The following is a 144,179-nucleotide window of genomic DNA, read 5'->3' on the forward strand; positions in this document are numbered from 1 at the left end:
TTTTGTTCTTCCCGCCAATACAATCCACTGACAACGACCGACGAGTTGTGCGTTTTGAGATGCCTTTTGTGATTTGCCTGTTTCTGGCCCACCTGTGAAATTGTGCGATTCTTGCAATTCTCATTCAGCCCCTTATCAACTAGCTGTTTTTGCAGAATGTTGAAAATACGATAGTTATTCACTACTCATATTAAACAATGCTACCTAATATAATGTTTACATACCCTACATTATTCATCTCATATGTATACACTGTACTCTATATCATCTACTGCATCTTTATGTAATACATGTATCACTAGTCACTTTAACTATGCCACTTTGTTTACATACTCATCTCATATGTATATACTGTACTCGATACCATCTACTGTATCTTGCCTATGCCGCTCTGTACCATCACTCATTCATATATCTTTATGTACATATTCTTTATCCCCCTACACTTGTGTATCTAAGACAGTAGTTTTGGAATTGTTAGTTAGATTACTTGTTGGTTATTACTGCATTGTCGGAACTAGAAGCACAAGCATTTCGCTACACTCGCATTAACATCTGCTAACCATGTGTATGTGACAAATAAAATTTGATTTGATTTGAAGTGATCATAGGGTCCAGTGAACAGCAATATATGAACCAGGGAAGCCGTTAGGTAGTCGATATTAGGATAGCCAGGAGATGCGCCTGGCTCAAGGCTAACTGGTGCTAGCTTTGGGACAAGGACGTTAGCCACTATAGCCACTTCGGTGCAAAGGTCCAGAACTTACGTCAGGAATCCGGTGATGTAGTGGCTTCTAGTCGTGTTAGTGAAGAGTCCGGGAGGCGTCAGCTGTGTAGCCGAGTGAACATAGGGTCCACTGAGCAGGCCAGAAGATGGGCCTGGCTCAAGGCTAGCGTCGGGGCTGGGCCACTCGGTAGCAGCTAGCTAGCTGAGATTATCCAGAGCTTACGGCAGGAATACGGTGATGTAGTGGAGAAAAACAGTCCGATATGCTCAGGGTTGATATCTCGCAGTGCAGACTGGCAGGTATTAAAAATAGCAGATCCGTATCACACTGGGTGAGGCGGTTTGCCGGAAGGTATATTTAATTTAAAAATGGTAAAAGAGATTGAAATATATTGCAACATATACAAAAAAAATACTTAAAAAGATAACATTTACAACAACAAACACGTCTTACTAGTTTTGGAATAGTTTTAATTACTTTTTCTATAATAAGCATGGAGGTTTCCCCTATCAACCAGTCATAGGTACTGGCGACAAAGCACCTCGTAAACTAGCTGGGAATGGGACAGACGGAACCCTTCTGTGGAAACAGATGGGGGCGATTTGTAATCAAATCTAATTCCCAGGAATGGGGTTCAGATGAACCACAGAGACTGTGTGTGGGATAATAACATGGCCGTGTCCAATCCTGCTTGTTCCCTTGACTCCGCTACCAACCACCAATCTCCAAAAGGGCCCTTAACCTGTATCACTAGACACCTCATAGTGAGCTACATGTAGGAATCAGCAATGAATCCCAATAATGAGACACCTCTGGGGAGGGGTGTCAGAAACATAAAAATATATATATATACATATACATATACATAGTGTTTTAAGATAAACCGTTTTTTTTTTACAAATCCGTCAAGACACCAACTTAGACTTTAACGTGAAATGCTTTACTTACAAGCCCTTAACCAACACTGCAGATCAGGAAGAAGAAAATATTTACCAAGTAGACTCAAATATAAAGTAATAATAAAAAGTAAACAATGAGAATAACAATAACGAGGCTATATACAGGGGGCACCAGTACCGAGGCGGTGTGCGGGGGTACAGGCTAGTTGAGGTAATCTGTACATGAAGGTGGGGGCGTAGTGACTATGCATAGGTAACAAACAACCAGCGAGTAGCAGCAGTGCAAAAAAAGGAGGGGGGTGGGGGGGGTCAATGTAAATTGTCTAGTGGCGATTTTATGAATTTTTCAGCAGTCGTATGGCTGGGGGGTAGATGCTGTTGAGGCTTTTGGTTCTAGAATTGCCACTCGGGTACCACTTGCCGTGCGGTAGCAGAGAATACTGTTTAAAACTTGGGTGACTGGAGTCTCTGACAATTTTGTGGGCTTTCCTCTGACATGCCTATTATATAGGTCCTGGATGGAAGGAAGCTTGGCCACAGTGATGTACTGGGCCGTTGCACTACCCCCTGTAGTGCCTTAGGGTCAGATGCCGATCAGTTGCTATACCAGGTGGTGATGCAACCGGTCAGGATGCTCTTGGTGGTGTAGCTGTACTACCTTATGAGGATCTGGGTACCCATGCCAAATCTTTTCAGTCTCCTGAGGGGGAAAAAGTTTTGTTGTGCCCTCTTCATGACTGTCTTGGTATATACCCATGTAGGTGATTGAAAGATGAACCGAGGTCCACACTCCAGTCCAGTTGATGGTGGTAATGCACCTTAAAGTTGGTTTCCAACCGCCATATAAAGTCCAAAGAAGAAAAAGAAGCCTGAAGGAAGGAGAAATTCCGAGAAACTAATTTGGTTTACCGTTTGGGGCATCACGACTGGTTACTTATTTTGATGTGATATGAAGTATTGTGTGAAATTATTTTCATGTGATATGAAAGGACAGCGATTTATGTTACTAGAAACGTATCGCAATTGAGAATCGATTCACATTTAGATGCTTCAGCCATTCCTACAGAACAACATTAAAGTGTAAAACCCCTTTATTGCATATTGGTTCAACGACTGCAGAGACTGTACTTACTGGTGTTAAACAGATCTCCAACCTCCTCTTCTTCCTCCAATGTGACAGTCATTTTACATTACATTTAAGTCATTTAGCAGACGCTCTTATCCAGAGCGACTTACATCTCCCCCTCCACCTCATTCACTCCAAAAACGACATCCTCCTCTTTCTCTTCCTCCTCTTCTTTTACTGTAACATCCTCCTCCTGTTTCACTCTGAATGAGTCTTTCTCTCCTTCTTTCATGGTAACAGCCTCACCCTCTACTTGTTTTTGTATTGTAACATCCTCCTCTTCCTCCTCCTCTTTCACAAGAGCTTCTTTCTCCATCTAGCAGACCCCCTCTTCTTTATCAAGAGGAGAATAGCTTAGTGAACTCATGGTCGGGGATGTTAGCTTGTTAGTATTAGCGACTAGCCTAGTTCTAAGCTAACTTAGCAAACCAGCTAGCTGACAAACAACATAAATATATAATTAAATGGGCAAACAAGTACATACGACAGAAGTGTATTGTTAGAGTTGCGTAAATTTGAATCTGGTATCAGGATAAATATAACAATGCGTCAATTCCACTTGTATAGATTCCAAGTGGAATTATCAAACTGGTCAGAGCACACGTACCTTGCCAGTCTCCTCTAAGAATGGGTCTCAGTAATCTTTTGGGTCCACAGATCCACCACACATCAGCCAGATCACTAGTTTGTTTTAGGCCTGCAACTGGCCAAGTGGCATTGATGGTCATGTTACTCCTGCAATCAGCTTCAGGCAATCTCCCATAGTCTATGCCATTACCTGTACCCGTGATGCAACTGTATTTGCCCCCATATGCCTTAACACCCCAAGGGGCCTGATGAGGAGGTACTGTAGGAAACACAAGGCTCAAAGAGGAACAGAGAGTTGAATTGGGCTGAACCTGGTAAAAACCTCTCAGAATACACAACCACCCCTCTCCTTCTCCTATAGCAAATGGGTGTGTAGCCAGAACAGGTCTAGCATGACCACATATAATGCAGTCCTTTCTTTTCAGGGTCTTAGCTGTAACCTCATATAAGACAGCCAAATATTGTCCCTACCATCAAAACCAGTCTCAGTGTCTAATTGATCAATAGCTGAATAGTCTCTAACGTTATTTACCTGAATGGGATTTGACACAGTGGTGGTGGGTGGCAGGTTCGGTCCAAGGGTGGTAGAGGAGTGTGTCTGGCTCTGGTTCGTCTGGGACCTCTGTGGTTTTGGCAGCACCTTAATAGAAAACAGGCCCATTGTGTCATCCCCAGCCCTTTCCTGTCCAAGGGTGTAAGTACCTGCATCAGAGAGCTTAATGGTTTTGATTGTTAGTAGGATTTCGTCACCTTTACAAAGTTCAACAGTGTTCCCAGGTTTCCCCCATATCATAGAAAGCCTATCCACCTTTGTGGGATCCCCTATGCTATAAGGATACCCTCTTTTCCAATCCCAGAACTGTCCCAAGTTGGTTATCATGTAATCCCCATACGGACACCCTCCCCCATTACACAGGTACACTGGCACTCCTGTACACAGATGTTAAAACTAAACATCTCAATTTCTTCCCTGCCCTGTTGGCTCAAAATATGTCCCAAATACTTAACATGAGTCTACCATAATTAAAACTTATCCTAGCTAATTTTCACACCACGTTCATCAGAGAAAATATAATGACACTATAATGTAAATTTCACTGCCTTTTTGTATTAAATTACCTTAATATCAGTATTACAAATGACCCTAGATTCTCCATCCCAATGGCTTTCCAATGAGGCTGATCAGACCACAAAGGAAAGATACAATGGAGGTCATAAGTCATACCAACCCTTCAAAGAAGTGTTTCTTACTATATTAAACAATATTCCTTTATCAAAATATTTCACCTATTTAATTAAGACAGAGAACATAAAAACTCCTAATATTCCATATGTGAGTGTACCCCTTTAAGATATCATGTGTCTGGGAACATGGAAATCCCCTTAACCCAAATGTTTACTACAAAAACAAAACCTAATAATTACGATAATCCCCTCAAACTCAAATAATTTGTCTCGATGTTTCATGTCTTACATTCGTGTTTCTCCAAATTGTCTCCCCAAAATACTTCTTAAACACCCTGCCATTAGACACACACAACTGTGATAAACGTACACTGTCCCTTTAACATAAAATAAACTCAGCCTGCAATCCACTCTGCGGGCCTTTCATTGTTCCCCATAATAAAAACAGACTCTAATGTTAGTATACATTAACCTCCTGTTTAATTTCAATGGTGTTATCTGAACAATCAAACCAAAATCAATAACCGGCAGGTACTTGTGTAAATTGATTAAAACACCCCTTCCCCCCGTACCTAGTGTATATCTTATCTATTACTCCGTGGCTCAATTAATGTTTAACATAAGTATGTTCAGATGTTGAATATGTCATTCTACAATATTAGTATAGTTCAAACCTATAATATAAATCTACACACAGAATTTTACGTTAATAGAGTTTAACACTTTTTCCAATAGTCATGCACACCCCCTCAATATTCTATGATATAACTCTGTGCAAACATCTCATCTGCAAGTCCGCGACTTTTTAAACATTCTCACCGGTACCAGCTCCAACTGAAATACCTAATGTACCACACTCGCTTGGCAGGCTCAAATTAATACAACTCAGACATCTCATCTGAAGGTCCCCGACCTCATTCATACCGATATTATTTCCAGACAGAATATCAAGCATATTTCATGCACACGATTTGAGTCTCACAAATCTTCATTCACACAAGTAAGCTTCAACTTACACCATACACACACAAATCTTCATTCACGCCAGTAAACAGACCAGTAGGAGACGCAATGGCCCCGCCTTCTATCCATTCTCTGTACAGCTTTTCACCCTGTCTTTTCCATTCCTTACCCTCTTTGCCTCCATTCACTTCTAGAGTGGACTTCAGCGTTTTCAACACCTTTTCTATTTCCAACGACATTTTATGTACACTACAATACTGTCAACAACCTATGCCTTTACTCAAACCCAAGTGGTACCCTTTCCATACGGTTAAATCGGCCGCCAATTAGGTCTAAAGTAAGAACTCAATTATACACTGTGGGTCCCTGTCACGAATACCACCGAAGGTGGCTCCCCTTCCTGCTCGGGTGGCGCTCGGCGGTCGTCGTCGCCAGTCTATTAGCTGCCACCGATCCCTTTTTACTTTTCGTTTGTTATTGTCTAATTGTTTTCACCTGTTCCTTGTTGTGGTTTTGGGATGGGTGTTATTTAAGTTCGTTTTGCCCGCTGGTGTTTGTGCGGGCTTGTTACGTTTGGTGATGTATCATGTTTTGTTTTGGGGGTTTTCGCTGTCCAGTGTGTGTCTAGGTTTTGGGTTGGTTTTAGCGCCAGTGTTTTGGGCATTCACCCATGTTTTGGGCCTGTTACGATTTGAAGGACATTAAAGCGTTTTCCCGTTAATTTCGCTCTCTGCATCTGACTCCTCACTCATTTCACTCACCTGTCGTTACAGTCCCCTGGGGTATTAAGTAGTCTAGTGTCCCCCGGATTATCACCTTTACTTCAATACCAAATGTACAAAATAAAAAATACAATCACTCCATATGACTAACGTGTCGACCGGATCACGTTTCTAGAACAACTTAATGTCTCACTCAAACTTGGTAGTCAGTGCGCCGACTTTACTACCCGATGTACTACACACACACCTATGCTTTGTTAGGACCTTAGAGAGACCCTCTCCATAGGGCTAAATCGGTCTCAAGTCCAATTAGTCAATTTAATTATCCGTCATTCACACTTGGCCCTGCCTAGTACATCACATTCGCATCATATGGCTTTCCATTCGCACTTTGGTGGTCACTCGTTACCCACCACTCATACATGTAGTCCCAGACTATCCAGTCACACTTTTATAATCAACTAGAATGAATCATACATGTAGTCCCAGACTGTCCATTCACGCTTTGGTGGTCACCCGTTACCCACCACTCATACATGTAGGAAGTGTTCTCTGTTACCACCCACTAGCCAGGCATACTAGTACATCCCATACACAATGCATCATTAAGTATTGTTGATCAATAATAAAATTGCAGTTGCCAATGGAGATATTACTTTCTCAACTATTTCCAATCTCACACATCATAATAGTTTAAATTTAGTAACTTACATCAAACAGGTGTTCTCACAAAATTAATATGGATAAAGCCAATTATGCAGAATTTCAGTTGTTACAATAGGTATCTCCTTACCTTTTTAGTTGACCGGTCTTTTTGTGAGAAACACCGTCTGATGACAGCAATGGCCAATCTGCCGGACAATCTCCAGCGTAGTCCTTCTATCAGTCGGTGGTTACCAATTGTTAGAGTTGCGTACATTTCAATCTGGTATCAAGATAAATATAACAATGAGTCACCGATTGTATACTATGTATTTTTTATTAGCTAAGTAATAAATGGCAAATGCAACTTTCGTATATACGGGCTCACTGTAATAACATGCAGGGCAGAACAGAGAACTGACAGGATGTATGTAAACAGTGTTCTTATACTGGAAAGACATAGTTCCAACCCGTCTGTTGGCCTATCACAGTAGAGGCTGGGCGTGGTTTAAACTTGCTCAGCCTATCGCAGGCGCTCAGGCGGGTCCCCGCCTCTTGGCGCTTCTTGGAGTCCTCCCTCTGTCGATGTATAGATCCTTACTGTTCTGGTATCGCAGTCTAGTTATAACAGTTGCTCAGTTCCTGCTCTTGTGTTGTTCAGTATTTTTCCATCTCAGTTAAACCTCGTGATGACCACCCCTCCCTATGCCTGCTTAATCGCAACTTTGTAAGATACAGCAAGTCACACCATGTGCTCAATATTGTTACATACAAACACAAGGACAATGCATCTGCTGGGCTGTTATCTACAGTTTTGCAACATGCAGGTCACACCATGTTACTCAGTTCTTGTCACACACACAAACAGGCAAGTAGCAAGCAGTTGTTTACATTTACATTTAAGTCATTTAGCAGACGCTCTTATCCAGAGCGACTTTAATCTCATAATGATGCTCCAGTGCACAAATGCAGATACCTCACACAACCCACATCAGATAATATTTAATCATATATATATGGTAATGGCTATAATGTGAAACACAGGATCCCACAGTGTTTAATACACAGCGACTAATATACACCAAAACAGTGTAAAGAGTGTGAATGTTGTAGCTATGTTTGCTAGAAAGCTACCAAGGTGTCTGACTAGCTGTTGTTGTTGAAGGAGCGTCCCGTTCACTAAATTATACGTCACACTGGTAGCGTCGCCGGAACCTAAATGACGTACATCGCCATCTGCTGACTGGAGTGGGCAACGCAATTGAAGAACCAACAGTGTATTTTTCATTTATTTCATAAAAGTTTAATATTATATTAAGTCGTTCAAAGAGAAGCAAGTGTTGATTGTTTTAAATTCTCACTCATTAAAAACGAATCAAACTTTACACACCACTACATATTTGCATTGAACCATACTTCTGAAATGGATCATTTTGACCCCAGAGGCATATCTACAATCATAGTCTAAATGTGGTTTATTCTATTTTTCCATGACTTTGTCAATCAACTTGTTCTCTATAAATCTAAATCATGGTTTAGGGTTTCTGTATCAAAATGGACTTATAACAAATTGAAATCCTTTGGAATAATTTTGACCCCAGCCAATAGCACCTTTGATAAATAGGACGTTTATTTTAAATCAAAATCACATTTTATTGGTCACATACACGTGTTTAGCAGATGTTATTGCGGGTGTCGTGAAATGCTTGTGTTTCTAGCTCCGACGGTGCAGTAATGTCTAACAAGTAATATCTAACAATTTCACAACATATTTCCAATACACACAAAACTAAGTATTTGAATCTAGATTTCTCTGTAGACATGATCCATCCCACCAGAGCGTGGAGGGGCAACTGTATCGGTAGTTTTGACCAGATCGACACCTGCAGATATACAGTATAGTGCCTCCCATGTACTCTCCTAAGATTGGACTTTTCTATACCACATATCACATGACTGTGTTCCTGCCAAGGCAGCAGCTACTCTTCCTGGGGTTTATTATGGATCCCCATTAGTTCCTGCCAAGTAAGATGTAAGGCAGGGGTGTCAAAGTCAAATGGACGGAGGGCCAAATAAAAAATTTAGCTACAAGCCGAGGGCCGGACTGTTCGAATGTTCATTGAAATTTTTTTAAATGACGCATATAGTCTAGTGAACCTAATTGAACCTACTGAAAACCTAACAAATATATTCCAATATGATCAGATAAATAAAGCAATATTTTCTTATGGCTCTGTCAGTAATCTTTAATTTTCAACAGACACAAAAGACAAATTTCCTTTATATAAAAATCCCCATAACATGAACATTAAATGAAAGAAACCGGTATTCAAGGCACCATCAGTAGCCTATATTTTCTATTTTAGCAAAAGTGGGCTAAATTTACTTCAAAGAAAAAAACAATAATAGCAATTTTCTATCATCCACTCAACTGAAATATTTTTAAAATATAATTGGATTGAAATACAATAAAATAAAGTGCAAAAATCTATTAATCAAAAACAACACTTTGTTCCTCACGAAGCTCGAAACATCTTTGAAGCACCTTTCCCTGGCTTAGCCATCGCACCTCTGTGTGATAAGGCAAATCACCATGCTCCGTTTCTAACTCCGTCAGAAATGCCTTGAACTGGCGGTGATTCAAACCTTTGGCTCTGATAAAGTTAACTGTGCGCGTGATGATGCTCATTACATGCTCCATTTTCAAGGCTTTACCGCACAACGCTTCCTGGTGTATGATACAATGATAAGCTGTCAGCTCACCTGTCGCGTTTTCCTCTTGCATCTTTTCCCGTATCTTCGCCACCAGTCCGCTCCTGTGTCCACACATCGCAGGTGCTCCGTCGGTTGTCAAACCCACGAGTTTTTCCCAAGGCAGCTCCATCTCATTTACACATCTTGACACCTCTTCATACAAATCATGCCCCGTAGTTGTGCCATGCATAGGACGTAAAGCCAAAAACTCCTCTGTCACGCTTAGGCTGGAGTCCACTCCGCGGATGAAAATTGACAACTGGGCAATGTCAGAAATGTCGGTGCTCTCATCCACAGCCAAGGAATATGCAATGAAATCTTTTCCCTTTTTCACAAGCTGCTCTTTTAGATTGATGGACAACTGGTCTACTCTCTCGGCAATGGTGTTTCTGCTCAGACTCACATTTAAAAAGAGTTGCCTTTTTTCTGGGCAAACTTCGTCACAAACTTTAATCATGCAGTTTTTGATGAAATCCCCTCCGTAAATGGCCGGGCTGATTTAGCGATCTCTTCTGCCAAAATAAAACTGGCCTTGACAGCAGCCTGGCCTTGTGATTTGGCTTTTTTGAACAGAGCCTGTCGAGATTTGAGGCCTCGTTTTAATTCCTCTGCCTTTTGTAGCCTTTGTTCCATGTCCATATTCTTGTTTTTGTCCGCGTGTTTCGTTTCATAATGTCGTCTCAGATTATACTCTTTCAGTACCGCCACACTTTCTCCACACAGAAGACACACAGGTTTTCCAGCTACCTCCGTGAACATATACTCCGACTCCCACCTTGTTTGAAACCCCCGGTTCTCAGTGTCCACCTTCCGTTTTGCCATTTTTGATGGGTATCTGAAAGTTAATTTTACTGTGATGCTGACGACTGCTGTGCCAATAAATATTGAAATGAAGCAGCCTACTGCTCGGTGCGTCACCGTTGCATTGTGGGAAATGTAGTATTGGTGCGTGTAAAAGATCTGCGGGCTGCCGGCTTGCTGCGGTCTGCGGGCCGGTTCTAATAATAAATCAAGATCATCCCAGGGGCCGTAAAAAACCTTCTCGCGGACCGGATGTGGCCCGCGGGCCTTGACTCTGACATATGTGATGTAAGGTCAGGGAACGCATCAGTAGGGAGCAACATGATAATTAATGATTTCTGTACAACCATGTTTTATTTAATGTCTATTAAGAGTACCTTATCAACTTTATTTCACTTGGTGATGTTTCATTATAGAGAACATAAAATGACAATACATGACATCTAAGTAGCTGAATATGATTATGGACTAACAGTTTGAAGGACACAACTCATGTTATTCTGGTTAAACAGTGGGAGAGGAGTGGATTAAGGAGTGGGGAGTTTTTTACAGTTAGGAAATAATATGTCATATTTTACTCGTACCTCAGCCAGCATTGTGAATGGTTAGGAAATAATATGTCATGTTTTACTCGTACCACAGCCAGCATTGTGAATGGTGTCTGATGCAGTGACACACTAGACCATGGCAGTAAATCTAATACTTAGTTGTTTTTAGTCAGGCATGAAAGGTCTGGGGTGGTTCAGTGTTACATAAGTTACATCTCTGGCCATGATGTCCAGTGGGATTTATCTGTTTGATCCAATCGTTTGTTTCAGTTTTCAGCATTTGAATCCTTTGACGGATTGTTGAATTCAACATTTTTCATTTTCAACAAATGCACTGGGTTGGTTGAAAAGTAATACTAAACTTACCATGCACTTTATTGACAAAGTGGAAGAATTTTATTTATATATAAGTTATTACAATGCCATTCATACAAAACACACCATCAATATTCCAAACAAACTCAAATATAGGCAGTTTTAAATTCAAAACGAAACAAAAACCCAATAACAAAAAAACTCAGGGGAGCATCTTCCCTCCCCTTCATGCCTACAAATTACATCTCCCCGTCCCTAATCTATCCCTTTAAATCATCTAAATTAACCCCAGCCCTAAACCTCCCTTCCACCTCTCCCAGGCAGCATGCTGCCCCAACTTCCTCTCCTCCCTCTTCCCCCTCAAATTTCCTTCCAACCACCTCACTATCCCCTCCACCCCCCAATCTCTCCCTGTCTTTACCGTATCCTACCTGACTTCCCACAGCCCCCATTTAAAGAGGCTTATGAGAAGTCAGAGCAGAAACCTGTCCCTGACCGTCCCACTCACTCTCCCTACACCTCTCTCTACCCTAGCCCAAGTTAAAACAAAATTCCCTTTCGCCCACCTAACAACAGCCGTGCCCTAGCCCATACTACTCCGGCAAAGGCCCAAAAGGTGTCTCCTCCCCGCCACAAGAGGGTCTTGGACAGGTGGGGGATCGTGCCAAGCTACGCCTGTACATGATGCAACGTACCGGCAAGCACTTATGGAGGATCAACCAATTCAGGTCCTTGAGCTTGTTGTTCAGACACCGCGCCTGCACTCCCTCCCAGACCACTGCCGGGATACCCACTACAACCTTAACGAAATCCCACCACTCTAACACCCCCTCACACATGGACCGGAGGCCTTCAATCCCACGAAACAAACCAGTAAAGGCTTCAATGAAAGCTAATCCAGCACATCCGGATCTAATTTCCAGTACCCCCTACCGAAGAGGCAGACTGGTGAACTCACCTGCAGGAGCATCCCGTCGTGATCCGAAAATAAAACAGGCAACAGCTGCCTAGACAACTGACCCAAGGACCTAGACAGAAAAATATAGTCAAGCCTCCACGCAACCCCCCGGGAGTTGCACCAAGTGGAACCAGCCATTGTCAGAGTAGTGTGCAGTTCTCCAACCAGACCATGGCAAGCCATTAGCCCGCTTATGGCGCTTGCACTATCCCCCACCCCTAAATCTATCTATCTATATATATATATATATATATATATATATATATATATATATATATATATATATATATATATAGCTGTGATCAATGTGGCAAGATATACTCTGATTCAAGTTTGATTTAATTACATCAAGCGTCCCAATGGCAAAACGTTTGATTTAATTACATCAAGCGTCCCAATGGTAAAACGTTTGATTTAATTACATCAAGCGCCCCAATGGTAAAACATTTGATTTAATTACATCAAGTGTTCCAATGGTAAAACGTTTGAGTTCATTGTGACACGGTCACGTTACCTGCTGTTTATTGCCACGTTGGGACGCAACCTTTTTTTAATATCCTTTTTAATTTCTTTTTTATAATTTTACCCCCGTTTTTTCTCCCCAATTTCGATCTTGTTTCATCTCTGGGGGAGGCGAAAGTCAACTCATATGTACTCTGAAACATGACAAAACCGAGCTTCTTCACACCCGCCCGCTTAACCCGGAAGCAAGCCGCAACAATATGTCAGAGGAAACACGGTTCGTTCACCTGACGACCGAGTTCAGCCTGCAGGCGCCACAATGAGTCGCTAGAGCGAGAATCTGCCACCAGTAGAAAACTCTGCCAACACTCTGCCAGCAGTAGAAAACTCTGCCAGCGGTATAAAACTCTACCAGGGGTAGAAAAGTCTACCAGGGGTGAACAGCGCATTTGTAATGTATTCAGACCCCTTCACTTTTTCCACATTTTGTTACATTACAGGCTTATTCTAAAATGGAAGATCTTTTCCCTCATCAATCTACACACAATACCCCATAATGACATCACAATAATGAAAAACCAAAACAGGTTTTTAGACATTGTTGCACATTTATTTACATAAGTATTCAGACCCTTTACTATGAGACTCGAAATTGAGCTCAGATGCATCCTGATTCCATTGATCATCCTTGAGATGTTTCTACAACTTGATTGGAGTCCACCTGTGGTAAATTCAATTGATTGGACATGATTTGGAAAGGCACACACCTGTCTATCTAAAGTCCCACAGGTAACCAAGCAATGAGGTCAAAGGAATTGTCCGTAGAGCCCTGAGACAGGATTGTGACAAGGCACAGATCTGGGGAAGGGTACCAAAACATTTCTGCAGCATTGAAGGTCCCCAAGACCAAAGTGACCTCCATCATACTTAATGGAAGAAGTTTGTTATTATAATTATTTGTTGTCTGAATCCATGGAGCTGCAGGGATTTGTAGTCTTAGTGGCCTCCATCATACTTAATGGAAGAAGTTTATTATTATTATTATTTGTAGTCCATGTCATCTACTTTGATGCTAATTAGCATTTTCGAATCCGTGAGTAAGGGATCTCCATTAGTTCATGCCAAGGCAGCAGCTACTCTTCCTGGGGTCCAGCAACATAAAGTCAGTTATACAATATTAAAAACATTACAATACATTCACAACACAAGGTGTGCCCTCAGTCACCTTACCAGGGTGAGCCTAAACAAAACACAGCCCCATGGGAAAAATGAATGGTGGAAAACCGATTGGACCCATCTCCCTGTTTGACCTGTAGTTGTTATGGATATTATGACTCTACAGCGCCCCACAGTGGACGGGTCACAATATATTACATTGATAAAGCACACTTTATTTAACCTTAATGTCATCTTGTTTTTACATGGCATTGTAGATTGTAGCGGTATACAGGACATATTTTGGATGTTTTCAGTGTATTATTAACCCTTTCAAACAATGGATTAATCGATTAATTAACATTACAAAAAGTAAACTCAAGTAATAATAAATAATAATAATATATCCCATTTAGCAGACGCTTTTGTCCAAAGCGACTTACAAGTCGGCTGGGGCCACTACTTTTACATATGGGTGGTCCCAGCGGGAATCGAACCCACGACGCTTGGCGTTGCAAGCGCCATGCTCTACCGACTGAGCCACACAGGACCCCAAGTCTAACAGTCTAAACAAAAACACAGAATCTCAGTCAAAAACACAATCCAGAACACAGCCTCTCTATTCTCTCATGTGATTTCAGGTCCTCTGACTGGTAAAATGTATTTTCACAAGGAGAGCAGTGGTATGTCTTGTTAGGGTTGCATCAATTCGAATCTGGTATCAGAACAAGTTATAACACTGAGTCACTGATTGTACTCTATGTACTTTTATTAGCTAAGTAATAAATGGCAAATGCAACTTTTGTATATATGGGCTTACTGTAATACCACGCAGGGCAGAACAGGGAACTGACAGGATGTACGTAAACAGCTGTTCTTATACTGTGATAGACATAGTTCCAACCCCTCTGTTTGCCTATCACAGTAGAGGCTGAGCGTGGTTAAGACTTGCTCAACCTATCGCAGGTGCTCAGGCTGGTCCCCGCCTCTTGGCGCTTCTTGGATGGATTCCTCCCTCCGTCGATGTATAGATTCTTACTGTTCTGGTATCACCCCCGAGTTATAACAGTTGCTCAGTTCCTGCAATTGTGTTGTTCAGTATTTTTCCATCTCAGTTAAACTTTGTGATGACCACCCCTCCCTATACCTGATTAACCACAACTTTGTAAGATACAGCAAGTCACACCATGTGCTCAATATTGTCACATACAAACACAAGGACAAAGCATCTGCCGGGCTGTTATCTACAGTTTTCAACATGCAGCAGTCTCAGCATGTCGCTCAGTTCTTGACACACACACACACACACACACACACACACACACACACACACACACACACACACACACACACACACACACACACACACACACACACACACACACACACACACACACACACACACACACACACACACAGACAGAGACAGAGACAAAGACAAAGCAACTGCTGTTCACACAATTCAATATTACGTGATATAGTAGTGTGTTATAGAGCATAGACATAAATCCTCACAATTTCCCCCTTTTCACACCCCCAAGGGTGTGAATAAAAATTCAGCAGTGAATCATATAACAGTTACAAAGTTTAAAATACCCAGTCCACCCTCCTCCACACCTGCAAAACCCTTCATCTCCACAGATATCTTGTCCAAGCCTCTCAGTGCCTTGGAAATACTCCCATCCAGACTGGTATTGTTAGGGATAAACATACACCACTGTTCCACAAACCTCTTACAAACACCCCCCTGATTAGCGAGAATCATATCCAAGGCCAACCTATTCTGCCTGGCCACCCTAGAGGTAGCCTCCAACTGTTCTGACTTGGTTGTAATAAATGTAATTTATCCATGCAGATTGCTGTGCATCCACTATGGCTGGCCCTACAATAGGCATCAGATGCCAAAACCCATCATTTCTACTCAGGGCTTGGAATTCATGAGGAACCCCCACTGGTACCCCCAACAGGTTGGTGTGTATATCCACCACATCCTCTGTCCAGGGAGCACTACATCTATGCCTCCCAAGCACCAATGGATTATTCACAGGTCCCTCTGTTACGGAGCCCAGCAGCTGTTCAGCAGTAATGTCAATGATGGTTAGTGGTATTATTAAACTGGCCAGAGCACATGTGCCCTGCCAGTTCCCTCTAAGAATGGGTGTTAGAACTCTATTGGGTCCACATATCCACCATACATCAGCTAAACCACTAGTTTTGGTTTAGGCCCCCTATTGGCCAGTAGTCATTAATGGTCACATAACTAACACAGTCTGCAGGGGGCAACCGTCCATAGTTCATACCTGTTCCTGTTCCGGTGATGCAGCTGTAGTTTCCCCCGTAGGACTTAACACCCAAATGGGGCCCGCTGGGGAGGAATTGCAGGGAACATTAGGCTCAAAGAGGTACACAGGGTTGAATTGGGTTTGACTTCATAGAAACCCCTCAGAATACACAACCACCCCTCTCCTTTCCCTAATGCTAATGGGTGTGTTGCCAGAGTAGGTCTAGCATGGCTACACATGACACAATCCTGTCTTTTCAGAGTTCTTGCTGTATATCTCATGTAAGACAACCACAAATTGCCCCTTCCATCATAACCAGTCTCTGTACCTAGTTGATCGCTATCTGAAAAGTCCCTACCATTAATTACCTGAACAGTGTTTGGCACAGTGGTGGGTGGTGGCAGTCTCAGGTTAGGAGGGGTGGAAGAGGGTGTCTGGTCCTGGCTCATCTGGGACCTCTGTGGTTTTGGCAGCACCTTAATGAAAAAAAGGCCCATTGTGTCGGCCCCAGGTCTGTCCTTTCCAAGGGTGTAAGTACCTGCATCAGAGAGCTTAATAGTTTTGATGGTTAGTAGGATTTCATCACCTTTACAAATGTCCCTTCCAGGAGATTTCCAAATCATTGAGAATCTCCCCACCTTAGAGAGATCCCCAATACTATATGCGTAACCTCTCCTCCATTCCCAAAACTTTCCCACATTAGTTATCATGTAGTCCCAATAGGGACACCACTTCCCATTACACAGATAAGTTGGTCGTTGTCTTGCATAGGACGTCAGAACATTACAGCCCCCTGGGGTATGTATCGGACAGATATCCCCTATCCTCCTTGTCCCATATCGCCATGTCCATATCTGACAAGGTGCTAAAGTGAGCACCTGAGACTCTCCTTCCTCTAGGGCAATAACTATGCTTCCTGTAGTATGTGCTACTAGTCAAGGTTGTGCCATTCCATATTTTATGACTGTAACTACGCAAGAGCCTCACCTACTTGATCTTGATCATCGTCACTACTGACGATGCGCTCCCCAAATTTCACCACGCTCACTGTTCATTAACTCTTGGAAGTGCTTGCACAAAGGATAGTAACATCTCATCCTGTGTTCTTGGAATCTGAATATCTGGACTTGTCCAGTGACTGCTGAGAAAGATCAGCTGACAACAGGGGAAAGTCCGTGTGGCGGCACGGAGAGACGGCTGACAGGAGGGAATAGACCCCACTGGGACAGTCATGGGGTAACTTCCCATTTCTGTAGTTTCCCATGCTTCGCAGTATGTTGGAAACACCCGCTTTAGCTACAGAAAGTCAACATACGAGAATACCCCTAGAGTCTGCGAGAGCGGGGGCGGAAGATGACTCATCGGCTGAAAACATGGTAACGACTGGACTGGAAACAACTACGAGTAATGAGAGCACAGCACAAGAGAACACCACAGCAACTGTCACAAGTTCTGCTGCAACAGTGGGCCACAAACAGATGCAGGTATGTGTCTGTGGTTGGAGGAAAGTTACATCACACCATGGGCTGAGGATCCACCAGGGGAAGAAGGGGTGTTTGGGTAAAGAAAGCGATCAAATCAGTCGAATGAAGCACAGCAACTGGACGCAAACCATAGTTTGCAGTGCATCAGTACCACTGTCATGGAGGACGTAAACTCAAGCACCGAAGTAGCAACTGAGGTGGAACCAACAACAGGAGTGGAACTCACCCAGCCTCCCAGACCTGCAGTCGAGAGGAGACTACCAGGGCACAGACCGTATGTGAAGTGGCCTGGCGCCAGTGACAAGAAGTTGTGGGAAACAGTGAATACTGACCTTACCTTGACCCTCGAGAAACTTCGAGGCACAGTGGAGAAGAAGTTGGAGAGGATGGGGGACATCATCTATGAGTACGGGACAGAAAGATTTGGAGTGGAAGAGGCAAAAGGCGGGAGAAAGGTTCCAACCCCACCAGTTTCCAGGAGGCAACAAGAAATCAAGCGCCTCGTTCAAGAAAGGCGGCAGCTTAAGAAAGAGTGGAAGAAGGCCTCGGAAGTGGAAAAGGAGGGCATAGAGGCACTTCAGGCTGACATCAAAACCCGGTTGGCATCCCTCCGTAGAGCAGAGAACCTACGGAAACGCAGAAGGAAGAAAGAACAAACTAGAACTCGATTCTATAAAGATCCCTTCAAGTTCCTTAAAAGTCTCTTCACAAAGGAAAAAGGTGGAGCTCTAAAAACAACAAAGAAAGACCTAGAGGAGCACCTGAGAACAACAAACTTTGACTCAAAGCGACATGAACATCTGGCCAGCCCATCAGATATCCCACCCATTGAACCCCCGGAACATCATATTGAGATCAGCCCTCCGACATGGAAAGAGGTGGAAAACACAGTTCGACGGGCAAGAACAGCATCAGCCCCGGGGCCAAATGGAGTCCCGTACAAAGTGTATAAGAACGCACCAGACGTCCTGAGGTTCCTCTGGAGGCTTATGAGAACAGCTTGGCAGAAGAAGATAATACCCAAAGTGTGGTGTAGGGCAGGCAGGGTCCTGATCCCTAAGGAGAAGGATGCAGTGAACATCAGTCAATTCCGCCCAATCTCCTTACTGAATGTCGAGGGTAAAATCTTCTTTAGGGTCATTGCCCAGAGGATGGCCGAGTACCTGCAAAGGAATGCGTACGTCGATACATCTGTACAGAAGGCAGGAATATCAGGGTTCTCTGGCTGCTTGGAACATTCCAGCATGATCTGGCACCAGATCCAAATGGCCAAGGTGGAGAAAAGGGACCTCCATGTAGTCTTCCTCGACCTCGCCAATGCATTTGGCTCTGTGCCCCATGAACTCCTGTGGTCTGCCTTCAGATTTTTCCACATACCGGACACCATCACAAACCTGGTGAAGTCGTACTTCCAGGATCTGCAGTACTGCTTCACCACCTCAGAGTTCACCACCTCATGGCAGTGCCTGAATGTAGGTATAATGGCGGGATGTACCATTTCTCCGTTGGCATTCACAATGGCAATGGAGGTTATCAACAGATCCTCAAAATGGGTTGCTGGTGGACAGCGAGTCGACTCTGGTTTCCGCCTCCCTCCACTCAGAGCCTACAAGGACGACATTACAACATTGACCACCACTGTCCCATGCACCAGGACACTGCTCAGAAAACTCGAGCAACAGCAGCCCTCAGACATGCTGACATTGTAGGTCATGTTCAGCAAGGGAGAGGAGGCCTTGGGCTAACTAGCCGTGCTGCTTTGAGTAAGGCCACTGCACCAGAGCGGCGGAAGATGGTAGTGCAGGAAGTACGCCATCAGGAGGAGGCTGCAAGGTGGGCCAAGGCAGTCTCTCTTGCCAAACAGGGACAGTTGACTCGATGGGACAGTGTGGAGAAGAGGAAGATCAGCTGGAAGGATCTGTGGGCCATGGAAGCGAGGCGGTTGAGCTTTTCAATCAGAGCAACATATGACGTCCTTCCAACACCAGTTAATCTTCACCAATGGTATGGTGAAGATCCGGACTGTGCCCTCTGTTCCATGCCAGCCAACCTCAGGCACATTCTCACAGGGTGTACAACAAGCCTCACCCAAGGACGCTACACTTGGCGTCACAACCAAGTTCTTAAAAACCTTGCGTCCGCCCTGGAGGACAAGCGCGCTGCCACCAACTCCCTACCACCCACAGCAGCATCACACTCCTTACGGACAAACTTTGTCCGTGAAGGGGCTAAACCACCGAAGAGCGGCTCTACACCATTAGAGTGAGACCAGCTGCGCTTGGCCCGCGACTGGAAAATGCGAGCTGACATTGGCCGGCAACTTGTGTTTCCTCCGGAGATCGCAACCACCACCCTAAGACCTGACATGGTGCTCTGGTCCCGTTCACTCAATAAGGTCTTCATCATTGAGCTCACAGTACCCTGGGAAAACTCAGTAGATGAGGCTTATGAGCGAAAACATCTGCGCTATGCTGATCTAGCTGCCGAAGTACGGCATCATGGCTGGAACACAGAAGTCCGACCAGTGGAGGTGGGCTGCAGAGGTTTTGTGGCAACATCTACAACCAGACTGCTTAGAGACCTGGGAATTAAGGGCCAGAGCCAGCGTTCGGCAATCAAAGCTGTATCAGAGGCGGCAGAAGGCAGCAGTCAGTGGCTCTGGATGAAGAGGAAAGACCCCAGCTGGGCCCTGAAGTGAGAGGGCCAGGAGGTATGCGGTCAACAATGCTTGACTCAGGGAGGAGGACGCCCCTGCCATGCATAGTGCCATGGGATGTTGGCTATCAACAACAAGGCAACTCCTATGACTAATTGGGAATGGGACGCAAGCATAGGATTGATCACCCTGTTGCTGGCCGCCTTTGGGGAGGGTGTATAGTGTGAAAGGCCGAAACACCCTAGGAACCAAAGGTACACTACTGACGATGCGCTCCCCAAATTTCACCACGCTCACTGTTCATTAACTCTTGGAAGTGCTTGCACAAAGGATAGTAACATCTCATCCTGTGTTCTTGGAATCTTAGTGTCCTGCTTGGTGTCTGGTCTTTACTACAGTGAGTTCGGTGGTACCAGATGTCTCTATGGACCTCTCTTACCCTCAAGGAGTGTCTTGATACTTCCTTGACTTGGAATGGTCCCTTCCACCTGGGTTGTGTCTACTTCCTGTAGTGCACCTTCACTCTCACCCAGTCACCAACCAGGATGTCCCTGTTCTCGTCTGTGGTCTCAACAGCAGGAGTACGGACCTCCACCACCTGTTCGGACAGTCTTTTGACAAGAAAGGTTAGCGCCTGCATGTAGTCTGTGTATCTGACTTTAGCAATGTCTAATGTTATCAGCGGGTGGACCTGGCATTCTTCTTCCTGTCATCAATTCATGTGGAGTAAGATTAGTATCTGACCCTGGGGAGTTTCTCATAGACATTAAAGCTAGGGGTAATGCATCTGTCCATTTTAGCTTGGTCCCTGCCATTATTTTAGCCATTTTCTCGTTTCAGAGTCTGATTGGCCCTCTCCACAAGGCCCTGGGATGGAGGGTGATATACTGACCCAAATGTATGGGTAATCCCCACTGCCTGCTCTACCTCTTTCAGGTGTTTATTGTTGAAGTGGGAACCATTGTCGGACCGGATCAATCGAGGAACTCCGAACCTTGGGGTAAGGTCCCTTCTTAGCCATTTGATAACTGCCTGTGTATCCTCCCTTGCTGTGGGGATAGCTTCCACCCACCTGGTGAACCTATCCACCATTACCAACAGGTATCTTTTCCCTTCCATCCGATTGTCTTGTCCCAAGTCAGTGAAGTACACATCATGGAATGGTGCATCAGGTACAGGCAAGCTTCCTATTATTGCTCCCAATGAGATTTTGTTGTTGTAGCCTTGGCAGATCTCACAGCTGTCTGAAACTTCCCTTGTCATGTCCTGCATATGAGGGTGCCACCACAATATTTCCAGAGCTTTGGCCACGCTCTTCCAACACCCATGCGCTTTGTTGTGTTCTTCTCGTATCATTGACCTAAGTAACTTTGTGGGTGCTACCGTCTTTCCAGTGTGTGCACTCCAGATGCCTTGGTGATCTCTTCTGGCTCCATGCCTATTCCAAACAGTCTGTTCATATACATCCGCTGCTTCTTGTAGTTGCCTAACTGTATCCATTGTTAGTTCTTCCTGTATTTCTCTTGTCCTTTGTACCATCTGTTGTGCAGTACATCCTCCAGCTTCTTTGGCCGCTTGGTCTGCCCTGTCGTTGCCTTGTCTCACACTGGTGCCCTCTTTACTGTGCCCTTTACATTTCATGATGGCCACATTCCTTGGCAGCTGTATCGCTTCAATTAGTCGTTGCACTTCCTGTTTGTGTTTTATGGATTCGTTTGAGCTGGTCAGGTAGCCCCTCCTCATCCATTGTGGGCCATCTATATGTGCAATGCCATGTGCGTATGCAGAATCTGTGTAGATGTTCACTCTTTTCCCTTTGCTCAGTTCCAGAGCTCTTCTTAGTGCTCTGAGTTCAGCCAGCTGGGCTGAGGCCTCAGATGGGTCCAATCTCTTTGCTTCTACCACCTCGTGTGCTCCTGTCCCTCCTCCTTGCTTCACCACTGCATAGGATGCTATGTTACCTTCTCCTGGTGTTTGTGACTTGTAACAACAACCGTCCGTAAACAGAGTCTCTGCTATTCCTTCCACCGGGACATTCTCGAGGTCCATCCTGACCTTTATTTGTTTTGCCTTCCTGTCCTCACAAATGTGCAGTTCTCCGTGTCCCATCCCATCTGTCATGTTGGTTGCACCTGTAACATAGGTAATGTGTTTTGCTGTGATCATTTTTGTGATGTTTGATTTTCTTTTGCTGGAGAGAGTGAACAATTTTGAGTCAATAAAAGATGTTACTCCATGATCTGTGTTGATTTCCAGAGGATGTCTCATAAAGATATGAGCTGTTTTCCCTATTGCTTTAGACAGAGCAGCAATGTGTCTCGCACAATCAGTTTGGCCACATTCAATGTTGTCCAGTTGTGCACTGTAGTAATGTAACACTTTTCTCTCACCCTTTTGGTTCTGATAAAGGATGGAATGGACATAGCCATCCTGTTCAGAAACATCCAATCAAAATGGAATGGTGTAGTCAGGTAGGGATAAGGCCTCTGCTTGGGCAAGGGTTTGTTTTAGTGCTATGAACGCAGCTTCGGCTTCCTTTGTCCAAGTGAGCTTGGCTGTGAGATTCCTGTACCGGCCTGTCTGAGAATGGCTCTGAGTGGTTCAACTTTCAAGCTGTATTCGGGCACATGAGTCCTGCTGTACCCAGTGAGGCCCAGAAAGGACAGCAAGTGTTGCACAGTGATGGGTTTAGGGTGCTCAAGAATAGAAGTCCTCTGGGCTGATGACACTGCCTGTCCTTGTCCTGAGAGCACCCTCCCCAGGAATTGTACAGTTCTCCTGCAGAATTGCACTCTTTCACGTTTGACCGTATGTCCTTTATCTACCACGTGCTTGAGTAGGAGTTCAGTTGCCTGGAGACAGGTCTCAGCGGTAGGTGCCGCTAGCAACAGGTCATCAACATATTGAAGAAGGGTAACCCCCTAAGGGGAGATCTTCCAGGTGCTCCTTAAGGACAGAATTGAAAATTCCCGGGGAGTCTCTGTACCCCTGTGGCAGTCTCGAGTAAGTAAGGCATTGATTTTGAAAGGTAAAAGCAAACAGAGGTTGTGAGTCTTCATGGAGTGGAATGCAGAAGAAAGCATTGACTGAGAACCAGTCTTGGGCTGGTGAGATGTTCTGGAGAGCCAGGTAGGGATCGTGAACCAGCCTCACATCAGGTACGGTGACATCGTTGATAGGTCTGAAATCTTGAACCATCCTCCACTTTCCCGTGCTCCCTTTTTTGACAGGTAAGATCGGCGTGTTCCAGGATGACGTTGTGTGGAACAGTACCTTGCTATTCAACAACCCAGCAATGGTAGGTTCAATCCCTTTCACCTTTTCCTCACTCAATGGGTATTGAGGCCGGTAAATAGGAATGCGATTAGGAGTGTCATCGTCAACCAATATCACAACCATATCCACCAGTCCCATCCACCGGTCTTCCGGGCTAGTTGTCCAAAGCCTTTCAGGAACCCTGGAGAGCATGTTTTCGGTATCCGTGTGGTCTGTCATTTCTCTTCTGTGAAATCTGAGCAGTGGAAACATTAGGAAGGTTGGTCTCAGTCCATGTCAGTGCTTCAGTCTTCTTAACAGCAGGGCCAAGAGAACGTGCCTTGTACCCAAACCCAACCATCAATGTAATATGTGGAGTCTGAATCCACTGTGAACCACTTGTCTCTGAGGTCCACATCCCCATCCATCATACTGCAGTCTGCGGCCACACCTTCTTTAAGGACATATAAATGATAACTGAGTACTATGGGTCATCTGTCAGACATCTCCTCATACCATGATTCGTCATATATATCATCCTTTTCCCTAGAGTAGTTCATGGTAAGATGTGGCGGGTTCTCAGGTGAATAGTAGGCATGAAGTGTTTGAATCCACGGCTTCCACATTTGAAAAGATCTACAGACTTTCGGGGTGTCTGGGTCACAGTCAAGCAGCTTTAGCCAGTAGACATAAGTTTTGTTGTCCAGTTCGTCCTGTACATCCCCCAGATACAGCATCCTAGGCGGGTCTGAAAACTTTTCGGTCATGAGTATAGGCAGTAGTTCACATGGGGGAATGGTGGAAATGTGCAGTCCTTTTCCATTCCACCGCATATCCTCTTCCTCCTCCACGTTGTCCCTGCCATCCCCCTCTGCCTGTTGTTGTTCCTCATTGACCTCTGCCCCTTGGAGGACCCCATTGACCCCGCCCTCTTGCGTGTCCATAACTTCCCCCATATCCCCGTCCTGAAGGTGGGCCGGCCATAATGGGTTGTGGGCAATTTCTTGTCCAATGATTCGGATCTCCGCAATTGAAACAGGCAGTTGGTGTCCCTCCAGATGGCCATCCCGTGGGTTGACCCCCAAATCCAGAGTATGCATTTCTTTGGGGTGCCATGAGCCCAGCCATAGTTTGCACCACAGCAGCCACTGCATCACCCTTTGGTGGATCTGTCTCAGATTGTGAGTGTGGGGTGCTGGTGAGTGGCATCTGCCTCCCCGGCCTGTCTTCCTGGAGTTGTTTTTTAGCACCTTCTTGTGAAGTTGTTTCAGTTCTTCTTCCTCTTTTCTTTTCCCTTCTCGGTATCTTTCCACATGATGCTCAGCTACTTGAGTGAATTTACCGACCGACCGTTTCGCTGGTGAGTCCCACCACTTTATTGCATTCAGCTCGGACATGTTCAGGGAGCCCCTGCATACATTGCTCCAAGAACAGGGTGTGAAATCCGTCTTTGTCAGGTTCACAATTCCATGCTTCCCGCCACACTGTTTTAGCCTTCTTCATATAGACTGGCACAGTCTCTGTATCTAGCTTCAGGTTCTTCATCAGCTGTGGACGTGACTTAGTAGGCTGGTGTGTTTACGGACATATTCAATCAATCCCTATACCAGTCTGCTGTTCCCACATGCTTCAAGAGGGCCACCATTGTTCCTGTTCCCAAGAAAGCTAAGGTAACTGAGCTAAATGACTACCGCCCCGTAGCACTCACTTCCGTCATCATGAAGTGCTTTGAGAGACTAGTCAAGGACCATATCACCTCCACCCTAACTGACACCCTAGACCCACTCCAATTTGCTTACCGCTCAAATAGGTCCACAGACGATGCAATCTCAACCACACTGCACACTGCCCTAACCCATCTGGACAAGAGGAATACCTATGTGAGAATGCTGTTCATCGACTACAGCTCGGCATTCAACACCATAGTACCCTCCAAGCTCATCATCAAGCTCGAGACCCTGGGTCTCGACCCCGCCCTGTGCAACTGGGTACTGGACTTCCTGATGGGCCGCCCCCAGGTGGTGAGGGTAGGTAACAACATCTCCTCCCCGCTGATCCTCAACACTGGGGCCCCACAAGGGTGCGTTCTGAGCCCTCTCCTGTACTCCCTGTTCACCCACGACTGCGTAGCCACGCACGCCTCCAACTCAATCATCAAGTTTGCGGACGACACAACAGTGGTAGGCTTGATTAGCAACAGCGACGAGACGGCCTACAGGGAGGAGGTGAGGGCCCTCGGAGTGTGGTGTCAGGAAAATAACCTCACACTCAACGTCAACAAAACTAAGGATATGATTGTGGACTTCAGGAAACAGCAGAGGGAACACCCCCCTATCCACATCGATGGAACAGTAGTGGAGAGAGTAGCAAGTTTTAAGTTCCTCGGCATACACATCACAGACAAACTGAATTGGTCCACTCACACAGACAGCATAGTGAAGAAGGCGCAGCAGCGCCTCTTCAACCTCAGGAGGCTGAAGAAATTTGGCTTGTCACCAAAAGCACTCACAAACTTCTACAGATGCACAATCGAGAGCATCCTGGCGGGCTGTATCACCGCCTGGTACGGCAACTGCTCCGCCCTCAACCGTAAGGCTCTCCAGAGGGTAGTGAGGTCTGCACAACGCATCACCGGGGGCAAACTACCTACCCTCCAGGACACCTACACCACCCGATGTTACAGGAAGGCCATAAAGATCATCAAGGACATCAACCACCCGAGCCACTGCCTGTTCACCTCGCTATCATCCAGAAGGCGAGGTCAGTACAGGTGCATCAAAGCTGGGACCGAGAGACTGAAATACAGCTTCTATCTCAAGGCCATCAGACTGTTAAACAGCCACCACTAACATTGAGTGGCTGCTGCCAACACACTGACACTGACTCAACTCCAGCCACTTTAATAATGGGAATTGATGGGAAATGATGTAAATATATCACTAGCCACTTTAAACAATGCTACCTTATATAATGTTACTTACCCTACATTATGAATCTCATATGCATACGTATATACTGTACTCTATATCATCGACTGCATCCTTATGTAATACATGTATCACTAGCCACTTTAACTATGCCACTTTGTTTACATACTCATCTCATATGTATATACTGTACTCGATACCATCTACTGTATCTTGCCTATGCTGCTCTGTACCATCACTCATTCATATATCCTTAAGTACATATTCTTTATCCCCTTACACTGTGTAAAAGACAGTAGTTTAGGAATTGTTAGTTAGATTACTTGTTGGTTATTACTGCATTGTCGGAACTAGAAGCACAAGCATTTCGCTACACTCGCATTAACATCTGCTAACCATGTGTATGTGACAAATAAAATTTGATTTGATTTGATTTTATTTATTTGCGGCGGACGGCTTCCCATATATCCATCCTATATAAGTCAAACCGTATTTGTGCGGAATATTGACCCTTCATACCTGCCTCCGTCAACACACCTTGACATTCTTGCTCGCCCGTGCTTCTGTTCATCACAGCCACCACATCTCCCACTGTCAGTTCTTCTATGGCAGACCTTCGAATGCTGTCACCCACCTACACCCAGAGTCCTCTGGCTGAGGTAATGCATTTACCAATGTCTGGAGATCGCGATGTGCCCAGGGTTTGTCTATGGGATTTCCTCCCCCTGATTGCTGTCGTAGGGGCATCATGCGGGCGCCTAGAGTTTCCCCTTCTTGCTGCGAGTGTTATGTGCAGGCCCTTGTCCATACTCGGTCACATCTCCACGGAATTCTCCGTTCAGTAAGTAGACTTCCTCTTTTCCTCTTATCAACAGCTCATCCTGTTCTTCTGCCAGCTGGCGGGATGCCTGAATATAGGGAGGACCCAGGTCCACTAGTCCTAGCACTGTGGGTGCGGGTCTCTGTTGCTCCTTTAGTTGACTCAACTGTTCCTTCAAATCCCGTAGTTCTTTTCCATCTTCCTCCATTTGTTCTTGTAATTTAAGCAATTCTTTAGCTTTCCATACTCTCTAGTGGTTGATCCTGGATCATGCTGGTTCTTGTCCAGATGTCTTCCCCTGAGCTTTTCACTTCCCCTTTCCATGCTCACCATTCCTGACATCAGACTCGCTTCTCCACTTCCCATGTAGGCAGTCGAATTATCTGGTCGTGAGCTGCATTCCTCCACCTGTATCCGGCTCAACTCAGCTAGACCCGACTTCAAGGTTCTAGCAGCCTCTACCAACGCGTTAACCTCTTGGAACTCCCCATCCCGGATCCGGGATCGTGACTAAAGCCTCAGGCTCATTAGCATAACGCAACATTAATGATTTCTGAAAATCGCAAATAAAATGAAAATAATGCGTCTGCTCTCAAGCTTAGCCTTTTCTTAACAACACTGTCATCTCAGATTTTCAAAATATGCTTTTGAACCATAGAAATTGACTAATTTGTGTAAGAGTATGCAAAGCTAGCATAGCATTTTGAGTAGCATTTAGCACGCAACATTTTAACAAAAACCAGATAACCAAATAAATAAAATCATTTACCTTTGAAGAGCTTCTGATGTCTTCAATGAGGAGACTCTCAGTTACATACCAAATGCGCAGTTTTTCCTGAAAGCGTCTGTGTGTAGGAGAAATCGTTCCGTTTTCTACATTGCGTCTGGCTACCGAAACGAAACGAAAATTCAGTCACCTTCAACGTAAAACTTTTTCCGGATTAACTACATAATATCGACCGAAACATGGCAAACGTTGTTTGGAATCAATCCTCAAGGTGTTTTTTCACATATCTCTTCATTGATATGCAGTTCGTGGAAGCTTGCTTTCCTCTCTGTATCCCATGGAAAAATACTGGCAGCTGTCTTTTGCGCACCAATTTCAGCGCAGGACACCGGGCGGACACCTGGTAAATGTGGTCTCTTATGGTCAATCTTCCAATGATCTGCCTACAAATACGTCACAATGCTGCAGACACCTTGGGGAAACGACAGAAAGGGCAGGCTCATTCCTCTCGCATTCACAGCCATATAAGGAGACAATGGAAAACAGAGCCTCAAAAATCCTGCTCATTTCCTGGATGCCGTCTCATCTTGGTTTTGCCTGAAGCTCACGTTCTAGGGCACGCACAGAAAATATCTTGGTAGTTCTGGACACGTCAGAGTGTTTTCTTTCGAAAGCTATCAATTATATGCATAGTCGAGCATCTTTTTGTGACAAAATATCTTGTTTAAAACGGGAACGTTTTTCATCCAAAAACGTTTTTCACCCTGTCTTTTCCACTCCTTACCCTCTTTGCCTCCATTCACTTCTAGAGTGGACTTCAGCATTTTCACCTTTTCTATTTCCAATGTCTTTTGACAATGAGAGCAGTGGTATGTCTTCTCCTCCTGTGTATTAGTATGTTGGAAAGGCTTTTCTCCTGTATGTTTTCTCTCATGCTTTTTCATACTCTCTGACCACATAAAACTATTTTCACACTGGGAACATTGGAAAGGCTTTTCTCCTGTGTGTATTCTCTCATGCGTTTTCAGGCTCACTAACCACCTAAAACTCTTTCCACAGTGGGAGCAGTGATAAGGCTTCTCTCCTGTGTGTGTTCTCTCATGCCCAACTAGGGCCCCTAACTGAGTAAAATTATTTCCACAGTGGGAGGTTTTTTTCCCTGTATGTATTCTCTCGTGCATTTTCAGGCTCCATAACCACCTAAAACTCTTTCCACAGTGTTGTTGGTTAGGTGTCTCCGGGTCTGTTTCCTCTGAGGAACTATTCCCGCTGTCAGAGTCTGGACTCTCTCCTGCCAAAAGACAAACAGATTATTTAGTTAAACAGAGAGACCACAGGTTACGATAGCAACACACATCACCCCCCACGGGTTACTATAGCAACACACATCCCCTGTCATTTATATCTTGTTTGTCAATTCTGAGTGACATTAAAGTTGTGAATTTGCTAATCCATTGTTAAGTTTATACACATCTTACAGTGTTGTTACCAATTCCTACATTAAATAATAACATATTTAAGCATAAACATTCAGTAGAATGCTGCTTTAAAACCAAGCATCAGTTCAACAATAGTTTGTGCTCCTGTTTTTAACACAGTACTTACTGGTTTTAATCAGTTTTAATGGTTTTAATCAGATCACCTGTCTCCTCCGTCTGTTCTTCCTTCTCCTCCTTCAATGTGACAGTTATCTCCTTCACTCCAAAAACTGCATCCTCCTCTTTATCTTCCGACCTCTCTTTTACAGTAACATCCTCCTCCTTTTTCACTCTGAACCCGTCTTCTTCTTCTTTCACTGTCACGTCTTTCTCTTCTTCTTTCTCTGTAACAGCCTCACCCTCTACTTGTTTTACTGTGACATCCTCCTCTTCCTTCTCCTCTTTCACAACAATGCTCAGCCCTAGAGTTTCTTTCTCCGTCCAGCAGACCACCTCTTCTTTAGCAGGAGGAGAGTAGTTTAGTGAACACATCGTCTGTCACGCCCTGGCCTTAGTTATCTTTGTTTTCTTTATCATTTTGGTTAGGCCAGGGTGTGACATGGGTAATTTATTGTGTTTCGTCTTGTCTAGGGGTTTATTAGATTAATGGGGTTGTGTTCAGTTTAGTTGTCTAGGTAAGTATATGGTTGCCTAGAGTGGTTCTCAATCAGAGGCAGGTGTTTATCGTTGTCTCTGATTGGGAACCATATTTAGGCAGCCATATTCTTTGGGTGTTTTGTGGGTGATTGTTTCCTGTCTTTGTGTTTTAGTTAGGACTGTTACGGTTTTCACGTTTATTGTTTTGTAGTTTGTTCATATTTGAGTTTTCTGATTAAAGAACCATGAACTATAACCACGCTGCGTTTTAGTCCGCCTCTCCTTCCCAGGAAGAAAGCCGTGACATGGTCGGAGATGTTAGCTAGTTAGTATTAGCAGTCTGAACAGCTTGAATGTTTCGGCTAGAAAGCTACGGAGGTGTCTGACTAGCTGTTGTTGTTGAAGGAGCATCCCATCCACTAGATTATACATCACACTGGCAGCGTCGCCTGAAAGACGCACATCGCCATCTGGTGACTGGAGTGGGAAACGCAGATAAATGTTTATTTTATTTCCAGACAAAAAGTTCATTTTTACATTTCTTACATTAAATAATAATATAATAGTCAGACAACTGCAACCTATTTGTAATAAGTATGAACTTAAAACCTACTTCTATATTCTACCAACCCAACAGATGTTTCTACTACAGTGAATATTAACCAATGAGGTGGGTCTTTACACATTCTACCAACACAACAGATGTTTCTACTACAGGGAATATTAACCAATGAGGTGGGTCTTTCCACATGCTACCAACCCAACAGGTGTTTCTACTATGAAGCAACACTTTCAGGTTAATTAAAGTTTAATTCCCAAATAGCCTATACAGGTTTGATCATTATCAAGTATTGGAGCGTTGAAAGATGATGTACAACAACGGTTTCTTCCAGGAAACCACAACTCCAATAACCACCGCAGTCGAAATAACTGTAAAGTACGTCGCCATCGAACTGACTGCCGCTACAATCGACCTGTTCTCAATACATGGGTATTGGGATCTGACCTCATTGATCTGCCAGTAAGCTATGTTTACATGGGTATTGGGATCTAACCTCATTGATCTGTCAGTAAGCTATGTTTACATGGGTATTGGGATCTTACCTCATTGATCTGCCAGTAAGCTATGTTTACATGGGTATTGGGATCTTACCTCATTGATCTGTCAGTAAGCTATGTTTACATGGGTATTGGGATCCCAGCTGTAGTATAATCCAGCAAAGCAGTCCTACCAGCTAAAAGTGTAATGAACCTTGTCTGATAGCCAATCAACCGTGTCCGGAGCCTGTCGCCTGCAGTCCGCGGAGAAAAGTTGGTATTTTTTTCTCTCGTAAAGTTACACTGGGTACATGGGCCACATAAATAATTACCATCCAGGATATTGTCTAGGAAGGTACTGTTCATAGTGGTGCTAGAATGGATTGTTAGGGCTGACAATCACATTGTTCCTCGGCCTTCATTGTAAATAACACTGACTTGTCAATTTAAATAAAGGAAGAAAAAAAGGAAATATGTTTCATCATCCACTGCATGTATAATTGAACTACAGTGACCATCATGCATTGTGTGTCTACTTGTCTTGTCTGTTTACTTTACACCTGTTATGTAAAAGAGACAGAAGAATGCACAATGGTCAATGCTATCTGGAATAATTAGGACATCTCTACCCTAAACCCTAACCTTAACCCCTACCGTAACCATTTTAAATGTCAACTTCAACAGGCTAGGGACGTCCCAAGGATGTATCTCTACCTGAAAATTCATGATCTAAGTGATTGATAGTTGGTATTCACCAGTCATAAAGCCTTATTTACTTTAATGAACTACTAAAATAGTGATTTTGTTAGACAGCATAGACAGCAGCTCTAAACTTTATTGAGTGACTGATCCATTCATCCTTCCATCCCTCCTCAGCCTTTCTCTCCTCTGAAGAACCAGTGAGGGTGGAGCTCGGTCAGAGAGCTGTTGAGGGACTGGTTAGGAAGAACACTTCTTCAGCCAGAGAGGTGAGAGGTCACACATGGTTTAGATGGTAAATATTTATGTCCCCTTAGTTGTTCTTTGTTATTATCAAGGTAATTTGTGTCAAATGTACTTTTCCCCACTCATTCACCCCATCTCTTACATTGTTTATGCATATTCGGATGCCAGACTCAAATTCCGAACAAAATGCCCATCCTGGCAGATCTAAACCAAATGCGAGCACATTGAGAGTTTTGTGCATCCAGACCTAATGCAGCTTGGAGTGATCAGATGACAGAAGTCACATTTAGGCGCCAGGTGTAACTGAGGCCACAGATGCTCCATATTATTTACTTTGAGTGTTTTATTTAATGACTAAATGTGTTTCTTTCTGTGTTGCAGGGGCAGTCAAGAAATGGAACAGCAAGACCACAGAACATGACATAAGCAGAGCTGTGGGAGACCACCTCAAGCCCCTGGTAGAGCCGGGGGTGTTGTTTACCACTCCACCACACCTTCAGCAGGCTGGAAAGGTGTAATTGATTCTGTTTATCATACTAAGATGGACCAAGAGTCTGTTGATTGGTCGGTCATTAGGTTAATTTGTTTCACAATATATTCAAATCAAATCAAGCTTTATTTACACAGCACATTTCAGACATGGATGCAACACAATGGCTTCACAAGAAAAACTATGAAAACAGACATATTTAGTACGCAAACATAAGGATAAAAAACAGAACAACAACTGAAAGACTGTTGACCATTCTAAGGAAATGACATTGATTAAAATATGAACAATTGGAGATAATATTCAACCTAAAATATAAGCTTGTTTTTAAAGGAGTTCTAAAAGACTCTGGGGTGTCCACTGAAAGTTGACTAGTAACAACAACTGGGACCTAAAAGACACCCACCATGAGACCCACCAAATCTGCCCAAGAAGAGGCAAACAAAAGAAAAACCCACACCAAACTTAAAGACAGGAAGCAAACCAAAAAGGTGGTTAAAATAATTTATTACAATCAATACCATTCATACTATTACAAAATCATAATTCTCATTCATTCTTAATTAATTCTATTTACAAAAACATCAAACAAAAACAAACCTCAGGGGAGCATCGTCCCTCCCCGTCATACCTAACCAATACCTAACCCTTTCCCTATCTCCCCTTCCCTAATCTAACCCCTTACCAAACTCACTCTAACACTCCCAGCCCTAAACCCCCTTTCCACTTCTCCCGTGCCGCATGCTTCCCCCACTTCCTCTCCTCCCTCTTCATCCTCCCCCTCAAATCACCTTCCACCCTTCTCACTATCCCTTCCACCCCCCAATCTCTCCCTGTCTTGACTAAATTCTGCCTGGCTTCCCACAGTCCCTTTTTAAAGAGACTCATGAGAAGCCAGAGCAGAAACCTGTCCCTATCCGTTCCCTTTGCTCTCCCTACGCCTCTCTCTAGCCTAGCCCATGTCAAAACAAAATCCCTCCTAACCACACCTAGCATCACCCATACTAGTCCGGCACAGGCACAGTCCCAGAAGGCATGGCGCACAGTCTCCTCCCTGTCACAAGCAGATCTTGGACAGGTGGGGGATCGCACCACACTATACCGGTACAAGATGGAAAGTACCGGCAAGCACTTATGGAGGCCCAACCAATTCAGGTCCTTGAGCCTGTTGTCCAGGCCCCGCGCCTGCACTCCCTCCCAAACCACTGACGAGATGCCCGCTACAGGCGCAGGACTCCCTGCCTGCCTGACCTCTTCGTACAGTTGCCTGTGATCTAAACCTACTCGGGCAACTTCAACCTCGGGGTGCGCACGCAGCCACTTTGCCGCATGGCCAAAGTGCCACGGCAGCTGTTCCGCCCAAGGACCCGCGTTAGACCATACCATTACGCTTCTCGCCTGGTACGAGAAGAACACCCGCAGGAGGTAACCGGACGGGTGTATCACTGGCTGAGCAAGCTCCGCTAACAAGAAAGAAACAAAAATTGAGTCCAGCTTGAGGGGGAAATGTGGTACCCCCCTACCTCCCTCCCCGATGGGACAGATCATGCGTGCCTTGGCGACCCACTCGCACCTGCCACTCCACATAAACTGAAACACAAGCCTCACTAGAGGCCTCCTCAGACAAGCCGGCAATGGGTAGATGTATGCCAAATACAAAAGAGACGGCAACACATCCACCTTTAGGACCAGGACTTTGCCCATAAAAGACATACCTAGCCTTCCACATTGCTAGCTTCCTCTGTACCACTGCGATACGCATGTTCCAGTTTAGCGTCGCTGAGCCGGAGGTCTCAAAATGAACCCCGAGAATCCTCAGGGCCACTTCGCAGAGAGATAAACCCCCAGGCACATCCGTTCTACCGCGCCATCTTCCGAAAAACTTGACGGAAGACTTTGCATGATTCAGAACTGCTCCCGACGCTCGGGTGAAATCCCCAAAGATGGCAAGGGACCTTGTCAGGCACGAGTCCTTGCACAACAGCAAGGAAGTGTCGTCGGCGTACTGCGTCATCTTAACACGCAGCCCACCACTTCCAGGGATCAACAAGCCTTCCACCCCTGTGTCTGCCCTAATGGCAGCCCCCAGAGGCTCCATGTACAGAACGAAGAGGAGAGCCGAGAGTGGGCATCTCTGCCTGACCACAGACGAGAGGTCAAAAACGTCACCTAAATGACTATTTACACTAACTCGACGCCGCTCCGACATATAATGTACGAATCCATCCTATAAACTTCTCCCCAAATCCTAATCTACCTAACACCCTGAATAGAAAAGATCTATTCACGCGATCAAAAGCTTTCGCCTGATCTAGAGCTGCTACCATTAAAGGCAGCCCTCTATCTTCAACCCAAGCGATGGAATCCCTGATCAACTGTAGGTTCCATCTTATAGAGCGGCCCTCTACCCCGCACGTCTGATCCTCGTGGACGACGTAGGGAAGGGCTGTGCGCAACCGGTCTGCTAAAACCTTTGCAAGAATCTTGTAATCTACGCACAGCATGGTCAAAGGCCGCCAGTTGCCAAGGTCAGTTGCTTCCCCCTTCTTATAAAGAAGTGACAGCACACCAACAGCCATTGATCCCCCCGGGACCCCCGTCTCAAGGATGGCCTTCAAGACTTCGAGAACCACTGGTCCAAGTATACCGCAAAACTTGAGGTAAAACTCAGCCGGCAACCCATCCATCCCAGGCACCTTCCCTTTTCCCATCCTCCTAAGAGCGCTCTCAACCTCTTCTAGTGAGATCTGGGCCTCCATCACGTCTCTAATGTCCTCTGGCAGCCGCCGGGACAAGTGTTCTAAAAACACGTTTCCCTGCTCTACATCTATTTCCCTTTCCTTAAATAAACCTTGGAAATGATCAGTTTTCACCCTGACCATTTCCTCTGGTTTACTTACTATACTACCATTTTCTTCCCTAACTCCATGCATTACCTTCCTACTCTGCCTGGCCCTAACCGACTTAAAGAACATAGCGGAACAAGTCTCATTATGTTCTAGAAAGCCACTATGCGCACGCTCCAGGAAAGCTCTAGCCTTCTGCTCCTGCAGCTCCCTGAGCTGCGCCTTTAGGGTTGCAGATCTCTCCCAGTCAATCGACCCGCCGAGGTTGCCTGCCTCGTACTCGAGTTCAATTAACCTTTGGATACGATCCACCTCCCTCCTTTCCTCCCTTTTTTTCCTTCTACAATATCCTATTATAAAAGCCCTAATCCTCACCTTAACTAAATCCCACCACTCTAACACCCCCTCGCACATGGACCGGAGGCCGTCAAGCCTCCGAAAGAAACAAAAAAATGTGTCAACGAAAGCCTGCTCCTCCAGTATATCCCGATCTAACTTCCAGTACCCCCTACCGAAGAGGCAGACTGGCGACCCTACCTGCAGGAACACCCCGTCGTGATCCGTGAAGAAAACAGGCACCAGCCGCCCAGACAACTGACCCAAAGACCTGGATACAAAAATGTAGTCGAGTCTCCGCGCAACCCCCCTGGAGTTGCGCCATCTAGGACCGACCATTGCCGGAGTAGTGTGCAGGCCACCATCAACCAGACCATGGCAAGCCATTAGCCCAGTGATGGCGCCTGCACTGCTATCACCACCTACCCCTAAATCTATATTAAAATCCCCTCCTATCACCAAGTGCCTGTTTGTAACACACAGGGGCGCCAGACAGTCCACCATCTCCTTCCTGTCTGCTGCCACCTGTGGCCCATACACCCCAATTAACTTATATCTAGCTTCTCTATACTTGACATCTATCCCCAATACTCTACCCTGCATTATAACAAAAGTGCTCTCTAACTTAACCTCTCTGTTCCCACACAGAATCCCTACTCCAGTTGAGTGCACCCCTCCTATGCCCCAAAAAGATTCCCCCTTATCCCACTCCCTCCTAAATCTACACACATCCCCACCATCCCTCAGGTGAACCTCCTGTAAAAAACAGAAATCAAACCCCACACCATCTAAATAACAAAAAACCGCCCTCCTTTTAACATTATCCCTTAACCCCCTAACATTTAGACTAAAAAAAGAAACAGAACTATTCATTTAATTTTTCAACAAATAAATCCCAAAAACCAAAGAAAAAACCAGGAGACTCACCCGATGCTCCCCTGGTCCATCTCCACCGGCGGGGACGTCCTCTCCACTCCTGACGCCCCCCCGTCCTCCATCCCAACCCATGACCCAGGCAGTGTGTTGGGTCGTCCCTCCCCACTCACCATCCCCCCCTCCCTGTTTGCCTCAGGGCTGCATGTAGAGGACCCCATCTCCTCAAACAGGAGTTGGGATCCCTCTAGCAAACAGCCCACCGACCCCTCACTGGAGTCATCCACTAAAATGCAAGGGGCTGAGGCAAACCGGGAGGACAAATTACCCTCCCCTCCACACCCCCCTCCCTCTCACTTCCTGCCAAGCTCCCCCTCTTCATCCCTTTCTTCTTTGGTGAAGGAAGTAGCGGGGAGACACAACGTCCCATCCCCGCTAAATCCTCCACCAAATCCCTCATTTCGACCTCGAGGAAGCCTAGCCCCCCACTCCTTCCCCCCCATCTCCCCCCCCTCCCCTCCCACCTCCACTCCGTCACTGTCCCCGTTCCCTCTTCCACTCCTTCTCGTACCACTGTCCCCTTCTCCCTCTTCTCTGCTCCTCCACATTCTTCCACCTTCTTTTTAATCTCTCCTTCTTTTTCCTTCTTTCCATCTTCTCTCCTCTTTCTTTTCGCCTCTTCCTTCTTCCCTTCTTCGTCCTTCTCCGTCCTTTCCCCTGTGCCATCCGTACAATCCGCATGCGTCCTTTCTTTCCTCCCCCCATCCCCCGCTCCCCCCCAGCTGCAGACGCGTATGACCTCTGACTAGCCGGGCAATCACGCCACAGGTGTGCTCTTGAGCCACACCCGTGGCAAGCCTTGGGCTCGTCACATTCCTTGGCCTCGTGCTCTTCCGACCCACAAAATCGACACCTCTTGGCGCTGCACGAGGCCTGCAGAACGGGGGCTGACGTGCATAGTATAGTGTTCCCCTGTCAGCCCCCAGGGAGAACATCGCTGGAGGATGGAGGTAGCCATCCACACTCTTCGGGGACTCCCTGAGTAACGCCTGGAAACCTCTCTTTCCGTTCCAGAAACCCAGGGAGTCCCTGAGGTACCTCGCTGAGGAGACATTGTCCATGTACCTCCCCAGAAAGGCCCTCCCCTCTTCATCTTTCACATGCGGATTGTACATGGTTACGGTGACCACCCTGACGTTGTTCTTCGCCAGGCTGGTCACCGCATAATGGCACAGGGGTCCCGTTTTCTCCGCTTCCTTTGCCATCTTCATTACTTCGTCATGTTTTTCTTCTTTGTGAAACGTCACATCGAAAGCCTTCTCATTCGGGTTCCCTTGAAGGCAGAGCACTTCCTTCACCTCTATCCTGAGGCATCCCATCAAAATGGTCCTTCCAAATGTCTCTCTACTACACGGCTCCATCTCCTTTTCAGTCCAGGCAAATCGTAAGGTATTTGCCATACCAATCCCCGGAAACAATCTTGTTTGCTTGTATTGATTCATTTAAAAAAATAAGCTCTCTTCAGAAAGAAGCTTCAACCTGAAATGAAAAACATCTTTAAACCAAAAAGGTGGCGCAACTAAAGGTGTTGACTCTCCACATCTATCAAGACAACTGGAGCACTGGGCCAGACACTCTTAAATAGAACCTGGACCAGCTCAGGTGAAACACCTTCCCACTAATGAGATGGACAAGCCAGCACAGGTATAACATATACTGACTAACGAGGTGACACCAATCAGTGCGTCCTACGTGCTGACGAGCTTTATGTTCTAAAGTCCAACCTCAAAACATAAATGGAAAAACCAAAGCCTGTAACACCTTCCCCCTTAAGACAACACATATATCCTATATTTTTGTTGGTCAAGTTTGCTTACCACCAACAGAACACCAACTTCCATTTCACATCATAATCTACTACAATGCTTCACCTTCTGCAATATAAACATGGTGTCTACTGGCTGTCAACAATTAAAAACAAGAAAAAACACGTACTTCTAAATGATAATATACAACCATATCATTTTTTTCTCCTTTTTCTTCCTATAGAATTGTAGAACTCACTAGCTTCTAGAACTCTCATCCCCTTGGAACGAGCCCAAACAAAACTCAAATCAAATTGTATTAGTCATGTCTGATTTCAAGAGCAAACTCCTGCAATATCTCGATAAGCATGTTGTTGGATCGGGGCCCAGTCCCTAATGTCATGCTCTAGTACATTTGGGTTGGAACATCTGAGAATGATCCCTGCTATTCTAAAAGCAGGATAACAATTCCAATATAATTGTACACAAAAAAATAGTCATTTGGTTGCATGAATAATTGTGATTACTAAATGTTACATGAATTGTAAATATCAAAAGCAAATGGACACCCCTTTGTAAACATGGACTGATCTCTTGTCAGGCTGGATGTTTGAAACATGAGGTGATTTGCATCATGCTTCTTCAGTTGTGGAATAAAGACAATTAGCACTTGGATGTGAAGAAATGCTGGAGTGATGTAAGATTGTTAATAAAATTGATTATAGACCAATTTATTATACTGCGTCCATGTGTATAGGCTGTAAGTACGTTGAATTTAAGTTGTTTTCAAGTCATTGAAAAAAAAACCTGAAGACATCTTATCAACTTTCACTTTCGGTTTTCAACGTCTTTTCAATTACATTTTGCTAAATGGGAATAGCGCCAATTAGAATATTTTTGTTAAATCTGATAAATAGTACAATTTCAATTCAGAGCAAACGTTTAGGGTTCTACATTCTGACATTCCTTAAAATACTGCTCCTACAATGTTAAAACATTCTACATTGTGACATCATTAGAATACTGCTCCTACAATGTTAAAACATTCTATATTGTGACATGACTAAAATACTTTCACAATATTAAAAACATGCTACATTATTTCATTAATATCATGAAACATGTATTTTCTGATGTTTGATCAGAGATCTTTTATCAGAGTATCTCTTCCCACATTGATTACAGCTATGAGGTATCTCTCCTGTGTGAGTTCTCTGGTGAGATACCAGGCTGCTTTGCTGAGTAAAACTTCTCCCACATTGAGTACAGGTATAATGTTTCTCTCCAGTGTGTGTTCTCCTGTGTTTTGTCAGACAGCCAGATGTACCAAAACTCTTCCCACATTGGTCACAGCTATAAGGTTTCTCTCCTGTGTGTGTTCTCTGGTGTGATGTCAGGCTGATAGACTGAGTAAAACCCTTCGCACATTGACCACAGGTATAAGGTTCCTCTCTTGTGTGTGTTCTCCGGTGTGTTGCCAGAAGGTCAGATGAACAAAAACTCTTCCCACATTGGTCACAGCTATACGCTTTATCTCCTGTGTGTGTTCTCTGTTGTGATGTCAGGCTGGTAGACTGAGTAAAACTCTTTCCACATTGATCACAGCTATAAGATCTCTCCTGTGTGTGTTCTCTGGTGTTTTGTCAGACAGCCAGATGTACCGAAACCCTTACCACATTGATCACAGCTATATGGCTTCTCTCCTTTGTGTTCTCTGGTGTATAGTTAGATAGCTAGATGTAGTAAAACTCTTCCCACATTGATCACAGCTATAAGATTTCTCTCCTGTGTGTGTCCGCTGGTGTACTATCAGGCTGTTTAGCAGAGTAAATCTCTTCCCACATTGATCACAGCGACATGGTTTCTCTCCTGTGTGTATTCGCTGATGTATAGTGAGACAGCTTGACCCAGTAAAACTCTTCACACATTGATCAAAGCCATAACATTTCTCTCCAGTAAGAATTCTTCGATGTATTGTAAGGTCTGATGAAGAGTTGAATCTTTTCCCAGAGTCAGAGCAGCAATGCGATTTCTTCCCTGTGGGTCTCTGCTGTTTTTTGAGGTGTTCTGATCTAGAGAGATTCTTCTCTTCCGCGTCAGCATCATGATGTTGTTGAGGCTCCACAGAGGATCCACGATAGTCCCGTCTCTCTCCTGTGTGAATGACAAAGTCAGACAGATGGTTAACCTGTTGAGTGTCGGGGGCAGTATTTTGATTTTTGGATGAAAAACATACTCAAATTAAATTGCCTATTTCTCAGGGCCAGAATCTAGAATATGCATATAATTGTCGGATTAGGATAGAAAACACTCTAAAGTTTCCAAAACTGTCACAATGTTGTCTGTGAGTATAACAGAACTGATATTGCAGGCAGAAACCTGAGGAAAATTCAACCAGGAAGTGGCTTCTATTTTGAAAGCTCCATGTTCCATTGAATGCCTTCCCTCCATTTAAAGGGATATCAACCAGATTCCATTTCCTATGGTTTCCCCATGTTGTGAACAGTCTTTAGACATAGTTTCAGGCTTTTATTTTGAAGAATTAGCGAGAAAGATCACATCACATCAGTGTATAGCTGGGTGTCTCCAGAGTTTTGCATGCACAACAGCTTGGAGCATCCATTTTCTCTCTCTCTCTTATTGAAGAAACTACAGTCCCGGTTGAAATATTACCGACTATATACTGTAAAAACAACTTATTGATTATAAAAAACGTTTGACATGTTTCTGTGAACATTACGGATACTATTTGGAATTTTTGTCTGCGATGTCGTGACTGCTCGAGCCTGTGGATTTCTGAACATAACGCGCCAACCAAATGGAGGAATTTTGGATATAAAAATATTCTTCATGGAACAAAGGGAACATTTATTGTGTAAATGGGAGTCTCATGAGTGCAAACATCCGAAGATCATCAAAGGTAAGCGATTTAATATATTGCTTTTCTGACTTTCGTGACCAATCTACTTGGCTGCTAGCTGTTTGTAATATTTTGTCTACTGAGAGAGATGTCCTTACATAAACGCTTGGTATGCTTTCGCCGAAAAGCTTTATTGAAATCTGACACGCCAGGTGGATTAACCACCACCTAAGATGTGTTTTGCTATATCGCACTTGTGATTTCATGAAAATTAAACATTTTTAGTAATTTAATTTGAATTTGGCGCTCTGCAATTTAGCGGATGTTGACGAAAATTATCCCGCAAAAGGGATGGGTGCATCAAGAAGTTTTAAAGGCCCACAACAGCAGAAATCCACTGTTTATTTGAGGTAAAAGATGATGCCCAGAGCATACCCATGAGTTCTACAACAATTAACGTCTGTTAAATTATTTGACAATTAAGACAGTCAAGTTAGCAACAAGTCATATTTTTTCTTGTGGTAACTAGAAATAAGTTATTCAAGTTGTTGAAATCCTAAGCAGTGTGCCAGACAACTATTGGTCTCCAATGTAGGCCCTTTTCTGTGTTTGCTAAAATTGCAGCAAAAATGCAATGCACAAATAATTTGAATGCAGAAACACCTCCCTGCTAATGAGGAAACCGATAATTATGGATGTAGTATATCTGCCTGGAGCAAAAATGGTGAGCAAAGACTTTAGTTTTTCACAATGTATTCTGAATATACCTTGCAAGATCAGGAGTGCTACTCAAGGAAACTCACATTAAGCTCTGGGTCTATTCCCTAATTCACCACCGTGGGGGAAAACTCAGGGGAGTTCTCATAGGCTGACAGCAAAAATAGCCTCCATATCCAGGTTGAATATGAGTACATTTCACACTACTTTTGGATTATAATTGTAAGGCTCGCTTGAATGTCCTGGCTAATATGTTTGTGTTTTTGTCGCAAATCAACTGCTATATACTTAAAAAATACTTAACCAGTAAAATGCTCTTTGGCTAGCTTTAACATCAGCCATAAACGTCACCTAACAATAACATAGACCTAGGATTATAAATTATTTAATATTTCAGGTGAAACATGGAAGTTAAAATGTCTGTCATGACATTTCATAACCAGATAATTTTGTGAATAATCCCACTAGGCTACTCTGTAATGGGTTGTCATTCTAAATGTCCTGAATAGAGGAAAATAGCTGTGTGTGTTGTACAATAGCCTATCCATCAAGGAACAGTTCTCTACACATTATGAGCAAAGTATCTCCATTTCCAAACAGACTAACGAGACCCTACTGTAAATCAAGCAGATAATAACATTATAAACATCAATGTGTTAGGCATGTTGGATCCAACGTGGAGCACGGCATAACTGTCTTTACCAGAGTAATGAATGAAGAAGCACTTTGGTTGTTGTGGCATGTCGTGATGTTTGTCATGTGACTGGCATTCAGAAAATGATTTCCTGGATCAGCTGATGATAGTTAAACATGTGACTGTAACAAAACAGCTACACTATTAAGAATTATGTGTAATTATTGAAAAACCGCGTTAATGACAGTATCCATTTGGGTGTTGTCAATAAAGTTAAGGTGACTCTCGGTTACAACCATTGGATTTAGCAAACTCTGAAATGATTTAGGATTTCTGTGTCCATGAAAACTGTTTTCCCAGCGTAACATAAGGAGACACTAAATGTGACGTAGTTAGAGAGCATTTGAGATCTGAATACAAAAAAAACTGTCTGACAGCAAGATCCAGTATTTAAGTTGAAGTTCATCATTATGACAAGCGTAACATTATGACTATAACTACTGTTCCCTGAAGGATGGAAACGAGGTACAACATATTAAATCCACCCCGCCCTGCCTTCCACAGGTGATGAGCGTGAGACTCGGACATATTCCTTAAATTTAATACTGCTCTTCACCGACCCAGGAAGTGGCGGGGCCAAACAGGTGTTGTAACTTGTTCATAACTGGCACACAGATTGGTAGTAATGGTCAGATAAATTGTCTCTCTAAATGGAAATGGAAAAGGTTTGCCGATTTTACCGGAAACTTCATGAGCATAACGTCAGAATTTAGGAAGGCCAGCAGCAGGTCGGTTGGTTATTTTCTTCTGGTTATATTGATCTCCGGCTTCCTCAAGTCATTTGTGTTAATTATTTAATCAAACGCTTGAAGCATCAGTTCAGTTCAAGTTCTATATGGTTCTATGTGGAAAAATACACGTCATAACATAACAAGTTCCGCACAAACAGTTGATTTGATCCAAAACATACAGTTGATTTGATTCAACACACACAGTTGATTTGATTCAACACACACAGTTGATTTGATTCAACACAGAGGGTGTGTCTATATGGAAAAATACACGTCATAACATTTCAACCAATCAATTGGTAGAAAGAGAACAGTATGTTTTTGTTATCTGGGACACCCTAGAACATACAGTGCATTCAGACCCCTTCCTTTTGACACATTACATTCTATTCTGAAATGGATGATTTATTACATTATATTACATATACATACATTTATTAATGATCAATCTACAGACATTAACTCATAATTACATCACATTACCCCATAAACGTGAGAAAAAAAGTTTAGAAATGCTTGCATACCAGTGGTTGTATCTCTGTAGGTAATGCCAGTAGACTACAGTAGGATGTATCCAAGTTGAAACTATTATCAACCCAATGTGGAAAATGTTGAATTTGGTCAACAACAAAATTAATGGCATATTTGCTACGTGAGGTTTACTTGAACCAACAGAAGTTTCGTAATGCTTAAGTTGTTATGTGGACACGCGATATACCGACAACTTTGATAAAAACATTATAGAAGTTGTCTCCAGATCGCTATGCATATTCATGCCATGAGGCTAGTAGCTTAGCATCTCTCTCAATTGAATACAGGCGGTTGACGACAACAACCCTCATAAAATATAAACAATAGATTACAATAATAAGATGTATCCACCAATTCAAAGAAATGATAGGCAGGAGAAAGACAACCCGCAGTGCCGCTTTGTGGACAACGACTCCCCTTGTTAGGGCAGAGAGACATCTTGTCAGAATATACAGTGCCTTGCGAAAGTATTCGGCCCCCTTGAACTTTGCGACCTTTTGCCACATTTCAGGCTTCAAACATAAAGATATAAAACTGTATTTTTGTGTGAAGAATCAACAACAAGTGGGACACAATCATGAAGTGGAACGACATTTATTGGATATTTCAAACTTTTTTAACAAATCAAAAACTGAAAAATTGGGCGTGCAAAATTATTCAGCCCGCTTAACCTCTGAACTCTAGGGGCGCAATTTCATTTTTGGATGAAAAACGTTCCCGTTTTAAACAAGATATTTTGTCACAAAAAGATGCTCGACTATGCATATAATTGCTACTGTTCGAAAGAAAACACTCTGACGTGTCCAGAAATACAAATATCTTCTCTGTGCGTGCCCTTTAACGTGAGCTTCAGGCAAAACCAAGATGACATGGCATCCAGGAAATGACAAGGATTTTTGAGGCTCTGTTTGTCATGATCTCCTTATATGGCTGTGAACGCAAGAGGAATGAGTCTGCCCTTTCTGTCGTTTCCCCAAGGTGTCTGCAGCATTGTGACGTATTTGTAGGCAGATCATTGGAAGATTGACCATAAGAGACCACATTTACCACGTGTCCGCCCGGTGTCCTGCGCCGAAATTGGTGCGCAAAAGTCACCTGCCAGTATTTTTCCAAACAATACACAGAGTAAAGCAAGCTTCCACGAACTGCATGTCAATGAAGAGATATGTGAAAAAACACCTTGAGGACTGATTCCAAACAACGTTTGCCATGTTTCGGTCGATATTATGTAGTTAATCCGGAAAAAGTTTCACGTTGTAGGTGACTGCATTTTCGGTTCGTTTCAGTAGCCAGGCGCAATGTAGAAAACGGAACGATTTCTCCTACACACAGAAGCTTTCAGGAAACACTGCGCATTTGGTGTGTAACTGAGAGTCTCCTCATTGAAAACATCAGAAGCTCTTCAAAGGTAAATGATTTTATTTATTTGGTTATCTGGTTTTTGTGAAAATGTTGCGTGCTACATGTTATTCAAAATGCATTGCTAGCTTTGCATACTCTTACACAAATTAGTCCATTTCTATGGTTCAAAAGCATATTTTGAAAATCTGAGATGACAGTGTTGTTAAGAAAAGGCTAAGCTTGAGAGCAGATGCATTATTTTCATTTTATTTGCGATTTTCAGAAATCGTTAACGTTACATTATGCTAATGAGCTTCAGGCTATAACTGTATACAGGGTTTTTTCATAGCCAAACGTGAACAAAACGGAGTGATTTGTCCTACACAAATAATATTTTTTGAAAAACTGCACATTTGCTATGTAACTGAGAGTCTCCTCATTGAAAACATCCGAAGCTCTTCAAAGTTAATGATTTTATTTATTTGGTTATCTGGCTTTTGTGAAAATGTTGCGTGCTACATGCTACACAAAATGCTATGCTAGCTTTGCATACTCTTACACAAATTAGTCAATTTCTATGGTTCAAAAGCATATTTTGAAAATCTGAGATGACAGTGTTGTTAAGAAAAGGCTAAGCTTGAGAGCAAACGCATTATTTTAATTTTATTTGCGATTTTCAGAAATCGTTAACGTTGCGTTATGCTAATGAGCCTGAGGCTTTAGTCACAATCCCGGATCCGGGATGGGGAGTTTCAAGAAGTTAAGTTAATACTTTGTAGCGCCATCTTTTGCTGCAATTACAGCTGTAAGTCGCTTGGGGTATGTCTCTATCAGTTTTGCACATCGAGAGACTGACATTTTTTCCCATTCCTCCTTGCAAAACAGCTCGAGCTCAAGTGAGGTTAGATGGAGAGCATTTGTGAACAGCAGTTTTCAGTTCTTTCCACAGATTCTCGATTGGATTCAGGTCTGGACTTTGACTTGGCCATTTAACACCTGGATATGTTTATTTTTGAACCATTCCATTGTAGATTTTGCTTTATGTTTTGGATCATTGTCTTGTTGGAAGACCCTGTCAGTGTACCAGGTGGACATTGGGTTTGATTCAGACCCTGCCAGTATGGCCAGAAATGTATTCCAAGGTCATTAACTTATAACCATAGAACCACCACAGACCTTTCATGCATGACTAAAAACACCTAAGTATTAGATTTACTGCCATGGTCTAGTAAGTCTCTGCATCAGACACCATTCACAATGCTGGCTGAGGTACGAGTAAAACATGACATATTATTTCCTAACCATTCACAAATCTGGCTGAGGTACAAGTAAAACATGACATATTGTTTCCTATTTGTCAAAAAATCCCCACTCCTTTATCAACTGGTCTCTCACTGTTTAACCAGAATAAAAGGAGTTGTGTCCTTCCAACTGTTTGACTGTTAGTCCAAAATAATATTCAGCTACTTAGATGTCATGTATTGTCATGTTATGTTCTCTATAATGAAACATCACCAAGTTAAATAAAGTTGATAAAATACTCTTAAGACATTAAATGAAAAATGGTTGTTCAGAAATCATTAATTATCATGTTGCTCTCATGAAATGAAAAAATATTTCACAATCATTACCACTGCTGATATTCACAGAGAATAATTACAAGGATCAAATTTCTCTGTTGCATTGACCTGCAGACATCAGACACCCCCTCTCCCTTATGCACACGTGACTGAAATGTCTGTATGTGTATAGGATGAAGAGGGATAATTCCAGTGCACCGGTTATTGACTGGAGACTTAATATGCTGAAAACAGGTCCCTAGTGGAATGACCATGAAATAGCTGCTGAAAACAGGTGTATTTGTCCCTGTGTTTCCTGTCTCTCTGTGCCAGTTCATCTTGTATGTCCAAATCAACCAGGGTGGTTTTTCCCGTGCCCATGCCTTCTCTATTCTATAGTCCTCCCGGTTCTGACTCTTGCCTGTATTCTGGACTCTGTACCCACCTGCCTGACCATTCTGCCTGCCTTGACCTTGAGCCTGCCAGCCACTCTGTACCTCCTGGACTCTGAACTGGTTTTGACCTTTTGCCTGTCCACGAGCATTTTCTTGCCTACTCCCTTTTTGGATCAATAAACATCTAAGACTCCAACCATCTGCCTCCTGTGTCTGCATCTGGTTCTCACCTTGTGCCCTGATACATATGTGTACTTGGTTAGGAGACTCTCCTGTGAGCGATGCAGAGAAGCCCCTGTATTGTCCCTGAATATTCGCTGCTCCGTCTGTTGCATTACCAACACACTGTTTGATATCTATGTCCATCTTCTCAAGGGGTCTGTTTCACAAGGTCCACAAAGTACTCTCCAGTCTATGAGTCACAGTCAATGACCGCAATCAGTCTCTCGTGGACAACATCAGTGACATATCGCAGAACTACTGCACACTGGGCTTTGGATGTTAAATCCTGTGTTGTGTCCATTCGTATTGAGAACATCCCTGCCTTTCTCACTTCAACAGCAATTGTCTGCTGAATCAACATTCTGATGACTTCAATAACTTTATTTGCTGTTGTTTTGGATGTCATAGTTACCAAGGACCCTCATCCTTTACTTTCCATCTGCTACTTGCTCTTCTAAATGCTCCACCAACATGATCTTGTAGGCAGACATCATATTTGCTTAGCAACAATATAAGCTCAAGAAACATGTCATGATTGACGGCCATGTTTTCCAAGTTATATGCAGAATACGCACAGGAACAGCGTCAGCACACAGATAAACAAGGCCATATGACAAACAATCCCGAAGCAGGGAACAGAGCTAGGAAACAGGCAGTTATAGGGAAGGAAATTACACAAGAAATTGAGTCCACGTGAGTCCAATGAGCGCTGATGTGCGTGACGGGGAAAGGCAGGTGTGTGTACTGAAAGTGGCTTGAGTGCGTAATGTTGGGGAGTCTGGCGCCCTCGAGCACCAGAGGGAGGAAGAGCGGGAGCAGGCGTGACAAGAATAAGATTAACATTGTAAATAACCTCAATTTAAACTTGTATTAGATGTGCAGTCATCGATTGTATGCCTGATTACAGTCCCACTGATAATCTCATAAATAAATCTCATATTAATCTAAAATCATAGCCTACATGTTTAGGTTTGTGCTCTGAAGTTGTTCCTGAAGGTTCCTGCTCTGAGTCTGACTCTGAACTGACCACAATCTCCAGTTCTATAGGAGCACCTGAAGCTCTAGTGCTGCTGCTGCTTCCTTCTGCACCTTGTAATGCTGGTACTAATGGTGTTAATGATCTTTGTCATTTACTGTGCTGTGTCACACAGGCTACTGGGTTACGTTCATGGATGTATTATGGTTACGTTACTGTAGTCTGTTTCGCTGTACAGTGTATGTACACTTTCCCCAGCTTATGTGGCATGAGTCATGACCGAGTCCTGGCAAGTCCATATTCTTGGTTTTACTATTACCGTCATGTATGGACTATTAAGCGCACCTGAATATAAACCGCAAACACTGAATTATTAAAAAATATGTATTTTGTACATAAATAAGCTGCACATGTCTACCTGTACATTGAAACAAAGTAACTTTACACAGCCTTTAAACAAAACACGGCTTGTAACAAAAATAAAACAGTAGCCTACCAAGAAAGTCATTGGTCACCATCTTCCTCCTCCTGTGCACTGAAACCATAATCATCTCCTTCGGTGTCGGAATTGAATAGCCTCAGAATTGCTTCATCCGATGTTGGATCGTTTTCATTGTCGCTCTCGTCACTTTCATCCGGCTGAGCTCATGCTGCCCCTTCAACACGCAGCAGTCCAGCCTTTCGAAACCCGTTGATGATAGTGGCCCGTTTTAGTGAAGGATTTCTCCCCACTTGTCATCCAATCCTCCCACTGAACACAGAGCGCCACCTTAAATGCACGATTTACACTGATGTCGAGTGGCTGCAAATACTTTGGGCCATCTGCTTTTCTTCCCTCTGAAAGCCTTTGTTGTCTTTTGCACTGAGTCAGTTCCTCACGCTGCTGTTTCCAACGTCTTATCATCGACTCATTCCTTTTCCAACAGCCATATCGATGCCTTCAACTTGAAAGCTGCATCATATGCATTTCTCTGTGTCTTTGCCATGATGAGGGTGACAAAATCCATAAATTAGATGCGTCATTGTATAAACCGCGAGGTTCAAAGCCTGGGAATAAAGTAGCGGTTTATAGTCCGGAAATCACGACAGTTGAAACATTTTGCCTTCAATGTCATATTCTGATCGCTATGTTGCACTCATTGCTATGATATAATTCCTCCATGAAGACGTAAGAAGTGCAAACTGTTTAGCCTCCCGGCCGCTGTGTCACTATTATTAGCTAGGCTACTTAGCTAGCTATGCTGGGTGTCGTGTGTGTGTATCAGTGTGTGTGTTTTTGAATGACCTGGTCCCTTACTGGAAAATATGTCGCTTATTTTGCAGCATTTAGCTGCGTCTGTGGCAAGGGCCTTTCTCTTTTTTTATATTCTCTCCCTCTGCTCCATCTTTCCTTTTCTGACCGTCCATTTTGCAGTGTGACTTGTCTAAAATGTTATCGGTAGAGAAGCATGTTGACGGTTGCCTTGTGCGTCGCGGAGTGATGTAATTTCTGCGCAGGGACACTGCAGCGAGAGAGTGAGAGTCGCGCCTGATGCATGGATTCTACATCAACTCATTCCTGCTTGCTATATTATCTCTGGTCAAGTTGATTATTCACAGCAGGCCAAAACGACCCTCAGGCCAAAACGACCCTCAGGCCACGGGGAAATGTCCTGGTTCTCCCGACGGCCAGTCCGCCATTGCCACTCGGCCATCCATATACTTCTATGTACATATTCTCATTCACCCCTTTAGATTTGTATGTATTAGGTGGTGTGTTGGGGAATTGTTAGATTACTTGTTAGATATTACTGCAATGTCAGAAATAGAAGCACAAGCATTTAGCTACACTTGCATTAACATCTGCTAACCATGTATACGTGACCAATAACATTTGATTTTCCAGTTATCTACCAACTTGAAAGAGGGAACTTTAGCATAAAACCCATATGGAAAACTGAGATTCGGCAAATAACATATAAAGAGAGGCTTATTTGACACCAAACCAACAAATGTAGTTACCAAAACATAAATTGTTCATGTACGATGTAAAAGGTGGATTTTATGATGTAATGTCAACTTTATACATTTCTATCCCCGGGACCAAAAACTCATGCTTCCTACACTAACGTGTCTGTTAATAAAATATACATTTTACCCACTCCAGTCAACAGATGGCGGTCTGGGAATTTAAGGCGATGTTGCTGGTGTGACGTATAATCTAGTGGACGGAACGTTTCTTTCAACAGCAGCAACAGTTCGTCAGCCACCTCGGTAGCTTGCTAGACAAAATAGACGAACCAATAAAGCTCTTTAGACGCTTTAGTGTATATTAGCCACTGTGTTTTAAACCCACTTCTGTCGTCTATTTAGTTATTCGATTTAATTTAATATTTACGGTGTTGTTATTATTCAGCTAGTTAGTTAGTTAGCATTAGCCTAGCTGGCTAACATCTCCAACCATGAGGTGTTAGGGTTGCGTCAATCAAATCTGGTATCAGGATAAATATGACATTGACATACTTATTTTCCACCATAATTTGCAAATAAATTCACCCAAGCAAGGGCACTGCGTTCATCCACCTCTGGCCTGCTCGCCTCCCTACCACTGAGGAAGTACAGTTCCCGCTCAGCCCAGTCAAAACTGTTCGCTGCTCTGGCCCCCCAATGGTGGAACAAACTCCCTCACGACGCCAGGACAGCGGAGTCAATCACCACCTTCCGGAGACACCTGAAACCCCACCTCTTCAAGGAATACCTAGGATATGATAAGTAATCCTTCTCACCCCCCCCCCCCCCTTAATGATTTAGATGCACTATTGTAAAGTGGCTGTTCCACTGGATGTCAGAAGGTGAATTCACCAATTTGTAAGTCGCTCTGGATAAGAGCGTCTGCTAAATGACTTAAATGTAAATGTAAATAAAAAATCCTACAATGTGATTTTCTGGATTTCTTTTCCTCATTTTGTCTGTCATAGTTGAAGTGTACTTATGATGAAAATTACAGGCCTCTCTCATATTTTTAAGTGGGAGAACTTGCACAATTGGTGGCTGACTAAATACTTTTTTGCCCCACTGTATCTGGAGTACGGGTGAACATCACTGGTGCTTTTCTAGTAGATCCCAGGAGCTGATGAGCTGTAACTTCAATAATGGTTAGTGGTATTATCAGACTGGCTAAAGCACACGTACCCTACCAGTTACCTCTAAGGACAGGTGTTAAATGCCTGTTTGGGCCACACATCCAACATACATCAGCAACACCCTTAGTTTGATTCAAGCCGTTCACTGGCCAGGTAGCATTAATGGTTATGTTACTATTACAATCTGCTGCAGGCAACCGCCCGTAGTCAAAACCCCTACCTGTACCAGTGATGTAACTGTAGTTACCTCCGTACGCCTTAACACCCCATGGGAGCCTTTTGAGGAGGGACTTCCGGGAACACTAGAGTCTTACAAAGGGTGGAGTTGGGTTTAACATGGTAAAACTTTCCAGTATACACCTCTATCCTTCCCCCTTTCCCAAGGCAAATGGATGAGTAGCCAATACAGGCCTAGTATGGCCACAAATAACACAGTCCTTCCTTTGTAATGTCTTGGCAGTATATCGCATGTATGCCATCCACATATTTTCCCTACTGTCATATCCAGTTTCAGTACCCAATTGGTTGCTATCTGTGATATCCTTAACATTAATTACCTGGATAGGGTTTTGTATTTTGGTTGGTGGAGGCAGGGTTGGGCCTGGAGTGGTGGAGTGTTTCTGGGTCTGGCTCTGGTTCGTCTGGGACCGCTGTGGCCTCGGCAGCACTTTTACAGAGAACACACCCATCGTGTCACCCCCATCCCTTTCCAGACAAAGGGTATAGGTTCCTGCATTAGAAAGCTTAATGGGCCTAATGGTTAGTAGGATTTCATCCCCCCCCCCCCCGTGGCTGATCAAACCACAAAAGAAAACCCTGATAAAGGTCAAAGGTTACACCACCCTTTTACATTCATGTTCCATACCATATTAGACATATTAATGAACCCTTTATCTAAAAAAAAATCACTTGTTTAATTAAAACTCCTAATATTCCATATGTGAGTGTACCCCTTTAAGATATCTTGTCTCTGGGCTGTACTATGAAATCCCCTCAAACCCAAACGTTTACTACAAATAAAACCTAGTAATTATATTGTATCTATCAAATCATGTTTTAAATTTCCTTAATGGTTATATCTAAAACCCATTCAGTCTCTCTTCAAACAGTCTCTCCAAAATGCTTCTTAAAGACCCTGCCATTAGACACACACAACTGTGATAAACATGCACTGTCCCTTTAAAATAAAACAAACTCAGCCAGCAATACAACTTGCAGACCTTTCATTGTTCCCCATAATAAAACAGATAATGTTTAGAATATGTTAACTTCTTGTTCCAATTCACTGGTGTTACCTAAACAATCAAACCAAAAATCAATAACCGGGAACTACCACAACATTTTTACGATTCAACTATTCTGACCTCCCTATCTTATAGCCAAATATAGCCCAATAAACGCCACCAACCTGTGATGGCCACCTAGCAATTTTGTTGCTAGTTTTACCATCTTTTCAGACAATCCTAACGATATTCAGCTGCTTAAAAAAATGTATTTGGAACTTTTTAGCAACTTTTGAAAAGTGACTCAAAGCTATAATAACATAGTCAATATGAGCCTCAATTGTCTGATGAAAAAGAAAACCCACACACTGATCAGTATCAATCAGCCTTTTGTTTTCTTTCAAGTTATTAACTAATGATGAACACACACAAGTTCTCAGATGTGTGAGTGCTTTACCTATTTCTAACAGTATCATTTCAAATGGAGAAAACATCTCAGCAACATGGAAACAATGTGGGAGGATTAGCAAATCCTGTTTCAGTATCGAAACTACCAACCACATGAACAAGTGCAATGGACATGTCTACGAGGTCAATACTAATCCATCATGTCTGCATTGGACACGCCTATGGGCCAGCAGGTAGCCTAGTGGTTAGAGCATTGGGCCAGAAACCCCAAGCTGACAAGGTAAAAATCTGTCGTTATGCCCCTGAACAAGGCAGTTAACCCGATGTTCCCCGGTAGGCCATCATTGTAAATAAGAATTGGTTCTTAACTGTCTTGCCTAGCTAAATAAAGCTTTAAATAATTTAATACTTTTTAAATGTAGCAGAATTAAATAATGATTGTACAATATCAGACTAAATTAGAGTAACTCAATAAACCAGACAAACAGGGAATGTTCAATGACTCAGAAAGACACTATAGTTCATTCTGTGAATCAGCCCTTTATTTCCTATCATAAAGAACACCTGTGGAAATGGGCAGTGGGTATAGACATCCATCTGACTCCAAAACAAGACATGATTGAATAGTTGAATAGTGTCTAATCCAAATAATCAGCACAATGTCAGCTGTAAGTGCAGGGCTGGAACAGAAACCTGCACACCCAGTAGCTAGATCTCTAGCAACAAGGTTGGCCATGTATTTTCTAGGTCTCTGCATCGTTGCTTTAACAGTATTAGTGTAGTCATACAACTTATTCTAACAGTAAACCAACAGCATATTCAGAACATTCAGAAAGTATTCAGACCCCTTGACTTTTTCCACATTTTGTTACGTTACAGCCTTATTCTAAAATTGATTAAATAATATTTTCTTCATCAACCTACACACAATACCCGATAATGACAAAGTGAAAAACAGAAATACCTTATTTAGACCCTTTGCTATGAGACTCAAAATTGAGCTCAGGCGCATCCTGTTTCCATTAATCATCCTTGAGATGTTTCTACAACTTCATTGGAGCCCACCTGCCAAAAATTCATGTCAGAGAAAAAAACCAAGCCATGCGGTCGAAGGAATTGTCCGTAGAGCTTCGAGACAGGATTGTGTCAAAGCACAGATCTGGGGAAGGGTACCAAAACATTTCTGCAGTATTGAAGGTCCCTAAGAACACAGTGGCCTCCATCATTCTAAAATGTAAGACAGTTGAAACCACCAAGAGTCTTCCTAGAGCTGGCAATCATTTCAAACAGAACAATCAGGGGAGAAGGGCCTTGGTCAGGCAGGTGACCAAGAACCCACTTGTCACTCTGACAGAGCTCCAGAGTTCCTCTGTGGAGATGGGAGAACCTTCCAGAAGGACAACCATCTACACAGCACTCCACCAATCAGACCTTTACGATAGAATGGCTAGATGGAAGCCACTCCTCAATAAAAGTCACATGACAGCCCACTTGGAGTTTGCCAAAAGGCCTCTCAGACCATGAGAAACAAGATTCTCTGGTCTGATGAAACCAAGATTGAACTCTTGGCCTGAATGCCAAGCGTCACGTCTGGAGGAAACCAGGCCCAATCCCTACGGTGAAGCATGGTGTTGGCAGCATCATGCAGTGGGGATATTTTTCAATGGCAGGGACTGGCAGACTGATCAAGATTAAGGGAAAGATGAATGCAGCAAAGTACAAAACAATTTCCACTGATGAGGCTAATACCCATATCATGTTGAAATCAATAGAACAGGAGGCAAACAATTAGGGTTCTCCATTATTCAAATACTCCTACTATAATGTTTAAACATTCTACACTGTGAGATTTTATTTCATTGATATCATGAAACAACTCCTTCATGTATGTATTTTCTGATGTTTGATCAGAGATCTTTTATCAGAGTATCTCTTGTCACATTGATCACAGCTATGTGGTTTCTCTCCTGTGTGTGTTCTCTGGTGTATAGTCAGATGGCTAGATGTAACAAAACTCTTCCCACATTGATTACAGCTATAAGATTTCTCTCCTGTGTGTTTTCTCTGGTGTGATAACATGCTGCCTGAGTGAGTAAAACTAATCCCACATTGAGTACAGCTATAAGGTTTCTCTCCTGTGTGTGTTCTCTGGTGGACAGTCAGATGGCTAGATGTAGTAAAACTCTTCCCACATTGATCACAGCTATAAGGTTTCTCTCCTGTGTGTATTCTCTCATGTGATACCAGGATGCTTGACTGAGTAAAACTCTTCCCACATTGTTTACAACTATAAGATTTCTCTCCTGTGTGTGTTCTCTGGTGTGATAACAGGTTGCTTGACTGTGTAAAACTCTTCACACATTGAGTACAGCTATAAGGTTTCTCTCCTGTGTGTGTTCTCTGGTGTACAATCCAATGGCTTGATGTAGTAAAACTCTTCCCACATTGATCACAGATAAATGGTTTCTCTCCTGTGTGAATTCTCAGGTGTACTTTTAGTGAATTTGATCTTAAGTAGCTCTTCCCACAATCAAAACAGTGGTAAGATTTCTCTCTTGTGTGTACTCGTTGGTGTATTTTAAGTTCTGATGAAGATTTAAAACCTTTCCCACAGTCAGAGCAGCGGTGAGATTTCTTCCCTGTGGGTCTCCGCTGATGTTTCTTGAGGTGTTCTGATCTGGAGAGACTCTTCTCTGCCTTGTCAGCATCATGATGTTGTTGAAGCTCCCCCGAGGACCCACTGTAGCCCCATCTCTCTCCTGTGTGAACAACAAAATCAGACAGATGGTAAAAGGCCCACAACAGTGGAATCCACTGTAAAAGGGGATGCCAACAGCGTAGCCATGATGTTGTACAACAATTGACATCTAATTAATGTTAAAAGTATTTGACAATTGTCTTAAAATGAGCAACAATAGACATATTTTGTTTTGTTTTCACATTAGCAGTAAAATCGATGATTGTAGGCTAGAAATAAGTTATTAAAGTTGTTGAAACTCTAAGCAATGTGCCAAACGACTTTTGGTCAATATAGGCCCCTTTCTGTGTTTGCTAAAATTGCGGCACGAGGGCAAAGCACACACAATTTGGTTACAGACAAAAATAATTTGTCTTCCCACTATAGAGAACCAGCCTCAGAGAATTAAACATGCAATAATTGGACTTTAGGACAATGAGTTTCGAACGACAAGAGTTTTCCCAGTATATGCTTGATGTTTATACATTGTACCTTGTGTGGAAAATGTCCAAATCAAAGATAATGTTTTGGTAAGATGAAATGTGAAGTTAGTTGTCTAAAATTAGATCTGAGTAAAATCCAGACCTCCAGCTTCTTAACTTGGTAAAAGGCGTAAACGTCCACTTCTGACCTGAGGGTATAAGACATGTGAGTTAAGAATTGACCCGAGCTGACCCGAGCTGCAGCCAAGGTCTGAGTAGTCAATGAACCCAAAATGCAACAAGAGGTTGAAGACAAAGGAACCTTCTACCAAATAATTGCTACGGATGAGTAGCTGCGTCTAAGAGGGTGAATTCAAGCAGGACCACCCGGTTACCACTCTCCATCGAATCGTGTATCTACACTGCTTTCATTCCTAACGCTGTGGGCCCTGAGCCCTTTTAGAACAAGGAGAAACAGACCACGAAGACAAGGACACTGACATCATGAGGACAACCAGAGAGTAACACCAGAGAAGTGAAACATCCGAGGAACCAGGTCCACGCGGAGACCCACCATCGGAGACCTTTAACACGTAATTACATCATTATATTCCGACCCATAATAGCGGCAGTTCGGGGCAAGGTTAGGGTTAAAATAAGCAAAGCTGACAAATGCACATAAATGTACATTTCTCTCGTGTACTCTCTTTTTCTCTATCTTTTAAATCCCGACTTTTGGGTAACACGCAGCATAGTGTGTTGGCCCGTTGTACTAAGTTCTATTCAATAGCCTAGACTGTGTTTTGTATATGTGTATCTCATATCATTTTAGCTTGATAGTAAATAAATAATCAACTAAAATTGGTATGTTACAGACTCATTGGTGGGACTCGGGTTTGTGCAGATTCCCGGATTATGCGATGTTCAGAATGAGACTGTAGAGGAAATTGATTAATTAGCGACTGTTGTAAAATCGATATTCTGAAATTCTTTGAGTTAATAATTTGGGAAATAGAAACTCAACTAAACAAATTTTCCTAATTTGGTCACCTACAAACAAGCAAGATTTCTGGCTCTCACAGACCTGTAACTTCCTCTTTAAGAGGCCCCTCTGTCCTCCACTCATTACCTGTATTAATGGCACCTGTTTGAACTTGTTATCAGTATAAAAGACACCTGTCCACAACCTCAAACAGTCACACTCCAAACTCTACTATGGCCAAGACCAAAGAGCTGTCAAAGGACACCAGAAACAAAATTGTAGACTGCACCAGGCTGGGAATACTGAATCTGCAAGGTAAGCAGCTTGGTTTGAAGAAATCAACTGTGGGAGCAATTATTAGGAAATGGAAGACATACAAGACCACAGATAATCTCCCTCGATCTGGGGCTCCACGCAAGATCTCACCCGTGGGGTCAAAATGATCATAAGAACGGTGAACAAAAATCCCAGAACCACACAGTGGGACCTAGTGAATGACCTGCAGAGAGCTGGGACCAAAGTAACAAAGCCTACCATCAGTAACACACTACGCCGCCAGGGGCTCAAATCCTGCAGTGCCAGACGTGTCCCCCTGCTTATGCCAGTACATGTCCAGGCCCGTCTGAAGTTTGCTAGAGAGCATTTGGATGATCCAGAAGAAGATTGGGAGAATGTCATATGGTCAGATGAAACCAAAATATAACTTTTTGGTAAAAACTTCCATCAGCAAGGCCATTGAAGATGAAACGTGACTGGGTCTTTCAGCATGACAATGATCCCAAACACACCACCCGGGCAACGAAGGAGTGGCTTCGTAAGAACCATTTCAAGGTCCTGGAGTGGCCTAGCCAGTCTCCAAATCTCAACCCCATAGAAAATAATTGGAGGGAGTTGTAAGTCCTTGTTGCCCAGCAACAGCCCCAAAACATCACTGCTCTAAAGGAGATCTGCATGGAGGAATGGGCCAAAATACCAGCAAGTGTGTGAAAACCTTGAAGACTTACAGAAAATGTTTGACCTCTGTCATTGCCAACAAAGGGTATATAACAAAGTATTGAGATTAAGTATTTGGTCAATAACAAAAGTTTTTTTCCACCATAATCTGCAAATAAATTCATTAAAAATCCTACAATGTGATTTTCTGGATTTTTTTCTTCTCATTTTGTCTGTCATAGTTGAAGTGTAGTTATGATGAAAATTACAGGCCTCTCATCTTTTTAAGTAGGAGAACTTGCACAATTGGTGGCTGACTAAATACTTTTTTGCCCCACTGTATCTGGTAATGAGGAAAGCACTAGTTATGGATGTAGTATATCTGGTAATGAGGAAACCACTATTTATGGATTTAGAATATCTGCATGGAGCCAAAATGGTGAGCGAAGATTTTAGTTTTCACAATGTGTTCTGAATATTACAGTAGGACCCATAACTTCACCTAACAACAACATAGACCTACTGTAGGACCCATCACCTCAGCTAACATAGACCTACTGTAGGACCCATACAGTGAGGGAAAAAAGTATACACAAATATATTATAACTTCACCTAACAATAACATAGATCTACTGTAGGACCCATCACCTCAGCTAACAACATAGACCTACTGTAGGACCCATACAGTGAGGGAAAAAAGTATTTGATCCCCTGCTGATTTTGTACGTTTGCCCACTGACAAAGAAATGATCCGTCTATAATTTTAATGGTAGGTTTATTTGAACAGTGAGACAGAATACCAACAAAGAAATCTAGAAAAACGCATGTCAAAAATGTTATAAATTGATTTGCATTTTAACCCTTTCATGCGTGAGTTCCAAATATCTTTAACGGTCGCCCCAGCGTGAGTTTTTTTATGCACGTGATGTTAGAATGTTCTCTCCATTCCAGAATGTGATTGATACGTAACAGTACATTTTATCCGCGCTGCCCTCAAACTAAAGCACACAGCCTGTTTATATTTAAAGGTTGTTTTAACTTCAATTTCAAATGATTTTCAAACAAGTTTTTATTTTCTAAAAACAGTTTGAATTTAGGTGTGTTCCGCCTCAAACAGTATTTGCCAATATCATAAATGGAGCTGGACATCTTTGGAGCTGAAGAATGAGGACAGCTTTTGTATGCTAACATATACTCCTTTACAGTTGTACTGGATGAAAACACAGCAAGAAAACACATATGCCAATATGTAATATTCATCTATTTTATTGCAGTACTGGTAGTTGGTTCAACAACTTGTTTTCCTGGAACTCCACCTCCCCTCTCTGCATCTTCCTGCATCCGAATGCCGGCATCCCCTTCCGGTTCGACCTGACTGTGCCATAGGCCCCTGTGCTGTTGGAGAGCAGATGCTGGAAGAGTGTGGGACTGCTGTACCATTTGTCCACGTACAAAGTGTGTCCCTTGCCGAGATGAGGAGCCAGCATGGTCATCACCACGGACCCTGACACCCTAAGCCCCTCATAATGTTTGATGTCAGTGGTGGACCCCGTGTAAACTATAATATCCTGGGCAAATCCTGTCTTCACGTCGCACATGACAAAGAACTTGACTCCAAACCTGTGCCTTTTGGAGGGAATATATTGACGGACGCCAGCCTACCTTTCCATAACATCAGGGACTCATCAATGCATAGGTCCTTGTATGGCACAAAGACCCGACCAAATGCTGATGTGAGGCTGATAAGAACATTTCTTATTTTGTATAACGGGTCACTTAGGATGGCAGTAGCATTGTTGACGAAATGCCGGCATCGCAGCAGAACTAGGAAGCGATCTTGGGAAAAGAAGGAGGCAAAGAAGGGAGTTGCAAACATAGGATCTGTGCTCCAGTATTCTCTTAGGGAGTTCTTCTTTACTATTCCCATGAGAAGGACTGTCACCAGGAAGGTATACATTTCACTAATTGTGGTTTTCACCCATTTAGCGAGTTTCCCCCACACTCCTGGCTCTCTCTTCTCCTGTAGGTCTTAGGCACAGCGATTGGTCTCCTCAACTATGTCTCCCACCAGATCCTGTCAGAAACAACTTGAAGCACTCTGCCTCAGTTGGAAATGGCAAGGGGCGTTGCACTCCAGACGGGGACTCGTCAAAGCAGACAGCAGGGCCAGGTGGGGTGAAATGACTGGTGGCCTTCCAGCTACCACAGAACTCCTGTACTTCATCCACTGTCGGTCTGCCTCCATCACCACCAGAATCTTCAAAAGGGACCTGGTACTTCCTCAGTGGACAAGGGAAATTCAGATTCAGGATTCTCAATGGCTACAAGGTTGGGGGGGCAGCTCCTCACTGTCACTGTCAGAATCTGATTACTGAGTTTCATACTCAGACTCATTGTCAGAATTTTAAAAAAATCTCCAGAATTTCCACATTTGTGAGTTGTCTCCTTTTGAAAGACATTGTTAATGCTACAGCTTAGCTCACTAGCTACATACATAAACAACAACACTGAATGGCGCAGAGTGGGAGGTTACGTGGTTGACTGCCGGCACACGCCACTTGAATCAATAAATCACTATCAGAAAATGTTTTGTGTGGCAATTATTTGTGTATTTACGGTTTTATTCACGTTTTCAATTCTAGGTGACAAATCATGCATTCTGATTCTTGCACAGATTGTAATGGGCACATATTATGTGTGTAAAATACTTTTTTGAAGGTTGTACTGATTATGATGAGCTAAGCTAATTCCAGCTGTGTAGCCATGTTTGTTGACATACAATGCATTCTGGGATTCACATCTGTTTGACCAAAGATGTTATAACAAAATGAGGTGAGTAAGAGTTCACAAATCTTTTGAGGACTTCCGGAAATTAATGGTGGGATGTGAACGACAGCAGATGACACACCCCTTCAACATGCATACTACAAACAGACCAAACTCATCTAGTCTTCTCTTATTATCTTCGGTTTCTGCGAGGAAAAAATGCATGGCTGCGCGTAAACTACTCGTCGGATTACTTTCGATTTCTATAAAGTGTTTTACCTAGTTATTTTGATCAATGGTGAGCTCACCCGTGATGTGATTTATTATATATAGTAATTGCCATCAGCTAATTCATATTGTAGTTTACGTCAGCCGAGAGTTAGAAAATATGACTGCTTGTGTTGGGGCAATCTTTCCTCAGCGCTAGGACAAATGTAGCCTACACTTTTCCTTGTTAGGATGATTGTGTTATGCTATATTTACCTCTGTAAATATCTGAAAAATGCATCCAAAAATAAACTGCTGACATTCTGGACATAACTTTGTAAGGACTGTTTGTGTAAATAGTTTCTGAAAAAAGTGTGGCCAGCTAAACGCTGATTGTTGCGTCATTCGAAACTGCCATTCTAAACGAGCATTCTAAATGAGTGTTCTAAACACACAGGTGTGATCGTACGCTTCAGGGACCACTGTAGAACGATCACACCCGTGTGATGGTAAGTGTGAAAGGGTTATGAGGGAAATAAGTATTTGACCCCTCTGCAAAACCCTTCTTGGCAATCACAGAAGTCAGACGTTTCTTGTAGTTGGCCACCAGGTTTGCACACATCTCAGGAGGGATTTGTCCCACTCCTCTTTGCAGATTTTCTCCAAGTCATTAAGGTTTCGAGGCTGACGTTTGGCAACTCGAACCTTCAGCTCCCTCCACAGATTTTCTATGGGATTAAGGTCTTGACACTGGCTAGGCCACTCCAGGACCTTAATGTGCGTCTTCTTGAGCCACTGATTTGTTGCCATGGTCGTGTGTTTTGGGTCATTGTCATGCTGGAATACCCATCCAAGACCCATTTTCAATGCCCTGGCTGAGGGAAGGAGGTTCTCACCCAAGATTTAACGGTACATGCCCCGTCCATCGTCCCTTTGATGCGGTGAAGTTGTCATGTCCCCTTAGCAGAAAAACACTCCCAAAGCATAATGTTTCCACCTCCATGTTTGACAGGTGGGATGGTGTTCTTGGGGTCATAGGCAGCATTCCTCCTCCTCCAAACATGGCGAGTTGAGTTGATGCCAAAGAGCTCCATTTTGGTCTCATCTGACCACAACACTTTCACCCAGTTGTCCTCTGAATCATTCATATGTTCATTGGCAAACTTCAGACGGGCATGTATATGTGCTTTCTTGAGCAGGGGGACCTTGCGGAAGCTGCAGGAATTCAGTCCTTCACGGCGTAGTGTGTTACCAATTGTTTTCTTGATGACTATGGTCCCAGCTGCCTTGAGATAATTGACGAGATCCTCCCGTGTAGTTCTGGGCTGATTCCTCACCGTTCTCATGATCATTGCAACTCCACGAGGTGAGATCTTGCATGGAGCCCCAGGCCGAGGGAGATTGACAGTTCTTTTTTGTTTCTTCCATTTGCGAATAATCGCACCAACTGTTTTCACCTTCTCACCAAGCTGCTTGGCGATGGTCTTGTAGCCCATTCCAGCCTTGTGTAGGTCTATAATCTTGTCCCTGACATCCTTGGAGAGCTCTTTGGTCTTGGCCATGGTGGAGAGTTTGGAATCTGATTGATTGATTGCTTCTGTGGACAGCTGTCTTTTATACAGGTAACAAACTGAGATTAGGAGCACTCCCTTTAATAGTGTGCTCCTAATCTCAGCTCGTTACCTGTATAAAAGACACCTGGGAATCAGAAATCTTTCTAATTGAGAGGGGGGGGGGGGGGTCAAATACTTATTTCCCTCTAAAATGCAAATCAATTTATAAAATTTTTGACATTTGTTTTTATGGATTTTTTGTTGTTAATCTGTCTCTCTCTGTTCAAATGAACCTACCATTAAAATTATAGACTGATCATTTCTTTGTCAGAAGGCAAACGTACAAAATCAGCAGGGGATCAAATACTTTTCCCCCTCACTGTACAACATAAACCTACTGTAGGTCCCATAACTTCACCTAACAACAACAAAGACCTAGGACTATAAATCATTTAATATTTCAGGTGAAACATGAACAATAAATGTCTTTGTCATGACATTTCATAACCAAATCATTTTGTGAATAATCCCACTAGGCTACTATGTAACTGTGTTGTCATTCTAAATGTCCTGAATAAAGAAATAGCTCTTTGTGTTGTACAATAGCCTATCAATCAAGGAACAGTTCTCTACACATTATGAGATAAGTATCTCTGTTTCCAAACGGACTAATGAGACCCTACTATAAATCAAGCAGACAATAACATTATAAACATGAATTTGTTAGGGATGTTGGATCCAACATGGAGCATGGCATAACTGTCTTTACCAGAGTAATGAATGAAGAAGCACGTTGGTTGTTGATGCATGCCGTGATGTTTGTCATTTATTTATTTTTTACCTTTATTTAACTAGGCAAGTCAGTTACGAACAACTTCTTGTTTTCAATGACGGCCTAGGAACAGTGGGTTAACTGCCTTGTTCAGGGGCAGAACAGCAGATTTTTACAATCTTGCAACCTTTCGGTTACTAGTCCAACACTCTAACCACTAGGCTACCTGCTGCCCCGATTTGACTGCCATTCAGAAAATGATTTCCTGGATCAGCTGATGATAGTTGAACATGTGACTGTAACTAAACAGTGTTAAGAATGTGTAATTATTGAAGAACCGCGTTAATGACAGTATCGATTTGGGTGTTGTAAATAAAGTTAAGGTGACTCTCGGTTAGAACCATTGGATTTAGCAAACTCTGAAATGATTTAGGATTTCTGTGCCCATGAAAACTGTTTTCCCAGCATAATATAAGTTGAACACTAAATGTTACGTAGGTAGAGTGCATTTCAGAGATCTGAATACAAAAAACTGTACTAACAGGACAATAACCTAAACCACACAATAACCTAAAACTACACTGGAGGAGCTTACCAAGATGACATTGAATGTTCCTGGGTGGCCTAGTTACATTTTGGACTTAAATCGTATTGAAAGTCTATGGTAAGACTTGAAAATGGCTTTCTAGATCAAAAACCAACTTGACAGAACAGGAAGGATTTTAAAAAGAATAATGAATTTCACATGAAGATCAGTCGCCTATTGGATGACATCACAACGTCCTATCAAGCCAACTCCTTGAAGGGCTTACTATGACATTACTCACTCCTAGTTTGCAGTTGTCTAAAATACACTATTTTGCTCAAAACATTTATTTGTTTCCCATTAGTGTGTTTATACTTTACTGTGGAGGACGTCATGAACAATTCATACAGTACAAAAAAATATTCAAGTGTAGAACGCCATTTTAAAAATCACACATTAGTTCAACAACTGCAGTTTGTGCCCCTATTAAGATAGTACTCACTGTATTTACTGGTGATAATCAGATCAATGTCCCTGTTTTATAAAAGGGTACTCACTGTAATTACTGATGTTAATCAGATCTCCAGTCTTCTCTTCTTCATCCTCCTCTAATGTGACAGTAATCTCCCCCTCTTCATCCTTCATTCCAAAATAGTCTTTCTCTTCTTCGTTCACTGTAACACCCTCTTCTTCCTTCTTCTCTTTCACGACAATGTTCAGCCCCAGAGCTTCTTTCTCCGTCCAGCAGACCTCCTCTTCTTTAACAGGAGGAGAGAAGTTTAGGGAGCTCATGGTCAGGGATGTTAACTAGCTATCATTAGCGACTAGGCTTGTGCGAACTTACCCAGCCAGCTACTATAGCAGACTAATACAAAATAACGTAATATTACATTAAATAGGTTAACAAGTAGATACGACAGAAGTGTGTCTAAAACATAGTACCTAATATACACCGAAGGCGTATAAATAGCTTGAATCTTTCGGCTATGTTGGTTAGCAAGCTACCGAGGTGGTTGACGAGCTGTTTCTGAAGAACCGTCCACTAGATTATACGTCACGCTGACAGAGTCGCCTGAAAGACGCACATCGCCGTCTGCTGACTGGAGGGGAAACGCAGTTGAGGATCATATTTTATTTTCAGACAAAGATTATTTTACATGGATTTTATTCAATAATACTATTGTATTGGGACATACAAAGACCTGAATGTGTTGATTGATTAGTGCGAATAAAAATGTTTAAGACAGCACATTCAAGGCAGATTCATTAAGTCAAACAACATCTAAATAAGTAGCTAGCTACTGTTGGTCTATACTGTTCCTACATGGTGTAATAATACATCATGTAGATGTATATAATGAACAAACAAGGTCTATACTGCTCCTACATGGTGTAACAATACATCATGTAGATGTAGATAATGAACAGACTAGGTCTATACTGCTGGGTTTGATTCAGACCCTGTCAGTGTGCCAGGTGAACATTGGGTTTGATTCAGACCCTGCCAGTGTGCCAGGTGGACAATGTATTCCAAGGTCAGTAACTTATAACCACAGAACCACCACAGACCTTTTATGCATAACTAAAACACCTAAGTATAAGACTTACTGCCATGGTCTAGTATGTCACCGCCTCAGAAACCATTCACAATGCTGGCTGAGGTACAAGTAAAACATGACATATTATTTCCTAACCATTCACAATGCTGGCTGAGGTACGAGTAAAACATGAAATATTATTTCCAAATTGTAAAAGAAAAATCAAGGCTTTAGCTCAGTGGGCTTTTCCATTGTTGAGGAAAGCAGGAGAAGTGTTGTGAGTAACAGAACTGCATGAGATGTGGGGGAAGGGAAGCTGCTCACTGATTGGCTGTAGTGACAAGGGTCCCTACAAAAATCTATCATTATTCCAACTGACATGTCAAATTCACAAATTCTACAGCACAACGACAGTCATGTCTTAAGTGTAAAACTAACAAGGACTCAATAATCCATGCCTTCTGGGAATGTTATGTCATAAAGTTATGGGAGGAGTTAGAAAGCTGGCTGTCAGAAGTACAGTATTATAATGTAAAATTCCTTTTAATCTGTCTGTTTGCATATTTCAAGACATGGCATATGAGGGTGCAGTGAGATACCCGATGGTTGGATGATACTCTTCTCATCAATCCTCTGTTGTTAATTCAATAGAAAGGTAAAATGCTTTATTATCTAAAAGTTGAAAGTGAGTGTGCAACGGAAAGAAATAAAATGGTGCTGATGCAGGTGCTGGAGATGGAGGTGTGTTCTAGTGGGTCTGGGCAGGTGTGATGTAGTTAATGGAGATGGGGGTGTGTTCTAGTGGGTCTGAACTAGAGGTCGACCGATTAATCGGAATGACCGTTTAATTAGGGCCGATTTCAAGTTTTCATAATAATCGTAAATCTGTATTTTTGGGCGCCGATTTGCCGTTGTTGTTTTTTTAATTACACCTTTATTTAACTTGGCAAGTCAGTTAAGAACACATTCTTATTTTCAATGACGGCCTAGAAACGGTGGGTTAACTGCCTCGTTCAGGGGCAGAACGACAGATTTTCACCTTGTCAGCTCGGGGGACCCAAACTTGCAAACTTACAGTTAACTAGTCCAACGCAATAACGACCTGCCTCTCTCTCGTTGCACTCCACAAGGAGACTGCCTGTTATGCAAATGCAGTAAGCCAAGGTAAGTTGCTAGCTAGCATTAAACTTATCTAATAAAAAACAATCAATCATAATCACTAGCTAACTACACATGGTTGATGATATTACTAGATATTCTCTAGCGTGTCCTGCGTTGCATATAATCTGACTGAGCATACAAGTATCTAAGTATCTGACTGAGCGGTGGTAGGCAGAAGCAGGCGCGTAAACATTCATTCAAACAGCACCCCGGTGCGTTTTGCCAGCAGCTCTTCGTTGTGCGTCAAGCATTGCGCTGTTTATGACTTCAAGCCTATCTACTCCCGAGATGAGGCTGGTGTAACCGAAGTGAAATGGCTGGCTAGTTAGCGCGGGCTACTCGCTCTGAGCCTTGGGGTGGTTGTTTCCCTTGCTCTGCATGGGTAACGCTGCTTAAATGTGGTGGCTGTTGTCGTTGTATTGCTGGTTTGAGCCCAGGGAGGAGCGAGGAGAGGGACGGAAGCTATACTGTTATACTGGCAATACTAAAGTGACTATAAGAACATCCAATAGTCAACGGTTAATTAAATACAAATGGTATAGAGGGAAATAGTCCTATAATTCCTATAATAACTACAACCTAAAACTTCTTAGGTGGGAATATTGAAGTCTCATGTTAAAAGGAACCACCAGCTTTCATATGTTCTCATGTTCTGAGCAAGGAACTGAAACGTTAGCTTTCCTACATGGCACATATTTTACATGTAACATATTGCACTTTTACTTTCTTCTCCCACACTTTGTTTTTGCATTATTTAAACCAAATTGAACATGTTTCATTATTTACTTGAGGCTAAATTGATTTTATTCATTTATTATATTAAGTTAAAATAAGTGTTCATTCAGTATTGTTGTAATTGTCATTATTACAAATACATTTATAAAAAAATAATAATAAAAAAATCTGCCGATTAATCGGCATCGGCTTTTTTGGTCCTCCAATAATCGGTATCGCCATTGAAAAATCATGATCGGTCGACCTCTAATCTGAACAGGTGTGATGTAGTTAGTGGAGATGGAGAAGTGTTCTAGTGGGCCTGGGCAGGTGTGTTGTAGTTTTTTTTATGACCTTCATTTAACCAGGTAAGCTAGTTGAGAACAAGTTCTCATTTGCGAACTGGCCAAGATAAAGCATAGCAGTTCGACACATACAACAACACAGAGTTACACATGGAATGAACAAAACATACAGTCAATAATACAGTAGAAAAAAAGAAAACAAAGTCTATATACAGTGCAAATTAGGTCAAATAAGGGAGTTAAGGCAATAAATAGGCCATGGTGGCAAAGTAATTACAAAAGATGGATGTGCAAGTAGAGATACTGTGGTGCAAAAGGAGCAAAATAAATAAATACAGTTTGGGATGAGGTAGATAGCTGGACTGTATACAGATGGGCAATGAACAGGTGCAGTGATCTGTGAGCTGCTCTGACAGCCGGTTCTTAAAGCTAGTGAGGGATATGGGAATCTCGAGCTTCAGTGATTTTTGCAGTTCGTTCCAGTCAGTGGCAGCAGAGAACTGGAAGGAAAGAAGACCAAAGGAGGAATTGGCTTTGGGGGTGTCCAGTGAGATATACCTGCTGGAACAGGTGCTACGAGTGGGTGCTGCTATGGTGACCAGAGAGCTGAGATAGGGCGGGGCTTTACCTAGCAGAGACTTGTAGATAACCTGTAGCCAGTGGGTTTGGCGACGAGTATGATGCGAGGGCCAGCCAACGAGAGCATACAGGTCGCAGTGGTGAGTAGTGTATGGGGCTTTGGTGGCAAAAGGGATGGCACTGTGATAGACTGCATCCAGTTTGTTGAGTAAAGTGTTGGAGGCTATTTTATAGATGACATCGCCGAAGTCAAGGATCGGTAGGATGGTCAGTTTTATGAGGGTATGTTTGGCAGCATGAGTGAAGGAAGCTTTTTTTTTGCGAAATAGGAAGCCGATTCTAGATACAAATTTTGATTGGAGATGCTTAATGTGAGACTGGAAGGAGAGTTTACTGACTAGCCAGACACCTAGATATTTGTAGTTATCCACGTATTCTAAGTCAGAACCGTCCAGAGTAGTGATGCTGGATAGGCGGGCAGGTGCGGGCAATGATCGGTTGAAGAGCATGTATTTAGTTTTAGTAGCGTTTAAGAGCAGTTGGATGCCACGGAAGGAGAGTTGTATGGAATTGAAGCTCGCCTGGAGGTTAGTTAACTCTTTAAACTCCCCAACCCGGATCCGGGATCGTGACTAAAGCCTCAGGCTCATTAGCATAACGCAACGTTAACGATTTCTGAAAATCGCAAATAAAATGAAAATAATGCGCCTGCTCTCAAGCTTAGCCTTTTCTTAACAACACTGTCATCTCAGATTTTCAAAATATGCTTTTGAACCATAGCAATTCACTAATTTGTGTAAGAGTATGCTAAGCTATCTTAGCATTTTGATTAGCATTTAGCACGCAACATTTTCACAAAAACCAGATAACCAAATAAATAAAATCATTTACCTTTGAAGAGCTTCGGATGTTTTCAATGAGGAGACTCTCAGTTACATACCAAATGCGCAGTTTTTCCTGAAAGCGTCTGTGTGTAGGAGAAATCGCTCCGTTTTGTACATCACATTTGGCTACCGAAACGAACCGAAAATTCAGTCACCTACAACGTCAAACTTTTTCCGAATTAACTCCATAATATCGACCGAAACATGGCAAACGTTGTTTGGAATCAATCCTCAAGGTGTTTTTTCACATATCTCTTCATTGATATATCGTTCGTGGAAGCCTGCATTCTTCTCTGAATTCTGTGGAAAAATACTTGCAGCTGACTTTTGCGCACCAATTTCGGCGCAGGACACCGGGCGGACACCTGGTAAATGGTCTCTTATGGTCAATCTTCCAATGATATGCCTACAAATATGTCACAATGCTGCAGACACCTTGGGGAAACGACAGAAAGGGCAGACTTACTCCTCTCGCATTCACAGCCATATAAGGAGACAATTGAAAACAGAGCCTCAAAAATCCTGCTCATTTCCTGGATGCCGTCTCATCTTGGTTTTGCCTGAAGCTCACGTTCTAGGGCACGCACAGAAAATATCTTTGCAGTTCTGGAAACGTCAGAGTGTTTTCATTCCAAAGCTACCAATTATATGCATAGTCGAGCATCTTTTTGTGACAAAATATCTTGTTTAAAACGGGAACGTTTTTCATCCAAAAATGAAATTGCGCCCCTAGAGTTTCAAGAGGTTAATACAGTGTCCAAAGAAGGGCCAGAAGTATACAGAATGGTGTCGTCTGCGTAGAGGTGGATCAGAGAGTCACCAGCAGCAAGAGCGACATCATTGATGTACACAGAGAAGAGAGTCGGCCCGAGAATTGAACCCTGTGGCAACCCCATAGAGACTGCCAGAGGTCCGGACAACAGGCCCTCCGATTTGACACATTGAACTCTATCAGATAAGTAGTTAGTGAAACAGGCGAGGCAATCATTTGAGAAACCGAGGCTGTCGAGTCTGCTGATGAGGATGTGGTGATTGACAGAGTAGAAAGCCTTGGCCAGGTCGATGAATACAGCTGCACAGTAATGTCTCTTATCGATGGCGGTTATGATATCGTTAAGGACCTTGAGCGTGGCTGAAGTGCACCCATGACCAGCTCGGAAACCAGATTGCATAGCGGAGAAGGTACGATGTGATTCATATTGGTCAGTCGTCAGTTTACTTGACTGTTGAAGACCTTAGAGATGCAGGGTAGGATAGATATAGGTCTGTAGCAGTTTGGGTCTAGAGTGTCTCCCCCTTTGAAGAGGGGGTGACCGCGGCAGCTTTCCAATCTTTGGGAATCTCAGACGATACGAAAGAGAGGTTGAACAGGCTAGTAATAGGGGTTGCAACAATTTCGGCAGATCATTTTAGAAAGAGAGGGTCCAGATTGTCTAGCCCGGCTGATTTGTAGGGGTCCAGATTTTGCAGCTCTTTCAGAACATCAGCTATCTGGATATGGGTGAAGGAGAAATGTTGGGGGCATGGGCGGGTTGCTGTGGAGGGTGCCGGGCAGTTGACCGGTAGCTATGTGGAAAGCATGACCAGCCGTAGAAAAATGCTTATTGAAATTCTCAATTATACTGGATTTGTCGGTTGTAACAGTGTTTCCTAGCCCCAGAGCACTGGGTAGCTGGGAGGAGGTGTTCTTATTCTCCATGGACTAAATGGAGATGGAGGTGTGTTCTAGTGGGTCTGGGCAGGTGTGATGTCATTAATGTTTGTAAGTGTATGTTTTGTATTGTTTATAAAATATCATTTTATTTTTATTTTTACAAAATTCCAATGCACCTCACAGTGCACCAAGTAACACCTCACAGTTCTATTTTTGGAGTTGTTACATAAAACCAATCAGAATTCAGAAGAATGATAGTCAGGTGTGAAGTAATATGGAGGACTAGCCTATTCCTTATGATGTCAACTACAACAGAAATAACTTCAAATGTAGAAATTTAAATTAAACCAATCATTTGAACTCATGGCTTGAGTGATTAAAGTAAACCAGTTTTGGAAATACATAACGCCATATAACCAAAAATCAAATAATATTAGCTATATGCAGTTATCTTAGCCAGCCAGCTAACCTTAGCTATTTAGCCAACTAGCTATTAGCCTAACCAGTGTAGCCAACCAGCATGGTTATAGTCAGCGAGACCAACTACCGGAGACCAGTAAGAACCAAACTAACAGTAAGCCAAGGTGGAAAAAGTTACACAACTCCCGTAGATGAAGTCCCACACCGCAGCAGCAAAGCCTTTGTCATATATTACACCACTGGCCGTGTTCAAGAGCATCAAATCCATTCATGCTGCGTTGTGAGTAAACGGTGACTGGCTGACTGATTTATAAATAATAATAAGTAGTTATTTATGATGCAAGGTGATTTGTAAATTAGTCAGTCAGCAGCCACCTGCACTGTCGGCTGCAATGTCGAATGAGCCCAATACCCAACCAATCAGGTGTTCGACGAAATGATTCTTCAGACGTCATTGATCACGTGCTGCTGATAAGGTGACACTGCTTTGAATTATATCGCTTAGCGACTTCAGTACATGCCTCATAGCTCCAGTCTCAAACTTACCCCCGTTCCTGCTGAAGAAGAGGAGGTCTGCTGGATGGAGAAATAAGTTCTTGTGAAAGAGGAGGGGGAAGAGGAGGCTGTTACAATACAGAAACAAGTAGAGGGTGAGGCTGTTACTGTGAAAGAATAGAAAGACATTTCAGTTAAAGAAGAGGAGGGAACTGGACATCTGGGCCCGGTTTCCCAAACGCATCTTGAGGCATCCAATGGTTCTAACGATGAACGGGCCCTGGTTAACACTCGTAAGTACTGTCTTAAAAACAGAAGACAGAAGCACTGAACTGATGTGTGGTGTTAAAGGGGAAATCTGCAATTGCTGCATCCATATTTTGACTTTGAAATTATTTATTTATAGGCATTGATTCTTGAAGAATATAACACATGCCTCATGAGCTTAGTTCAACTGTTGTACCCCATCAGAACCCCAAGTAAGCTTTTTTTTTACGCCAATATTTAGAAACAATGTAAATCAACACTGTATAGCCTCAACGTGGTTAAAACTACTCTATAATGTTGATATTATGGATGGTCAGTCCTTGCCTCCATAGGTCGGTCTATGAATTTGAGAGTAGTTACATTTCTCCAGCCCCATCCACCATTGTATTACCAAAACGGTGGTGGAATTGCAGATTGGTTGATGGATTGTTGAGTGGCTTTTTTTAAAGCGGCAACCTAGTTTATAAACAAACAAAATGGCTGCCCAGAGTCCTGATTTGTGTTAGAATAGTCATACTAACCGTACTATTTGTGATGTTAATTGAGTATATAGTATGCTTATTGGTCATAGTATGATGTAGTTGGTATGCCAAAAGTTCCCGGATGTCGTACTAAATTAGACAAAATATGATGTAAACACGCAGTACTTTAGGGTCCATAATGCAATTCTTCAGAAAATGGGCGTGGCTTCACATCGTTTTCAGATTTGAAGAAAATGGAGGAAAATACGCAGCCGAAGTCCAACTAGTGGATACAAATTCATTGCTTAAACAAATTATGACAAATGTTGAGCAATGTAATAAAGTAATGACTTTTCAAATAAGTTACGTTACACGTTATGTTAGCTACACTATCCTTACAAAACGCATAGCATATCTTTACAGCAGTATGTATCGGTATGTTAATTAGCTACCTAACATTAGTTGGCTACTTTTCCATCAAACTTGCCAGTGAAGTAACTATATTCTAACTAACTACCCAATGTTTATTGACTTGACTAGAGAGCAGAATAACTGATGAATTTAATAACGCTAAACACCCGTTGAATATGGCCGGTGTCGGTAAATATCTGCAAAAAAGCTCAAATTAAATTGTTGCCAGCAGCACAGTTAGTCACCAACGCTCTGGATAACATGAAAACAGCCTAACCAGCTCTGCTAAGGCAAGTAAAATGGTAAGAGTGAGATTTTCTCAAATTTGTGTCTAGCAAGCTATCCAACGTTAGCTTGGGTGCTTTACTGTCCTTGTGAGAACGCTTGGATCGATCCTACTCCTCAGCCATATAGTATTATTTTACAAACAGTGGCGTTATACGAGCTTATGTTTTGGTTTCTATTGGCTAATAGCTAATAGCAGTAAGGACTGCTACTACTTCCGGTTCCGGGTTGGAGCGAGCGGTCGCATCTACACTTCGGTCCGCAGGTAGTATAACTTTTCATTACATTTTCATTACATTTCATTATAGTACAACGGTTTGATTTGTCTAATCTTAGCAATTTCTTCTTAGCTAGCTACATAGCCGTCTTTGTATCAAAGATAATTGCGTAATTATCGTATTTCGTTGTCCTAACGTAGTCTACACTGCTATCTGCCCAGCAGCTAGCTAACGTCCACCGTCTACCAGCACTGTAGAAACTATTACACTCAACAACTCGATCAGTGTAGTGTTAGCTAGCTACATAGTTGTCTTTGCTGTCTTCGTATCCAAGATAATTGTGTAGTTTAGAGTGTGTAGACTTAGAGTGATTATCTTAATTTACCGAGGTTAGCTAGCCGGCTATTTGTCGTCCTTAACGTAGGAGATACTGCTAGCTAGCTAGCCAACAGCTAGCCAACGTCTACCGAATAGAACTTCAACAACCTGGTCAACATTCCGCTTCGCTCCACAGGTAGTATCACATTTTCATTTCACTTCATTACAGTACAACGGTTTGATTTGTTTGATCGTAGCTAGCTAGCTACATAGCCGTCTTTGTATCTAAGACAATTGTGTAGTCTAGAGCGATTTTCTAGGTTAGCTAGCCAGCTATTGTCGTTCTTTTAACGTAACGTAACATAATCAACACTGCTAGCTAGCCAGCTAGCCCCCGAATAGCAGCACTGTAGAAACTATTACACTCGACGGAACGACTTGATTAGTGTAGTGTCAACAACGCAGCCACTGCCAGCTAGCCTACAAAGTCAACAACGCAGCCACTGCCAGCTAGCCTACTCCAGCAGTACTGTATCATTTCAATCATTTTAGTCAATAAGATTCTTGCTACGTAAGCTTAACTTTCTGAACATTCGAGATGTGTAGTCCACTTGTCATTCCAATCTCCTTTGCATTAGCGTAGCCTCTTCTGTAGCCTGTCAACTATGTGTCTAGCTATCCCTGTTCTCTCCTCTCTGCACAGACCATACAAACGCTCCACACCGCGTGGCCGCGGCCACCCTAATCTGCTGGTCCCAGCGCGCACGACCCACGTGGAGTTCCAGGTCTCCGGTAGCCTCTGGAACTGCCGATCTGCGGCCAACAAGGCAGAGTTCATCTCAGCCTATGCCTCCCTCCAGTCCCTCGACTTCTTGGCACTGACGGAAACATGGATCACCACAGATAACACTGCTACTCCTACTGCTCTCTCTTCGTCCGCCCACGTGTTCTCGCACACCCCGAGAGCTTCTGGTCAGCGGGGTGGTGGCACCGGGATCCTCATCTCTCCCAAGTGGTCATTCTCTCTTTCTCCCCTTACCCATCTGTCTATCGCCTCCTTTGAATTCCATGCTGTCACAGTTACCAGCCCTTTCAAGCTTAACATCCTTATCATTTATCGCCCTCCAGGTTCCCTCAGAGAGTTCATCAATGAGCTTGATGCCTTGATAAGCTCCTTTCCTGAGGACGGCTCACCTCTCACAGTCCTGGGCGACTTTAACCTCCCCATGTCTACCTCTGACTCATTCCTCTCTGCCTCCTCCTTTCCACTCCTCTCCTCTTTTGACCTCACCCTCTCACCTTCCCCCCCTACTCACAAGGCAGGCAATACGCTCAACCTCATCTTTACTAGATGCTGTTCTTCCACTAACCTGATTGCAACTCCCCTCCAAGTCTCCGACCACTACCTTGTATCCTTTTCCCTCTCGCTCTCATCCAACACTTCCCACACTGCCCCTACTCGGATGGTATCGCGCCGTCCCAACCTTCGCTCTCTCTCCCCCGCTACTCTCTCCTCTTCCATCCTATCATCTCTTCCCTCTGCTCATACCTTCTCCAACCTATCTCCTGATTCTGCCTCCTCAACCATCCTCTCTTCCCTTTCTGCATCCTTTGACTCTCTATGTCCCCTATCCTCCAGGCCGGCTCGGTCCTCCCCTCCCGCTCCATGGCTCGACGACTCATTGCGAGCTCACAGAACAGGGCTCCGGGCAGCCGAGCGGAAATGGAGGAAAACTCGCCTCCCTGCGGACCTGGCATCCTTTCACTCCCTCCTCTCTACATTTTCCTCCTCTGTCTCTGCTGCTAAAGCCACTTTCTACCACTCTAAATTCCAAGCATCTGCCTCTAACCCTAGGAAGCTCTTTGCCACCTTCTCCTCCCTCCTGAATCCTCCCCCCTCCTCCCTCTTGCAGATGAATTCGTCAACCATTTTGAAAAGAAGGTCGACGACATCCGATCCTCGTTTGCTAAGTCAAATGACACCGCTGGTTCTGCTCACACTGCCCTACCCTGTGCTCTGACCTCTTTCTCCCCTCTCTCTCCAGATGAAATCTCGCTTCTTGTGACGGCCGGCCGCCCAACAACCTGCCCGCTTGACCCTATCCCCTCCTCTCTTCTCCAGACCATTTCTGGAGACCTTCTCCCTTACCTCACCTCGCTCATCAACTCATCCCTGACCGCTGGCTACGTCCCTTCCGTCTTCAAGAGAGCGAGAGTTGCACCCCTTCTGAAAAAACCTACACTCGATCCCTCCGATGTCAACAACTACAGACCAGTATCCCTTCTTTCTTTTCTCTCCAAAACTCTTGAACGTGCCGTCCTTGGCCAGCTCTCCCTCTATCTCTCTCAGAATGACCTTCTCGATCCAAATCAGTCAGGTTTCAAGACTAGTCATTCAACTGAGACTGCTCTTCTCTGCATCACGGAGGCGCTCCGCACTGCTAAAGCTAACTCTCTCTCCTCTGCTCTCATCCTTCTAGACCTATCGGCTGCCTTCGATACTGTGAACCATCAGATCCTCCTCTCCACCCTCTCCGAGTTGGGCATCTCCGGCGCGGCCCACGCTTGGATTGCGTCCTACCTGACAGGTCGCTCCTACCAGGTGGCGTGGCGAGAATCTGTCTCCTCGCCACGCGCTCTCACCACTGGTGTCCCCCAGGGCTCTGTTCTAGGCCCTCTCCTATTCTCGCTATACACCAAGTCACTTGGCTCTGTCATAACCTCACATGGTCTCTCCTATCATTGCTATGCTGACGACACACAATTAATCTTCTCCTTTCCCCCTTCTGATGACCAGGTGGCGAATCGCATCTCTGCATGTCTGGCAGACATATCAGTGTGGATGACGGATCACCACCTCAAGCTGAACCTCGGCAAGACGGAGCTGCTCTTCCTCCCGGGGAAGGACTGCCCGTTCCATGATCTCGCCATCACGGTTGACAACTCCATTGTGTCCTCCTCCCAGAGCGCTAAGAACCTTGGCGTGATCCTGGACAACACCCTGTCGTTCTCAACTAACATCAAGGCAGTGGCCCGTTCCTGTAGGTTCATGCTCTACAACATCCGCAGAGTACGACCCTGCCTCACACAGGAAGCGGCGCAGGTCCTAATCCAGGCACTTGTCATCTCCCGTCTGGATTACTGCAACTCGCTGTTGGCTGGGCTCCCTGCCTGTGCCATTAAACCCCTACAACTCATCCAGAACGCCGCAGCCAGTCTGGTGTTCAACCTTCCCAAGTTCTCTCACGTCACCCCGCTCCTCCGCTCTCTCCACTGGCTTCCAGTTGAAGCTCGCATCCGCTACAAGACCATGGTGCTTGCCTACGGAGCTGTGAGGGGAACGGCACCGCAGTACCTCCAGGCTCTGATCAGGCCCTACACCCAAACAAGGGCACTGCGTTCATCCACCTCTGGCCTGCTCGCCTCCCTACCACTGAGGAAGTACAGTTCCCGCTCAGCCCAGTCAAAACTGTTCGCTGCTCTGGCCCCCCAATGGTGGAACAAACTCCCTCACGACGCCAGGACAGCGGAGTCAATCACCACCTTCCGGAGACACCTGAAACCCCACCTCTTCAAGGAATACCTAGGATAGGATAAAGTAATCCTTCTCACCCCCCCCCTTAAATGATTTAGATGCACTATTGTAAAGTGGCTGTTCCACTGGATGTCAGAAGGTGAATTCACCAATTTGTAAGTCGCTCTGGATAAGAGCGTCTGCTAAATGACTTAAATGTAAATGTAAATGTTTCTGGTGGGGTAATACGGTTGAAACATTTGAAGAATTTATAAATTATATTCTTCAAGAATCAATGGCTATATTGTGAATGGGTCTTTCCATAACTGCCATTGTACATTTCCTGTTGGGGTCAAATTGTTAGAGCTGCTGATAAGTCATTGTATAATATTCTGCCAATTCTTTTCATGCCATTACATTAAAGGCGAAAGATAGTCTTTTCTTAGCAAGGTGTTGCTCAAATAATGTTAGCTGCTAATCGCTAGTTAGCAGGCTAGCTAGCTTGCTAAATGTATTAACCTGTCTAGGACACAGGTTCTGCTCACGGAAACCCCCCCCCCCCCCAACATTCCGCTGAAGAGGCAGCGCGGGAAATTCAAAAATATTTTTTAGAAATATTTAACTTTCACACATTAACAAGTCCAATACAGCAAATGAAAGATAAACATCTTGTTAATCTACCCATCATGTCCAATTTTTTACATGTTTTACAGCAAAAACACAACATATATTTTGTTTGATCACCACCAAATCCAAAAAAACACAGCCATTTTTCCCAGCCAAAGATAGTCACAAAAGCAGAATTAGAGATCAAATTAATCACTAACCTTTGATAATCTTCATCAGATGACACTCATATGACATCATGTTACACAACACAATATGTTTTGTTCGATAATATGCATACTTATATCCACAAATCTCGGTTTACATTGGCACCATGTTCAGAAATGCCTCCAAAATATCCGGAGTAATTACTGAGAGCAAAATCATATAACAGAAATACTCATCATAAACTTTGACGAAAGATACATGTTTTACATATAGTTAAAGATACACGGGTTCTTAATGCAACCGCTGTGTCAGATTTAAAATGTAAAAAATGTTACGAAAAAAGCATAACATGCAATAATCTGAGACGGCACTCAGAAGTAAATATATTTCTCCGCAATGTTGGAGTCAACAGAAATACGAAATTATATCATAAATATTCCCTTACCTTTGATGATCTTTCATCAGAATGCAGTGCAAGGAATCCGAGTTCCGCAATAAATCGTTGTTTTGTTTGATAATGTCCAATACTAGTGTCCAATTAGCTACTTTTGCTAGCACGTTTAGTTCACATGTCCAAAAGCTGGGGCTGGTCCAGGAGAACTCGAACGAAGATTTCAAAAAGTTATATTCCAGGTCGAATAAACTGGTCAAACTAAGTAGAGAATCAATCTTCAGGATGTTATTATCATATATATCCAATCACATTCCAACCGGAGAATTCGTTTTTGTCTACAGAGTAATGGAACGCACAATGATATCATGAGTACTGCGCGTAACCAGGAACTGGCATTCTGCCAGACCACTGACTCAAATAGCTGCCATCCGGTCCCACATCACACTAGAGGCTTCATTCCACCTTCTACTGACTGTTGACATCTAGTGGAAGGCGTAGGACGTGCGAACAGATCCATATCTTATTTGAATGTGAATAGGCGATGAGTTGAAAATTAACCAGCCCCAGAATTTCCACTTCCTGTTTGGAAGTTTGCCTGCCCTATGAGTTCTGTTATACTCACAGACATAATTCAAACAGTTTTAGAAACTTCAGAGTGTTTTATATCCAATAGTAATAATAATATGCATATATTAGGACAGAGGAGGAGGCAGTTCACTATGGGCACGCAATTCATCCAAAGTGAAAATGCTACCCCCTATCCCCAAAAGATTTTAAGAGTCAGAGCAAACATGGCTAATTAATACTGCCTGGTACCAGTGCTGGTGTAGGCCAAGATAAGCATGTTTGCGCAGCGGTATCTTATCAGAGAGGAGTAAGCAAAGTATGAATATGTTGGCTAGCTAGCCGGCTACATGAAGTAAAAAAACAACATGTAATGTAACATCTAATTAGGGTGAACTGGAAACACTGACCAACACTTTGGTTCCTACCATGTCTTCTTCTCTGAGGTTTATTGTCAGACTCCACTCATCAGGTGTATTGCTGCCACCTACTGTACGGTGTTGTAAAAAATAACCAATACGCAAAAAAAATGGGATTAACAAATCATACTATTTACGTAAAATAAACACGAACCAAATTTACTCCACTACCCTGAATTTCAAACAAAAATGGTACTATTCACATCCCTACACAGGTTCAGGAACCTGGGAGGGGAGAACGTCTTCATTCAGTACTCCCTGTAACATTTTGTCTGTGAAGTCCTGGAGATCCAGAAATCCATTTTATTAGTTTATTATTAATGCAATTTATCACTGCGGCAATGAGGGCAATGCAAACGCATTTTTGTTGTAGAAACTCCTCCAAGCTAATGCAGAAACTGCTAGTTTTGGACGAAAGTTACTAATAATTTATTAATGCAATTTATCAATTGCTCTATAAACACACCAATGTCCACCTTCTACAATATTAGTGTGTTGGGATCCTTCTCCTGCCTGGCTTCACTGCAGACTGTGGGACATCCACTACCTTCTCCTCTCTTCTCCTTAAGCTATTTTCACTCCCTCCACATAGGACACCTGCTGGATGGGCCTTATCCTAGCTGCTGTGACATCCTTCATCCGTACAGAGCACTCCAAGAACTTGGGAACGTGATTCCCATCACAATTTCAACATGCTTCATCTGACTACGACGTATTTATTCCTTCGACAAGCACTTGCCACATGTCCAAACATTTTTACAATGGTAACACTGCAGCGGCTTCTGTATATCTCACTTACCCAGGTTTTACATAAGATGGGTGAACCACCTCACCAAACCACAGTAAAACCATCTGTCTATCATTCATTTTAATCAACGTGCGTCTACCTGAAATGTTTAACCTAAACCACACAAAGCTTTCTCCTTTTGCGCTGTTGACGTACAATCAGTGTCATACCGCTCCTGGTCACTCAAAACCGATTCCACTTTACCCAATTCATCCTTCACCATCTTTGAGACCGTTAACAGGTCACCCACAAAAACATCCTTGCTGAAGATTCCCGCTCCGACCCTAAACTGCTGTTCATTACCAACTCTAGCCCTTTTCACTCCACTGTTCTTCACCATCGTCCACTCAGGTCTCACCAACTGTACTCATGCCAAGAGAATCCAGAAATACTTCCTCCATTGCTCCTCCAGTCATCCCTGGACTCCCTCGCTCTGTGCTGTGAAAGATGTGAGAGTTTGTGTTCTCAAAGTAGCATCTATATTGTTCTCGTTCCATCTATATTGTTCTCGTTCCAGCACATCTGTTGCTTCGCCAACTTGTTATCCCTTTCGTCTGCACTACTTGCTGCCATTTCCCTTCCTGATTTTGTGCTACGGGTCGGTCGTCATTTAGGCAGGTTACCTTAGTGTTCTTGGGCACTAAGACTATGGTGGTCTGCTTGAAACATGTTGGTATTACAGACTCAGACAGGAGATGAAAATGTCAGTGAAGACCCTTGCCAGTTGGTCAGCGCATGCTTGGAGTACACGTCCTGATAATCCATTTGGCCCTGCGGCCTTGTGAATGTTACCCTGTTTGAAGGTCTTACTCACATCGGCTGCAGAGAGCGTGATCACAAAGTCATCCGGAACAGCTGATGCTCTCATGCATGTTTCAGTGTTACTTTCCTCGAAGCGAGCACAGAAGTTATTTAGCTCATCTTGTAGGCTCGTGTCACTGGGCAGCTATCGGCTGTGCTTCCCTTTGTAGTCTGTAATAGTTTGCAAGCCCTGCCACATCCGATGAGGGTCGGAGCCGGTGTTCAAGGGGTATATCAATCTCCCCAGGGTAGCAGTAATACAGTGAGAGATTTGTTCACAAAGGGTTACCCCTCCCATAGGTGGCTCATTATTGGGATTCATTGCTGATTCCTACTTGTAGCTCACTATGAAGTGTCTCGTGATACAGGTAAAGGGCCCTGTTGGAGATTGGTGGTTGGTAGTGGAGTCGAGGGAACAAGCAGGGTTGGACACGACCATGTTATTTTTCCGGTTCCGGTTGGAGCGAGCGGCCGCATCTACACTTCGGTCCGCAGGTAGTATAACTTTTTATAACTTTTCATTACATTTCGTTATAGTACAACGGTTTGATTTGTCTAATCTTAGCTATTTCTTCTTAGCCAGCTACATAGCCGTCTTTGTATCAACGACAATTGCATAATTATCGTATTTCGTCGTCCTAACGTATCTGCCCAGCAGCTAGCTAAGCAGCTAGCTAAGCAGCTAAGCAGCTAGCTAACACCCACTAACACCCACTGTCCACTAGCACTGTAGAAACTATTACACTCAACTGAACGACTCGATTAGCGTAGTGTCAGCTAGCTACATAGTTGTCTTCGTATCCAAGATAATTGTGCAGTTTAGAGTGTGTAGACTTAGAGTGATTATCTTAATTTACCGAGGTTAGCTAGCCAGCTATTTGTCGTCCTTAACGTAGGAAATGCTGCTAGCTAGCTAGCCAACAGCTAGCCAACCTCTACCGAATTGAACTCCAACTACCCGGTCAACATTCCGCGTCGTTCCACAGGTAGTATCACATTTTCATTTCACTTCATTACAGTACAACGGTTTGATTTGTTTGATCGTAGCTAGCCAGCTACATAGCCGTCTTTGTATCTAAGACAATTGTGTAGTCTAGAGCGATTTTCTAGGTTAGCTGGCCAGCTATTGTCGTTCTTCTAACGTAGCTAGCCAGCTAGCCCCCGAATAGCAGCACTGTAGTAACTATTACAGTACAACGGTTTGTTTTGTTTGATCGTAGCTAGCTAGCTACATAGCCGTCTTTGTATCTAAGACAATTGTGTAGCCTAGAGCGATTTTCTAGGTTAGCCAGCCAGCTATTGTCGTTCTTTTAAGTAACGGAACGCAATCAACCTTGCTAGCTAGCCAGCTAGCCCCCGAATAGCAGCACTGTAGAAACTTTTACACTCGACGGAACGACTTGATTAGTGTAGTGTCAACATCGCAGCCACTACCAGCTAGCCTACTCCAGCAGTACTGTTTCATTTCAATCATTTTAGTCAATAAGATTCTTGCTACGTAAGCTTAACTTTCTGAACATTCGAGACGTGTAGTCCACTTGTCATTCCAATCTCCTTTGCATTAGCGTAGCCTCTTCTGTACCCTGTTAACTATGTGTCTATCTATCCCTGTTCTCTCCTCTCTGCACAGACCATACAAACGCTCCACACCGCGTGGCCGCGGCCACCCTAATCTGGTGGTCCCAGCGCGCACGACCCACGTGGAGTTCCTGGTCTCCGGTAGCCTCTGGAACTGCCGATCTGCGGCCAACAAGGCAGAGTTCATCTCAGCCTATGCCTCCCTCCAGTCCCTCGACTTCCTGGCACTGACGGAAACATGGATCACCACAGATAACACTGCTACTCCTACTGCTCTCTCTTCGTCCGCCCACGTGTTCTCGCACACCCCGAGAGCTTCTGGTCAGCGGGGTGGTGGCACCGGGATCCTCATCTCTCCCAAGTGGTCATTCTCTCTCTCTCCCCTTACCCATCTATCTATCGCCTCCTTTGAATTCCATGCTGTCACAGTTACCAGCCCTTTCAAGCTTAACATTCTTATCATTTATCGCCCTCCAGGTTCCCTCGGAGAGTTCATCAATGAGCTTGATGCCTTGATAAGCTCCTTTCCTGAGGACGGCTCACCTCTCACAGTCCTGGGCGACTTTAACCTCCCCACGTCTACCTTTGACTCATTCCTCTCTGCCTCCTTCTTTCCACTCCTCTCCTCTTTTGACCTCACCCTCTCACCTTCCCCCTACTCACAAGGCAGGCAATACGCTCGACCTCATCTTTACTAGATGCTGTTCTTCCACTAACCTCACTGCAACTCCCCTCCAAGTCTCCGACCACTACCTTGTATCCTTTTCCCTCTCGCTCTCATCCAACACTTCCCACACTGCCCCTACTCGGATGGTATCGCGCCGTCCCAACCTTCGCTCTCTCTCCCCCGCTACTCTTTCCTCTTCCATCCTTTCATCTCTTCCCTCTGCTCATACCTTCTCCAACCTTTCTCCTGACTCTGCCTCCTCAACCCTCCTCTCTTCCCTTTCTGCATCCTTTGACTCTCTATGTCCCCTATCCTCCAGGCCGGCTCGGTCCTCCCCTCCCGCTCCGTGGCTCGATGACTCATTGCGAGCTCACAGAACAGAGCTCCGGGCAGCCGAGCGGAAATGGAGGAAAACTCGCCTCCCTGCGGACCTGGCATCCTTTCACTCCCTCCTCTCTACATTTTCCTCCTCTGTCTCTGCTGCTAAAGCCACTTTCTACCACTCTAAATTCCAAGCATCTGCCTCTAACCCTAGGAAGCTCTTTGCCACCTTCTCCTCCCGTCTGCAGATGACTTCGTCAACCATTTTGAAAAGAAGGTCGACGACATCCGATCCTCGTTTGCTAAGTCAAACGACACCGCTGGTTCTGCTCACACTGCCCTACCCTGTGCTCTGACCTCTTTCTCCCCTCTCTCTCCAGATGAAATCTCGCTTCTTGTGACGGCCGGCCGCCCAACAACCTGCCCGCTCGACCCTATCCCCTCCTCTCTCCTCCAGACCATTTCCGGGGACCTTCTCCCTTACCTCACCTCGCTCATCAACTCATCCCTGACCGCTGGCTACGTCCCTTCCGTCTTCAAGAGAGCGAGAGTTGCACCCCTTCTGAAGAAACCTACACTCGATCCCTCCGATGTCAACAACTACAGACCAGTATCCCTTCTTTCTTTTCTCTCCAAAACTCTTGAACGTGCCGTCCTTGGCCAGCTCTCCCTCTATCTCTCTCAGAATGACCTTCTCGATCCAAATCAGTCAGGTTTCAAGACTAGTCATTCAACTGAGACTGCTCTTCTCTGCATCACGGAGGCGCTCCGCACTGCTAAAGCTAACTCTCTCTCCTCTGCTCTCATCCTTCTAGACCTATCGGCTGCCTTCGATACTGTGAACCATCAGATCCTCCTCTCCACCCTCTCCGAGTTGGGCATCTCCGGCGCGGCCCACGCTTGGATTGCGTCCTACCTGACAGGTCGCTCCTACCAGGTGGCGTGGCGAGAATCTGTCTCCTCGCCACGCGCTCTCACCACTGGTGTCCCCCAGGGCTCTGTTCTAGGCCCTCTCCTATTCTCGCTATACACCAAGTCACTTGGCTCTGTCATAACCTCACATGGTCTCTCCTATCATTGCTATGCTGACGACACACAATTAATCTTCTCCTTTCCCCCTTCTGATGACCAGGTGGCGAATCGCATCTCTGCATGTCTGGCAGACATATCAGTGTGGATGACGGATCACCACCTCAAGCTGAACCTCGGCAAGACGGAGCTGCTCTTCCTCCCGGGGAAGGACTGCCCGTTCCATGATCTCGCCATCACGGTTGACAACTCCATTGTGTCCTCCTCCCAGAGCGCTAAGAACCTTGGCGTGATCCTGGACAACACCCTGTCGTTCTCAACCAACATCATGGCGGTGGCCCGTTCCTGTAGGTTCATGCTCTACAACATCCGCAGAGTACGACCCTGCCTCACACAGGAAGCGGCGCAGGTCCTAATCCAGGCACTTGTCATCTCCCGTCTGGATTACTGCAACTCGCTGTTGGCTGGGCTCCCTGCCTGTGCCATTAAACCCCTACAACTCATCCAGAACGCCGCAGCCCGTCTGGTGTTCAACCTTCCCAAGTTCTCTCACGTCACCCCGCTCCTCCGCTCTCTCCACTGGCTTCCAGTTGAAGCTCGCATCCGCTACAAGACCATGGTGCTTGCCTACGGAGCTGTGAGGGGAACGGCACCGCAGTACCTCCAGGCTCTGATCAGGCCCTACACCCAAGCAAGGGCACTGCGTTCATCCACCTCTGGCCTGCTCGCCTCCCTACCATTGAGGAAGTACAGTTCCCGCTCAGCCCAGTCAAAACTGTTCGCTGCTCTGGCCCCCAATGGTGGAACAAACTCCCTCACGACGCCAGGACAGCGGAGTCAATCACCACCTTCCGGAGACACCTGAAACCCCACCTCTTCAAGGAATACCTAGGATAGGATAAGTAATCCTTCTCACCCCCCCCCCCTTAATGACTTAGATGCACTATTGTAAAGTGGCTGTTCCACTGGATGTCAGAAGGTGAATTCACCAATTTGTAAGTCGCTCTGGATAAGAGCGTCTGCTAAATGACTTAAATGTAAATGTAATGTTATTATCCCACACAGTCTCTGTTTTTCATATGAACCCCGTTCCTGGGAATTAGATTTGATTAAAAATCGCCTCTGTCTGTTACCACAGAAGGGGCCCGTTTTTCCCATTCCCAGCAAGGTTATGAGGCGCTTTGTCATTTCCAGAGTAATTTTATTTTGGTACTGTCCATATGTAGCTTGTTTTTGGTCACAGAATGGCTGAATAAGTGCAACATTTTACCTGCGGCTAACTATGCAGAGCATAGGACATGTCGAATGACTTCAGGTTCCCTCCAGGCCTGAGGGCACACGCTCTCTAGAAGGCTTAAATTAAAGATATGGAAAATAGGAGTGGCAATATAGTCGGCTATTATCCTCAGTAATTTTCCAACGAGATTGTCAGACCCCGATGGCTTGTCATTGTTGATAGACAACAATAATTGTTTCACCTCTTCCACACGGACTTTACGGAATTCTAAATTACAATGCTTGTCTTTCATAATTTGGTCAGATTTCCTTGGAAGTGTAGTGTCAGCGTTTGTTGCCGGTATGTCATGCCTAAGTTTGCTAATCTTGCAAATGAAAAAATCATAAAAGTAGTGGGCTTTGATGAAAGAGCCATCTGATTCAGTTAATGATGGAGCAGAGTTTGCCTTTTTTCCCAAAATTGTATGCAAGGTTCTCGAAAGCTTTTTACAATCATTCTTTGTAATTTATCTTTGTTTCATTGTCTTTTTCTTCTTTTTCTTCAGTTTAGTCACATGATTTCTCAATTTGCAGGACATTTGCCAATCGGTTGTACAGCCAGACTTATTTACATTTACATTTAAGTCATTTGGCAGACGCTCTTATCCAGAGCGACTTACAAATTGGTGAATTCACCTTCTGACATCCAGTGGAACAGCCACTTTACAATAGTGCATCTAAATCATTTAAGGGGGGGGGGAGAAGGATTACTTTATCCTATCCTAGGTATTCCTTGAAGAGGTGGGGTTTCAGGTGTCTTTGCCATTCCTTTTCCCTCATCGCTCTCAACCATACCATTTTTCAATTCCTCATCAATCCACTGGACTTTAACCGTATTTTTGTTTTTACAGTAATTTTCTTAATGGGTGCATGCTTATTAGTAACTGGAATAAGCAATTTCATAAATGTGTGCGGTGTCTGGTTGCTCCTCATTACACACCACAGAGCAGCAAATATTCTTTACATCATCAACATAGGAATCACCCGTTTTATTAAATAATTGAGACACACAAATGACTCGAGGGAACCAGAGATCAAGATAGCCTAACTAGAATTTTTTTTTTTCAACTCTTCCTTAGCATCCTCCTCACACTGCTGCTGGTCTTCGTAAACTTTGATGTTACGCTCCTGAAGTTTCCAGTAATAGGCTACAACAGCAGTCTTTTCCATTTGGTGCCAATTTATCTGACCATTTCTACTGATCTGGTGCCAGTTGTGATTTTCATATTCACATTTTACTGGAACAGTTTCATTTAATTTATAATTGTAATAATAATTATAATAGTCTTTGTATCTCAAAATCATTATCTGTGATTAATCTATAATCTATATAAATTGAAGTGAAAATTATACAAATATAAAAGTAACTTTTATTGCCATTGCCAACTGTGTAAATGAATAGCCTACATAAAGCCAACAAATAAAAACAGCTAGAAATTTTCAGATAAAAATAAATCACTTTGGCTGCTCATGGCCTATCTACATAGTTGATACAATGTTTCAAGTTCTATCACCGAGGTCGGTCCGAAACTTGATATAAAATATTCTGGGCCCTCAGAGTTTCCCGCGCCAGTGAGTTTGGAACAAACACAGCTGAAGGCTATTTGTGCAAGAGGGAAACGTAGCGGTCTTCTGGTTAGACTACGGAGACGGGCACATCGTGCCCCACTTCCTAGCATTCTTCTTGCCAATGTCCAGTCTCTTGACAACAAGGTTGATGAAATCCGAGCAAGGGTAGCATTCCAGAGGGACATCAGAGACTGTAACGTTCTGTGCTTCACGGAAACATGGCTCACTGGAGAGACGCTATCCGATGCGGTGCAGCCAACGGGTTTCTCCACGCATCGCGCCGACAGAAACAAACACCTTTCTGGTAAGAAGAGGGGTGGGGGTGTATGACTTATGGCTAACGAGGCATGGTGCGATGAAAGAAACATACAGGAACTCAAATCCTTCTGTTCACCTGATTTAGAATTCCTCACAATCAAATATAGACCGCATTACCTACCAAGAGAATACTCTTCGATTATAATCACAGCCGTATATATATCCCCCCCCCAAGCAGACACATCGATGGCTCTGAACGAACTTTATTTAACTCTTTGCAAACTGGAAACCATTTATCCGGAGGCTGCATTCATCGTTGTTGGGGATTTTAACAAGGCTAATCTGAAAACAAGACTCCCTAAATTTTATCAGCATATCGATTGCGCAACCAGGGGCGGAAAAACCTTGGATCACTGTTACTCTAACTTCCGCGACGCATATAAGGCCCTGCCCCGCCCCCCTTTCGGAAAAGCTGACCACAACTCCATTTTGCTGATACCTGCCTACAGACAAAAGTTAAAAAAGAAGCTCCCACGCTGAGGTCTGTCCAACGCTGGTCCGACCAAGCTGACTCCACACTCCAAGACTGCTTCCATCACGTGGAATGGGACATGTTTCATATTGCGTCAAATAACAACATTGACGAATACGCTGATTCGGTGTGCGAGTTCATTAGAACGTGCGTTGAAGATGTCGTTCCCATAGCAACGATTAAAACATTCCCTAACCAGAAACCTTGGATTGATGGCAGCATTCGTGTGAAACTGAAAGCACGAACCACTGCTTTCAATCAGGGCAAGGTGTCTGGTAACATGACTGAATACAATCAATGCAGCTATTCCCTCCGTAAGGCTATCAAACAAGCTAAGCGTCAGTACAGAGACAAAGTAGAATCCCAATTCAACGGCTCAGACACAAGAGGCATGTGGCAGGGTCTACAGTCAATCACAGACTACAGGAAGAAATCCAGCCCAGTCACGGACCAGGATGTCTTGCTCCCAGGCAGACTAAATAACTTTTTTGCCCGCTTTGAGGACAATACAGTGCCACTGACACTGCCTGCAACGGAAAAATGCGGTCTCTCCTTCACTGCAGCCGAGGTGAGTGAAACATTTAAACGTGTTAACCCTCGCAAGGCTGCAGGCCCAGACGGCATCCCCAGCCGCGCCCTCAGAGCATGTGCAGACCAGCTGGCTGGTGTGTTTACGGACATATTCAATCAATCCCTATACCAGTCTGCTGTTCCCACATGCTTCAAGAGGGCCACCATCGTTCCTGTTCCCAAGAAAGCTAAGGTAACTGAGCTAAACGACTACCGCCCCGTAGCACTCACTTCCGTCATCATGAAGTGCTTTGAGAGACTAGTCAAGGACCATATCACCTCCACCCTACCTGACTCCCTAGACCCACTCCAATTTGCTTACCGCTCAAATAGGTCCACAGACGATGCAATCTCAACCACACTGCACACTGCCCTAACCCATCTGGACAAGAGGAATACCTATGTGAGAATGCTGTTCATCGACTACAGCTCGGCATTCAACACCATAGTACCCTCCAAGCTCGTCATCAAGCTCGAGACCCTGGGTCTCGACCCCGCCCTGTGCAACTGGGTACTGGACTTCCTGACGGGCCGCCCCCAGGTGGTGAGGGTAGGTAACAACATCTCCTCCCCGCTGATCCTCAACACTGGGGCCCCACAAGGGTGCGTTTTGAGCCCTCTCCTGTACTCCCTGTTCACCCACGACTGCGTGGCCACGCACGCCTCCAACTCAATCATCAAGTTTGCGGACGACACAACAGTGGTAGGCTTGATTACCAACAACGAGACGGCCTACAGGGAGGAGGTGAGGGCCCTCGGAGTGTGGTGTCAGGAAAATAACCTCACACTCAACGTCAACAAAACTAAGGAGATGATTGTGGACTTCAGGAAACAGCAGAGGGAACACCCCCCTATCCACATCGATGGAACAGTAGTGGAGAGAGTAGCAAGTTTTAAGTTCCTCGGCATACACATCACAGACAAACTGAATTGGTCCACTCACACAGACAGCATCGTGAAGAAGGCGCAGCAGCGCCTCTTCAACCTCAGGAGGCTGAAGAAATTCGGCTTGTCACCAAAAGCACTCACAAACTTCTACAGAGGCACAATCGAGAGCATCCTGGCGGGTTGTATCACCGCCTGGTACGGCAACTGCTCCGCCCTCAACCGTAAGGCTCTCCAGAGGGTAGTGAGGTCTGCACAACGCATCATCGGGGGCAAACTACCTGCCCTCCAGGACAACTACACCACCCGATGTTACAGGAAGGCCATAAAGATCATCAAGGACATCTACCACCCGAGCCACTGCCTGTTCACCCCGCTATCATCCAGAAGGCGAGGTCAGTACAGGTGCATCAAAGCTGGGACCGAGAGACTGAAAAACAGCTTCTATCTCAAGGCCATCAGACTGTTAAACAGCCACCACTAACATTGAGTGGCTGCTGCCTACACACTGACACTGACTCAACTCCAGCCACTTTAATAATGGGAATTGATGGGAAATGTTGTAAATATATCACTAGCCACTTTAAACAATGCTACCTTATATAATGTTACTTACCCTACATTATTCATCTCATATGCATACCTATATACTGTACTCTATATCATCGACTGCATCCTTATGTAATACATGTATCACTAGCCACTTTAACTATGCCACTTTGTTTACATACTCATCTCACATGTATATACTGTACTCGATACCATCTACTGTATCTTGCCTATGCTGCTCTGTACCATCACTCACTCATATATCCTTATGTACATATTCTTTATCCCCTTACACTGTGTATAAGACAGTAGATTAGGAATTGTTAGTTAGATTACTTGTTGGTTATTACTGCATTGTCGGAACTAGAAGCACAAGCATTTCGCTACACTCGCATTAACATCTGCTAACCATGTGTATGTGACAAATACAATTTGATTTGATTTGGGATAAGAAGTAATCAGATATTTTATGACATTTCCACTGGATCAGAGCATTACATTTTTGCCTTTCATGTTGAGTGGTTATAAAGAGTGAAAGCTGGAAATATTTTACAAACACTTTGAGGAACTTTGTTTACTTGCTGTTTGAGGTGAAGAAAATAATTATTTGAGAAGCTCCACAAATCATTAGTGGTGGTGCGTAAATACTATCAGATATCTCCAAATAGGTGCATCGCTCTCTGCATCGCTCTGTGCCCTCTGTTTGCTAAAACGCAATTTGGTTGCAGAAACTCTTCCATGCTAATGTGGAAATCCCTAGTGATACCAATACCATAGACCTTCTGTAGGATCGGTAACTTCACCTAACAACAACATAGACCTACTGTAGGACCCATAACGTCACCTAACAACAACATACACCTACAGAAAGGTGCCTATATTGGAGACCAAAAGTTGTCTGGCACACTGCTTAGGATTTCAACAACTTTAAAACGTATATCTAGCATACAATCGTCAATGTTACTACTAATGGAAAACAAGACAAAATATGACTATTGTTGTTCACTTGACTGTCTTAAGACAAAAGTAAAATAGTTTACATTCATTACAGATGTCATTGTTTGAACAACATCATGGCAACGCTGTAAGCATCACCTTTTTACAGTGGATTTTTGCTGTTGTGGGCCTTAAACCACCTGTCCGACTTTGTTCACACGGGGGAGAGACGTGACTATCGTGGATCCTCTGGGGGGCCTAAACAACTTCATGATGCTGACAAGGCAGAGAAGAGTCTCTCCACATCGAAACACCAGCAGAGACCCACAGGGAAGAAATCTCATTACTGCTCTGACTGTGGGACAGGTTGCAAATCTTCATCAGCTGTGACCAATGTGGTATGAGTTTTACTACATCTGGCTCTCTGACTATACACCAGAAAACACACACAAGAGAGAATCCTTATAGCTATAATCAATGTGACAAGCGATACTCTGATAAAAGATCTCTGATCAAACATCAGAAAATACATGGAGTTGTTCCATAATATCAATGAAATAATGTCACAATGTAAAATGTTTTAACATTGTAGTAGGAGTATTTTAATGATGTTCTACCTTATCATTTGCTCTGTTCAATTGATTGCAGCATGATATGGATATTAGCCTCAGGGGAAAATCCAGGCTCTGAATTGAAAGAGTATTATTTAACAAAAAGTGACTAACAAAAAAAGAGCTGTTACACTTACTGCGTTGGTGACCCACTTTAATCAAAATGCAGCACTTCAAAATGTAGCTAGCTGTTTTAAACAAGTTGAAAAATCTGCTTGTTTAAAAAATACATGTAATATGATAATTGTTGCAGATGTTTCTGTATATACACATGAAAGCAATATAGTAAATTGGTCTATAATCAGTTTTATTAACAATCTGACATCACTCCAGTATTTCTTGACAACATTCAAATGCTAATTGTCCTTATTCCACTACTGAAGCATGACTCAAATCACCTCATATTTCAAACATCCAGCCTGACAAAAGATACGTGTTTTATTATTCCATGCCTCACCCTTAAGTTAATTATTGCCAATACATATTAATTAACAAAGGGGTGTACATTTGGTTTTGATTTTCATATTTACAATTTATGTAACATTTAGTAATCAGTTAATTATGCAACCAGCGGACCATTTTTGGGTACAATTATATTGGTTGCCCTGCTTTTAGATATAATTATATTGAAGTTTTTACCCTTATTTTAGAATATCAGGATTCATTCTCAGATGTGCCAACCCACCTCCGCAGTGTGGTGGAAAGTTACTTTGGATATTGCAGGTGTTGGTTGCGGATTGTCACAAGTGTGGGCAGTCAGCAAGTTTTGCGTTTAGCCAGTGAGTTGCCATGGATAACAATTTATTTTGAATGCATGTTTTTCCGTATTGGAGATTGTTCCAAGGGGGCGAGAGTTGAAGAACTTGGTGAGTTCTAGAAGCTAGTGTTGTCTTAAGGGGAAGGTGTTACAGGCTTTGGTTTTTCCATTTATGTTTTGAGGTTGGACTTTCCGCACATAGGACACACTGATTGGTGTCACCTCATTAGTCAGTATGTGTTACACCTGTGCTGGCTTGTCCATCTCTTTAGTGGGAAGGTGTTTCAAGTCAAGAAATGGAATGGCAAGGCTGTGTTCAACCACCTCAAGCCCCTGGTAGAGCCAGGGGTGGTGTTTACCACGCCTTCAGCAGGCTGGAAAAGTGGGATCTATCCAGGTTTTCAGTTGTTGAATCCTTTGACGAATTGTTAAGTTCAACAAATGCACTGCTTTGGTTGAAAAGTGATACTAAAATGACATACCATAGTGGAAGATATTTTGATCCATCTTAGTGTAAATTCAGTATATGTTGCTTTTCCACATTTGTTCATTGGTTTTGCAAGAGTCTGTTGATTGGTTGGTCATTGGATTCATATTGTTTACATCAAGCTTTATTTATACAGCACATTTCAGACATGGATGCAACACAATGGCTTCACAGGAAAAAACAATGAAAATAAACAAATATTTAATACAAACATAAGAGAAAAAACAGAATAACTGAAACTAAACTGGAAGACTAATGAGCATTCTAAGTAAATGTCATCGATTTAAAATATTAACAATTCACTGCAATATCCAACCCAAAATATCTTGTCTTACGCCATTGTTTGATGTTACGTTCTCCAGCAAGAAAACCAAAAATGTCCCTCAAACAGAAGAGGGAACTAACAACAACAACTTAAACTAAACAGGATTTAGGAGGGGCTCTGAAAGACACTGAGGGTGTCCACTGGAAATGGTCTAGTAACAACAACTGGGACCTAAAAGACACCCACCATGAGACCCACTAAATCTGCCCAAGAAGAGGCAAACAAAAGAAAAAGCGACACCAAACTTAAAGACAAGAAGCAAACCAAAAAAAGATGGAGCAACTAAAAGGTGTTGACTCTCCACATCTATGAAGACAACTGGAGCGCTGGGCCAGACACTCTTAAATAAAACCTGGACAAGCTCAGGAAAAACACATTCCTACTAACGAGATAGACAAGCCAGCACAGGTGTAACACATACTGACTAACAAGGTGACACCAATCGGTTCTCCCTACAAGCTAATGAGCTATACCTGCTAAAGTCCAACCTCAAAACCAAAGCCTGTAACACCTCCCCCTTAAGACAACAAATATATCCTATATTTTTGTTGGACAAGTTTGCTCACCACCAACAGAAAAAAAAATACATTTCACATTATAATCAACTACAATGCTTCACCAATATAAACACGGTGTCTACTGTCAACAATTTAAAATTTTAAAAACTATTTTTTCCCACTAGCTTCTAGAACTCTGGTCTTTCTAAAACTCACTAGATTCGAAAACTCTCGTCCACTTGGAACGAGCCCAAACAAAACTAATCTCAATACAAAAAAACGTGCAGTCAAAATAAATTGTGATCCATGGCAACGCACTGACTAAACGCAAAACACAAAACTTTTGACTGCCCATCCTTGAGAAAATCACCAAGCAAGTTGTCCTTACCACAGACATGTCTGATTTCAAGAGGACTCCTGCAATATCCGTAGTAACTTTCAGTTTTAATGTGTCCAAATCAATAACCAATATGCAGAAACAGTTTGGGATCAATTGAAAACCGAAACATAAAATGAGCTATATACACAAACATCTGCCACAATAATAATATTACTAGTGGTTAGAGCGTTGGACTAGCAACCGGAAGGTTGCTAGTTCAAACCCCCGAGCTGACAAGGTAGAAATCTGTCGTTCTGCCCCACTGTTTCCAGGCCGTCATTGAAAATAAGAATGTGTTCTTAACGGACTTGCCTGGTTAAATAAATAAAGGTAAAATAAATAAATAAAAATAAATCACTGATATCAATTAGGGGTAAATCAGGCTGTACGTGCTGTTGAAACTAACACAACTAAAAAACACATGGAAATGTAATTTCAAAATCATTTGTGCGAGAGAAGGGAGATGAGGTTGCACGTGCTGTTAAAACTAACTCAAACACCACACAGAATATGGGAATAATGTGGACATCCCTGGTTAGAGCACAACTTGTAGAAAACAGATCGCTACATTTTGAAGTGTTGCATTTTGATTCAAGTGGGTCACCAACGTGGTAAGTGTAACAACTGATTTTTTGTCAGTCACTTGTTGTTAAATCTTATAAATATTACTCTTTCAATTCAGAGCCTGGATTTCCCCCCTGAAGCTAATATCCATATCATGCTGAAATCAATAGATCAGGGGACAAGCGTTTAGGGTCCTACATTGTGACATCATTAAAATATTCCTAGTAGAATGTTAAAACATTCTACATTGTAACATTAATTCATTGATATTATGAAACAATTCCATGTATTTTCTAATAATTGATATGAGATCGTTTATCAGATTATCTCTGGTCACTGCTATAAAATGTCTCTCCTGTGTGTTCTCTGGGTTACTCTCAGACTGCTAAATTGAACAAAACTATTCCCACATTGATTACAGCTATAAGATTTCTCTCCTGTGTGTGATATCAGGTTGGTTGAATGAGTGAAACTCTTCCCACATTGATCACAGCTATAAGATTTATTTCCTGTGTGTTCTCTGGTGTGATATCAGGTTGCATATCTGAGAAAAACGTTTCCCACATTGATCACAGCTGTAAGATTTCTCTCCTGTGTGTGTTCTCTGGTGTACTGTCAGATCGCCAGATTGAACAAAACTCTTCCCACATTGAGTACAGCTAAAAGATTTCTCTCCTGTGTGTGTTCTCAGGTGTACTGTCAGGACGCTAGATGAAATAAAAAAAACTCTTTCCACATTGATTACAGCTAAAAGGTTTCTCTCCTGTGTGTGTTCTTTGGTGTATTTTAAGTTCTGATGAAGATTTGATTTGCAACATTTCCCACAATCAGAGCAGCAGTGAGATGTATCACCTGTGTGTATTCTCTGGTGTAGTTTTAGTGATCTGATCTTAAGTAACACTAACCACAGTCAGAGCAGCAGTGAGTTCTCTTCCATGTGGGTCTCTACGGATGTTTCTTAAGATGTTCTGATCTGGAGAGACTCTTCAGCATCATGAGGATGTTGAGGCTCCCCAGAGGACCCAAGATGTTCACACAGGAGAGAGACGGGACTAACAAAGTCACACAGGTGGTTAAAGGCCCACTAAAAAAATGTGATGCCAACAGGGTAGCCATGATGTTGTAGAACAATCAACGTCTGTAATGAATGTTAAAATGATTTGACAATTGACCTAAAATGAGCAAGAATAGTCATATTTTATCTTGTTTTCACATTAGTAGTAACATCGATGATTGTAGGCTAGAAATAAGTTATTCATGTTGTTGAAACTAAGCAGTGTGCCAGACGACTTTGGTCTCCAATATTGGCCCTTTACTGTGTTTAATAAAATTGCGGCACGAGGGCGATGCCCACACAATTTGATTGCAGACACACCTCCCTGCTGATGAGGAAACAGATAGTACATCCATAACTATCTGCCTGGAGCAAAAATGGTGAGCAAAGATTTTAGTTTTTCACAATATATGTGAATATGAATGGAGGAAAACTCAGGGGAGTAACCTCAATTTACAAGTTGCTTATGACTGCATTTCACACTACTTTGGATTATAATTGTAAGGCTCGTTTGCATGTCCTGCTTAATATAATGTTTGTGTCACCACAGCAATTCAACCGCTTTATTCTTAAAAAAAACACTTAAACCAGTAAAATGCTCTTCGGCTAGCTTTTCCATCAGTCTGACAATGAGGGGTTGTACGTCGTTTGCCAAATTGCCCATAACTTCACCTAACAACAAATATACCTATGTTGTGATGTTTGTCATTTAACTGGCATTCAGAAAACGATTTCCTGGATCAGCTGATGATAGTTGAACATGTGACTGTAACTAAACAGCTACAGTATTAAGTATTATGTGTAATTATTGAAGAACCGCGTTAATGACAGTATCCATTTGGGTGTTGTCAATAAAGATATGATTTTTTAAATGTATTTTTAATTACATTTTTCTTCACCTTTACTTAGGTAGGCCAATTGAGAACAAGTTCTCATTTACAACTGCAACCTGGCCAAGATAAAGAAAAGCAGAGCGACAAAAACAACAGAGTTACACGTGGGATAAACAAACATACAGGCAATAACACATTAGAAAGTCTATATAAAGTGTGTGCAAATGGAGTAAGGATGAAAGGCAATAAACAGGCCATGCTATGGGTGGGTGTTGCTATGGTGGCCAGTGAACTGAGTTAAGGCAGAACTTTACCTAGCAAAGACTTATAGATGACCTGGAGCCATTGGGTTTGGCGATGAATATGGAGCGAGGGCAAGCCAACGAGAGCATACAGGTCGCAGTGGTGGTTGGTATATGGGGCTTTGGTGACAAAACGGATGGCACTGTGATAGACTTCATCCAGTTTGCTGAGTAGAGTGGAGGAGGCTATTTTGTAAATGACATCGCTGATGTCAAGGATCGGCACGGTAGTCAGTTTTACAAGGGTATGTTTGGCAGCGTGAGTGAAGGAGGCTTTGTTGCAAAATAGAAAGCAGATTCTAGATTTCATTTTAGATTGGAGATGTTTAATGTGAGTCTGTCAGGAGAGTTTACAGTCTAACCAGACACCTAGGTATTTGTAGTTGTCCACATATTCCAAATCAGAACCGTAAAGAGTAGTGATGCTAGTCGGGCGGGCGGGTGAGGGCAGCGATTGGTTGAAGAGCATGCATTTAGTTTTACTAGAGTTTAAGAGCAGTTGGAGGCCACGGAAGAAGAGATGTATGGCATTGAAGCTCATCTGGAGGTTTGTTAACCTCTCTACAGTACTGTCCCACCTGACCAACATCCAGTGAAAGTTCTTGTTAATCCAGCCAACGTGTTTGATTTCAAAAAGGCTTTATGGCAAAAGCAAACCATGTGATTATCTGAGGACAGCACCCCAAACAAACAAACACAGAAAATCATATTTCATCCCGCCAGGAGCAACACAAAACTCAGAAATAACGATATAATTCATGCCTTACCTTTGCAGAGCTTATGCTGTTGGCACACCAATATGTCCCATAAACATCACAAATGTTCCTTTTGTTCAATTAATTCTGTCGTTATATCTCCAAAATGTCAATTTATTTGGTGTGCTAGATCCAGAAAAACACTGGTTCTAACTCACGCAACATGTTACCTGTAATCTTTGTCCAAACATTTCAAACAACTTTCCTAATACAACTTTAGGTATTTTTTAACGTAAATAATAGATACATTTAAGACGGGATAAACTGCGTTCAATAGGGGATAAAAACAAAGTGGAGCGAGCTTTCAGGTCACGCACCCCAACCACAACAGTACACTGGACTCGACACTTGTTCTGAACAGGGCTACGTCTGAATTTCTCCAAGGAAAAAAATCAACCAATTTCTAAAGATTGTCGACATCCAGTGGAAGCGATAGGAACTGCAAGCAAGTGCCTTAGAAATCTAGATCCCCATAGAAAGCCCATTGAAAAGAGAGTGACCTCAAAAAAAGAAGATATTCCTGGATGGTTTGCCCTTGGGGTTTCGCCTGCCAAATAAGTTCTGTTATACTCACAAACATCATTCAAACAGTTTTAGAACCTTCAGAGTGTTTTTTATCCAAATAGAGTTGGGGTAGCCAGGAGGAAAGCATGGCCAGCCGTAGAGAAAGGCTTATTGAAATACTTGATTATCGTGGATTTATTGGTGGTGACAGTGTTTCCTAGCCTCAGTGCAGTGGGCTGCTGGGAGGAGGTGCTCTCATTCTCCATATACTTTACAGTGTCCCAAAAACTTTTTGGAGTTTGAGCTACAGGATGCAAATTTCTGTTTGAAAAAGCTAGACTTTGCTTTCCTAACTGACTGTGTGTATTGGAGCATGCCCAAATTAAACGGCCTGCTACTCGTGCCCAGAAGATATGATATGCATATAACTGGTAGATTTTGATAGAAAACACTCTAAAGGTTCCAAAACTGTTAAAATAGTGTCTGTGAGTATAACAGAACTGACTTGGCAGGCGAAAGCCTGAGAAAAATCAATTCGGGAAGTAGTTTTTTTTGTTGGTTTTGTAGTTTTCTATTCAATGCCATTACAGTATCCATTGACTTATGACTCAAATTGCAGTTTCTATGCCTTCCACTAGATGTCAACAGTCTTTAGGAATTGTTTCAGGCTTGTATTCTGAAAAATTAGGAAGTAAGAGCAGTCTGAATGATTGGACCCTAAAGTGTCACAGAGCTTTTTCATGCGCGCGGCCGAGAGAGTGCCTTTCTTGTTTACCTTTCATATTACGACGTTATTGTCCAGTTGAAATATTATCGATTATTTAGGCTAAAAACAACCTGAGGATTGAATATAAACATCGTTTGACATGTTTCTATAAACTTTATGGATACAATTTAGATTTTTTTGTCTACCTGTTTTGATTGCATTTGAGCCTGTGGATTACTGAAGAAAACGTGCGAACTGAGGTTTTTGGATATAAAAGAGACTATCGAACAAAGGGAACTGTTATTGAGTAAATGAATGTCTGCTGAGTACAACCATTTAAAGATCAAAGGTAAGGGATGAATTCTCGCTCTATTTCTGACTTACGGTTTGTAATGATTTGTTTGCTGGGCTATGTTCTCAAATAATCGTAAGGTATGCTTTCGCCGTAAAGCATTTTCTTTTTTAAATCTGACACCGTGATTGGATCCACAAGAAGTTAATCTTTAAACCTATGTAAAATATGTGTTCTGAATTTTTATAATGAGTATTTCTGTATTTGAATTTGGCGCCTAGCAATTTCACTGATTGTTGAAGAGGTGGGACGCTAATATCTCACGTACCCAAGATAGGTTAAGTCAGGCCCTGTGTCCCCAGCCACTCTCATTTGTTAACTTCTGTTAACTTCATAAAAGCCTTGTTTTTAGGCATGTTAACATCAGAAGCCTCCTCCCTAAGTTTGTTTTACTCGCTAATTTAGCACACTCCGCCTACCTTCATGTCCTTGCCGTGTCTGAATCCTGGCTTTGGAAGGACTCCAAAAATTCTGAAATTTCCATCTCCAACTTCAACATTATCCGTCAAGATAGAACTGACAAAGGGGGGGGGGGTTGCAATCTACTGCAGAGATGGCCTGCAAAGTTCTATCATACTTTCCAGGTCCATGCCCAAACAATTCAAGCTTCTAATTTTAATCTTCTAATCTCCAGAAGTAAGTCTCTCACTGTTGCCACTTGTTATAGACCACCCTCAGCTCCCAGCTGTGCCATGGATACCACATGTGAATTGATTGCCCCCATCTATCTTCAGAGTTTGTTCTGTTTTCGGTGACCAAATTGGGATATGCTTAACACCCCGGTCATCCTACAATCCAAGCTAGATGACCTCAATCTCACACAAATAATCAAGGAACCCACCAGGTACAACCCTAGATCCGTAAACATGGGCACCCTCATAGATATTATCCTGACCAACTTGCCCTCCAAATACACCTCTGCTGTTTTCAATCAGGATCTCTGCGGTCACTGCCACATTGCCTGCATCTGTTATGTGTCCGCGGTCAAACGACCACCCCTCATCACTGTCAAACGCTCCTTAAAAGACTTCTGCGAGCAGGCCTTTGTAATCGACCTGGCCTGGGTATCCTGGAAGGATATTGACCTCATCCCATCAGTAGAGGATGCCTGGTTGTTCTTTAAAAGTAATTTCCTCACCATCTTAATCAGCTAAGACAACAACAGGTAAAATGGCGATGAATGGGCAGATAGGGTCAGTTAACTACACACAGGGGCTGAGTTCAAGGCTGGGGCCGACAGAAAAACAAAATAGAGATTTGTGATTAATGAACAGTCCAACAGGCATCAGCTATGTAGCCAAGTGATCATAGGGTCCAGTAAACAGCAATATATGAACCAGGGAAGCCGTTAGGTAGTCGATATTAGGCTAGCCAGGAGATGTGCCTGGCTCAAGGCTAACTGGTGCTGGCTTCGGGACAAGGACGTTAGCCACTATAGCCACTTCGGTGATAAGGTCCAGAGCTTACGGCAGGAATCCGGTGATGTAGTGGCTTCTAGTCGTGTTAGTGAAGAGTCCGGGAGGCATCAGCTGTGTAGCCGAGTGATCATAGGGTCCACTGAGCAGGCCAGAAGATGGGCCTGGCTCAAGGCTAGCGTCGGGGCTGGGCCACTCGGTAGCAGCTAGCTAGCTGCGATTATCCAGAGCTTACGGCAGGAATACGGTGATGTAGTGGAGAAAAACAGTCCGATATGCTCAGAGTTGATATCGCGCTGTGCAGACTGGCAGATATTAAAAAATAGCAGATCCGTATCACACTGGGTGAGGCGGTTTGCCGGAAGGTATATTTAATGGAAAAATGGAAAAAGAGATTGTATATGTTGCAATATATTTCAAAAAAAGATTTAAAAAGATAACATTTACAACAAACAGGTCTTACTCGTTTTGGAATAGTTTTCATTTTTCAAACAGCTTTGTTATTTTATTTCAGTTTACTAAATAGTTTTCCCCTAATTTCTTTTTCTATAATAAGCATGGAGGTTTCCCCTATCAACCAGTCATAGGTACTGGCGACAAAGTGCCTCGTAACCTAGCTGGGAATGGGACAGACGGAACCCTTCTGTGGAAACAGATGGGGGCGAAATGTAATCAAATCTAATTCCCAGGAATGGGGTTCATATGAACCACAGAGACTGTGTGTGGGATAATAACATGGCCGTGTCCAACCCTGCTTGTTCCCGCGACTCCGCTACCAACCACCAATCTCCAAAAGGGCCCTTAACCTGTATCACTAGACACCTCATAGTAAGCTACAGGTAGGAATCAGCAATGAATCCCAAAAATGAGAAACCTCTGGGGAGGGGTGTCAGAAACATTTAAAAAAAGAAAAAAATAGATATACATATAGTGTTTTAAGATAAACCGTTTTTTTTACAAATCCGTCAAGACAACAATTTAGACTTTAACGTGAAATGCTTTACTTACAAGCCCTTAACCAACAGTGCAGTTCAAGAAGAAGAAAATATTTACCAAGTAGACTCAAATAAAAAGTAATAATAAAAAGTAAACAATGAGAATAACAATAACGTAGCTATATACAGGGGGCACCGGTACCGAGGCTGTGTGCGGGGGTACAGGCTAGTTGAGGTAATCTGTACATGACTGCATTGTCGGAACTAGAAGCACAAGCATTTCGCTACACTCGCATTAACATCTGCTAACCATGTGTATGTGACAAATAAAATTTGATTTGATTTGAGGGTGGGGGCGTAGTGACTATGCATAGTTAAACAACCAGCGAGTTGCAGCAGTGCACAAAAGGGAGGGGGGTCAATGTAAATTGTCTAGTGGCGATTTTATGAATTGTTCAGCAGTCGTATGGCTGGGGGGTAGAAGCTGTAGAGGCTTTTGGTTTGAGACTTGGCGCTCCGGTACCGCTTGCCGTGCGGTAGCAGAGGAAACTGTTTAAAACTTGGGTGACTGGAGTCTCTGACAATTTTGTGGGCTTTCCTCTGACATGCCTATTACATAGGTCCTGGATGGCAGGAAGCTTGGCCACAGTGATGTACTGGGCTGTTGCACTACCCTCTGTAGTGCCTTAGGGTCAGATGCCGAGCAGTTGCCCTACCAGGAGTTGATGCAACCGGTCAGGATGCTCTTGGTGGTGCAGCTGTATTACCTTTTGAGGATCTGGGGACCCATGCCAAATCTTTTCAGTCATCTGAGGGGGAAAAGTTTTGTTGTACCCTCTTCATGACTGTCTTGTTATATACCCACATAGGTGATTGAAAGATGAACTGAGGTCCACACTCCAGTCCAGTTGATGGTGGTAATGCACCTTGAAGTTGGTTTCCAACCTCCATATAAAGTAAGAAAAAGAAGCCTGAAGGAAGGAGAAATTACGAGAAACTAATTTGGTTTGCCGTTTGGGGCATCGCGACTGGTTACTTATTTTGATGTGACATGAAGTATTGTGTGAAATTATTTTGATGTGATATGAAAGTACAGCGATTTATGTTTCTAGAAATATATCGCAATTGAGAATCGATTCACATTTAGATGCTTCAACCATTCCTACAGAACAACATTAAAGTGTAGAACCCCTTTACTGCATATTGGTTCAACGACTGCAGAGACGATACTTACTGGTGTTAAACAGAACTCCAACCTCCTCTTCTTCCTCCAATGTGACAGTCATCTCCCCCTCCTCCTCTTTCATTCCAAAGACTACATCCTCCTCTTCTTTTACTGTAACATCCTCTTCTTTCACTCTGAACGCGTCTTTCTCTTCTTCTTTCACGGTAACAGCCTCACCCTCTACTCGTTTTCGTATTGTAACATCCTTCTCTTTCTCCTCCTCTTTCACAAGAGCTTCTTTCTCCGTCCAGCAGACCTCCTCTTCTTTATCAAGAGGAGAGTAGCTTAGTGAACTCATGGTCGGGGATGTTAGCTTGCTAGCATTAGAGACTAGCCTAGTTCTAAACTAACTTAGCAAATCAGCTAGCTGACAAACAACGTAAATATATAATTAAATGGGCCAACAAGTACATATACAGCGACTAATATACACCAAAACAGTGTCAAGAGCGTGAAAGTTGTAGCTATGTTTGCTAGAAAGCTACCGAGGTGTCTGACTCGCTGTTGTTGTTGAAGGAGCGTCCCGTTCACTAAATTTTACGTCACACTGGCAGCGTCGCCGGAACCTAAAATACGCACATCGCCAGCTGCTGACTGGAGTGGGCAACGCAGTTGAAGAACCAAAAGTGTATTTTTCATTTATTTCATAAAAGTTTAAAATTATATTAAGTCGTTCAAAGAGAAGCATGTGTCGATTGATTCGTTTTTAATGAGTGAGAATTTAAAACAAACTTTACACACCACTACATATTTTCATTGAACCATACTTCTGAAATGGATCATTTTGACCCCAGAGGCATATCTTCAATCATAGCCTAAATGTGGTTTATTCAATTTTTCATGACTTTGTCAATCAACTTGTTCTGAATAAATCTAAATCATGGTTTAGGGTTTCTGTATCAAAATGGACTTTTAACAAATTGAAATCCTTTGGAGTAATTTTGACCCTAGCCAATAGCACCTTTGATAAATAGGACGTTTATTTCAAATCAAAATCACATTTTATTGGTCACATACACGTGTTTAGCAGATGTTATTGCAGGTGTAGTGAAATGCTTGTGTTTCTAGCTCTGACGGTGCAGTAATGTCTAATAAGTAAATATCTAACAATTTCACAAAATATTTCCAATACACACAAAACTAAGTATTTGAATCTAGGTTTCTCTGTAGACATGATCCATCCCACCAGAGCGTGGAGGGGCAACTGTATCGGTGGTTTTGACCAGATCAACACCTGCAGATAAACAGTATAGTGCCTCCCATGTACTCTCCTAAGATTGGACTTTTCTATACCACATGACTGTGTTCCTGCCAAAGCAGCAGCTACTCTTTCTGAGGTTTATTATGGATCCCCATTAGTTCCTGCCAAGTAAGATTTAAGGTCAGGGAGCAACATGATAATTAATGATTTCTGGACAACCATTTTTTATTTAATGTCTATTAAGAGTACCTTATCAACTTTATTTCACTTGGTGATGTTTCATTATAGAGAACATAACATCTAAGCAGCTGAATATGATTATGGACTAACAGTTTGAAGGACACAACGCATGTTGTTCTGGTTAAACAGTGGGAGACTAGTTGTTTAAGGAGTGGGGAGTTTTTTTACAGTTAGGAAATAATGTCATATTTTACTCGTACCTCAGCCAGAATTGTGAATGGGGTCTGATGCAGTGACAACTAGACCATGGCAGTAAATCTAATACTTAGTTGTTTTTAGTCAGGCATGAAAGGTCTGGGGTAACTTATAACCACTGAACTACATCTCTGGTCATGCTGGCAGGGTCTGAATCAAACCCAATGTCCAGTGGGATTGATCTGTTTGATCCAATCGTTTGTTTCAGTAGTTGAATCCTTTGACAGATTGTTGATTTCAACATTTCTCATTTTCAACATATGCACTGGGTTGGTTTAAAAGTAATACTAAAACTTACCATGCACTTTATTGACAAAGTGGAAGAATTTTATTTATATATAAGTTATTACAATGCCATTCATACAAAACAAACCATTAATATCCCAAACAAAATCAAATAGGCAGTTTTATATTAAAAACTAAACAAAAACCCAATAACATCTCCCCGTCCCTAATCTATCCCTTTAAATCATCTAAATTAACCCCAGCCCTAAACCTCCCTTCCACCTCCCCCAGGCAGCATGCTGCCCTGACTTCCTCTCCTCCCTCTTCCCCCTCAAATTTCCTTCCAACCTCCTCACTATCCCCTCCACCCCCCAATCTCTCCCTGTATTTACCATGTCCTACCTGGCTTCCCACAGCCCCCATTTAAAGAGGCTGATGAGAAGTCAGAGCAGAAACCTGTACCCTGACCATCCCCCTCACTCTCCCTACCCTAGCCCAAACAAAACAAAGTTCCCTTTCACCCACCTAACAACAGCCGTGCCCTAGCCCATACTACTCCGGCAAAGGCACAGTCCCAAAAGATGTCTCCTCCCCGCCACAAATGGTCTTGGACATGTGGGGGATGGTGCCAAGTTATGCCTGTACATGATGGAACGTACCGGCAAGCACTTATGGAGGCTCAACCAATTCAGCTCCTTGAGCTTGTTGTTCAGACCCCGCGCCTGCACTCCCTCCCAGACCACTCCCGGGATACCCGCTACAACCTTAACGAAATCCCACCACTCTAACACCCCTCACACATAGACCAGAGGCCTTCAATCCCACGAAACAAACCAATAAAGGCTTCAATGAAAGCTCATCCAGCACATCCCGATCTAATTTCCAGTACCCTCCTCCCAAAGAGGCAGACTGGTGACCTCACCTGCAGGAGCACCCCGTCGTGATCCGAAAATAAAACAGGCAACAGCTGCCTAGACAACTGACCCAAGGACCTAGACAGAAAAATATAGGCAAGCCTCCACGCAACCCCCCGGGAGTTGCACCAAGTGGAACCAGCCATTGTCGGAGTAGTGTGCAGTTCTCCAACCCGACTACCCCCCCTACCCCTAAATCTATATTAAAATCCCCCCTATCACCACTTGCCTATTTGTGGCGCACAGGGGCGCCATCTCCACCATCTCCTTCCTGTCTGCCGCCACCTGTGGCCCATACACCCCCTCTAATGTATATCTGCAATCCCTTAAGGTGACATCCACAACCGAAACCCTCCACTGCAAAACCACAAATTAACCTTCAACCTTTACCTACGTGTATCCACACAAAATCCCCACCCCTGATGAGTGCAAATCCCCTATACCCAAAATCGAATCCCCCTTGTCCCACTCCCTCCTAAATCTATTAACATCCCAGGTGAACCCCCTTTAAAAAACAAAAGTCAAAACCCACACCCTCTAAATAAATAAAAACCGCCCTCTTAAAAAAATCCCTTACGCTTACATTTAAACTACCAAAAGTTATAGTAGGCTCCATTAAAAAAATATATAAAATAAATTAAAAAACAACCATCACCCAACTACTAACTAACCCCCCCCCCCCCAAAAAAAAGCAACAAAAAAAAACAGGAGCCTCACTCGAGGCTCCCCTGTTCCATCTCCACCTGCAGGGACACTGTCTCTCCTCCCGACGTCCCCCCGTCTTCCTCCATCTCATCAACCCAGGATGCAGGAATGATGTTTGGCTCCTGAGTGCCCTGCATCCTGGGTTGACCACCACACTCCTCCACTTCCCCAGCCCCGTATCTGGTTGGGTAGAGAGTAGTGGAGCCCGTGTCCCCAAACAGGAACTGCGACCCCCCTTCAGTTGACCAGCCCTGAGCCGTGCTTGGTGTATCAAGCTCCTCCAGGAGTTGAGGGGCTGGGGAAGCCAGCGAGGACACAGAAGTTTCTCCCACCCCCATCACTCGCTTGGCCACCCCCCCCATGCCCCCTTCCCTCTCGCTGTCTGTCGAGAGCCCCTTCCTTTTCCCTCTCCTCTTTGGCGATGGTGGTAACAGGAAGACACCACCCCCACCCCCTGCAAGCTCATCCCCATTCCCCCATCACTTCCACGAGGTCACTCGGCATTCTGCTGTCCCCCCACTCCCTCCTCCTCCACTGGTCCTGCCACCGACTCCTTCTCCACCACCTCTCCCACCTTTGCTGCTCTCTCTGGCTCCTCCACTCCTTTGCTTCCTTCCGCCTCTTTTCCCCTCCTCTCCTCCCGGTTCTGCTGCTCCCGTGCCCTCTCTGTCCCCCTCTCCTCCTGCTGCCGCTCTTTGCGCCTCCTCCTTCCGTGAGGCCATCCCCTCTGGGCCTGTCCCTGGTTCTTGCTCTGGGCCTCCTCCCCTTCTTCCCCCATCCCCCCCAACAGCAGACACATATACCTCTGACAAGCCGGGCATTCCTGCCACAGGTGTGCTGACGAGCCACACCCATGGCACACCTTGAGCTCGTCACAGTCCTTCGCCTCGTGCTCCCCAGATCCACAAAATCTGCACTTTCTTGTGCTGCACGAGGCTAGGATGTGGCCGTAGGCCATACAACGCCTACAAAACGGGGGCTGACGTGCAGCCCCCAGGGAGAACATAACTGGAGGATGAAGGTAGCCTCCCAGTCCCTTTGGGTCCTCCCAGAGGAGGGCCTGGAAGTCTCTCTTCCCGTTCCAAAAACTCAGGGAGTCCTTGAGGTGCCTTGCTGAGGAGATGTCATCCATGTATCTCCCCAGAAAGGCCCTCACTTCCTCGTCCTTGACGTATAGGTTATAAATGTTCACAGTTACAATCCTGAAATTGTTTTTTGCCAAGCTGGTTACCTCGTAGTGGCACGTCGGCCTCGCACCTCCCACTTTTCTCACATATTTCAGGATCTCGTTGTGTTTTTCTTCTGAGTGTAAAGCCACATCATAAGTGCCCTCCAATGGGTAACCTTGGAGGCAAAACACATCCTTCCCTGTCAGTTTAAGGATCCACATCAAGATAGTCCTTCCAAACGTTTCAAGTCCGAATGGCTCAGTCTCCTTGTCCTTCCACGCGAAGCGAACTGTATTCGCTAGACCGATCCCAGGGACCGACCTATTTGAAGTATTTTGCACCATCTCCACTCCGCTCTCTTCTAAAAAAGGAAAAACTGAAAAGAAAAGCAAAAATGGCTGAGAATCATTACCCCAGAAAAACTTTACCGGCCTTAGCTTTCAGCTAAGGGGTTACGGTACCTCAGTACCCAACTTTAACTTAGCCACACAGGAGAGAAGCCTTATAGCTGTGATCAATGTGGCAAGAGATACTCTGATTCAAGTGGTCTGATTAAACATCAGAAAATACATGCAAGAGATCCAGAGTGTAGAATGATCTCCAACACCAGACCTACATACATCAAATAACATTTTATTTGTCACATACACTTGTTTAGCAGATGTCATTGCAGGTGTAGCAAAATGCTTGTGTTTTTAGCCAACAGTCCAGTAATATCTAACAATACACACAAAGGATTGGAATTAAGAATTATTAAATATTTGGACGAGTGATGTCAGAGGGGCATAGACTAAGTTCCTCGGAGTACACATCACGGACAAACTGAATTGGTTCACACACACAGACAGCGTTGTGAAAAAGGCGCAGCAGCGCCTCTTCAACCTCAGGAAGCTGAAGAAATGTGCCTTGTCACCAAAGGCACTCACAAACTTCTACAGATGCACAATCGAGAGCATCCTGTCGGGCTGTATCACTGGCTGGTACGGCAAATGCTCTGCCCACAAACGCAAGGCTCTCCAGAGGGATGCACAACGCATCACCAGGGGCAAACTATCTGCCCTCCAGGACACCTACACCACCCGATGTCACAGGAAGACCATAAAGATCATCAAGGACAACAACCACCCGAGCCACTGCCTGTTCACCCCACTATCATCCAGAAGGCGAGGTCAGTACAGGTGCATCAAAGCAAGGACCGAGAGACTGAAAAACAGCTTCTATCTCAAGGCCATCAGACTGTTAAACAGCCACCACTAACATTGAGTGGCTGATGCCAACATACTGACTCAACTCCAGCCACTTTAATAATGGAAATTGATGTAAAAAATGTATCACTAGCCACTTTAAACAATGCCACTTAATATAATGTTTACATACATATGAGATGTATAATGTAGGGTATATACTGTACTCGATACCATCTACTGCATCTTGCCATGCCGTTCTGTACCATCACTCATTAATATATCTTTATGTACATATTCTATATCCCTTTACACTTGTGTGTATAAGGTAGTAGTTGTGGAATTGTTAGGTTAGATTACTCGATTATTACTGCATTGTCGGAACTAGAAGCACAAACATTTCGTTACACTCGCATTAACATCTGCTATGTGACATAAAATTTGGTTTTATTTTAAATACAGTAGAATAGGATAGAATACAGTATGAGATGAGTAATACATAGACTAAGACAGTAGAATAGGATAGAATACAGTATATACCAGAGGTGGGACTAAGTCATTGTTTTACAAGTAAGTCTCAAGTCTTAGCACTCAAGTCCAGACAAGCTATGGGGCGCAATCAGGCAATGTAGGCTTTTAGACAATCGCCCAACCTTAACATACATCTACACCCTCTCAGTGTGTGATTACAGTAGGCTAACGTATGTCAATTGTTTTAGGAACAGCAGTAACATCAGGCAGGATTTAGGCTACCAACTGCCTGGCCAGTTGTTGCTCAATCTTGAGTGCAATGTTCACGTTCCCGCACTGACTGGCTATGTGGAGTCGCATTGATTTATGGTTACGTTAGCCTACATGCTATACTAGCAAAACAATTAATCATATAGCTGTCGGCTATATTAGCCACGACTTACCGTTCTTTGTGCAGCTTCAAATGTCGAACAAAGTTGGAAGTTGTTGCGCCTCCGTCTGTCATGTTCTTCCTGGATGTTTTGCAAGTTGCAATCCGTTTTTTGTTGATACAGCGTAGTCTTTATATCTGAAAAGAATAATTACTTAATTACATTAAGCGTTCCAATGGCAAAACGTTTGATTTAATTACATCAATCGTCCCATTGGTAAAACGTTTGATTTAATTACATGAAGTGTTCCAATGGTAAAATGTTTGAGTTCATTGTGACACGGTCACGTTGCCTGCTGTTTATTGCCACGTTGGGATGCAACCTTTTTTTTATATCCTTTTTCATTTCTTTTTTATAATTTTACCCCCGTTTTTTCTTCCCAATTTCGATCTTGTTTCACCTCTGGGGGAGGCGAAAGTCAACTCATATGTCCTCTGAAACATGACCAAACCGAGCTTCTTCACACCCGGGGGCCTGTTGCACAAAAGTAGAATTAAGACATCCGGGATAAATGACTCAGCTGAGCTCAATGAAGCCAAAACATGTGCGTCCAGGCTTAATTGGTTGCACAAAGACCAAGCCAGGATGAGCAGACACGGATTCATTAAACCAGGTGAAACCAATCCTGGATAGGTGCGCGCTCACGGCTCACTCAAATAGACCCCGCCACAGATCACAGATTAACTGATTTACCATGGCAACTAGAGCCACGTACTTTTCCCCGTCGGAAGCACAAATCCTCATGGAGGCATACGAGGAGGTAAAAGATATAATTAAGAAGAAAGGCAACACCGCCACAGTGATAAAGCAAAGAGAAAAAGCGTGGCAAAGTATTGCAGACCGCCTGAATGCGTAAGTAGTGCACAATTACACACTCACCGCTCCGCTGAAACATCACAATTACAATTCAAATATTTAATTCACATCTCCAAAAATGCAGTTGTACTGTAATTATGAAACGGTTAAATTTTTAATTGAAATGCACTGCAGATATGAGTGAAATTGTGTAAAGTAACTCCATCACACTGTATAAAGCTATGATAAATTTTTTGATATTTTTACTGAAAACAAGACAAAAATACCAAGTAATTTTTTGCAGTGTGACTCCATTAAATGTGTGTGTGTGTGTGTGTGTGTGTGTGTGTGTGTGTGTGTGTGTGTGTGTGTGTAGATTAAACATGAACGGGCCAAAACGGACATGGCAGCAGGTCAAAATCAAATACAAGAACATTCTGCAGAATGGTATGGTCCCTGACTAATATTTAACAAAGCACAAGCATATATTGTACCCAGAAGGTGCCTGCTCACACATTGTCTGTACTGTTTTAGCAGTGAAAAAGAATACCCACAGACAAGGCACGGGTGGTGGGTCACCAAAGGCTGACCTTACCCCAGCAGAGGACATGGCCTTGGAGCTAAATAAAGGCAGGCCCGTCTTAGAGGGGATCCCTGGGGGAAAGAGACGAGCATAGGTTCCTCCCAAGATGCCACCCGCTTCATTCAAGGTATGTCCTTCCATCTCTACATGGGATACAACCACATTCATATTGAATCAATTTGGACTGTCTGACTTTGGTTTACCTATTGCCTTGCAGTGTCTGGCAGCACTGTGTTCCTGTTAGAGCCACCAGCACAAGCACCAGACGATGCTGATCCAGTGAGTACTCCATCAAAGGCATACTGTAGGCCTGGCATGTCTTGTCTACTAGCTTCAATATGAATCCGATTAAATGTGATAGGGTGAAGGCCCCAGTGCAGCAGCAACAGCACATGATGGAGACGATGATGAGGAGGAGACCATCTCTCTGGATTCCAGAAGGCATGAGGTATCATGTTAAGACTGTGAAAGTACTATTTACTCTACAATGGTGAGGAGTCCTCATCAAAATCAAAAAATCTAATTTATTTTACAGGACCCAGATGCTATACAGTGGGAAAACCAGCCTGGCAACATAGTGCGTATTAATAAAAGGACACCACATCCTGCCAAATTCCAGCTGCGCTAATTGTATTGTGTTCACAGAGCTCACAAGCTATCAGAAAGTTGTATGGCAACCACCTCCGGCGCCAAATAGAACTGGCAGACATAGACATTCAGTACAAGAAGAAAAAGATGGAAAATCTTGCACTGGAGTCCGAAATAAAAAGAGGACAATTAGGAAACTGGACCTTGAAATAAAAAAACTTGAGAGGGAGGTGAGATATGCCTTCAATGTACACTGTATGCTAACTGTAACACAAATGTATTAATCATTATTTTTCTTTCCTCCCCCAGCTCCAAGAAGATGACACAGCTCAAAATAAAAATTAGGTATATTCTCAAAGTCAAGTGAGCCATGACATATGAGCTCTTATTGTGAGCACACAGGACGGTGGCATCTTTCTAAGGTTTTTTTTATTTTCCCAGCAATCAGTACAACCAAGTCATCGTTATAAGGCATCGCCCTCTTTTGCCCACCCCCAGCACCAGGTGTGGCCACTAGCCTATATGAAGGCCCAAAATTGTGTGTTCCTTTCTGCTCTGACAATGGCATGCCCATTCGTGCGAGATGTGGTGGATGAAGAAGCACTTGTGCTGAGGAGAGCCTTCAGGCGAGAAAGGGTCTTCAGGGACCGGTTGGACCCACTGGCCTTCCCTGATGACCATCTATATGAAAGATACAGGTTTTCTGCAGATGGCATCAGGTATCTATGCAGACTACTGGGTCCCAGGATTAAGCACCGCACTGCACGGAGCCATGCACTGAGTGTGGAGCAAATGGTTTGTGTGGCCTTGCGCTTTTTGCTAGTGGAGCCTTCCTGTACTCAGTGGGGGATGCAGAACAGCTGAACAAGGCCACAATTTGCCGCACAATAAGGAGTGTGTGTCTGGCTATCAAAGCATTAGCAGATGTCTTCATCTCCTTCCCTGGCCACAGAAGACTCTGTGACATCAAAGAGGAGTTCTATAGGATTGCAGGTAAGAGGATCTACAAATTACAGGACAACTGTTAACACATAGTAGGATACTCATTACTTTGTGTGACAGGTTTCCCCAATGTCATTGGTGCAGTGGACTGCACACACATAAGGATAAAAGCCCCCTCAGGTGCCCATGAGGCCGATTTTGTGAATAGGAAATCCTTTCACAGCATTAATGTTCAGGTGAACATAACTTTTTGATATTGTCCATTGACGAACACTCTGCATTGCCAGTGATGTGCATTGATTGGTGTAATATTCCTCATCTTATGATTTCAGATGGTCTGCAATGCTGACTGTGTGATCAGCAATGTTGTGGCAAAATGGCCTGGCTCAGTCCATGACTCCAGAATCTTTCGGGCCTCTGAAATCTATCAGTGCCTATCACAAGGTAAGCCACACAACCCCTATTTATAACCATCATGGCTGTGTCAAGAATATCACTGTGTTTATGAGGTAGTAATGATGAGATTTTGTGTTGACAGGTGAATTCTCTGGTGTGTTGCTGGGAGACAGGGGGTATGGCTGCCAGCCTTTTCTCCTGACACCTTTCACAGACCCCCAGGAAGCACAGCAGGCCTACAACCATGCCCATGCCAGGACCAGGGCCAGAGTTGAAATGACCTTTGGCCTCCTGAAGGCACGCTTTCACTGCCTTCACAAATTAAGGGTCAGCCCTGTTAGGGCATGTGATATTACTGTGGCTTGTGCTGTCCTCCACAATGTGGCCTGCCTGAGGAAGGAGAGGGCCCCCAGAGTGCCACCAGCCATGGACTGGGACAATCCGGCAATCTTCCCTGATGACGACAGTGGTCGGCTGCTGAGGGACCAATATGTGTTGAATTATTTTAGTTAGTATGTGTGCTTTCAATTTTGGTTAAATATGTCCTGCGGTGGCAGAGGAATTTGGGGTTTTTGGGTTCGTTTTTTGACGAATTTGGCCTCTTATGATGTTTGTGCGGTATACTGTGTGTAATACAAGGCTGCAGGGAGGCTACTGCATCCATTCATTTGTCTGTTCAGTTGATGTGTATGGATTTGTCCTGCATTTATTTTAGTGTGCAGACATGCAGGGTGTGTTATATACAGACCTTTGAATGTGTATGTATCATTTTGTATAATATGCTTGGATTCTGTGCTTTCCATCTTGTAGAGTCACTGTGACTTCAGTTTCGAAAGGAGCTGATGGTTTACCTGCTTTGTTTTGTCCTTATTCAATAAAGGAACATAATGTTACACATTGTGTTTTTATATTCATATGGAATGTGTATTTGTTTATATGACAGAGTACTAGGGCCACACTGAAGAAAAAGGATAAAGTCATACATTTATGAGGCTGGTTCTTTCTGCAGAAAAGCTACATATTGTTTTTACAGTTTTGATACTTATGACAATGTGATACTTAATATTCTGGCACATCAGCATGTCTTTGTTTATGAAACCATACTGAAGTACAATTTCACGAAATGCCCCACATCTGTCATTTTAACAACTGTCCTCCTTTAAAACAACTGGTTACAATATTATGACTTGTGTTTTTTTCCCCTCTGTGGCCCTAATATTCTATCATTTTATATATAGCCTTATAGTCTATGGGAAACTGTAAATTATCTAATGATAGCAACATCATCTAAAAATCATTTTTTTATCCAAAATCATTGAAATTAATGATCACAAACGTTTAAATAATAACAGTGGGTCTAGTTATATGTGATAACAATGTATAGTGAGCAGTGAAATAACTATTGGTTTCCATTTGTGGTGACTGCTGACTGACATTAGGGATGAGATTAAATAGATCCTGGAATTTAGCCTGGTCTGGAGCAGGCTAGCTCCACAGAATAAATCTCCATGGTAATTTATACCATAACATATCCTCCTGCCCCCTATCCATCTTTAGTGCAACCGGATTACGGATCAATTGAGCCAGGATCACCAAGATATCCTGGCTTAATCCCTTATCCTAGTTTTGTGCAACAGGCCCCAGGTCGCAGTTGTAAATGAGAACTTGATCTAAACTGGCTACCAGGTTAAATAAAAGAGAAAGAAATAACACATAACAATACATAAAAATGTAGGAGCAGTATAGACCTAGTCTGTCCATTATATACATCAACATGATGTATTGTTACACCATGTAGCAGCAGCATAGACCGACAGTAGCTGACTACTTATTTAGATTTAGTATGACTTAATGAAACTGCCTTAAATGTGTTGTAGTAAACATGTTTTATTCGCACTAATCAATCAGCACATTCCTATCTTTGTATGTCTCAATATAATATTATTATTTAATTAAATCCATTTAAAATAATCTTTGTCTGAAAATAAAATATGATCCTCAACTGCGTTTCCCCTCCAGTCAGCAGACGGCGATGTACGTCTTTCAGGCGACGCTGCCAGCATGACGTTTAATCTAGTGGACGGTTCTTCAGAAACAGCTGGTCAACCACCTCCGTAGCCTGCTAGACGACATAGCCGAAAGATTCAAGCTATTTATACGCTTTCGGTGTATATTACCTACTGTGTTTTACACACACTTCTGTCGTATCTACTTGTTAACCTATTTAATTTAATATTACGTTATTTTGTATTAGTCTGCTATAGTAGCTGGCTGGTTAAGTTAGCACTAGCCTAGTCGCTAATGATAGCTACAACCGACGCTAACATCCCCGACCATGAGCTCCCTGAACTACTCTCATCCTGTTGAAGAAGAGGAGGTCTGCTGGCCGGAGAAAGAAACTCTGGGGCTGAACATTGTCGTGAAAGAGGAGGATGTTACAGTAAAACAAGAAGTAGATGGTGTTACAGTGAAAGAAGAAGAGAAGGACGTTCCAGTGAAAGCAGAGGAAGACGCGTTCAGGGTGAAAGAGGAGGAGTATGTTACTGTGAAAGAAGAGGAGGAAGAGAAAGGGGAGGATGTAGCTTTTGAAGTGAAGAAGGAAGGGGAGATTACTGTCACATTGAAAGATGAAGAGGTGGAGATAGGAGATCTGATTAACACCAGTAAGTACCGCCTTAAATGTGTTTTTAACTTTGGATATTCGGAGTTGGCTCGTCAATACTTCTTCAACGGAGGGCCCAGGATGATGACTAATATGTCTAGAATCAGACGACGTAGAGAACAAGCTACCCCATGTTTTCTCCGTTCCGTTTCCAAAAAGTGACTTAGCATATATATTTGAGAAGGGTCTATCTGCTGACCGCAGACTGGGGGGCACGGTGTGTAGTGATTTTCGTGTAGTGATGATTTACTACACACCGTGCCCCCCCCCCATAGTGCGATTTGAGAGTTGGGTTGGCTACACCAAAGATTATGGATATACTGACAAGATGTCTCTCCGCCCTAACAAGGGGAGTCGTTGTCCACAAAGCGGCACTGCGGGTTGTCAAGCTCCTGTCTATCCTTTCTTTGGATTGATGGATTCATCTTATTATTGTAAACTATTGTTTATATTCTGAGGGTTGTTGTCATCAACTGCCTGTATTCAATGAAGAGAGATGCTAAGCTACTAGCATGAATTTGCATAGTGATCTGGAGACAGCTTCTATAATGTTTTTATCAAAGTTGTCGGTATATCACGTGTCCACATAACAACTTAAGCATTACAAAACTTCTGTTAGATCAAGTAAACCTCACATAGCAAATAAGCCATTAATTTTGTTGCTGACCAAATTTGACACTTTCCACATTGGGTTGATAATTGTTTCCATTTCAATACAACCAAATGTAGCCTACTGGCATGACTGATAGAGATACAACCTACTGTAACCTAATGACATAACCGAGAGAGTTACACCCTACTGTAACCTACTGGCATGAACTAGGGAGATACAACCTACTGTAACCGACTCGCATGGCCGAGAAAGTTACAACCTACTGTAACCTACTGGCTTGACCTAGAGAGCTAAAGTTGTAAAGTTCCTGGATTTTAAATGAATATTTTCTAGTAACAATGATAACTTGTATCTTCCTATCCACATGTAGGATCCCTCTCCTTTGTTGTCCTCTCTACACCAATAACAGACAAATACTGTGGGATCCCTCTCCTTTGTCATCCCCTCTACACCAATAACAGACAGATACTGTGGGTCTCCCAATCACGGCCGGATGTGATACAGCCTGGATTGGAACCAGGGACTGTAGTGACGCCTCTTGCACTGAGATGCAGTGACTAAGACCACTGCTTCCGTGTGTGTTTAACTTTTTAATTGTACTAGAATGTTTAAAAGGTTGCTAAAATTTTAAATATCGGTTATTGGTATAGTTTTTTGGGACAAGGCAACTATTGGCCAAAAATGTAATATCGGTGCATCCCTTTCTTCTAAAATTGATTATTATTTTTTTAAACCCTCATCAATCTACACACAATACCCTATAATGACATCACAATAACCCGTAATGCCAAAGCAAAAACGGGTTTAGATTTTTTTGCAAATGTATTAAAACTATTCCCCAGGATAACTAGTCTGAGTAATGTAAAGTGTAAGATCCCAGGATAACTAGTCTCATTGTAATGTACGATCCCAGGATAACTAGTCTCATTGTAATGTACGGTCCCAGGATAACTAGTCGCAGAGTAATGTACGATCCCAGGATAACTAGTCCCAGGGTAATGTACAATAACTAGTCTCAGAGTCTAAGCCTTGTCTGAGTGGGAGGTTTTTCTAAGATATATGGAATTGTTTTAAGAAGGATTAAATAACATGAAGGGATTCCCCAGTATAATACTGTAGAAACACCCTCCATCATGAAGGGCTTTCCCGGTATAGTATTGTAGAAACAACCTCCAACATGAAGGGATTCCCCAGTATAGTACTGTTTTAAGGTTATACCAAGGATAATTAGGCTTTATGATTTAGAACTGTAAGACTCATTGAAGTATCAACCAAAAATATTCCTAAATTAATTTGTGTCAAATTATTAGGCCATACTGCTATAACCCATAGTAACACATTGGATAACATTCACAACATGGGACAACAGTAACCATAGTAACATATTGGATAACATTCACAACATGGAATAACAGTAACCATAGTAACATTGTTTCCCTCAAAACATCTAAAGGAAGTTTGTTCTTAAGTGTCTGGTTTCCTAATTAGCAGGGAGGATTTTCTACAACCAGATATACCACATCCATAACTAGTGGTTTCCTCATTACCAGATATACCACATCCACAACTAGTGACTTCCTCATTACCAGATACAGTGGGGCAAAAAAGTATTTAGTCAGCCACCAATTGTGCAAGTTCTCCCACTTAAAAAGATGAGAGGCCTGTAATTTTCATCATAGGTACACTTCAACTAAGACAGACAAATGAGGGAAGAAAATCACATTGTAGGATTTTTAATTTATTTGCAAATTATGGTGGAAAATAAGTATTTGGTCACCTACAAACAAGCAAGATTTCTGGCTCTTACAGACCTGTAACTTCTTCTTTAAGAGGCTCCTCTGTTCTCCACTCGTTATCTGTATTAATGGCACCCGTTTGAACTTGTTATCAGTATAAAAGACACCTGTCCACAACCTCAAACAGTCACACTCCAAACTCCACTATGGCCAAGACCAAAGAGCTGTCATAGGACACCAGAAACAAAATTGTAGACCTGCACCAGGCTGGGAAGACTGAATCTGCAATAGGTAAGCAGCTTGGGTTGAAGAAATGAACTGTGGGAGCAATTATTAGGAAATGGAAGACATACAAGACCACTGATAATCTCCCTCGATCTGGGGCTCCACGCAAGATCTCACCCCGTGGGGTCAAAATGATCACAAGAACGATGAGCAGAAATCCCAGAACCACACGGGGGGACTTAGTGAATGACCTGCAGAGAGCTGGGACCAAAATAACAAAGCCTACCATCAGTAACACACTACGCCGCCAGGGACTCAAATCCTGCAGTGCCAGATGTGTCCCCCTGCTTAAGCCAGTACATGTCCAGGCCCGTCTGAAGTTTGCTAGAGAGCATTTGGATGATCCAGAAGAAGATTGGGAGAAGTGGGAGAACTTGCACAATTGGTGGCTGACTGAATACTTTTTTGCCCCACTGTATGCTACATCCATAACTAGTGGTTTCCTCATTACCAGATATACTAAATCCATAACTAGTGGTTTCCTCATTACCAGATATACTAAATCCATAACTAGTGGTTTCCTCATTACCAGATATACTAAATCCAAAACTAGTGGTTTCCTCATTATCAGATATACCACATCCATAACTAGTTGTTTCCTCATTTGCAGATATACTTCATCCATAACTAGTGGTTTCCTCATTAGCAGGGAGGAGTTTCTACAACCAGATACACTACATCCATAACTGCAAACAAATTGCATGTGCATCACCTTCGTGCTGCAATTTTAGGAAACACAGAAAGGGGCTTATATTGGAGACCAAAAGTCATCTGGCACAATGCTTAGAGTTTCAACAACATGAATAACTTATTTATTGCCTACAATTATCGATGTTACTACTAAAATATGACTCTTCTTGCTTATTTTAAGACAATTGTAACATTCATTACGGACTTGAATTGTTGTACAACATCATGACTTCGCTGTTGGCATCACCTTTTACAGTGGATTTCTACTGTTGTGGGCCTTTAACCATTTGTCTGACTTTGTTGTTCACACAGGAGAGAGACATGACTATCGTGGAGCCTCTAGGGTGCCTCAACAACCTCATGATGCTGAAGAGGCAGAGAAGAGTCTCTCCACATCAGAACACCTCAAGAAACATCTGCGGAGATCCACATGGAAGAGAACTCACTGCTGCCCTGACTGTGGGAAGAGCTTCACCTCATCAGGCATTAAAATTCATCAGAGAATCCACACAGGAGAGAAACCTTATTGCTGTGATCAATGTGGGAAGAGTTTTACTACATCTGGCTCTCTGACAGTGCACCAGAGAATACACACAGGAGAGAAACCTTATAGCTGTGGTCAATGTGGGAAGAGGTTTACTCAGTCAAACAGCCTGATATCGCACCAGAGAATACACACAGGAGAGAAACCTTATAGCTGTGATCAATGTGGGAAGAGTTTTACTACATCTGGCTCTCTTACTTTACACCAGAGAATACACACAGGAGAGAAGTCTTATAGCTGTGATCAATGTGGGAAAAGTTTTATTCAATCTAGCTATCTGACAATGCACCAGAGAATACACACAGTAGAGAAATCTTACAGCTGTGGTCAATGTGGGAAGAGTTTTTGTCAATCTAGAGATCTGACAGTGCACCAGAGAACACACACAGGAGAGAAACCTTATAGCTGTGGTCAATGTGGGAAGAGTTTTATTACATCTAGCATTCTGACTCGACACCAGAGAACACACACAGGAGAGAAACCTTATAGCTGTGGTCAATGTGGGAAGAGTTTTATTACATCTAGCATTCTGACTCAACACCAGAGAACACACACAGGAGAAAAACCTTATAGCTGTGGTCAATGTGGGAAGAGTTTTGTTCGATCTGGCCATCTGACAATACACCAGAGAACACACACAGGAGAAAAACCTTATAGCTGTGGTAAATGTGGGAAGAGTTTTGTTCGATCTGACTATCTGACATTACACCAGAGAACACACACAGGTGAGAAATCTTATAGCTGTGACTAATGTGGGAAGAGTTTTACGACATCTGGCTCTCTGACTTTACACCAGAGAATACAAACAGGAGAGAAACCTCATAGCTGTGATCAGAGATAATCTGATAAACAATCTCTGATCAAATATCAGAAAATGTATACATGAAGGAGTTGTTTCATGATATCAATTAATTAATGTCACAATGTAGAAGCCTAAACGTCACCCTGTTCTATGGATTTCAGCATGATATATATTAGCCTCAGGGGGAAATCCAGGCTCTGAAATGGAAGAGTACTATTTATGTGATTTAACAAAAAGTGACTAACAAAAAAGGAGTTGTCCTCTAACCAGGGATGTTCACATTATTCCCAGATTCTGGGCTGTTAGTTTTAACAGGACGTGCAACCTCATCTCCCTCCTCTCTCGGCACAATTGATTTCGATGTGATATTGTTGAGTGATGACAAATAAGTGTTGTGTTTCTTTGTTTTGCGACCCTTAAATTTAAATGCATCACTCCAAAATGTAGCTGACTGTCTTCTGCAGGTTGTCCTCTAACCAGTGAGGTAAAATATATCTCCCATTTCCATGTGTTTTTTAGTTGTGTTAGTTTCAACAGTACGCACAACCTGATTTTCCCCCCTAATAGATATCAGTTATTAATTGCTACTTGTCAAAACAACAGCGTTTTTGGTGCTTGTGTCCGTGGTGAGGACCACTTGGTTCCTGAATTCCTCAAGGTTGGGCAGTCAAAAAGATTTGTGTTTTGTTTTTAGCCAATGCGTTGCCATGGATTACAATTTATTTTGAATGCATGTTTTTCTGTATTGGAGATTAGTTGTGTTTGGGCTCGTTCCAAGGGGACGAGAGTTCTAGAAGCTAGTGAGTTTTAGGAAGACGACATATAGGGAGAACTGATTCAAATAAAAAAATAAGTTGTTTTTAAATTGTTGACAGCCAGTAGACACCATGGTTATATTGTAGTTGATTATAATGTGAAATGGAAGTTGTTTTCTGTTGGTGGTGCGCATTCTCTTAAGGTGTTACAGTCTTTAGTTTTTCCATTTATGTTTTGAGGTTGGACTTTAGCACGTATAGCTCGTTAGCACGTAGGGCGCACTGATTGGTGTCACCTCATTAATCAGTATGTGTTACACCTGTAATGGCTTGTCCATCTCATGGTGTTTCAGGTTATATTTAAGAGTGTCTGGCCCAGTGCTCTAGTTGTCTTGATAGATGTGGAGAGTCAACATCTTTAGTTGCTCCACCTTTTTGGTTTGCTTCCTGTCTTTAAGTTTGGTGTGGGTTTTTCTTTTATTTGCCTCTTGTGCAGATTTAGTGGGTCTCATGGTGCGTGTCTTTTATGTCCCAGTTGTTGTTACTAGTCAACTTTCAGTGGACACTGAGAGCAAAACTGCAACATTATGTTATACTTTTATTGGATCAAATGGTTATTTTTTGCAACCGAATAGATGGTTCTTTGAACAATCTTTGTGACCTACTGAGGATGGGCCTCTGGGAGTTAACTGACAGGAGATTTACAATGTCTTTTGGGTGATAAAACCTAAAGAGACCGCATTCCAGAGCATGAGTTAATGTTCTATATGGTACCGGGGAGAGATGACCCCAGGGCCAGAACCTGGTCTCTACACAAAGAGTACTGTTTTTACATGAGATGCTGTCTGCTGTGAATTATAAGTATCTTTCATACAAATCTTAACCTTGTTACCCGTTCTATACGTCTATTGTTGGTCATGTAGGTTGAAAGGGGTGCATCTTGGCTATTAAAGACCTTTGTACTTTTGTCTCGTGGCTCTCAACAAATCATCTGGGGGTGATTTGTCGACCAGCCATCGTTATTGTAGAGCACTCAATTGAGTCACTTTATATGTGTACGTTGTATTGACCTGCTCCCTTATTATTAAGTGAATAAAGATTTAGTTTAAGAATAACTCTGCCATGTGTGATAAGTTTGTCTCCTCCATTTGATATTAAAGAAATTAACCACATTTGGCGATTGGGATGTGAATCTTCACTTGGTGACCGCTCCTGACGACCTGGATAAATGGAACACGAGGGATCCCTCAAACTTGGAATTTCAGGAGACCACACTTTGGGAACGGAGCAGATGAACCCACCTTTGATCTGAGAGGCAGCGAGCCGAGTGGATACCACATCTCAAACGTAGTCTAAAAAAAAGAAAAAGGTGAGTGAAACAAGCAGAGTTTTTATAAAAGCCTCATAGGCTTTGAGTGTGTATTCCTGTGTGAGGTGGGCACCTTGGAGGCGTAAACAGGGGCGAGGCAATAGGCTCTTGAGTGTGTGTTCCTGAGTGAGGGGTGAGGGGACACCTTGGAGGTGTGAAGAGAGCCGAGCCAGCTATCTATGTGAACTGGATGAAAACTAGAATCTGTGTTTACTAGTTAAGACCATGTATGATATAGTATAAGATAGTAAGGTATAAGATAGTAAGGTGCACCTGTAATTATTCTCAGTATGAGAGGAGTTGCTAGATTCATTAATTAAACCCTTTTCCGTAAAGTTAGAGTGAACCAAGGTGGCTGAATAGCTGTTGATGTTGAAGAAGCGTCCCGTCCACTAGATTATACGTCACAGTGGCAGAATCACCTGAAAGACGCACATCGCACAACTCCCTTTGAAACCGGGTGACGTGGCATCAGAAACATTTATTTTCATGTAAATGTACTACAAAGTGCAGCTAAATATAATAACTTTGGTCATACCCACTCAGCACGTGACGTCCTATGACGTCGAATTATGGGCGATATCAGGTCTCTCTGTTCTGGCTGCTATTTCGCCCCAAAATAGTCATCCCAAATGGGGCTGTGTATAAGTATGTAAATGTCTCTCGGACAAGGTGACTTTTATCAATATACACTCTAAACAGTAAAGGTTCCTGGAGTATCCTTTAGGGGTTCTTCAAATTGACCCCTTATCATGGTTCCTCAAATAACCTTTTGGGGTTCATTTTTTAACTCCCTGTCCTCCCTCCCTCCATTATAAAAACATATTTGATAATAACAATATTGGCAATGTTGATTTAAATAATTCATTGTTTATTTACTGGCACCACAAATACGAATTAATATTTACAAAACAACTTACCAAACAAAACACATTACAAAATTACCACATTTCTGTAGACATGTCAGACCATAATAAATAAAAAATGTACTTTCTATAGTGCTTTTCATGACACTAAAAAAAATCACAAATAATGATGTACAATAAAAACAACATACATTAAAAAATGAATCATAGGTAAACTAACAATATTGTAGACTTGATGCTAAATACAGATTTTTCAGCTTTAGTGTGTATATCATATCCACTTAGTTATGTTAGGAAGTTAGCCATCTTTATGACCGGCCCTGGTAACTTCACCCCAACTTATCTTATCCCCAGAACAGTCACTTCAGAACATACAGTGCCTTGCGAAAGTATTCGGCCCCCTTGAACTTTGCGACCCTTTGCCACATTTCAGGCTTCAAACATAAAGATATAAAACTGTTTTTTTTGTGAAGAATCAACAACAAGTGGGACACAATCATGAAGTGGAACGACATTTATTGGATATTTCAAACTTTTTTAACAAATCCAAAAACTGAAAAATTGGGCGTGCAAAATTATTCAGCCCCTTTACTTTCAGTGCAGCAAACTCTCTCCAGAAGTTCAGTGAGGATCTCTGAATGATCCAATGTTGACCTAAATGACTAATGATGATAAATACAATCCACCTGTGTGTAATCAAGTCTCCGTATAAATGCACCTGCACTGTGATAGTCTCAGAGGTCCGTTAAAAGCGCAGAGAGCATCATGAAGAACAAGGAACACACCAGGCAGGTCCGAGATACTGTTGTGAAGAAGTTTAAAGCTGGATTTGGATACAAAAAGATTTCCCAAACTTTAAACATCCCAAGGAGCACTGTGCAAGCGATAATATTGAAATGGAAGGAGTATCAGACCACTGCAAATCTACCAAGACCTGGCCGTCCCTCTAAACTTTCAGCTCATACAAGGAGAAGACTGATCAGAGATGCAGCCAAGAGGCCCATGATCACTCTGGATGAACTGCAGAGATCTACAGCTGAGGTGGGAGACTCTGTCCATAGGACAACAATCACTCGTATATTGCACAAATCTGGCCTTTATGGAAGAGTGGCAAGAAGAAAGCCATTTCTTAAAGATATCCATAAAAAGTGTTGTTTAAAGTTTGCCACAAGCCACCTGGGAGACACACCAAACATGTGGAAGAAGGTGCTCTGGTTAGATGAATCCAAAATTGAACTTTTTGGCAACAATGCAAAACGTTTTGTTTGGCGTAAAAGCAACACAACTCATCACTCTGAACACACCATCCCCACTGTCAAGCATGGTGGTGGCACCATCATGGTTTCGGCCTGCTTTTTTTCAGCGGGGACAGGGAAGATGGTTAAAATTGATGGGAAGATGGATGGAGCCAAATACAGGACCATTCTGGAAGAAAACCTGATGGGGTCTGCAAAAGACCTGAGACTGGGACAGAGATTTGTCTTCCAACAAGACAATGATCCAAAACATAAAGCAAAATCTACAATGGAATGGTTGAAAAATAAACATATCCAGGTGTTAGAATGGCCAAGTCAAAGTCCAGACCTGAATCCAATCGAGAATCTGTGGAAAGAACTGAAAACTGCTGTTCACAAATGCTCTCCATCCAACCTCACTGAGCTCGAGCTGTTTTGCAAGGAGGAATGGGAAAAAAATTCAGTCTCTCGATGTGCAAAACTGATAGAGACATACCCCAAGCGACTTACAGCTGTAATCGCAGCAAAAGGTGGCGCGACAAAGTATTAACTTAAGGGGACTGAATAATTTTGCATGCCCAATTTTTCAGGTTTTGATTTGTTAAAAAGGTTTGAAATATCCAATAAATGTCGTTCCACTTCATGATTGTGTCCCACTTGTTGTTGATTCTTCACAAAAAAATACAGTTTTATATCTTTATGTTTGAAGCCTGAAATGTGGCAAAAGGTCGCAAAGTTCAAAGCGGCCGAATACTTTCGCAAGGCACTGTAAGTGTTTTTCTGACATTTTGGGGAAATTTAGGGGAAATTTAAAAAAATACAGCCCTAGCAAAGGCCCAAGTCCCATGGGGACGTCCTCGAGGGCATGGATGTTCTCCCCATCAAAGGTCAGCGGGATTTTCACTCATGGTGAAATGGATTTCCGCCAAAGTGCAGTAAAGGAGTGAAGAGCGGTTGAAATCTGTTTCAACAAAAGTAAGAAAGTATTAATACACATACAATTAACAAAGACCATAAATGTTCAGCTGTAGTTTTTTATAAGCATCCACACCTATGTTTATGAAGAAACAGATGATTGGTGCATAGGCATACCTTGTCACGGACATAAAGGCCACTTAGGTCCTCATTGAAGAGGTAGGGCAAGAGCAGAATCGCTGCTGTGGTCTCCAGTCCTAGTAAAGTAAAGCAATTATCTTACTACACTTGCTATTTTTTATTACAAAATACATTTGAGATAAGGAAGGAATAAGAGCAAATACCCCTTCTGTATTGTCCTTCAGGGACTGTCAAAATAACAGGATGATGTCCTCACTCCTGCCTCACCTCTCTATCTCTGATAGTCCTTGAATTCTCTTTTTGTCTATATCCATTCCATGGACTTGATTCATTTGATTTCATTCATTCAACATTTTTTCTGCGTGGCTTTACTGTGTTTGGATTCTGAAGGGAATTTATAGAAAAGAGGTAGTCTAGACACTGTATTAATAACATTATGCATTTGAATTCCATCTTCAGCTACCATCTAAGATATTAATTTCCCTCCACAAGGGGACGTCCATGTAACGTTTCCAAAATGGGATAGTATTGGCTATGTAACGTTATGCCCCCTTGTGAGTTAATAGTATTGCATGCTGTAGCAGGCTATATAAAGAGGAAGACCTCCATTGACTAGAAACAAAAAAAATACAATTACAAAAAAAACGATTACAAAAAAAGCATTGCTTGACCACGCCCTCCTTCCTTGCTCCTGGCCTGCCCTGCCTCTTCCACCAATCCAATTGTTTATTATGGACAGAAAAGAGCAGAGGCTCTGAGCTGTCCGATCAGGTCCATTGTCTACTACTTGACGATTCAGTTCGTTGTAACATCTCGTCTGGACAGGTCACCGTCCTTAGTTAGTTAGTTAGTTAACGTTAGCTACTTCATTATCACAATAGTGAGAACTGCTCTCGATTGGAAACTTACGTTAATGACTGTAAAGCCATGTTGGCTTTATGGAAACGATACACAATATATGGGAAAGAATATAGTTGAGGGATATAGTTGAGCTTTCTAATATTTACGGTAATTAGCTACAATAACGTTGTGGAAGATATTCACATAAAACCATCAATGTCTTCGTTATTCATTATTAGTATGTTATATTATTAGATATAAATTATTTCATGACATATTCAGAGCCAAACATCAACCAAAACGGAACCTTTTTAACTTGTTGACGCATCCAAACTTGTCACCATCGTTTTCAGTTGAAATTGCGAAGTTCCCGGAAGAAGTCCAGCAACAACGGAGGTTCCTCGATGAACCCAATTTACAACAAGTTCTTTGAATAACCTTTTGGGGCTGTTTTTCATTTACCAAGAACCCTACGGTTATTATGGGATCTGAGAACAACTCCAGTTGAACCCTTCATTTTTAAAGTTTTCGTAGGCTCTATTTACTCTCAGATTCAAAACATGATGATTACCATCAACGATCAAGTCAGATGCTGCTGCTCCAATACAGTATGAGGTGAGACGGTGAACTGATGTTGAACCGGGCAGTCAGCTGCTGCCGCTCCAATACAGTATGAGGTGAAACGGTAAACCGATGTTGAACTGCGCTGTCAGCTGCTGCTGCTCCAATACAGTATGAACACACAACACTATGTGTGGAGAACAAAAGGCACAGCACACCAACATCAAAACCTCATCCCAACTGTAAAGTATGGTGGAGGGAGCATCATGGTTTGGGACTTCCTCAGGGCCAGAACAGCTTGCTAACAGCAATGGAAAAATGAATTCCCAAGTATATCAAGACATTTTGCAGGAGAATGTTAGTCTGTCTGTCCACCAGTTGAAGCTCAACAGAGGTTGGGTGATGCAACAGGACAACGACTCAAAACACAGAAGTAAATCAACAACAGAATGTATATAGTCAGTCATTGTTGGCATTGAAAAAGCATACTGCATATTGTGGTGGAAATTCTAACCAATCAGGAGAGACTTTGTAATTTCTTCAAACAGTCAACCTTTATTTGATAAGAATTGCAATAATGTAGCTGGTCAGCCCTACACTGAGGTGGAAGGCCGAGAGCTCGATGACACAATTGAGTTCAGAAGCCTTATATAGTCAAACTATCTTGTGCATATAGAAAACATGTGATCTTGGTATGTGTCCGTGTGTGGAGAACGAGACACAGACTAACTGTGAATTGGTCGTCTCGTTCTGTAGCAACAGCTAGTTTTTCTAGTTTTCCAGTGAGGTGTCAGAACAACAGGAAATCACTCTAGACATAGTTCCTCTGAAGTAGATAAATGATTCCCTGAATTGGGCCAAGCGCCTTTGGCCTGTCTGTCCAGAGGGTGTGTGGTTGCACACCCACACAAATATGCACATAAATATCTCAACCTTAAAGAGATCCTTGAACACATTAGAAGTCATAAACTTAAAGTGGTTATCATAGATTTTCCTTCACAACATTGATAAATCAGATCCAGGAGGAACTGTGTGATGTAGTAGGGAGTTGTAGTTTCTCTAGAGATAAATCAGATCCAGACTGAAATGTGTGATGTAAGTAGGGAGTTGTAGTTTCTCTAGAGATAAATCAGATCCAGACTGAACTGTGTGATGTAGTAGGGAGTTGTAGTTTCCAACAGGCCAATATTCCTCATAGTTTAGCGCATAAAATGTAATTCACTACAATGACCATAATTCATTGCCTTGTCTGTGTTTCTTTTGCACCTGCTATGTAAAAGAGACAGAAGAATGCACAATGGTCATTGCTATCTGGGATCATTGGGACATCCCTATCCTAAACCCTACCTTAACCCCTACCTTAACCCTTTTAAATGTCTGCTTCAATGGGCTAGGGACATCCCAAGGATGTATCTATACCTGAAAATACATTATCTAAGTGATTGATAGTTGGTATTCAGTAGTCATAAAGCCTTATTTACTTTAATGAACTACTAAAATAGTGATTTTGTCAGAGGGAATAAACAGCTGCGCTACACGTTATTCACTGACTGATCCATTCATTCATCCATCCCTCCACAGCCTTCCTCTCCTCTGAAAACCCAGGGAGGGTGGAGCTCAGTCAGAGTGCTGTTGAGGGACTGGTTAGGAAGAACACTTCTACAGTCAGAGAGGTGAGAGGTCACACGTGGTTTAGATGGTAAATATTTATGTCCCCTTAGCGGTTCATCAACTTCAGCAAAAGGGAATATGTTCCATCATCTACGTTTATTTACATTAGTGCAAATTGTCCACTGATATTGTTGTAATTTCTCACCCCTTTTGGCTGTATGAAGGTTATTTTTCCCCACTCATTCACCCCATCTCTTTACATTGCTTATGCATATTCAGTGTCCTGACTGCATCCAAACTGTCATAGGCCCATCCTGGTAGATCTGAATCTAATGCAGCTTAGAGTGATCGCATGACAGAAGTCAGATTTAGGTGCCAGGTGTAACTGATGCCATAGATGCTCCATATCCATTACTTTGAGTGTTTTTATTTACTATAATGACTGAATGTGTTTATTTATGTGTTGCAGTCAAGAAATGGAACGGCAAGGCCAGAGAGCATGACATAAGCAGAGCGGTGGGAGACCACCTCAAGCCCCTGGTAGAGCCAGGGGTGGTGTTTACCACTCCAACACGCCTTCAGCAGGCTTGAAAAGTGGAATTGATCCGTTTGATCCACTTGTTTGTTTCTGTTTCCTGTAGTTGAATCCTTTGACATGGGATTGATACTGATTTTCATACTAAGAGGGACCAAGAGTCTTTCGATTGGTCGGTCAATGGGTTCATATACAGTGGGGAGAAGTATATGATACACTGCCGATTTTGCAGGTTTTCCTACTTACAAAGCATGTAGAGGTCTGTAATTTTTATCATAGGTACACTTCAACTGTGAGAGACAAAAATCCAGAAAATCACATTGTATGATTTTTAAATAATTCATTTGCATTTTATTGCATGACATACGTATTTGATCACCTACCAATCAGTAAGAATTCCGGCTCTCACAGACCTGTTAGTTTTTCTTTAAGAATCCCTCATGTTCTCCACTCATTACCTGTATTAACTGCACCTGTTTGAACTCGTTACCTGTATAAAAGATACCTGTCCACACACTCAATCAAACAGGCGCCAACCTCTCCACAATGGCCAAGTCCAGATAGCTGTGTAAGGACATCAGGGATACAATTGTAGACCTGCACAAGGCTGGGATGGGCTACAGGACAATAGGCAAGCAGCTTGGTGAGAAGGCAACAACTGTTTGGCGCAATTATTCGAAAATGGAAGAAGTTCAAGATGACGGTCAATCACCCTTGGTCTGGGGCTCCATGCAAGATCTCGCCTCGTGGGGCATCAATGATCATGAGGAAGGTGAGGGATCAGCCCAGAACTACACGGCAGGAACTGGTCAATGACCTGAAGAGAGCTGGGACCACAGTCTAAAAAAAACATTAGTAACACACTACGCCGTCATGGATTAAAATCCTGCAGCGCACGCAAGGTCCCCCTGCTCAAGCCAGCGCATGTCCAGGCCCATCTGAAATTTGCCAATGACCATCGGGATGATCCAGAGGAAGAATGGGAGAAGGTCATGTGGTCTGATGAGACAAAAATAGAGGTTTTTGGTCTAAACTCCACTCTTGCCTTGTTTGGACGAAGTAGAAGGATGAGTACAACCCCAAGAACACCATCCCAACCATGAAGCATGGAGGTGGAAACATTCTTTGGGGATGCTTTTCTGCAAAGGGGATAGGACGACTGCACCGTATTGAGGGGAGGATGGATGGGGCCATGTATCGCGAGATCTTGGCCAACAACCTCCTTCCCTCAGTAAGAGCATTGAAGATGGGTCGTGGCTGGGTCTTCCAGCATGACAACAACCCAAAACACACAGCCAGGGCAACTAAGGTGTGGCTCCGTAAGAAGCATCACAAGGTCCTGGAGTGGCCTAGCCAGTCTCCAGACCTGAACCCAAAAGAAAAAATTTGGAGGGAGCTGAAAGTCTGTATTTGCCCAGCAACAGCCCCGAAACCTGAAGGATCTGTAGAAGGTCTGTGTGGAGGAGTGGGCCAAAATCCCTGCTGGAGTGTGTGCAAACCTGGTCAAGAACTACAGGAAACGTATGATCTCTGTAATTGCAAACAAAGGTTTCTGTACCAAATATTAAGTTCTGCTTTTCTGATGTATCAAATACTTATGGCATGCAATAAAATGCAAATTAATTATTTAAAAATCATACAGTGATTTTCTGGATAATTTTTTTTAGATTCAGTCTCTCACAGTTGAAGTGTACCTATGATCAAAATTACAGACCTCTACATGCTTTGTAAGAAGGAAAACATGCAAAATTGGCAGTGTTTCAAATACTTGTTCTCTCCACTGTATATATCTCCCTCACTAAGTTTAAGCATCAGCTGTCAGAGCAGCTTACCAATCATTGCACCTGTACACAGCCCATCTGACATAGCCACACCCAACTACCCCATCCCCATATTGTTATTTATTTTTGCTCCATTACACTCCAATATCTCTACTTGAACGTTCATCTTCTGCACATCTATCACTCCAGTGTTTAATTGCTAAATTGTAAATATTTCGTCACTACGGCCTATTTATTGCCTTACCTCATTTGCACACACTGTATATAGATTTTTCTGTTGTGTTATTGACTGTACTGTTGTTTATCCCAAGTGTAACTCTGTGTTGTTTTTGTCGCACTGCTTTGCTTTATCTTGGCCAGGTCGTAGTTGTAAATTAGAACTTGTCCTAAACTGGCCTACCTGTTTAAAACTAGGAAAAACATTGTTGTTGAAATCAAATCAAGCTTTATTTATACTGCACATGGATGCAACACAATGGCTTCACAGGAAAAAAAGACAATGAAAATAAACAAAAATTTAGTTTAACAACAAAAACAGAAGACTAAAGGTGAGTACTGGGCCAGACACTCGAGAACCTGGACCAGCTCAGGTGAAAACTAACGAGATGGACAAGCCAGCACAGGTGTAACACATACTGACTAACGAGGAGACACCAATCAGTGCACCGAAGACACATTTCAGTTGTACAACTGACTAGGTATCCCCCATTCCTACGTGCTAAAGTCCAACCTCAAAACATAAATGGAAAAACCAAAGCCAGTAACACCTTAAGACAACAAATATATCCTATATTTTTGTTGGACAAGTTTGCTCACCACCAACAGAAAACAACTTCCATTTCACATTATAATCAATATAAACATGGTGTCTACTGGCTGTCAACAATTAAAAACAAGGAAAAACACCTATTCCTAAAAAATAATATTCAATAGTATTTTTTTTTAAATGTTTCTTCCTAAAACTCACTAGGTTCAAGAACTCATCCCATTGGAATGAGCCCAAATGAAACTCAAATCAAATTGTATTAGTCATGTCTGATTTCAAGAGCAAACTCCTGCAATATCTCTTTATGCATGTTGTTGGATCGGCACATGTCTAGAATTTTGTTTCTGGTGTCCTTTGACAGCTCTTTGATCTTGACCATAGTGGAGTTTGGAGTGTGACTGTTTGAGGTTGTGGACAGGTGTCTTTTATACTGATAAACACGTTCAAACAGGTGCCATTAATACAGGCAACGAGTGGAGGACAGAGGAGCCTCTTAAAGAAGAAGTTGTGAGAGCCAGAAATCTTGCTTGTTTGTAGGTGACCAAATACTTATTTTCCACCATAATTTGCAAATTATTCATTAAAATTCATTAAAAATCCTACAATGTGATTTTCTGGATTTTTTTTTCTAATTTTGTCTGTCATAGTTGATGTGTACCTATGATGAAAAGTACAGGCCTCTCTCATCTTTTTAAGTGGGAGAACTTGCGCAATTGGTGGCTGACTAAATACTTTTTTGCCCCACTGTATATGTTTTTTTCTCCTGTGTGTATTCTCTGGTGTAAAGTCAGCTGGCCAGATGTAGTAAAACTCTTCCCACATTGATCACAACTATAGGGTTTCTCTCCTGTGTGCATTCTCTGGTGTAAAGTCAGCTGGCCAGATGAAGAAAAACTTTTCCCACATTGATCACAGCTATAAGATTTCTCTCCTGTGTGTGTCCGCTGGTGAATACAGATGGCTAGATGCAATAAAACTCTTCCCACATTGATCACAGCCAAAATATTTCTCTCCATTGTGAATTTGTTGATGTATTTTTAGTTTTAATGAAGAGTTTAATATTTTCCCACAGTCAGAGCAGTGGTGAGATTTCTTCCCTGTGGGTCTCTGCTGGTGTTTCTTGAGGAGTTCTGATGTGGAGAGACTCTTCTCTGCCTCGTCAGCATCATGCTGTTGTTGAGGATCCCCAGAGGATCCATGATTGTCTCCAATTCTCTCTTTCTTTCTCTCTCTAGGACCATGTCCCAGGACTACCTGACATGATGACTCCTTGCTGTCCCCAGTCCACCTGACCGTGCTGCTGCTCCAGTTTCAACTGTTCTGCCTTATTATTATTCGACCATGCTGGTCATTTATGAACATTTGAACATCTTGGCCATGTTCTGTTATAATCTCCACCCGGCACAGCCAGAAGAGGACTGGCCACCCCACATAGCCTGGTTCCTCTCCAGGTTTCTTCCTAGGTTTTGGCCTTTCTGGGGAGTTTTTCCTAGCCACCGTGCTTCTACACCTGCATTGCTTGCTGTTTGGGGTTTTAGGTTGGTTTTCTGTACAGCACTTTGAGATATCAGCTGATGTACGAAGGGCTATATCAATAAATTTGATTTGATTTGATTGTCCCGTTTCTCTCCTGTGTGAACGACAAAGTCAGACAGATGGTAAAGGCCCACAACCCATGAAGTTGTACAACAATTGATGTCTGTTAAATTTGACAATTAAGAGAGTCAAATTAGCAACAATAGTCATATTTTGTCTTGTAAGTTATTCAAGTTGTTGAGACTCTAAGCAGTGTGCCAGACAACTTTTGGTCTCCAATATAGGCCCCTTTCTGGGTTTGCTAAAATTGTGGCACGTCAATGCAGGTCAATGCACACACAATTTGATGCAGAAACTCCTCCCTGCTAATGAGGAAACCACTAGTTATGGATGTAATATATCTGCCTGGAGTAAAAATGGTAAGCAAAGATTTTAGTTTGTCACAGTGTATTTTGAATATTACAGCGCACTATCAGATCAAGATCAGGAGTGCTACTCAAGGAAACTCACATTTAGCTCTGTGTCTATTCACTAATTCACCACCGTAGGGGAAAACTCAGGGAAGTTCTCATAGGCTGACAGCAAAAATAGCATCCATTTCCAGGTTGCTTATGAGTGCATTTCACATGACTTTGGATTATAATTGTAAGGCTCGTTTGAATCATCTGTTTAATATGTTTTTGTTATTGTCGCCAATCAACTGCTTTATACTTTAAAAAAAACTTAAACCAGTAAAATACTCTTTGGCTAGCTTTTCTATCAGCTTGAAAATTAGGGTTTGTAAACTAAGTGTTAAGCAAATTGGCCCATACCTGTCAGGACCCGGTTACGAACCTGGGTCTCCGGAGTGAGAAACAGTCACTTAACCAACTGAGCCACGAATAGTCAGCAGAACCCAGAAGATGAGGCAGACACAGCAGTACTTAAGACGGTGTATTTAATAAAGTAAAAAAGAGAAGTCCTTCAATACAAAAAGGCAAATCCACAAGGTGGTAGGTATAGCACAAAAAAGCCTCAAAAGATACTCAAAAACAAAAACAAAAAACAGAATTCCACAAGAGCGTCCACCGGAATCGACAAGAGCACACAGAACACTAGGGCTGGGTGCTAACATACAAACACAGAGCACAGAACTGAGGGAAACTAAGGGTTTAAATACAATTAGGGGAAAAAGAGGCACAGGTGCAAATAATAATGGGGAACAAGGGAAAAAACATAAGGTCAAAAAGCACAATGGGGGCATCTAGTGACCAAAACCCGGAACAACCCTGGCCAAATCCTGACAGAATCCCCCCCCTAGGAACGGCTCCTGACGTTCCTACCAGCTCTCTCAGGGTGGAGGGCCCTGAACTGACGAATGAGGTCAGGGTCCAGGATGTCTTTGGCAGGAACCCAGGAGCGCTCCTCGGGACCGTAGCCTTCCCAGTCCACCAGATACTGCCAGGACCGCTGCACCCGGCGGGAATCCAGTATCCGATGGACGGTATAAGCCGGCTGGCCTCCAATGACACGAGGCGGAGGTCTGTCTGCCGGGACAAGGGGAGAAAAAACAACAGGTTTTAACAATGAAATGTGAAATGTGGGATTAATCTTAAGGGATCTGGGTAAGTGTAGGCGATAAGAAACTGGGTTAACTCTCCTGGCAACCTTGAAGGGACTGATGTATTTTTGGGACAGCTTGCGAGACTCCACCCGTAGAGGTAAGTCTCTTGTGGAGAGCCAGACTCTCTGGCCGGGGCGCAGGGTAGGCCCGGGACTGCGACGTCTGTTGGCTTGTTGTTGGTACCTCTGTGAGGAACGCATAAGATTAAGACGGGTCTTCCTCCACATAAGCCGACAGCGTCTGACGAACTTCAAGGCTGAAGGCACTCTGACTTCTGCCTCCTGGTCCGGGAACAATGGAGGAGCATAACCAAACTGACACTCGTGCGGAGACATACCAGTGGAGGAGGAGCGCAAGGTGTTGTGCGCGTATTTGGCCCAAACAATAAAGGATGACCATGTGGACGGGTTGTCACGAGTCATACATCGGAGGGTGGTTTCCAGCTCTTGATTCATCCTCTCTGTTTGGCCGTTGGACTCCGGATGGTACCCTGAAGATAGACTGGCAGAAGCCCCCATGAGTTGGCAGAAGGCCTTCCAAAACCTTGAGGCGAACTGGGGACCTCTGTCAGAAACCATATCTTGAGGAATGCCGAAGACTCGGAACACATGATTAATTACCAACTCAGCCGTTTCCTTGGCAGAAGGTAACTTAGTCAGAGGGACGAACCTGGCCGCCTTTGAAAACCTGTCGATTATGACTAGGATAGTAGTATTGCCATGGGATGGAGGAAGTCCAGTAATAAAGTCCAATGAGATATGGGACCAGGGTCTGTGGGGAACAGGTAAAGGGTGAAGGAGTCCTTGAGGGCGGAGGTGAGAAGATTTGCCCTGGCAGCACACGGGACAGGCATTGACGAAAGTGGCAACGTCTTCTCTTATGGTAGGCCACCAGAACTTACGCTGGATGAACTCCAAGGTGCGACCTACGCCCGGATGACAGGTGAGGCGAGAGGAGTGCCCCCACAGAAGGACCTGAGTCCTCACTGCCTTGGGGACAAACAACCGATTGGCAGGACCTCCTTTCGGGTCCAGTTCGCTAGCTTGAGCACGTCTCACGGTATCCTCAACTTGCCACGAGATCGGAGCCACAATCTTAGCAGCAGGAAGGACAGGCATGTCCGTGTCATCTCGAATGGCAGGAGCGTAGACTCGGGACAGGGCATCCGGTTTGAGATTCTTCGACCCGGGCCGATGGGTGAGGATAAACTGGAATCGATTGAAGAAAAGAGACCATCTAGCTTGTCTAGAGTTCAACCGCTTCGCCTGCTGGATATACTCCAGATTTTTGTGGTCCGTAAGCACTTGAAACGGGTGAGAAGCCCCCTCGAGCCAGTGTCTCCATTCCTTCAATGCCATCTTAACCGCTAGGAGTTCACGATCCCCACATCGTAGTTCCTCTCAGTCGGGGTAAGCCGGTGTGAGAAGAAAGCGCACGGATGAAGCTTCTTGTCTTCACCCCTCTGAGACAGGACAGCTCCAACACCAACCTCTGATGCGTCTACCTCCACCACAAATGGTTCATCCGTAGTCGGTAGTATCAGGATGGGAGCAGAGAGAACGCGCTGCTTGAGTCCTTGGAAGGCCGTCTCAGCTTCTCTTCCCCACAAAAACCTTGCATTGCCACCCTTGGTTAAAGCTGAGAGAGGGGCTGCCACCAAGCTGAAGTTCTTGATGAACTTGCGGTAGAAGTTTGTGAAGCCCAGGAAACGCTGAACTTCCTTAACGGATTTGGGGGTGGGCCAATCTGCTACCGCCCCTACCTTCCTGGGGTCCATTTGGACTCGACCGGGTTCCACTACAAATCCCAGGAATTGTACTCGGGATGAATGGAATTCACATTTTTCCGTCTTAACGTACAGATGGCTGTCCAGGAGGCGTTTGAGTACTTGTCTGACATGCTTAGTGTGTTCTTGAAGGGAGCTCGAAAAGATGAGGATGTCATCCAAGTAAACGAACACAAATATGTTAAGCGTATCCCTAAGCACATCGTTTATGAGCGCTTGGAACACCGCTGGGGCGTTGGTCAGGCCGAAGGGCATCACCAAGTATTCATAGTGACCAGTAGGCGTGTTGAAAGCGGTCTTCCACTCGTCACCAGGTCTGATCCGCACAAGATGGTATGCGTTCCGCAGGTCAAGCTTAGTGAAAACAACTGCTTCCTGGAGCAGCTCGAAGGCTGTGGCCATAAGGGGTAGCGGGTAACGGTTACGGACGGTTATGGCATTGAGTCCCCGGTAGTCGATGCAAGGACGTAATCCACCGTCTTTCTTGGCCACAAAGAAAAACCCTGCTCCCGCCGGGGAGGTGGATGGACGCATGAGGCCTGCTTCCAGAGCGTCCTTGATGTAGGTATCCATAGCAGCTCGTTCGGGTGGAGATAGGGAAAAGATCCGACCCCTGGGGGGGGCAAGTGCCCGGAAACAGGTCGATGGGGCAATCGTAAGGTCTATGGGGTGGTAGCATGGTGGCCCTCTGTTTGCTAAACACCAGTTTGAGGTCATGGTAACACTCGGGAACTCGGGTCAGGTCGATGGATTCTAAAGACTCGGGAGTAGAACTCGGGAATTCTGGAAAATACAAGTAGCTTGGCACGTAGGACCCCACTGCTTGATAGTGCCCACAGACCAGTCGATGTGAGGGTTATGGCTGTGAAGCCAGGGGTATCCAAGGACGAGAGGGAACTCGGAACAGGAGATCAAATGAAAGTTCATCAATTCCTGGTGTTGTGAAACTGAAAGTCGCAAGGAGGTAGTGACATGAGTGACAAGTCCAGATCCCAAAGGGCTTCCATCCAATGTAGTGACCCTCATGGGTTCACTTAGAGGTTCAGAGGGAACGCCATTCTCCTTCGCCCAGACACCATCCATGAAGTTACCTGCGGCTCCAGAGTCTACCAAGGCTTGAAGGTGAAGCTTGTGGTTGTCCCAGGAGAGGGTGACTGGAATGAGCAGACGGGAGTTGGACGGATGGGAGGAGGTTATGTTTCCCGTTACAGTTCCCCCGGTCTGTACGGGACAGAGCGTTTCCCTGGAGCCCGGGACACGTGGAACGGAAATGGCCCGGTTTGCCGCAATATAGACAGCGTCGCTCCCTCATCCGGCGGTCTCTCTCAGCCTGGGAGATGCGTCCAATCTGCATGGGTTCTGATGGAGCCAGCGAGGATAAAGGTGGGGACTCGGAGCTGGGACTGATAGGGGCTAGAGGTCTACGGTTGAGTTCTCTCTCTCTCAGACGCTGGTCAATGCGTGAGGCCAACTTGATCAGGGACTCGAGATTGTCCGGTGGTTCCCGAGTGGCCAGTTCATCTTGGATAGTGTCGGAAAGGCCTTTCAGAAAGCACACCGTGAGCGCCTCGTTGTTCCAGCCACTTGCTGCTGCCACCGTGCGGAACTGGATGGCATAGTCCGTCACGCTGCGCCAACCTTGGTGGAGAGTCAGGAGCTGTTTGGCTGAGTCAGAACCACTGCTTGGGCCTTGAAACACTCGTTTGAATTCCTCAGCAAAGGCAGAGTAGCTGGCACAGCAGGAACTATGGGCATCCCACACAGCAGTAGCCCAGGCCAGGGCTTTTTCCGACAGCAGGGTGATGATATAAGCGATCTTAGACCGGTCGGTGGGAAACGACGAGGGTTGTAGCTCAAAGGAGAGAGAACATTGGGTGAGAAACCCTTTACAAGCACTTGGATCACCTGAGAACCGTTGGGGAGGTGGAAGACGAGGTTCAGCCAGGGGGTTAACTGCCATGGGTACGTGAATCTGAGGTACTGGGACGGGAACTATTGCCGGGGTAAGACGATCAGATATTTGCTTAATGGAAGTCAGCATCTCCGACAGAAGATGACAATGTCTAGCCATTAAGGCCTCTTGCTGAACCAGGGCGGCTTCGTGGCGTTGGACAGTCTCCTGGTGGTGGGACAGCATGGCAAAAAAGTCCTGGGAACTGGCTGCCTCTGGGTTCATTTTTGGCTCTGTGTTTCTGTCAGGACCCGGTTACGAACCTGGGTCTCTGGAGTGAGAAACAGTCACTTAACCAACTGAGCCACGAATAGTCAGCAGAACCCAGAAGATGAGGCAGACACAGCAGTACTTAAGACGGTGTATTTAATAAAGTAAAAAAGAGAAGTCCTTCAATACAAAAAGGCAAATCCACAAGGTGGTAGGTATAGCACAAAAAAGCCTCAAAAGATACTCAAAAACAAAAACAAAAAACAGAATTCCACAAGAGCGTCCACCGGAATCGACAAGAGCACACAGAACACTAGGGCTGGGTGCTAACATACAAACACAGAGCACAGAACTGAGGGAAACTAAGGGTTTAAATACAATCAGGGGAAAAAGAGGCACAGGTGCAAATAATAATGGGGAACAAGGGAAAAAACATAAGGTCAAAAAGCACAATGGGGGCATCTAGTGACCAAAACCCGGAACAACCCTGGCCAAATCCTGACAATACCATCACCAAACACTAAATAGTAGAGGTCTACCGATTATGATTTTTCAAAACTGATACCGATTATTGGAAGTAAAATTTTAAAAAAGCCGATACCGATTAATCTGACGATTTTATATATATATATATATATATATATATATATATATATATATATATATATATATGAATGAACACTTTTATCTTAACTGAATACATAAATAAAATCAATTTAGTCTCAAATAAATAATGAAACATGTTACATTTGGTTTAAATAATGCGAAAACACAGTGTTGGAGAAGAAAGTAAAAGTGCAATATGTGCCAAAAGCTAAATGTTTAAGTTCCTTGCTCAGAACATGAGAACACATGAAAGCTGGTGGTTCATTTTAACATGAGTCTTCAATATTCCCAGGTAAGAGGTTTTAGGTTGAGGTTATTATAGGAGTTTGTTAAGGGAATTTTTTTATCAATGATGACTAATTATGTATACATTTCTATCAGGACTGACTAGTCCAAATGCTATTATGTACTGTACATGTATGAATTTTCTCTCTTGCTCCCATTCCCAATTGTATATAATGTAGTCAGTAGGTTAGAACATTGCCTTGGTACAAATGAATGAACTATCTCCAGATGGCAGGGATGGACTCCAGACTATCTCCAGACTGTCTAGAATGCTTATCTACACTGACTGACCTTGGCTTTAGGCGAGGAGGGAAGGCTTGAGAACTATAGGGCCTCTCTACCAGTGTCAAGAAGAGATAGAACATTTAGAAAACGCTGACGTCATTTTCAGTTTATAACCTGTGGTAAAATGTGTATGAAGGCAGTACTCTCTTGAATTAAACGCTGTTACCTGACTTTTAAGACCGGGGCTCTGTCCATTCTTATAAAATAAGGGTCTTACAAACCCTTAATGCATTGACAGAGTGTTTAATTTTGATTGGGAATTAAAACAGTGGAATTTAGAATTTTTTCAACAGAGTTATAGAACTATTTCTCTCTATACCATTTGTATTTCATATACCTTTGACTATTGCATGTTCTTATAGGCACTATATTATTGCCAGCCTAATCTTGGGAGTTGATAGACATGAAGTCATAAACAGAGCTGTGCTTCAAGCATTGCGAAGTGCAGCAGGCAAACGCAGGAAAGTGCTGTTTGAATGAATGCTTACGAGCCTGCTGCAGCCTACCACCACTCAGTCACCGCTCAGTCAGACTGCTCCATCAAATATCAAATCATAGACTTAATTATAATATAATAAACACATAAATACGAGCCTACGGCCATATCCAATTTAATATTGCTCTTCGACCCAGGAAGGGGCAGGGCCAAACAGGTGTTGTACCTCGTTTCCCTCCTTCAGGGAACACTAATAATAGTCATAAAGTTACACTCCCTGCTAGGTGACCTAAACTGGAATATGCTTAACACCACGGCCATCCTACAATCTAAGCTTGTTGCCCTCAATCTCACACAAATTATAAATGAACCTACCAGGTACAACCCCAAAGCCGTAAACACGGGCACCCTTGTAGATATCATCCAAACCAACTTGCCCTCTAAATACACCTCTGCTGTTTTCAACCAAGATCTCAGCGATCACTGCCTCATTGCCTGTATCCGTAATGGGTCAGCGGTCAAACGACCTCCACTCATCACTGTCAAACGCTCCCTGAAATACTTCATCGAGCAGGCCTTTCTAATCGACCTGGCCTGGGTATCCTGGAAGGATATTGACCTCATCCCGTCAGTAGGGGATGCCTGGTTATTCTTTAAAAATGCTTTCTTCTCCATCTTAAATAAGCATGCCCCATTCAAGAAATTTAGAACCAGGATCAGATATAGCCCTTGGTTCTCTCCAGACCTGACTGCCCTTAACCAGCACAAAAACATCCCGTTGGCGTTCTGCATTAGCATCAAACAGCCCCCGTGATATGCAACTTTTCAGGGAAGTTAGAAACCAATATACACAGGTAGTTAGAAAATCTAAGGCTAGCTTTTTCAAGCAGAAATTTGCTTCCTGCAACACAAACTCAAAAATGTCATGGAGAATAAGAGCACCTCCTCCCACTGCACTGACGATAGGAAACTCTGTCACCACTGATAAATCTACTATAATTGAGAATTTCAAGAAGCATTTTTCTACGGCTGGCCATGCTTTCCACTTGGCTATCCAAATTCAGTCGGCTGATGTTCTGAAAGAGCTGCAATACCTGGACACCTACAAATCAGCCGGGCAAGACAATCTGGATCCTTTCTTTCTAAAATTATCTGCCGAAATTGTTGCAACCCCTATTACTAGTCTGTTCAACCTCTCTTTTGTGTCTTCTGTGATCCCCAAAGATTGGAAAGCAGCTGCGGTCATCCCCCTCTTCAAAGAGGGGACCCTCTTGACCCAAACTGCTACAGACCTATATCTATCCTATCCTGCCTTTCTAAGATCTTTGAAAGACAAGTTAACAAACAGATTACTGACCATTTTGAATCCCGCCGTAACATCTCCACTATGCAATCCGGTTTCAGAGCTGGTCATGGATACACCTCAGCCACGCTCAAGGTCCTAAACGATATCTTAATCTCCATCGATAAGAAACAATACTGTGAAGCCGTATTCATTGACCTGGCCAAGGCTTTCGACTCTGTCAATCACCACATCCTCATCAGCAGACTCAACAGCCTTGGTTTCTCAAATGATTACCTCGCCTGGTTCACCAACTACTTTTCCGATAGAGTTCAGTGTGTCAAATCGGAGAGCCTGTTGTCCGGGCCTGTGGCAGTCTCTATGGGGGTGCCATAGGGTTCAATTCTTGGGCCAACTCTTTTCTCTGTATACATCAATGATGTCGCTCTTGCTGCTGGTGAGTCTCTGATCCACCTCTACACAAACGACACCATTTCTGTATACTTCTGGCCCTTCTTTGGACACTGTGTTAACTACCCTCCAGACGAGCTTCAATAACATACAACTCTCCTTCCGTAGCCTCCAACTGCTCTTAAATACAAGTAAAACTAAATGCATGCTCTTCAACCGATTGCTGCCTACACCTGCCCAGCATCACTACTCTGGACTAGAAGTTGAGCGATTAATCGGAATGGCCGATTAATCAGGGCCGATTTCAAGTTTTCATAACAATCGGAAATCGGTATTTTTGGACACCGATTAGGCTGATTTTTTACGCCTTTATTTAAAGGATTTAAATTGAAGTGAGTTTTTATTTTACATTTATTAAACTAGGCAAGTCAGTTAAGAATACATTCTTATTTTCAATTACGGCCTAGGAACGGTGGGTTAACTGCCTTGTTCAGGGGCAGAACGACAGATTTTTACCTTGTCAGCTCGGGGATTCAATCTTGCAACCTTACAGTTAACTAGTCCAAAACTCCAACCACCTGCCTCTCATTTTCTCCATGAGGAGACTGCCTGTTTAACGAATGCAGTAAGAAACCAAGGTAAGTTGCTAGCTAGCATTAAACTTATCTTATAAAAACAATCAATCAAATCATAATCACTAGTTAACTACACATGGTTGATGATATTACTAGTTTATCTAGCATGTCCTGCATTGCATATAACCGATGCGGTGTGCAATCGAGGAAAAGGACTGCCGTTGCTCCAACGTGTACCTAACCATAAACATCAATGCCTTTCTTAAAATCAATACACAAGTATATATTTTTAAACCTGCATATTTAGTTAATATTGCCTGCTAGCATGAATTTCTTTTAACCTCTTGAAACTCCCCATCCCGGATCCGGGATCGTGACTAAAGCCTCAGGCTCATTAGCATAACGCAACGTTAACGATTTCTGAAAATCGCAAATAAAATTAAAATAATGCGTTTGCTCTCAAGCTTAGCCTTTTCTTAACAACACTGTCATCTCAGATTTTCAAAATATGCTTTTGAACCATAGAAATGGACTAATTTGTGTAAGAGTATGCAAAGCTAGCATAGCATTTTGTGTAGCATGTAGCACGCAACATTTTCACAAAAGCCAGATAACCAAATAAATAAAATCATTTACCTTTGAAGAGCTTCTGATGTTTTCAATGAGGAGGCTCTCAGTCACATACCAAATGCGCAGTGTTTCCTGAAAGCGTCTGTGTGTAGGAGAAATCGTTCCGTTTTCTACATTGCGCCTGGCTACTGAAACGAACCGAAAATGCAGTCACCTACAACGTAAAACTTTTTCCGGATTAACTACATAATATCGACCGAAACATGGCAAACGTTGTTTGGAATCAGTCCTCAAGGTGTTTTTTCACATATCTCTTCATTGACATGCAGTTCGTGGAAGCTTGCTTTCCTCTCTGTATTCCTTGGAAAAATACTGGCAGGTGACTTTTGCGCACCAATTTCGGCGCAGGACACCGGGCGGACACGTGGTAAATGTGGTCTCTTATGGTCAATCTTCCAATGATCTGCCTACAAATACGTCACAATGCTGCAGACACCTTGGGGAAACGACAGAGAGGGTTGATTCATTCCTCTTGCGTTCACAGCCATATAAGGAGATCATGACAAACAGAGCCTCAAAAATCCTTGTCATTTCCTGGATGCCATCTCATCTTGGTTTTGCCTGAAGCTCACGTTAAAGGGCACGCACAGAGAAGATCTTTGTATTTCTGGACACGTCAGAGTGTTTTCTTTCGAACAGTAGCAATTATATGCATAGTCGAGCATCTTTTTGTGACAAAATATCTTGTTTAAAACGGGAACGTTTTTCATCCAAAAATGAAATTGCGCCCCTAGAGTTCCAAGAAGTTTTAACTATGTAAATTGTGTTGCTTCTCTTGCAACAGAGTCAGGGTATATGCAGCAGTTTGGGCCGCCTGGCTCGTTGCGAACTGTGTGAAGACTATTTCTTCCAAACAAAGACAGTCAACTTCGCCAGACGGGGGATGATTTAACAAAAGTGCATTTGCGAAAAAAGCACAAT

The 144,179-nt window shown here is 43.2% G+C and overlaps 2 protein-coding genes across 5 annotated transcripts; one reads left to right on the forward strand and one right to left on the reverse strand.

The window, feature by feature from the left end:
- Positions 1–53,704: 53,704 nt before the first annotated feature.
- Positions 53,705–103,439, reverse strand: LOC135542397 (zinc finger protein 239-like). 4 transcript variants are annotated; one of them, XM_064969327.1, is made up of 4 exons: positions 102,926–103,439; positions 64,641–64,841; positions 56,507–56,552; positions 55,798–55,943 (listed from the first exon to the last, which is right to left on the reverse strand). In XM_064969327.1, the coding sequence occupies exons 1-4, from the start codon at positions 103,212–103,214 to the stop codon at positions 55,892–55,894; spliced, it is 588 nt and encodes a 195-aa protein (XP_064825399.1). In that variant the 5' UTR covers positions 103,215–103,439; the 3' UTR covers positions 55,798–55,891. The 4 variants fall into 4 exon arrangements, with proteins under 4 accessions (XP_064825397.1, XP_064825396.1, XP_064825398.1 ...); XM_064969325.1 differs by lacking the exon at positions 56,507–56,552 and having other exon boundaries at positions 53,705–55,943; positions 64,641–64,838; XM_064969324.1 differs by lacking the exon at positions 56,507–56,552 and having other exon boundaries at positions 53,705–55,943.
- An 11,612-nt stretch (positions 103,440–115,051) lies between these two features.
- On the forward strand, positions 115,052–122,157 carry LOC135542399 (zinc finger protein 501-like). Its single transcript, XM_064969328.1, has 2 exons — positions 115,052–115,618; positions 119,254–122,157. The coding sequence occupies exons 1-2, from the start codon at positions 115,291–115,293 to the stop codon at positions 120,234–120,236; spliced, it is 1,311 nt and encodes a 436-aa protein (XP_064825400.1). The 5' UTR covers positions 115,052–115,290; the 3' UTR covers positions 120,237–122,157.
- Positions 122,158–144,179: the final 22,022 nt, after the last annotated feature.

The sequence above is a fragment of the Oncorhynchus masou genome, chromosome 6 (genome assembly GCF_036934945.1).
Source record: "Oncorhynchus masou masou isolate Uvic2021 chromosome 6, UVic_Omas_1.1, whole genome shotgun sequence".
Classification (NCBI taxonomy): Eukaryota; Metazoa; Chordata; class Actinopteri; order Salmoniformes; family Salmonidae; genus Oncorhynchus; species Oncorhynchus masou.

Bases quoted from the DNA above. Each gene is read 5' to 3' on its own strand.
- LOC135542397 (XM_064969324.1), bottom strand. From the start codon at position 103,214: ATGAGTTCACTAAGCTACTCTCCTCTTGATAAAGAAGAGGAGGTCTGC. The intron at 64,842-102,925 runs GTAAGTATCGTC...CTCCTGTTAAAG, and splicing joins TGGAGTTCTGTTTAACACCA to AAGAGGAGGTCTGCTGGACG. The intron at 55,944-64,640 runs GTGAGTACCCTT...TTGTTCACACAG, and splicing joins GATTAACATCAGTAATTACA to GAGAGAGATGGGGCTACAGT.
- LOC135542399 (XM_064969328.1), top strand. From the start codon at position 115,291: ATGAGCTCCCTGAACTACTCTCATCCTGTTGAAGAAGAGGAGGTCTGC. The intron at 115,619-119,253 runs GTAAGTACCGCC...TTGTTCACACAG, and splicing joins AGGAGATCTGATTAACACCA to GAGAGAGACATGACTATCGT.